Source organism: Bactrocera tryoni, unplaced genomic scaffold (assembly GCF_016617805.1).
Source record: "Bactrocera tryoni isolate S06 unplaced genomic scaffold, CSIRO_BtryS06_freeze2 scaffold_11, whole genome shotgun sequence".
NCBI lineage: Eukaryota > Metazoa > Arthropoda > Insecta > Diptera > Tephritidae > Bactrocera > Bactrocera tryoni.
In genome coordinates, this window is record NW_024395824.1 from 6908300 (window position 1) to 7028556 (window position 120257).

Consider the following 120257-nt stretch of genomic DNA (forward strand, 5'->3'; position numbering starts at 1 on the left):
AAAAGATGTTATTTTCACATGCTTTTTTTTTATGAGGGCGTAGCTTATATTAAGCAATCCTGCTTATACTTGATTAAGTATAAGGGGTATTGCTGGAAATTTCTGCAAGTAAATACTTGAATGTTTTATAGCTTTTTGGAATAGGTTTTATGTTTTAACACAACGGTAAGCATTCACCGACAATCAATAATCCGCTATTAACAGTTTTATATAACTGTTTTTTTTGTTTGTAGCGGCTTTTCGGTTTTTACCGAAAAATAAACCGAAAACGGAAAACAGTTTGGTAACAGTTTTTTTTTTTTTTTTTTTTTGTCCGACCGTAATCTTGGTCAGAACCGCTAATTTAAATTTGTGATTTCATACCACACATATATGTATATAAATGTAAATATTATAAGGAAACGATACACTCACTTGGATTTCCGCCAGGGGCTTTTGGGGATAATACTTAATTGTATGAGTGTATGTCTTAATATGCGAGTGGCTGTGCTTGTGCCTGTGTTGTGCCTGTGCCGGTTTTCCTCCCCAGTTCTTGGTGCTGGTGTTGTTGTGAGTTCTTCGTTCCTCTTTTTGTCTCAATTGGGTTTTTTTTTTCGTTGTTTGTGGGTTCTATCCCAGCACTTCACTTGTGCTTCAATTTGCGCACCACGATTTCGTCACTTCACTGTTGTTGTTTTTTTTTTTTGTCTTGTAACTGCACTTTTTTGTTTTTTTGTTTCGGTTCCAGGCTTGAACGCGGTTTTGTTCTATATATGTGTATATATATATGTATATACATATATATATATATTTTTTTTTTTCATACGGTTTTGTCACCAACGGGTTTTTCAATTTTCACAATGCTTAACCGTTTTTGTTTTGTTTTTTTTTTTTGCACTTTGCACGAATTTTGTCACGATTTCTTTCACCGTTTTTCGTTTTTCTGGCACTTTTGTTTTTGTGTTTGTGTATTTTTTTTTTATATACACCTACGGGTTTTTGGAACCGTTTTAAAATAAGTCACGTCACCACTCTTTTCACAATTATTTTTATTATTATTTTGTTTTTTTTTTTATAACACTTTTTTCCTAATTTGGTTACCTCGTTACCGTGACCGATTTTTTTTTTTAATTATTATTATTATTATAATTTTTTTTTTTCCACTACTGCCGTCCGGTACGTCTTCGAAGGACCATATTTAAAACTCTTAAGTCTTTGTTCGCAAAAGACTCGCGGCAAACTTACCCGTTGTGGTGGCGACTACTGAGCGGCAAAAGATACGAATTAAAAAAGAGGCTGAATGGCTGACTGGTACGTACGTATATGCACACGGATAGAATAAAAAAAGGAGCCTGGGCGCCGTCCGCCAGTCCCTTTTGTTCATTGTGTTCGGTGTCCTCGTGTGTGGTGTATATGATGCCGGTGTGTTGAGTGTGAGACGTGGATGATGTGGATGATGTAGTGTGTATGTGGGGGTGTAGTGATGTTATATTAAGAGGGGGGTCGGTGCTCATTTAGCCAAAATATATGTATATAAAAGAAATATACGCAGAAAAATAAAATATATAAAATATTTCCGGTCATTAATAAATAATTAAATCAAATTTAATCGATATCCTATAGACTTACGTGTGATCTTTTATTTGATTTGAAAAACTCTTATTTACTTAAAAGAGTTCACGTCTAAACATATATTATATATACGAAAATTTTTGAATTTGTTTTTTCGTTCAAAACTCTTAAGAGTACTATCAAATACGTAAAGCTTCTTGTTATATCAAGTTCGTTCAAAACTCTAATTTACTTAAAAGAGTTCTTGTCTAAAGATATAAATACATATATGTATATACAGAAATATTTTTGAAATCTCGGTTTATCGAAAAGCCATTGGTGTTATTGATTTTCTTTGAAACTCCTACATACAAAAGAGTCTTCTATTCAACATTTTATATACGAAACTTTTTCTAAACATCTACATGTCTAGTTTTCACTAAGACGTTTTTGATTTATTCTATACATCTTTTAAATGAGCTCAGACTAAAAAAAAAACAACTCAGTTGCAAAGATGATTTCAGACAAAAAAAGTCCGTGAACACCTGCAGAAGCTACACGGTCAAAGTAAGGTGCTACAAAACAAAAAAGGGTGAAAGATATTTCATACACCAAATTTATTTCTGAGAGTGACAGTCTAATTCGATACTGCACTCGATTCTCATCTTCACCGATTCAAGATTATTCTGAATCGGTATTAGAAATTAAAAAAGAAAATCTTGACAACTTCTGGATACGTCTCCAAGCGGCATATGACGTAATCGTAGAATCGGACGACTCAGATCTACCAGAAAACTATAAATCCTCGGCTTGCTCAAAATACGAAAATTGCTTAGACCAATACGAAGAGACAAAAGCCATGATCTCTGATCAACTAAAACTAATCAAATCAATTGCACCTACTCCACAACCGAGAGTACGGCTGCCACAAAGACAAGTCCAAGAGGCAAGTTCAGGCATTCACCTTAAAGTGCCAGTATATATACAGATATATTTCATGGTGGTTATGAACAGTGGCCGTCCTTCCGGGACATGTTTACAGCCGTGTACATAAACCATCCTAAATTATTACAAGCGCAGAAATTGTATCAAATTCATAAAGCTTTGTTTCAAATTGTTTGTCGGTTTTATCGACATAGAATATTCCCACAGATAACTGTTACCCCATTCTGGTACATATATGCACAGCTGCATTACCAGAAAAATCTTTACTTTTGTGTGAGCAATCACTCTCATCACGAAGAAAGTGCCCAACGTGGCAGCAATCAAAAGAATTTCTTACTACTCAATATTAAATTGCAGAAAGGGTCGATAAAAACCTAGTCAGAACGAAAAACGTTCAAAACGACCTCAATAGACCCCAAGTTACTAGCAACAATCATTTAAATAGAAGCTTTTTTAAGAATCAATCGTTCACATCCGAACAATATAAACAAACGTCATGCGAATTTTGTAGAGGAGGTCAAAATCTCAAATCTTGCGAGAAATTAAAAAAAATGAATATTAGCGATCGAACCAATTCATAAGAACGAAAAAACCATGTACCAACTATTCGTCACATGCGCATACGCTTAAAGATTGCGAAAGCAAATTTAATTGCGTATACTGCCATAAAAGACATCATTCAATGTTACATATAACCAATTACTCCAGCTCACCCCCGAACAGCACAAACGTAAAACGAGCAACAGGTTTAGTTGCAACAACAAATTCTGAAAACTGCCAAGAAGCACCATGCTGCTCAAAGGCCATGAAAACCCAAACGCTACATAGCGAAAACCACAGTAGGGTACTATTACCCACAGCAGTTGTCTCCATCGAACACCGAGGAGAACTGTTTAAACTCAGAGCCTTAATAAACCAAGGATCACAACGATCATTTATAGAGTCTAGGGCACAAAACAGGCTACAGTTGCCAACAAAACTGGCCAATTTTGAAAACACAGGAATGGGCGGAAGAGTTGTTCAAAACTCAAATAAAATCTGCCCCATTACCCTCTTTTCCCCAAAAGCGGAAAACCAATATATTACCCAGCTATCATATAAATAGCAAGCACTGGCAAAAGGTTTTACACCTAAAGCTAGCAGACCCAAACTGCAACACCCCCACTCAAATAGATCTTTTATTAGGCAGCGATCTCATACCACAGATAATATTCGAAGGTATTGAGAAAATCACAAATACACTTCTGGCGCAAAATACCATTTTCGGATGGGTCCTAAGTGGACTAGTTGCGGAACCAGTCACAACAATGACAACTCAAGTTGAGGAAGTCTCAAACGAGTACCTCAATACACAATTGAAAAAATTTTGGGAATTAGAAGAACTGAAGGCAACTGAAGTGTTGAAAACTCAAACGTATGTAGACGATATTCTGTCTGGAAGTCACACTCTTCCACAAGCATACGAGGCCTTATCACAGGAAAGTACAACAAAAGCTCTAGGCATACAATGGAATGCGTTATCGGACCAATTCTCATAAACGACTGAGTCCATATTCGCATTATTAGCCATATCAAAAATACAGATTTTATCCTCGTTCCTTAATTGAGTAAGTACTTCATTTATTTCAGGAATGGGATATTTATCTGCAATGGTTATTTTTTTAAGTTTAGGGTAATCGATAACCATGCGATATTTTTTTTTTCACCTAAGGCATCTGCCTTTTTAGGTACAATCCACACTGGCGAATTATACGCTGATCTAGAGGGCCGGATTGTTTCGTCTTCTAGAAGTTCTTTCATCTGTTTGTTCACTTCGTCTTTCAGGGTCAGAGGATACTGATAAAACTTTGAGTAAACCAGAATGTCGGAAGATGTTCGTATCGCTGCCCTTACATTAGTTGTGTAAGACAGTTTTTAATTAGGGTCAGGAAATAGGTCTGGAAATGATTTAAGTAACTTGTTAAATTTTGTTTTCTGTATTTCGAATAAATGGGATGTTCTCGGAGTTATAGCATTAATGGCTTCGAATCTTTTTTCTTCGATACGAATTGTAATTCCTTTTTTAATTGTCATAATGTTTTTGCTGATCTTTATTTCGGCTGCCTAAAATAGCATCGAAGGATTTAAGTGAGGGTAATACAAAGAATTTTATTTTTACGTCATGAATGTTAAAAATATTTGCTATTTTATGATGTGTAACTAATGTGCTGCCTCCTACGGAGTAGCATTGAATGGTTTTTGATTTAGAATTGGATTGTTCACGAATTTCGGTTGAATATAATTCCTATTTGATCCTGTATCTATTAAAATTTGTATAATTTGACCGTTCCTCATCTTGTATACAACATATGGAAGGGAGGAACTCTTTCTTCTAAAAAAATGTACATAATTATTATCATGGATTTCGTTGTCGACTTCGTCTATTTGGTCTATGTACTCGTTCAAATTTTCTTCGAGATCATTATGGTTGTCGTAATCTGTAATTACTTGTTCATATTCTGTCGTTGTAGCGTACGTTTCAGCGGATAGCATTGCTTCTTCTTTATTAGTGGTTTGTATGTTAAAGTTTCTCTGTCTTTTATGTACATCTGCTATTGGGTCAGATGGTCTTTGGCCAGCTTCGAAGCGAGGTCGGTTCATGTAATTGACCATTTTCGTTTGTATACTGGGGTCCAAGTCCATAGGTTCTGGACGAGGCAGTGGTTTTGTGCCGTAGGCCTAGGTGGGGTCTGGTATTGGTATTGTCAATTTGAGAATGGTTGTCGAGGTGCGCCAGTGGTTGGAAATTGTTAAAGTTCTGTCTTGGTTGTGTGATTGATGGTTGTAGTCCATATTGTTGATATTGGTAAAGTCTTGGTGGGACTGGAGGTTGTTGTCCATTTTGTTAGTATTGGTTAGTAGAATAGTAAATACCTTAAATTCCACATGTACTATAACAAACGGGAATCACGTGCCCACAATCGAAGAAACAAAAACTGGAATAATATTGCAGAATAAATTTAATGGAAAAATAGAAGCCGATGGGGAAACTAAAGAAATAAATGGAACGCATGTCATAATATTTTACAACTCAACAATCAAAATTAACAATCACATATTTAGCAATATCGAAGCAAAAACAATTGAAGCCATCTGGACGAGGCAGTGGTTTTGTGCCGTAGGCCTAGGTGGGGTCTGGTATTGGTATTGTCAATTTGAGAATGGTTGTCGAGGTGCGCCAGTGGTTGGAAATTGTTAAAGTTCTGTCTTGGTTGTGTGATTGATGGTTGTAGTCCATATTGTTGATATTGGTAAAGTCTTGGTGGGACTGGAGGTTGTTGTCCATTTTGTTAGTATTGGTTAGGTCTTAATAGGACTGATTGTTGTCTATTTGTAAATTAAAAGTTGCGTGCAGCAGGTATAGGTTTGGAATTTGGATTCCTGAAGTTGCTTGTTTGTTCTTTGTTTGCTGCGTGGTTTGCACGAAAAGTTTGGGTTTTCAACTTCAAACACAAATGTAGTGCTGAAGATAAGTCTACTGGTTCTTTAATTCCTAATAGGCGAGGTAAGTCACCTCGCATTCCTCGTACAAAAGTATCTAGAGCTTTCTCTCTGTACATTTTTGTCATTAGTTGTTCTGCTTCTCTACCTAACCCCATACAACCAATTTTATTCAAAATTAGGGCTAAGTGCTTATAAACTGCCTGGAAGAATTCCTCTACTGATTGATTAGAGGATTGAACTAACATAGTCATTTGGTATTCTAAAGTATTTATGTCACGTTTGTCCGCATAATGTAATGTCAGGCATTTGGAAATGGCTAACCAATTATGTGGGGTATTATAGGATTCCAATGCCATATCTTATTCCGTATGGTGTGCAAGATACCATAGTATTTTGGTGTACCTTGATAAGTACTATATGCTTCTAGGATACGATCTACTCCCTTTTTCCATGAACTGAATTCTGATGGGTCACCTGAAAACTCACGTATTGTTTTCACTATATCTGGTACCCTATCTAAGTCACCTAGATTCCCGACATGTTCTGGGGCGATCACATGATCGGCTACATTGGCGAATTCCTCCGATGAATTCTGTCGCCTTAATAATTCATGTAATTGCTGCGCTATAATTTCACTAATCGTGGCTGCAAGTGCAGCTCGATCAACGTTTTCGACCATGATTCTGTTTTGTGTTGTGGATGCGCTAAGTCTTGAAGGCCTGATTAGGTTGTTTGGATTGGACATAAAATAATCACGCAATTATCAATTTAATTACGGTTCAGAGAATGAGTAAATTGTTTAAAAGTGTTAACAAATTTTATGCAAATTTCGAAAATAATGCCGTAATTTATGTTGAAATGATGCAATTTTCGAGTTCTTTATAACCAGTGGTTGGCTGTTTACATAAATCGTAACGTTTGATTTTTTTATATTAATTTTCAATTGATTTCAATAATAATCAATAATGATAATTTCGATTTTTTAATAATAATAATAATTTTAGTGATAAATTTAATTAATTTTAATTTTCCAATACTATGGAATAATTTTGTAAGCTTCCTGTTACTACAGAGGCCCCTGCGATGTGTACCTTCTTGTGGATGTCCTGCGGCCTTGCATACAAGGCTTGGATACCGCCGGTGATCGTAGTTTTATACGATGTTTATTTTTCGTGAGTTGTGCGTTTTTTTACAATCCGCGGTTTGACCGGTTGCTGCAAATGTTATTGCAAGCCGCGAACTTACTGGACGTTTTGTCGTATCGTTACACGTACCGGTCCCTGCTCGGGCGCCAGTTAATTTTTTAACAAGATGATGAAAAAGATGATTTTATGTAAGTGAATTTTTTTCAGCTCTTACCACCAGTGCTAGGCAAGCGTAACCTTCCGAAAGAATCCTGAAAAATGTGCTTTATCGCGACATTCTGTCATTCCAAACCACCGAATTGGTGTTGCCAGATTTGGTGTGTCCCCACAGTTTATTACAATATTTTCGTTCTTTAACTTATACAACATACCTTCCACACCACACACATGAGGACCCCAAACACAATTGACAAAAGGGACTGACGAACGGCGCCGAGCCTCTTTCTTTCTCGATCCGTGCGCATCGTTTTTCATCGTTCGAATTAAATCGTCAAAAGATGAGTGCCGGGAATTTATTCTTTTATCAAAATTTACATGGTCCATCGAGCCGGACGGCACTAGTGGTGACAAAATAATTACGGTCGCGCGGTAACAAAATTCAAAAGAAAAGAACGGTAGTGCAAAAGTTTGCAAAAGAACAAATCGGTGGTGACAAAAACATAAAAACCGTTGGTGACAAAACTGGAAAAAAACGGGAAGTGACAAAAAATTTGGAATAAAAAAGAGGACTGTGGTAATAAAAAAAAACAACCGGTGGTGACAAAAGTCGGCAAAAACGAAAAAAAAAATATATATACATATATATGTATATGTATAAGTTAACACAGCACTTCAGACAATTCCCACCATCGGTCAGCAACTCAGTACGAAACTCGAAACCCAGCAATAGCTGACGTCGCATCAGCAATATTAGCGGCTTCACACCCGCATCCGATTAACTGCTGACTATAGGGAACGTGACCCGGTACAAGCGTAGGTTTAATTTAGACTTAAGGTAAAAATTGTATTCAGTCTTAAGACAACATTTTTATAATAAAGACGGGGACGCGAGTCCGCTATCCTTTTTTTTAAAACCAAAACCACAAACTAATGGTTTAATTGGCGCCCGAGCAGGGACCGCGCGCGAAGGTAGTGAAAGCCTGAAAATTAAAAAGTAAGGCTACACGAGTGAGTAAAAATTACAATACCGAGTAATACACAAAAGCGGCTACCGGAAATTTATTAAACATTTGGAAAAAAGTGGAAAGAGATATTTAAAAACCAGAGAATTATAAACTATAAACAAAATAAGAACGGCTTGTACAGCCAATAAATTATAAGTACGAAAGAGCCGAGATTCACCAACGGGGCACCCTCCGGTTCTTAATAACTACAGTCCAACTCTGCGATTCACCACCAAAGGGACCCTCCAGAGGATAAGGACATATAACTAAAAACAATAATATCCTCAAAATATCCAATAAAATTATGCCAAACAATCCCATACGACCCATACGACCTGCTGTGATAAACGCACCCACCGCAGGCAATACCCAAACATCCCATCCTGTTCCAAATTCTGGCGAAATGAATCTTGAACAATTAACCAATATTATAAGTGGTGTGGTCACAAACATTTTAAGGCAAGAAGGACGAAACATAGTCCAAGCTGCGCTTAATCCAAACGCAATCTTTGCAAACTTAACTGACGTGACTATAGACCCTACACTGACAAACAACATCAACGACTTAGGCAAAATCCCTGATGTGGTAAGATGTCTTCGTGAATTCTCAGTTCATGGAAGAAAAGCGTGGACAGAATTTTGAAATATACGAACCTCAGAGAGGATCGCCAAATTACTACGATATCCTTAACGTAGTAAGAAACAAAATCGTGGGCAACGCAGACATTGCCCTCGAATCATATAACACACCTTTAGAATGGAAGGCTATTTCAAAATGCCTTACTCTCCATTACGCCGATAAAAGGGACGTAGGTACCTTAGAGTACCAAATGACGTCATTAGTTCAAGGTAACCAAACTATTCAGGAATTTTACCAAAGGGTATATTCGCACCTATCTCTCATTCTTAATAAACTTGGTTGCATGGAAATCGGTGCTAAATCCATGCATTTACTCACACGAACTTAGCGTGACAAAGCCCTTGACACTTTTATTCAAGGACTGAATGGCGATTCGCCAAGGCTCCTTGGCATGAGAGAACCCGTAGACCTCCCTCAAGCTCTTCACTTAAGAAATTATTCTAATAGATCTAAGTAAAGACGATTGTATAAGTAGAATAGTAAATACCTTAAATTCCACATGTACTATAACAAACGGGAATCACGTGCCCACAATCGAAGAAACAAAAACTGGAATAATATTGCAGAATAAATTTAATGGAAAAATAGAAGCCGATGGGGAAACTAAAGAAATAAATGGAACGCATGTCATAATATTTTACAACTCAACAATCAAAATTAACAATCACATATTTAGCAATATCGAAGCAAAAACAATTGAAGCCATTCCTGCAATTTTGCAACCAGCCCCAACAGAAAAAGAACGTATTAAATTGCTATCATTGGGAGCTTTAAAAGAATTACATCTCACCAACATCAAGCGGATAAATTCTCTTAAGAAAGCTACACTATCTATTGGCAGCCTGACATCGGTAACTTTAACTACCACCATAATAATTTTTATCTCATTACGGAAAAAGAAGATTGAAATAAAATATAAAGAAAAGGAGACAACAAGACCTAACATGAGTCAAATAGTTACCATCCAGAAGAAACTCATAATATTCCGAATTATATAAAATTTAACGATCTACCTTTCTATTGATGATCGAGAACGATCATATTTAAGAGGGGAGGAGTTAACACAGCACTTCAGACAATTCCCACCTTAGGTCAGCAACTCAGTACGAAACTCAAAACCCAGCAATAGCTGACGTCGCATCAGCAATATCAGCGGATTCACACGCGCATTCGATTAACTACTGACTATAGGGAACGTGACCCGGTACAAGCGTAGGTTTAATTTAGACTTAAGGTAAAAATTGTATTCAGTCTTAAGACAACATTTTTATAATAAAGACGCGGACGCGAGTCCGCTCCCTTTTTTTAAAAACCAAAACCACAAACTAATGGTTTAATTTATATAAATGCTTGTACATACATACATACGTATAACATATAAATCAGTGAACAAGCGTGAATTTACAAAAAAAAAGAAGAAAAGTGCGGTGCAAAAAAAGACGTGTGGCACTCGGGGACTGCCGCGGTAAAGCTATTGCATAGCATTTTGTATCAACTTATGCAATTATAATTATTTATTTATTTTATTCATGCAGTATTTCTTTGATATTAATTCAAGTTACTTTTTTTGAGCGTGGTGACCGATAAGAAAACAAATTTTTCTATTATTAAATAAATAAAAAGTCAATATTGTTTAAAATATTTTTATTATTATTAATAATACAGACATACATATGTAAATATGTATATCGGTTATCATATTAATCTTATTATTTGCTGAATATGTATACGCGTTCAGAAAATCAAATCATGATTTTATCACTTATACATATTGCATGTGCGCGAGTTAGAGTCTTATCACACGAAGCAACTTTAGTTGCGGCAACTCTTGGTTTATAGGCGAGGGGGCGACGAGGAGAGGGGAATCGCGCCGAGTTTCCAGTGTTCAGCAACTCGCTTTGTGTTTTTATTCGTAGCAGTTCGCTGCGACGTTTTTCGGCATTCGTGTTCTTTCTTTCGTAGTAGTGGTAAGCATTTGCGTATATTTTTTTGAAATTAATATTTTGAATATATTTAAAATTTAATTTTATCTTTTGGTAAGTAATTTGCAAATATGTATACAAATATACATAATATAATATAAATATTTTAGAAAATGGAGTATGACGAAAAATCGAATTAATTAAAGATATTGTGAAATGTATGGAGGAAGCCATAGGCAAATTGATTCAGACGATAGTAAAAAGGGTGATATATCTTTGTTTTAATAAATAAAATGTATTTCTTTAATTGACAGAGCTGATTAATATATGTGATAGAGTGGCCCAAATACGTATAAGGAAAAAGAAACGACAATGGGTTAAAGTAAAGAGTAGACAATGGGTTAAAGTAAAGTGAAAGAGAATGAGAAAAAAACTCGAGCAGAGTTGCGCAACACAAGTTGCTCGTGTGAAGGTAATGGGCGACAGCAAAAGAGAATCGCCCGAGAATTAGCAACTAAAGTTGCTTCATGTAATCGCAAACTTAAGGAACATGTGTTACTTATCACATTTTTGTACCGAATACATAAATTATCAACTGGTAACCTAAGCAAACAATAACAATAGTCTCGCCTAGCATCATAAATGTAACAAACAAAATGCATGTGCGAAAAAGTAAACTGCACCAAACTATCTCATTAGCAAGTAAGCAAACATTGTAAATGCACTATCAATACAACAAACCAAATGTATCTCAACAAACATATATCTATAAAGAAACCTAAACAAATAATATAATCTGTATCTAACAAAATATCAACTAGTAATAAGTAAACATACTAGTTAGTATAAATAGAAGTAAGATTATGAAAAATAGGCAGTAAGAATTATGGCAAAGGCAACACAAAAATAAGTGTACTGCCCAAATAAATATAATTTCTTTTACTCATAACAAACGACAGTTTGTTAACTGGGGGCTCAACCAGTCTTAAAGCCATTTTTATCCTGCGGTAACGGATAAAATAAAATTTAAAAGCAAATTCCACGGGAAGTAGGACTTCCACACACCAGGTTCTGAAAAAGCGGACAGATGGCAGATCCTGAAACACTGGATAGCGGCAACCACAAAAAATAACATAAAACCAACGTCTCGAAAAAGCGGATCTCAAAAGTTCCTGAAAAATTGGAAGCAGCACGGACAAGTCTTAGACGAAAGATCACCGAGCTGGAATCTCATAAAAAGAGACAGAGGCTATTTAATATGAATCGTCCTTTATTCAACGCCAATCCAAAGATGTCTGCGCAGGAAGTAGCAAGCCTCAAGGCTCAAATTGCGACCTTAACTGCATCTCTAACAGAAAACCGAGAAAGGGTGGGTACCCTAGAGCATGGTCTGCAATCGAATATAAGGACTATCGAATAGCTCGATGATTGCAAGCCAAATATCGCCTACGAATCGCAGATCAACCTAGATGTCTTCAAGTCGTTACCAGACTTCACGGGCAACAGAAATCAGTACAGATCCTGGAGGAAACGTGCGTGCACGCACATGGAGAACATAAAAGAATATGCCACAACCCCAACATATTACACTGCACTCTCGATACTGCATTAAAAAATTCAAGGAGAGGCAGCCGACATATTAATTAACCACAACACAAAGTTCAATTTTTACTCGATAATAAATCGACTGGACTACACTTATGCAGACCAGAGGCCTTTATATGTGTTACTGGTTGAGATGAAAAAAATAATACAAGGAAAATTTAAGCTGCCAGAATTTCATTGTGAAGTCAGCAAGGCATTGAATCTTGTCCTAACTAAAATCGAGATGGACAGCTCCGATGAATCTCCAAAAATGCAACAATACGCGACTCAAGAAGCAATCAGAACATTCATACTTGGCTTGAATAGCAAGTATACCAGCGTCACCCTCTACAGCCACAATCCAAAGGACTTAGAAACCGCCTACGCTATCGCTTGCACTATAAGCCATGACAACGTGAATTGCCAATTTGATGCTATGCAGTACAACAACCAGAGACAATACAACAACATGCAACATCAACTAAACAGAAGTTACCACAATGATCAGCGAAGATACAAGCCAAACGTGCAAGTGCAATATACCCAAAGTGCATCACCGCAGCAGTGCCAACCAATGGACGTAGATTCCTCACGCCAATACAGAAGACCAACCAACTTCAACGCCGCACCTACACAAAACAACTATGACCGCCAAATGCAAGGATTATCTCCAAACAACCCATTTCGAGGAGACCCACAGAAGAGGCACCAAAATCCTTCATCACGCAACTACGTCGCACCACAGAAGATGCAACGTGTAAACCAAAGATATGAAGAAGAACTAGACTCTCTTGCCCCACAACAAAGCGACGATGATTACAAGACAGGCTCTGTTTTTTTAGGCGAGTGAATGAATTGCCGTGTCTGCAACGCCACTGCAGGGATACAGGCAAAGAAGTAAATATTCTTATCGAGAGTAAATATTTTTGTCGGGGCGTGGAAACAGTATATACTACTACTCTTAAATTTCTTGGCTTAATATTCGATAAGAGACTTACTTTTAAGGTGTTGTTATTGTTTCATTCATATTTCTTCTTTCATCAATATTACAAGAGCTCTAATTTTATCTAAGACTAATTATGGTATCTACGGCAACGCAAGGGGGTATTCTGGTCTAGAAAATAAAAAAAATCGATTTTTTTTTTACATTTTCAAAGATTAACTATTCAAGAATATGTGCACAAGAGGATTTTTCAAAATTCAAATTATTTTCGGAGATATAGGCATTTTTCTCACCCAGCATCCAAATTTGTTCGGCCGGAATTAATCGAACAAAAGGACTATACTTCTTCTTCTTAATTGGCGTAGACACCGCTTACGCGATTATAGCCGATTTAACAACAGCGCGCCAGTCGTTTCTTCTTTTCGCTACGCGCGCCAATTGGATATTCCAAGCGAAGCCAGGTCCTTCTCCACTTGGTCCTTCCAACGGAGTGGAGGTCTTCCTCTTCCTCTGCTTCCCCCGGCGGGTACTGCATCGAATACTTTCAGAGCTGGAGTGCTTTCATCCATCCGGACAACATGACCTAGCCAGCGTAGCCGCTGTCTTTTAATTCGCTGAACTATGTCAATGTCGCCGTATATCTCGTACAGCTCATCGTTCCATCGAATGCGATATTCGCCGTGGCCAATACGCAAAGGACCAAAAATCTTTAGCAGAATTTTTCTCTCGAAAACTCGTAACGTCGACTCATCGGTTGTTGTCATCGCCCAAGCCTCTGCACCATATAGCAGGACGGGAATTATGAGCGACTTATAGAGTTTGGTTTTTGTTCGTCGAGAGAGGACTTTGCTTTTCAATTGCCTACTCAGTCCGAAGTAGCACCTGTTGGCAAGAGTTATCCTGCGCTGGATTTCTAGGCTGACATTGTTGGTGGTGTTTACGCTGGTTCCAAGATAGACGAAATTATCTACGACTTCAACGTTATGACTGTCAAGAGTGACGTGAGAGCCTAGTCGATGTAGTATAGTTTGATGACAGCAGATATTTCGTTTTGCCCTCGTTCACTGCCAGACCCATTTTCTGTGCTTCCTTGTCCAGCCTCGAGAAAGCAGAACTAACGGCGCGGGTGTTGAGGCCGATGATATCAATATCATCGGCATACGCCAGCAGCTGTACACTCTTATAGAAGATGGTACCTTCTCTATTTGGTTCTGCAGCTCGAACTATTTTCTCCAAAAGCAGGTTGAACAAGTCGCACGATAGGGAGTCGGCTTGTCTGAATCCTCGTTTGGTATCGAACGGCTCGGAGAGGTCCTTCCCGATTCTGACGGAGCTTTTCGTGCTGCTCAACGTCAGTTTACACAGCCGTATTAGTTTTGCGGGGATACCAAATTCAGATATCGCGGCATAAAGGCAGCTCCTTTTCGTGCTGTCGAAAGCAGTTTTGAAATCGACGAAGAGGTGGTGTGTGTCGATTCTTCTTTCACGGGTCTTTTCCAAGATTTGGCGCATGGTGAATATCTGGTCGGTTGTTGATTTTCCAGGTCTGAAGCCACACCGATAAGGTCCAATCAGCTTGTTGACGGTGGGCTTTAATCTTTCACACAATACGCTCGATAGAACCTTAAATGCGATGTTGAGCAGGCTAATCCCACGGTAGTTGGCGCAGATTGTGGGGTCTCCTTTTTTATGGATTGGGCATAGCACACTTAAATTTCAATCGTTGGGCATGCTTTCGTCCGACCATATTTACAAAGAAGCTGATGCATGCTCCTTATCAGTTCTTCGCCGCCGTGTTTGAATAGCTCGGCCGGCAATCCGTCGGCCCCTGCCACTTTGTCGTTCTTCAGGCGAGCAATTGCTATACTTCTTCATGGTCGGGTAATGGAACGTCTGCTCCATCGTCATCGATTGGGGAATCGGGTTCTCCTTCTCCAGGAGTTGTGCGTTCACTGCCATTCAGCAGGCTGGAGAAGTGTTCCCTCCATAATTTAAGTATGCTCTGGGCATCAGTGACTAGATCACCTTTGGGGGTTCTACAAGAGTATGCTCCGGTCTTGAAACCTTCTGTAAGCCGCCGCATTTTTTCGTAGAAATTTCGAGCATTACCGCTGTCGGCCAGCTTATCAAGCTCTTCGTACTCACGCATTTCGGCCTCTTTCTTCTTCTGTCTGCAAATGCGTCTCGCTTCCCTCTTCAACTCTCGGTATCTATCCTATCCCGCACGTGTAGTGGTCGATCGTAACGTTGCGAGGTAGGCAGCCTGTTTTCTCTCCGCTGCGACACGGCACTCTTCGTCGTACCAGTTGTTATTTTGCACTTTCCGAAAACCAATGGTTTCGGTTGCAGCTGTACGTAAGGAGTTTGAAATTCCGTCCCACAGTTCCCTTATACCGAGTTGTTGACGAGTGCTCTCAGAGAGCAGGAGTGCAGGCCGAGTAGAAAATCGTTCGGCTGTCTGTTGTGATTGCAGCTTCTCGACGTCGAACCTTCCTTGTCACAGAGGCGGGTGCGAATCTTGGCTCCAACAAGATAGTGGTCCGAGTCGATGTTGGGACCTCGGAGCGCACGCACATCTAAAACACTGGAGACGTGTCTTCCGTCTATAACAACATGATCGAACTGGTTGGTGGTTTTTCGATCCGGAGACAGCCAGGTGGCTTGATGAATCTTTTTATGCTGGAATCTAGTAGTACAGATAACCATATTTCGAGCCCCGGCGAAGTCAATCAGCCTCAACCCATTTGGGGATGTTTCGTCGTGGAGGCTGAATTTACCGACTGTAGTGCCAAGGATACCTTCTTTGCCCACCCTGGCGTTAAAGTCGCCAAGCACGATTTTGACATCGTGGCGGGGGCAGCTCTCATAAGTGCGCTCCAAGCACTCCTAAAAGGCATCTTTGGTCACATCGTCCTTCTCTTCCGTCGGGGCGTGGGCGCAAATCAGCGATGTGTTGGAAGAACCTCGCTTTGATCCGGATTGTGGCCAGACGCTCATTCGCCGGAGTGAATGATAGTACTCGGCGACGGAGTCTCTCTCCCGTCACGAATCCAACACCAAACTTGCGCTCCTTTATATGGCCACTGTAGTAAATGTCACAAGGACCTACTCGTGTCTGTTCTTGTCCCGTCCATCGCATTTCTTGGACGGCGGTGTTGTCAGTCTTTATTTTCGCGAGGACATCAACCAGCTGAGCAGCGGCACCTTCCCAATTAAGGGTCCGGACATTCCAGGTGCATGCCCTCAATTCGTAGTCCTTATTTCGTTTGCCATGGTCGTCATCAAAAGAAGGGTTTCTCATCCCAAACCCAGCGCACAACCCTGCGGAGGGGATGTTTCGCCTACTCACATTAGCTCGCCTTCGAACGGGTGTTCTTAGGCTACGCAGAGGATACTTGGTCAAAGACTGGAAGTAGTGAGCTGCTTGAGCCATATGTAAAAGAATCGTTTCTGGCCACTCACAAGTGAATGGCGATCAGAGAACTTTCCTCACTTGCGTGAACTTCTACACATGACTCCATCCTCCAGGACTATACGCGAAACTTTAAACGCGTTTTTCTCAAAACTGACTTTTTCGGAACGATATCCACGATTTCTCAGGTTCTACTGGACCGAATTACTTGAAATTTGTATAGAGTCTTCTTTATAGGCTTGTCTATGGTTGGAAATAGCCCCATCCCCAAATTTTTGTTTTTATTATTTTTGAAAAATTCGAAATAGTCAGAAAAGTTTCAGGCAGTCGCCATTTTGTGAAAAAATTTTTTTTTCACTTTTCCGTACTTCCGGCCATTGCGACATTATTCTAGATTAATAATTTTTTTTGTTTCAGATAACTAGGAGGGTTGAAATCATGGGTATAGTCACGTGGAAATTTTTAGAGACCCCCCACTTCGTCAGCTCATAATTTTTGAAATTTTTTACTTTGTTTAGTTTTTAATTTTTTTCTGAACTCTTCTAAAATTAACAAATAACTAATAAAAAAATGGGTAGTAGTAGTAGATAGATATTAATTGCCTTTTTTTTACGACACTTTAAAAATTACCTGAAATTCATGCTTCTAGACCGGAATACCCCCATAAAGCAAATCTTTGCACCATATCAAAGTTTGTTCAAGGAACTCATTGTGCAACACTACGTAGATTGGAAACTCATTTTTATTGATGCTGAGGCTGACTTCTACACGTCTTTTGCTATTGTTGATAACGTTGGAAATACGTTAAAAGCTGTACATCTCCCCAATTACTGCTCAGCATACACCGCAGAGGCAGCAGCCATCTATAATTAATATGTACTGATAGCAATTTTACAATCTCAGCTCTCCTAAATGCATCCAATAAATTCTACATCATTGCGCAAATTAGAAACATACTAATGATAACACAAACATAAAAATTATGTAGATCCCTTGATATGCCAGTATTACAGGAAATGAATGGGCCGATCAAAACGTCAAATTGGCGGCAAAATAGCCATTGATTGTTTTCGACCACATCGAAAAAAAATATAATACATTTGATCGCTCCAAAACAAAAAGCCATACAAGTTGCAACACCACTACGCCACCTTCAACCAAGAGGGGAAAAAACTGCTTATCCACCATCAGACATAAAGGACTTTGTTCGCCTTCGTTTTGGTCATACCTCATCCATTTACTAAATGGAAATAGAATTTCACCCTGTCTATATTGTAACTCGTCGTCCTTAACCATAATACATCTACCAGATGAATGTCCCTTCCTCAACTCAGCAGGAGCCAGTATCTTTCAGAATAATAAAGCTCTTGATTTATTAAAAATAGTATCTGTTGTAAACATCACTAAAATATCCGAATTCTTATATCGTACAAAGTTAAAGAAATATATTTAAGTTATCCTTCCTTTTTAAATTTATTTATAACATACATATAATTTTTAGTCCATGAAAACATATTGCTTGTAAATAATTCTTACATGGAAGGTTCCATCTTTATTATTTAAGTTATTTATGATTAGTCGTGAGCTGAAAGCCCCTGAAGTTAGTGCTCCTTTTATTCTGTATAATAATAATTGCATTACTATTTTACATATAATAAATAAATAATAAAAATACGTGCATCGTGAACGCCACCATCAAAGCCTAACACCAAGTGTCTTATTTGCAATCTATAATCGCACACGGCTTGTGCCTTAACGGAGTAGAAGTGCTTTGGTGAAAAGTGCGCTTCTGGATCTTGTGTAGGATTTCCGCCAATGGAATTTTGGTACCATCCACGTATCCTACGCAGCTAAATAACTCGCTCTAAATTTCGGAAACGAGCCTTTAGCGTTTCCAATACCAATACCGCACAGAAGATGCGTTCAGTGAAATTCTAAAATAATGTCAATGTATGTTAATGCATATTGCGGAAAACTGAAGAATTCTGACCTGAATGATACCAGCATCACTGATTCCAACTCTTTGAAAGATTAGCTCCGCTAGAACTTAAGCGATGCAACACAATTGCTGGTTGGGTTTCAGTTGGAAATTGTTTTCACGATCGAGTTTGGTTGAAAAGATCGTCTTCCTTTATTAGATCCAAAATAGCATCGAAAGTTTTCCAAGTGACACGTATGTATGATCTTCTTGAATCTTCTTTCATCAAGTTCATAAGATTTCATTTAAAAAGACCCTGCATTTCATCTTCTTTATTTTTAGCCCATTCTGCAAACAAAAAATTTAATCGTTTAAAATAAAAACAAATTAATTTAAATACATACCATTGTCTTCGCAAAAGAATTCAATAAGCATTAAATAATTTAAGGCTGCTAATTCTAATAACTTTAAAAGTTTTTGCTTCTCACTAATTTTTGGCATTTTTATTTGTTATAAATGAAAAACAGCTGTGTTATAGCAATATCGCCACAGAGCGGTCATTTTACTCATGTTGCCATTTTGCCGCTTTGCTATTTTTATATACAAGTAAGTGCCACATTAAATGAGTAGCATGAGTAAGTTTGCACAATAAGTTATATTTATTGGTATTAAACAATTTTTAACATCCTGCATCCGAGCAGAAATGTTCATATCTATGTATTACTATGTTCGGACCGACAACGAAAACATGTTTTCGTGGGAAAAACTGGTTTTCGTACGAAAACTCCTGTTTTCGTCCATGTAAAATCTGTCAAACGAAAACACAGTTTTCACTGAAAACTACTTGAAAACTTACATTCTACTCACTATAATCGGTGCCTGCTCTAGTTAAATCGATGTTTTTGCAAGATATATTTTGCCAGCCCTAAATTGTCACTTGATATTTGTTTACATTCCACATACAGAAACAGCTGTCGTTTGATATTCTCATATTAGGGGTGAAGAAATTGCAGAATTTTCCTTTTGGTGCAACGGCACAACAACAAACACACGCAGAAAATTATTTGCAATGGCTATAAATATGTCAGACCAAAACCCACGTTTATTTTCGTGCCATCATATATCACTAGATTCTACTCTCTTGGCCTTGCATATTTCGGTATAGGATTTTTACATTTTGTGTCATTGTGCAATCTTGCAAGAGCAAGAGAATGCCGCTATTGATAGTTGTCAGTGAAAACTTATCGAAAACACACATTGTCGGTCCGAACGGTTTAGATTCCACAACATGCAAATGTGTTTTCAAAATGTTTTCAATGTCGGTTCGAACATAGTATATGCAATATTAGAACTTCACTTTTATGCACTATGGAATACTTTTGTGGTTTTTACAAGTGAACATTTTTAACCCTTAGCCACCTAACGTCGGTCACAGTGACTCTACCGTTTTTTATTTTTTAAATATTCCCGTTATTATGCAAGCTGCGCAGTTGTCCGTCTATGTACTTTTTCTTTTCTCTCGTCAGTTCGTTTTGTGCAATCAGGCAGTCAACGCGTGTACCAATTCAAAAACTAGAGGTAAAACATTTTTGCTTGCGGTCATTGTTGTTGTTGTTGACGTTAGGTGTTTATGGAATTTTAGTGTCGATAATTTTTTTTGTGGTTTTATAGAGTTATTATGTTTTCGCATGATCAAAACATCGGTAGATGGCTGCAAGAGTTGGACTCGGAGTCGGAGTTTGAAGGAAGTTGCAATGAATTACCAAATGAAGACTGCAGTGACATAAAAGACGCTCCTGTAGATTATGTAATTAATGGCGAATGTCAGCCAGAATCGGAAATAGAACTAAATGAGTCAGAACAATCGCGTGAGAAAGAAAACGCGATCGAGTATTCGTCTTCTGACGACGATATACCACTGGCAAGGTATAGGAGCTATTTCGGTAAGAACCGGTTTCGTTGGTCTGCTTTTCCCGCGATTTCAAGGTCAAGAACTGCGCAGCATAACATTGTACGAGACGTACCTGGTCTCAAACCTCTCTTCAGAGATGTGTTGCACAGAAATACAAAACCCCTAGATGTGTGCAGGTTCAAAATTGTTTAAATGAGTTAAGCATCCCCCCACTCTACCTGGGAAAAACTGGCGCACCCTAGCAAGACTGCATAATACACCACATCCGATGGTGCCATCCACTTACATCACCACACTACACCAACACAACTCACCACACCTGTACCCAATCAACAAAAAGAATGGACAACAGGACAGGAGGTACAATTCGATCTTCACAGGCCGCAGAGCAACTTTCACCCATTGACATTCGCTACCAAGTCTCGCATAGACACTGCCGCGTCGATACCTACACCATTCTACCGCAATTTTCTACTTTTTGATATCGATGCGTGGAAATTCGATCACGAGCAGCGTCAAATCATATTCGGCATTGGAGTCTTGCCGTACCGCTTGTTAACATTTTATTTTTAAATAAAACTATAATATTTATAATATTTAAATTTATAAATTCGTTGTTTTACATTATTAAAATAAAAACAAAACTTATAATACAATAAATTTTGTATACATCTATTCATGGTCCTTCGAGCCTTAACGAAAGGCACGTTCGGATTTCTACAGAGAAATCAATATAAACAAAAATTGTGGTAGCAGAAACTAATCAAAGTGCGACAATAAAGGTGAAAAATAACATAAAAGTGCCGTGAAAAAATCCAAACAAATACAAATTACGACACAGGAATATACATACATACATGCATACATACATAAATATATGTATATAAGTCTACGATTACATGGGGCAACTTTAGTTGCTAATTCTCGGGCGATTCTTTTTCGCTGTCGCCCATTACCTTCACACGAGCAACTTGTGTTGCGCAACTCTGCTCGAGTTTTTTTCTCATTCTCTTTCACTTTACTTTAACCCATTGTCTACTCTTTACTTTAACCCATTGTCGCTTCTTTTTCCTTATAGGTATTTGGGCCACTCTATCACATATGTATATTAATCAGCTCTGTCAATTAAGAAATACATTTTATTTATTAAAACAAAGATATATCACCCTTTTTACTATCGTCTGAATCAATTTGTATGGCTTCCTCCATACATTTCACAATATCTTTAATTAATTCGATTTTTTCGTCATACTCCATTTTCTAAAATATTTATATTATATTATGTATATTTGTATACATATTTGCAAATTACTTACCAAAAGATGAAATTAAATTTTTAAATATATTCAAAATATTAATTTCAAAAAATATACGCAAATGCAACTATGTACTACGAAAGAAAGAACACGAATGCCGAAAAACGTCGCAGCGAACTGTTACGAATAAGAACACAAAGCGAGTTGCTGAACACTGGAAACTCGGCGCGATTCTCCTCTCCTCGTCGCCCCCTCGCCTATAAACTAAGAGTTGCCGCAACAAAAGTTGCCGTGTGTAATAAGGCTCTAACAAAAAACAACCAAACGAGTGCTGTGAAAGAACAGAAATAAAACAAACAGATACATAAATATATGAAAAAAGATCAGTAACGCGCAAATATAAATATATACACATATATATACATATGTATGTATATGTATTACTTTTTATTTACTGGCATTTCGCAAAAAATAAAAAGAGGTGACAAAAAGTGACAATTGTGAAAACACAAAAATAAAACACTAACTCACCATTATAGAAACAAATACAATACAGTGTAGTGGTACAAGGAAAAGAAAAATATATATACATACAAACAAATCTATGCACAAATTATTTCAAACATATGTGTACACATATTAAAAGTGCGAGTTAAATACAAAACAAACAAAAAAACAACAAAAATAGTGTTAACAAACTAAACACAAAAGTTCAATGAAGTGACAAAAACGAAAACAAAGTGTCATTATAAAATAAAACAAAACAAAGTGCAGTGGTACGAAAAAAAAAACAATAAAAAAAAAACAAAGATGGGGTGACAAGAACATAAACTTACAAAGCCAAAACATACAACATTTTACAAACACAAAAAACACACAAACCGGGCGCGAAACCCTAAAATAAAAATATATAAATACAACAAACATTCGGGCGCGAACTTAAAACATAAACTTACATACAAACAAATATACGCACAAGAAGTCAGGCAGCTGGAAGACCGTGGAAGAAGACAAAAGGAATTGGCAAGAAAAGGGGCATATGCATACATACATACGTTAACCCCAAATCAAAGTGAGCGTATTAATTTCATTTCATATTTAATATATGCTTAAATGTACATACATATGTATAGTACGATTTTCCTAGTTAAAACTTAGCGAAAATCGGTACCCAAACTGGTTTAATTTACGGCTTACTTACTGGCCATCTGATATTAACAAAATTCCAGATCTGCTTGACTTTTTTGTAATTAATGGTATTCCTACGAGCTGCCTTGCAATCTTTGACTCAAATGATCTTAGCTCTGATCATTCGCCTATAATATTAAACTACAATAATTTCATGCACTCCTATACTAAAAGAAGAGGAATTTTTTCCAAATCCACAGATGTCGACCTTTTTCAAAAAGAGCTAGAACAAAACGCTAATTTGAATCTAAATATTAGTCTCAAAACATTTGAAGAACTGGATGAAGCTGTTGAAAATTTTAATATAGCGATTCACGAAGCAGCAATCTTGTCAACCCCTCAATGTAGGCAGGAGCTAAACCAAAATAGCAGCATTATACTCACAATAGAGATCAGAAAATTAATACAAACAAAAAGAACTATAAGAAAAAGGTGGCAAATCAGTAGGAATCGAAATGATAAAACTGCCCTCAATAAAATAACCAAAGAGCTTAAACAACGTTTATTTGAATTTAAAAACGATTGTATACAAAACTATTTAAAATCTTTAGGCACAAAAAATGATGACTTCTCGTTGTGGAAAGCCACCAAATATATTAAACGCCCAACCCTTAAAAATTCCCTGATCAAAAACTTAAATGGTGAATGGTGTCGCTCTGACCTTTCAAAAGCTGATGCATTGGCTATGCACTTAACGAAAATTTTCCAACCTTTTAATCTTTGTACTGCAACAGATAATGATGAAATAAACGAATTCTTAGTTAGTCCCTGTCAAATGGATTTGCCCATCGAACCTTTCCATTCACACGAAATCGCTAACCAAATAATGATACTCAGCAACAATAAAGCACCCGGCTATGATCAAATTAATGCAAAAGTTTTAAAATCCTTGCCAAACACAACACTCAAATATATAACACTTCTATTTAACGCAGTACTGCCATTCACACTTCCAGCGTGTTTCCTCCCATATTTTTAGTATGCTCTTAAGTGTCAGCCTCCTAGGGATCACCCTCCGGGGTCTCTGAAGACAATTACATCGCACTAAATCTCCTTTAAAGGATAAAACTGCTCTCGAGCCTAAATCTTGGTGCTTTCTAGAAATGAAAACTAAGTTGGTGGCAACACACTAAGTATCCAAATCTCTCTTCTTCTTTGGATTTAGAACTCCCAGAGCCACATGCCAAACGATTCCACATGGCTCATTGGGCTCCATATATATGTGTCATCCTTTACATCAGTATATGGGGCCTACTTCAAAACGGGTTGCTTATGGGATCGCGGACGAAAACCACCTCGCATAGATATCCGTATGAAGTACACTTAAAGCTAGCGAGCTCAAGATTTTACACCATTGACATCAGGCTCACAGTGTCATTATACCTGATCTTGTAACTGAATCTCGGTCCAAATTGATAATCTGACCGGGAAAGGAGATTCTGGTGGTCTCCTTTCCCCACTAAATTTAGGAATGGACTAACCATAATCATGACAGTTTAAAAGGCGATATCATGTATTCACTGATGGATCAAAGGGAGAAATAGGAATAAGAGGCACTCTAAATAGTCCATACGCAGACTACAGCTTTGAACCAATGACTACTGTTTAATTATTCCGGCTCAAAACTGCTGGACATAGTAGAAGGCGCCAAATGGACATAAGGTTCTAACTAGTAAGTCTGTTATCCTCCCTAGTGGATAGTCATGGTATGTGGCCACTATACTAAGTCTCAATGGGTTAGGGCTCCTGTAAGTAGGCCATAAATAGAATCCTGCCTACATAAATCTAATATAACAATTCTCCTAAGCTGCCCATCAAGCTGCTATCTAAACCAGATGCTAGAGGAACTTCAGTTCTTCGAACAGATCAAAGCACAAAAGAGTTTTGGGTAAATTGCTTGATGGTGGACAGACCAAAAGCTTCTACTTCTAAGTCAAGGGGATCTTAGTAACAAAACAAAAAAAAAAAAAAAAAACCTTTAAAACTTCAGTAAAGTAGATTCAGTGGAATCTACAGCTTGTATGGAGGATGGGCAATGAGATGCTGGAACACACTTTACGAATGCCCAGCCTTCAGCCGGCTGAGACCGGAATCTCCATGGCTCTCTAACGTTCCAACTTCAAACACCTTTTAGGCCGCTTGGGTTGAAAATAATCTATTCAAGCTTTTAAAAGTTACTATTTGATATAAGACTACATTAAATCTTAATTTAAATCATTAGGTATACGCTTTAATATCTTTTATACTCTCGCAACAATGTTGCTAACGAGAGTATTATGTTGCTGTTCACATAACGGTTGTTTGTAAGTCCTAAAACTAAAAGAGTCAGATATAGGGTTATATATACCAAAGTGATCAGGGTGACGAGTAGAGTCGAAACTGGATGTCTGTCTGTCCGTCCGTCTGTCCGTCCGTCCGTGCAAGCTGTAACTTGAGTAAAAATTGAGATATCATGATGAAACTTGGTACACGGCAGTGTATTTCTTGGCTCCATAAGAAGGTTAAGTTCGAAGATGGGCAAAAATCGGCCAACTGCCACGCCCACAAAATGGCGGAAACCGAAAACTTATAAAGTGTCATAACTAAGCCATAAATAAAGATATTAAAGTGAAATTTGGTAGAAAAAATCGCATTAGGGAGGGGCATATTTGGACGCAGTTTTTTTTTGGAAAGTAGGCGGGGCGTGGTCCCGCCCCTACTAAGTTTTTGTACATATCTCAGAAACGACTATAGCTATGTCAACCAAACTTCTACAGAGTCGTTTTCTTCAGGCATTTCTATATATAGTTCAAAAAATGGAAGAAATCGGATAATAACCACGCCCACCTCCCATACAAAGGTTATGTTGAAAATCACTAAAAGTCCGTTAACCGACTAACAAAAAACGTCAGAAACACTAAATTTTACGGAAGAAATGGCAGAAAGAAGCTGCACCCAGGCTTTTTTTAAAAATTGAAAATGGGCGTGGTCTCGCCCACTTATGGACCAAAAACCATATCTCAGGAACTACTAGACCGATTTCAATGAAATTCGGTATATAATATGTTCTTAACACCCTGACTGACATGTAATGAAATATGGGTGAAATCGGTTTACAACCACGCCTTCTTCCAATATAACGCTATTTCGAATTCCATCTCATGCCTTCTCTGTATAATATATATATACATTAGGAACCAATGATGATAGCGGAATAAAACTTTACAAAAATACGGTATTTGAAAAATATATAAATGACGTATAATGAAATCTCGATTATCACTTTATCATGCGAGAGTATAAAATGTTCGGTGACACCCGAACTTAGCCCTTCCTTACTTGTTGCAAATATATTTCATCTGTAATGAAAATGACCAACTGAATCAACGATGTAACATTGCAACCGGCACAAGGCGAGAAATCGTACTAAATTTGCAAAGATTTCTCAATGAACACAATGAATTGATTCGATTGTTCAAAATCGCATTGGACCGCATGCCGTCTGATAACCATCGAATCGTCATCAGAGCAGACAAAATGCCGATTGGGCAGCATGCCAGACGATTCAACGCACCAACAATCGATGAGGTGGCAATTGTCATTGTTGGCGAACAGTTTGAATCGCGAGATATTGTACTGCACCGTAGAAACGAACAACTTCAGTGTGTTTCCGAGCTACACCGTAGTTATGATGCGATTGCGATTGATAAATCCAACTACTGGTAAAAAGTACAATTTCTGAGAAGAAATGTTACTTACGATTCAATATTTTGTGTATTGTTCATTTATAGGCCAAGAAACATCGAAAAAACTCAGTGCGATGAACTTCTATTCATGCAGAATAATGATTCGTCCGCAAGAAGACAACTACATCCTGAAATGTCGCAAGCTTTTCAATCAGTATTTGGTTGACATGGATGCGAAGATCGAGACAGAACGTCTCAACTTTATTCGATTCAACCAAGCGAAATTGCGTTCTGAAGAGTACATCCATTTGAGAGATGCCGTAATGAATCATGCAAATGTGAATAGCATTGAACGTCTAACAATATTGCCAGCCACATACATCGGCAGTCCGCGCCATATGCACGAGTATGCGCAAGATGCGATGTCGTACGTGCGCCATTACGGCAGACCGGATTTGTTCATAACGTTCACGTGCAATCCGAAGTGGAATGACATCAAATGCCATTTGTTCCCCGGTCAATCAACAACTGATCGTCACGACTTAACAGCACATGTATTCAGGGAAAAGCAAAAAGCAATGATGGATTTAATTGTGAAACTTCGTGTTTTTGGAGAAGTTAGATGCTGTATGTACTCGATCGAATGGCAGAAAAGAGGATTACCGCATGCACACATCTTGATTTGGTTAGTTCGAAAAATACGACCAGATCAGATTGATAAAGTTATCCCAGCGGAAATTCCAGATGAAGAAATCGACCCACAATTGTTCGACGTTGTAACAAAAAACAGGATCCACGGCCCTTGCGGCGCTATTAATCCAACGGCACCATGCATGATTGACAATAAGTGTTCAAAGCGCTATCCTAGAGCTTTAGTTGATGATACAATCACTGGAAATGACGGATATCCATTATGTCGACGTCGATCCGCTGAAGATGGCGGTAATTCAACGGTCATAAAAGTTCGGAATCAAGACGTTGATGTTGATAATCGTTGGGTCGTGCCGTATTCACCATTGTTGTCAAAAATTTTCGAGGCGCACATCAATGTAGAATATTGCAACTCTGTCAAATCGATCAAATACATCTGCAAATACGTAAATAAGGGAAGTGATATGGCAGTTTTCGGAGTGGCTGATTATCAGAGCATCGATGAAATTCAGCAATACCAAATGGGCCGTTATATAAGCAGCAACGAAGCGGTATGGCGCATTTTATCGTTCCCAATACACGACCGGCAACCCGTTGTTCTTCATTTGGCAGTTCATCTCGAAAATGGTCAACGCGTTTATTTCACCGGGCCAACACTAACTACCTTTTTCGAGTTGTGTGAAAACGATGAATTTGCAAGAACATTGCTATATTCCGAAATACCACAATATTTCACTTGGAATCCATCATCGAAAACATTTCAACGACGAAAGCAAGGGGAGCGTGTTGACGGTTATCCAAATGTCCGTAAAACCGATGCCATAGGACGCATTTACACCATCCATCCGAACAACGCAGAATGTTTCTATTTGCGTCTGCTATTAGTCAAAGTGAGCGGACCAAGATCATTTGATAAACTATTGACGGTCAGTTGTGTACGACGTATCGTGAAGCATGTCAGCGATTGCATTTGTTAGAAGATGATATGCATTGGGACACCGCACTTCATGACGCATAACTCACATCTCATCCAAAACAAATACGCGTACTATTCGCCATAATAATATCTACATGCCTTCCGTCAAATCCGCAAGAACTGTGGAATAAGTACAAAGCGTCGGGTGGTACAGGGAAAACGTTTCTGATATCTTTGATTCTTGCTACTATACGGTCACAGCAGAAAATTGCGCTGGCAATTGCTTCGTCAAGCATCGCTGCTACTCTACTTGATGGCGGCCGAACAGCACATTCTGCGTTGAAATTACCATTGAACATTCAACTCGTTGAAACACCAACGTGCAACATATCGAGGAATTCAGCAATGGCAAAAGTTTTGCGAGGAGCTGGAATAGTTCTATGGGATGAGTGCCCAATGGCTAACAAAAAGTCATTAGAAGCATTCAATAGAACAATTCAAGATTTACGACAAAAGCAACAACTTTTTGGCGGAGCATTAGTCTTATTATCCGGCGATTTTCGGCAAACTTTGCCAGTCTTTCCTCGATCAACTCCTGCCGACGAAATAAACGCATGTTTAAAATCGTCAGTTTTGTGGAGACATGTTCAAAGGCTGACTCTTACCATCAACATGCGAGTCCAATTGCAAAATGATCGATCAGCAGCGGCGTTTTCGAAGCAGTTGTTGGACATTGGCGAAGGCAAAATACCAATCGATGATACCGGTTTGATCACATTGCCGAACAACTTTTGTACACTTTTACAATCGAAAGAAGAATTGATTGAAAGTGTATTTCCGAATATTGTTCATCAATATCAACGACGCGATTATTTAAGTGAACGCGCAATATTGGCACCGAAAAATATACACGTAAACGAAATCAATTTTGCCATTCAAGAAAAACTGCCAGGAGAAGCTACAACATTTACATCGATTGATAGCGTTTTGAATCAAGATGAAGTAGTCAATTATCCAACTGAATTCTTGAATTCTTTGGATGCCCCCGGTCTGCCACCGCATCGTTTGGTCGTGAAAGTCGGTTCACCCATTATACTTCTACGAAATTTGAAGCCATCGACTTTGTGTAATGGTACAAGACTTTCAGTCAAAAAATTGTGGCCAAATTTGATTGAAGCAACAATACTAAATGGCAAGGCAGCAGGTGAAGTTGTACTCTTACCACGCATTCCCATGATTCCAACGGACATGCCGTTTGAATTTAAGCGCTTGCAGTTCCCAGTACGTCTTGCATTTGCGATGACCATCAACAAATCGCAGGGGCAAACGTTTCAAGTGTGCGGCGTCAATTTGGAAGAACCGTGCTTCTCCCACGGCCAATTGTTCGTCGCATGTTCGTGGGAACACCAAGGTCCTTATTCATTTACGCGCCAGGTGGAAAAACCAAAAATGGTGTATACCAAAATGTTTTATAAATGTTTTATAAATAAGTAACAGCTTTACTACAATAAATAAAACACAAAGTAAAAACAATTAAGAGTTTTAATCGATTTAGATGTAGCGAAGTGCACAGGGTAACAGCTAGTTTATTATGAAATTAGAAATCACATTGTGTTGTCCTTAGATAGTAACTAGTTAAAACTTGCAGCTCCGCTCGATTTTTGTTGTCAAGGATATCATTTATCGTGATAACAATATAATGGAATAGTTAAATTGGCAATCTACATATTGTATTTACATCGTAAATCACTTAAGGAGATACATACATACATAAATATGTATGATGTAACAACATTTTCACAGTCTCTGCATCTGCATCGTATATGTGCATATGTGAGTGCAGGAGTAGAGCAGAATATCATATATATCATATGGTAATGTATTGTATAACTGATAATTTTAGAATTTTTTTAAATATGATCGATTTCGATTTCTTCGAAAATAATACTCACTATCGAATGATGAAATTCGAAATTTCGAAAGATTGTGTTTTTCGAAAGTCTTCTTCGCTATATGGATCAGTGCTTTAGAAAGGAGCTCGTTTTTTCGTTTGAACGCGTTTATGACATGCCTTCTGTGGGTGTCTCTAATCCCTTCAATATTTATGAAGACCATCTGGTCCGTCCAAATTAAATTTAATTGTGATTATGCGCTGCATTTTTAGTGATTTAGTAAATAAATTTTAAGTACAATTTTAGGAAATAAATTTTGAAGTTTTTTAAGGTTTTTAAAATTGTTTAGCTTGTATTGAATGCATAATTCTTCAGGAATTATGGCAATTGGAGCAAAATTGACGAAGTTACAAGAATTTCATAACTTCAACTTTAGCTTTATAACTACTTCATAATCATTGGAAATTGAAGGTAATATTTCTAAAAATAATTTTCGAAGTAACGCTGGATGGTTATTTTAAATATTATTATTAGTTTTTATTTTACAGTAACAAATTAGTCGACCTTCTTACGAAAAATTGGGTCTGTTCCTTCAAAGTGTTTAAACAAATTAAAATTGATACTTCAAAAAACCTTTCGATGCTACCTGATTATAAGAGGGCTCCGCAAACCGAAGCACGTTCGAATAAATGCTGCTATTGTCATATTTGCTTTTATTCAAAAGAAAGCAATTCTGATTTTTATTGTTCTTATATTTCTTCCTTTACTAGAATGACAATTTTGCAGCTACAAGTATGTGCTCTCAATATTATTATCATAGAAATAGTGTTGTTTTAGACCATACGCTGAAGAGCGTTGCTCTTTGCGAAATTGGAGTAGCTAAATCATGTAATACTTGTATATTTCTATTATGAATTAACCTGTGTATATGTACATACTTATGTAAATGGTCTGATTTTACATGATAGTAAATAACTTCGGGTATTGCGCAAAATCATTAAAAGTAGACGAACATTTCATCCTATTCTGTTATTCGTTTCTTTTGATGTTTAGCTCTTCAGTTATGTTCACAAGTTTTTATTTCAATTTTGTGAGACGAAATAAATTAAATAATAAAGATACTTGATTTAAAGTTATGAAATAAATTTAAAAGTGTTATTTTTATAACATTTAAAGCAATGCATATGTACCTCGAGACATTATTAATATAAGTTAAGGAAGGAAATAAATGGTTGTAGTGACTGTTAGTACGCATACAAATCACATTTGCATTCCACGTAGTTTTTGTGAGGTACTGCTAAGTCCGTTTTGAATTTTACTGCACAATTTTCCTACATATCTGTATGTAGGTACTTACATAAATATATGTGAATATACATAATTTTTACATAAATATGCACATATGTATATATAGATTCATTTGTAAGTATACATGCATGCATGTCTATTGTAAGTAGCCCGTTGTCAAGCTTTGACCGTTTTTGCATTCAGTCTGCAACACTGAATTGTGGGCGGCGCGACGTGTTTGCCCAACGAAATTATCCTATTTGTTTTCTATATTTAAATCGCTGCCGCCGATGTCGCCACCATGTTCTATCTTTCTCTTTTAGTTCTAAACACTACAAGAGATTGTGTAATAAGCAGACAATACAAAAATAAATAGATACCGCGAAATCAACTTAGCTCAATACAAGATATTACAAGACATTTCGAAATGACGGATAACGTTACTTTTACAAGTGTTTGTGTGAATGTGTTATATGTATTACTACATTTTAGTTTCCCAAAATTTTCACATGATTATCCGAGTAATTAACAATGGAGACATTGTGTATTCATAAAAGACTTATATAGTAAAGGTTGAGTACATTAGGTTTTAGTTTTTACGAATGCAGGTCGGTCGGGTAGTATACGTATACTAATCTGTAATAAATAAAAGAGTTCAAATTCCATCTGAGCCATAAAGGAAAAAAACTAAATTGTTTAATACAAACATAAGCATTTAACCGAAAACATGTAAAACAATTCGGGCAAGTACTTATTATATAATCCGTTGTGAATTTTCTAGCTTGAACATTGCCATAATACATGTATATATGTTATTTACTTTCATGATATACTTATGAAATAAAGGAGAAAAACAATGCTTTGAAAAGTTTATTGAACGATTTGTAAATAGCAATATTTTTGCAATTATTATTGAATTTTAAGCATTGCAGAGTAGAAATCACATTATTTTTAAGTATTTTTTTTTTTTGATGTGTGATTTAATGTTCAAATAATTCTTTTCTACTCTTTAGAAGAATGCTTGTGGGCCAGTGGCACTCAATATGCAGTGCATGTATGTATATGTACATACATATATACATGTATTACATTTTTCATAAATTCCATGCAATGTAACCTCAAGTAAATATATTCTCATCCACGTTGTCATGTGTTCATTTTTTAGGTAAATATGTTTTTTTAGGCTATTTTCCTTGTACTGCTCGACAGATTGAACGGTGCCAAAATAGCCAAATAACATGCCTCGAAAGTTACCTTCAAATATGTGTAATTGTCGCACTTATGTGCCGCATTCACGATTTTGTTTTGGAGTTAAACAATTATAATCTACAAGCATTTTTCTTAGTTCCTAATGCTTACTAGTTTGCTGAATCCAGAGTTAAACATAAAGTTACAAATAAAATTATCGGGTTATCGTTATGACAATATAAATAGATGAAAACAATACAAAATAATCCAAATACCGTAGTGAAATGGATTAGCTAGCAGTTCCTGACACAAAGATTACAAGTAGTATAAGATGTCAAGCAGAAATGTCCTTTAAAATGCATTGCTATCTGATCCATCTGCGTCTTCCCATTTTCTTACAGAACTATGGTGAGTATGTATGTTGGATTATGTGCATTTAGAAATGCTGAATTTTCCATTTTGCGCACGAGAAAGAAAATAAACAAAAGACCTATTATTTCGATCTTCATATGTAGCTATTTTTTTCCTTTTAAGCTTCATTTTCGACTATCAATTTTAAACTAACTGTTAATACAAATTAAATATTAAAATATTTTAATGCACAGAGATGATCCTACATTATAAATCACAATGAAAGAAATCTCTTTTGTATAAACGGAACTAAACAACAATGTGTGTTGGAGTAAAGTTAATTTTAACGCTTCAATAGTTCGATACCCATTATATTTATAAATTTATTTTGCATTTAAGGTGACAAGTAATTCAAACAAAGATATTTTGATATTTTTTATACCCTGGACCAGGGTATATTAAGTTTGTCAAGAAGTTTACAATACCTAGAAAGAAACGTCGGAGACCTTAGGAAATATATATGTAAGTATATAAATGATCCTGTGTCGAGCTGAGTCGATTTTATCATGTCCGTCTGTATATACGCGTACGACTAGCCCTCAGTACTTAAGATATTGGTCTGAAATTTTGCACACGTCCTATTCTCTGCCCATTTGTCGGAACAATATAGCATAAAGTCTATGTATGGCAAACTTATTCTTGTGACAAGTTCTCATCACAAAATTTGTTACGTATTATTTCCCAACGCAACCGTTAAATCTCGGAACAAATTTTTAGATTGGATACTACAAAATATATAGTTGTCATATAAAGTGACCGTTCAAAATGCGGTCCTTGTATGGAAAACATAACATTTAGCTGCAGTTCAACCGAATCGTCTTTTCTTGCTAGTTAAAATACTGGCGGATTTTTAGACCTTAAAATGCATCTTTCAGGAGAGACTTCGCATAAAGTTTTTGCTTATGTACAAAAAACATGTATATTTTACTTATTTATTTCAGTGAAAACATTTTCTAATTTGTTTAGTGCTTTGTAATGATCGTCAGTCTACAACTTTGCTTCTGCCGCTTTCCAATAGATGTCTCTAGGGTCAAGCACTGGTCGATTAAATCGTTTTATGTCGATCTTGGATATTTGTGTCAACATTAACCCAACAAAATTTTTGTAGAGATCTGTTTGCATCCCAAACTTATTCTCAACTGAAAATGTTACTTTTTGAGCCGAATTCTCGACATTTGCGAGAAATTTTGCTTTTCCTTTTTAATTCCAAGAAAAGTGCGGCTGAGGACCCGTCCACGCTTTATTGATGCTGACACATACATAGATAATACTATTACTCTACTACTACCATCAATATGATTTCTATTAGGTATTAAAAAAAGTACAGAATTTTTGTAAAGCAAGTTGTGTTAGTTTACAAAAAAATGGATCATAAAGCATTTCGTGTGTTAATTAAGCATTGCTTTTTGGGGAATAAGGGAAAACACTTTTGGACCGTTTTTATACAATAAAGCCTTAAATTTACAAAAAAACGACGGAAGCAAAGTTGTAGACCTAATAATATTCTAATTTAAATAGGAATTTAAAATTGAAAAGGAATGCGTTACATTATTTTTGGATAGCGGTTGAATATTTTTTTTTTAGGATTCGCATCGTTTCCATAGCGATTGAAGTCACATTGGCTCAGAAATATTCGGTTCTTCAATATCGTCTGTTATAAATGCGGCTTCATCGTTTATCTTAATATATATCTGTAACAATAATATATGAAGGGATAAATATGCCTGCCGACTTCTACGTGAGCTGCTTACAAAGTGAGATTTCCCCGAAAATGCGACCCACGCGACAATATAAAAGTTCAATTTATGGATGGAAATTTGTATGAAATTTGTTTTTAAGTTAGGGAGATCTTGTTGTTGAGGAAGTTTGAGTTATGGGTTTGGATGAAATTTGACTTCTACATGCTATTGCCATATCAAGAGTTCGAGTTTTGCAGAGCTTCCAGTTATGGAAGTTCAACTGTATATGACATAACAGGTGGGATGAAAATTTCATAAGCTTATACATATGATAGATGGTACCACTAACATTAAATCCATATGATTTTTAGTGGGCCCCTACCTTTAAAAGTTACATGTACAACTTTGACTTCTATCGAACTATTAGTTTATATGATATATACCTAGTATTTCGGGGAAGCAATTTGTATTAATTTATAAAAAATGGATCAAAAGTAATTTCGTGTGATAATAAAGCATTGCTTTTCGGGAGGAAAAATACTGTTGAAGACAAGGTCAATGGAACGTATTGCATATGTTTTGAATGAATATCTGACCGCAAAGTGGGTTCCGCGCAAGCTCAGGAGTGTTCTTTAATCATAATAAATCGCATTTTTGCGTCGATATCTCACAATGGATGAAACTTGGTTCCATCATTCCATACCGGAGTTCAATCGACAGTCAGCCGAGTTAACTGCACCTGATGAACAGACCCCATTGCGCGGAAAGTGGCTGACATTAATAACAGATGTATATAGACAGTATTTTGAGATGCACATGGTATAATCGATTTTTCGAATGTCAAGAATCGATTCTTAATCGACTTCGACTACTGAAGATCGATTCTGAAAAATCGATTATTTTACGAGAAAACTCGATTTTCGAGAAGAATCGGAATCGAGTTTACCATCCCAACTGGCAGCCATCGCGTGCACATATAATAACCTCCGCAGAATAACCACCACAAAAAAAAAAACGATTTTTTTTCCATGTAATTTATATGGAAAACAGAAAATTTTAAAGAGGCACCTCTTAATATTAATATTAAGAGCTCATCTTTTGAGTGACTTTTTTTTTTACACATTTCGAAAGTTTTGAGCCTGTTTTTCGGTTGAAAAAAAAAGGTTGCCTCAAAATGGCACACCCTGTTGTAAATACTATATATACAAAGAAGCTTTCGTTGCGGCAACTCTTTTCGGCAGAGCTACGATGAGGAAGTGTTCTGATTTGTTTGTGCTCTTGCAACATCCTTTGTGTTTTTGTTAATAACAGTTCGCTGCTACAAAATTTGTAATTTTTCAGTTATACTATTTGATTTCTCTTTCTTTGGGTCTGCTTTCTTGTCAAAAAATGTACACGTAAAACATACACTAAAATTTTGTATTTAATTTGAAACAAAGAAGAATAGTACCTTGAAATGTCTTTGATCAGAACGTCATCATCCATGTTTTGTATCGTGTTTGGCGATTAGGTATGAATGAAATTATACACGCCGTTGCAAATATAGTATATCAAACAAGAGCAGTGACTCGACCCATATTGAATTAATTTTTCATACTGCACTGCAAAAGTTACAGCTGTTTAAAAATGAGTGAAAAAAAAATTCGCTATATTTTGAAATTTTTGCATAAAAAAGAGAAGAATGCCACGCACACGAGGACCATTCGTGTAGCAATTCCGAATTTTCGATTTACTCTCATGAAAGTTTTACTCTGATGGAATAATGTCTCGACCAAATGTCAGAATAGTTTTAATTTTAATCTCATTAGATTGTTTTTCGTAATGTCCAGCTTTGTAATAGGTTTTAATCTTAGCAACTGTAGAGTTGGTGCAGTTAAAAACCTACTAGGTATCCCAAATATATGTATATACGTAAAAAAAAAAACGAGTAGCTATGGCTATAGTGTTCTTTAAATACTATTGTAATCAATACCGTGTAAATATGATTTACGAATAAATGTGAAATCGTTATTTTTCGTATAAGAATCCAAGGATAATTTAAAGGATTGTACTCGAGGTTTGATTTTGCAAATAACTGATACAAATATTTGTCATTGGAAAACGTAATGAATTTTCCATTTGGCATTTTATGCTAATTGCTTTGGATTAAGTTGAATCAAACTTGACACTGTGTGCTAAATTATCCTAAAATCGTTCAGAAGTTAAAAACGTGAAACGTAATTTTTATACACGTTGATGTTATTGCATGATTTTCAGACAGACCTTAAATGTTTAAGTAAGAAATGAAATAAAAACGGATTTGGCAGTGTATTTATGAGAAGGTGGTAAAATGTTATGAATTATAAGAAATGTGCTTAAGTTAAAGTAAAACATCCGTTATATTAAGTCGCAATAAAAAGTCTTTCTCATGTTCGAGATGGATAATTTACGCATTAAAAAAATCTACTTTCTTCACAAGTTTTTTTATTTTGTATAATACATTTATTTTATTTAACTTTCTTACCAACCATTTAGGAAATGCGATCGTAACAAATTGATATACATAGATATATGTATGTATAAAGACGAATTTAGCTGGTCAAGCCGTTTGGATATAAGTGATACTTGTTTTTGAGCAACTAACATATTAACAATTGTAAAAACGAAAAGAGAACAAGTGGCCGAGAATTAGGTGTGGAAAAGTGCCGCAGGGCATGTTTATACCTGAGACACTGAGAAGCTGCATGATTGAGACGGACGTATCTTCATATTTGCAAACATCATCCTCAGGACAGGTGCAGATTTTTAATTAATCAAAACAAAAACATGATAATTAAATGTCTTCAAAGCAAACAAATATCAGATAATATGTGCCGAAACTTAAATACAAATAATGAGAGTTAATATATGATGCGAATACAGTTCATGCATTTTATGGAAAAAGTTATCTACATAAACAATTAATTTACCTTGCGCAAAAAGAAGACATAAAGTATTAAATTAATTGGATCATCACTAGCTATCAATACTGCGACTAATTACTGCCACCATTGTTTTTTCTGCTTTTGCCCTTGATACCTCCTCGATTAATTCCAATTACAATTAAGATAGCACTACTACTTCTGTAATCATCGCAAATAAATTAATACTACTTTGTACTAATATATTATACTATACTTACATACACGTAAAAACCTAAAATAAAAAGAAAAAACAAAACAAATAAGAAAAAACTAACGTAATCAACGTATGTACCAAAAGTGTAATTGCTCATTTATAGTTAATTTCAGAGTCGCGCTTTAACTTCAGTTCAATTCATTAAAATGAAAAGCATAAGTTCAAGCAAAGTACTCCTATCGAAGCATACGAAGTAATTAAATTATAATTACAGTAAGGTCACTAATAATATCTGTTTTTTATCTACTATTTATTCAATCTATCTGCTTATCTATTATATAAAATACACTTACTTCATATATGTGTGTGTTATTTTTTATCGATGTTTAAAATTTGCAAACCGATCTAATTGTGCCCCTTCTGAATATTAAACATAGAGTAGCATTTCAATTTTAATTCACTGAATTATTCACGGTTTGTTATTTCTGTTTAAAGTCGGTTACACATACCCAAAACCCATCAAATTAATGCAGTTAAACATCACTATGACAAACATTGATTGTAAGTAAATTTGATTACTATGTTCAAACGGGCCAAATATGGTATCTCAACAATTTAGTTTTTGCCGTTCATAGCCAGCTGTTTAGCAATTGGTATCAGAATTTCCATTCATTTACGGGGTTAGGTGTAGTCAGAGAAATGAAAAAAGAACAATTTAGTATATTATCATTAAATAAGATTTCGATTTGACTTGACTAGACAGAAATTAAAATAAATAAAAATCATTTTAAAAGTAATGGCTGTTTGTGTTTGTCCAGCTCCAATCGAAGCTGTTTGCGGTGATCATCACTAATCGTTGGAGATTCATCTAAATCAATCGAACATATTTAATAATTATTTTAATTGACAGAAAATCTAGTGAGCGAAGCTTTTTTTAATTAATGAAATAGCACTCTTAGGAAATTGTTTTCCAAATGTTCAGGAAAAAACTAACAGTTAATTGTTAACAAAAAATGGAAAATAAAAAAACCTTCGTTCAGACACTAGAGAAATAAAAATTAGATGATATTTGCATCGCAATCTGTCCATTGTGCTCTCTCTTTCATCACATGTATTCCTAAATATACAGAACTTAGACGAATTCCAGGAATTTGTTGGGCTCAATTGAGGCGATGAATAGGGATTACCACTTAAATGGATTCAAAGGCCTTGAGCCTGCGTTTAGAATTGGAGTGTACTCTAGTATTATGTGTTCTGGAGATTCCGGTCCCATGTCGTAAAATCGGAAGTTTGCACAAGAAGTTGGTCAGGTGTTTCTTAAGCCTGCACGTTTGCAAACTGATAGACGGTCCCAGAAAATTTTCATATTTACAAAAAGCTTAATCATTGAAATCTACCGAGCTACAGTGGTCACCTTTCAAAATTCATAGGTTTGTGAAAACGCATTTATAGTTTTGGGAGTCAGTTGCATTAAGATAAAAAATCTTAAAAATACGCTCATATCTCCCAATCTATTTGTCGAATCAACCCACAATTTGTGAAACTATTTCTGAAATATTTTATTTTAAGAAAATGTAAATTACTTTTCGAAAATTCTGGCTACGCCAAACCACAAACGCAATCTTCTGTACGGAGAAACTTAATATTAACCATATAATGTTTTCACTGTTAAATTACATGCAGATATCATTTTACTGTAATACTGTTAAACTAATTATGTGTTAATTTAATTACATATCTTTGAGTATTAATTTTCACATGAAATGGCACATTTATATAAATTTAATTTTAAAATGATGATTTACGTAATTGCCAATTAAATGCCTGTTTGATCATAGTTTTAGCTCCAGTAAGTGCCAACGGTTCTAAGTGGAATAAAATAACGGTTATTTATTGAAAATTAACCTAAAACATTTATATGTGGAATTTTTTTTATATCATTAAAAGGAAAATTACTACAAAGAGAATGAAATTAAAATACAATTTAAAGAACTATTATTCTCTGTAGCAACATGTTGCAAGAGTATAACAAAATAAAACAAACTTTTTCAATATATCAATCTCATATTTAAAATATTTCTTTTCCCATGTAAAGTTCCAGATCTGAACTCTTATCTATCAGAAAAAGCACAAATTGGTGAATTTTCCAGTGTGGAACGGCGTTCTCGCGAAGTCTACGATAAGGCTGATTATGTTATATTAAAGTCGTATTATTGAGATCTTACATTACGTTTATATGTGTATTTACCTACATTTAAATTTTAGCAATAAAAAGTGTATTACAGGGTTTGTACGGAAAGTAATATGATTGATTGATTTAAAAAAATTTATTGAACCAATCGTTACAATTCTTTAAAAACTTGCAAATATCGCTCCATTTGCGTCGATGCAACACAGCCAGCTCGATTTCCAAGCATTGAAGGCGTCCCGGAAGGCATTCTACGGAATTGTCTTGAGCCGAGGTGCATGCTGATTGGAATCCCTTTCATTGGTCTTTGCAGGCAAGGAAACAAAAAAAGTTCGGGAGGGCCACATCCGGGCTGTAGGGCGGCTGCGGAAGCATTGAGATGCCGTCCTTAGTTAGGTAGCTATTCACAAAACAAGGCGGTGAGCCAGGGCGGATTAACCTTTCGTTTTAGTCTCTTGAGGACTTCCATGTAAAATGGTGGATTATGCCTTTGATGTTAAAAAGACAATGAGTATCGTTTTCACTTTGGATTTGCTCATTCTTCCGGTCTTCATCAGCGACCTCTTTCCGGCCTTGGTGCCACCGAAACACACCACTTCTTACTAAAGCAATATCTGGGTAAGCCTGTTTGATCATAACAAATGTCTCTGTCGCAGAATTAACGAACTTCACATAGATTTCAGTAGCGTACCTCTGCTCTAACGGACGCTACATTTTGGGCTTGCACCACTCACAGAAACACGTCGCGCGAAAATGTTTGTCCTGTCTCTCCTGTCGGAGATAACTGACCAGCCGCTCGTCCGATAGCTAGAAACGTCCTCTACCGTATCCAGTCGGTGCGCGCACGCTCGGAAGTACAGTCGTGGCAAAATCAGTCCTATTACTTTCCGGTCAAACCCAGTATTAGCACTTCTAACGTCATATAATAAACTGCTTAATGCATTTCTAAACTTTTCTGCCTCTTTATAACGAATTAACTAAATGCATCAGTGAAAAAAGCTCTTGTTGATCTTTGAATTGTAAGCATATTGGAAAATGTTGATTATTTGTGATTTTATTTATTAGTAATCTGCGTACAGTTCAGCAAGCGTTAAAGAAAAGTGCATTTAATTTTTTAAGCTCGACCTGTAAAAGATATGAAAAAGATTCTCAGAACCGTTGTAGCTTAATGTGCTAAATATGTTGTCCAAAACTGAATATCATAACTACACATTTTACAACAAAAAAATATTTGCACGATCCTGTGTGTACTGCCTTGTTTTTTTATATATTATGTACTTACATATATCATAGATAATTTTTTTAACTCTCACGAATTCGGTTTTTAAAATCTTATCAAACAAAAAACGCATGTTAACACTGTTAAAATTTAACTACCAACGTTTAAGCCATTCTGGTGGAAATGGCGGCAAACTGCGTAGTGTTGCATATACTATACATAAACATAAATAATTCGAGGATTAGTTTTGGTGTGTGTAGGGAAAATACATAAATGGCTTTCGAGTTAATTTACAAAAAGGTGCTCGAACTAAACAAATAAACATATTAAACAAATATGTTATATGGTATATATATACATATGTATATATATATGATATAAAATATGTCATACACAAATTCACGATCTTAAAACTTTTGGTGGACATTAATTGCACTATTTATTCACTGGACTTAAAATTACAAAAAGAATTTACAAGAAAAAAATTAATAGTAGCATAAAATGCAAATGAACCTTCTTTTTGTGCTTCGTAAGAATTTTTGGACTTTTATGTGTCTAACAATTCAGCGTTCACATAGTCGCAATGCGTTATTTTTTTAAAGCATGGAGTACACGATGTATAAACATAATTTGTTTTAATTGTTTTTTTGTATATATTATATAAAATACTGATTAGATTAAAAAAAAATTTTAACTCTTGCAAATATATAAATACATATATAATATACACCACATTATTACATAGAGAAAGTATGAAACAAACATTTTTTTTAAACTTAAAATTTAATTTTATAGCTTAGAATTGATAATTGATAGATTTAAGAATTAAGTCTCTTTATTAACTTAGTTTTTTTAGCCTTGAAAAAGTCATTCTATCTCATGCAATAAAGAATTAATACATCGACCACATTTTCTTAGCCCTATAAAAGATTGGTTGGACGAGCTAAATTCCTATATAGTTTTCTGTACATATGTAAATATTAATATACATACACATTCATTTAAAACTTTAAAATGGAACCTTCTTTTCTCATTATCTTTTTATTTAAATAGGACATATTTCTATAAAATATTAATAGGTGAAAAATAAGCTAATTTCATCTGTCACCAATCTTCCGTTAAGTATATTTTTAGGAAGCAGCTGGTAGGTTGATATTCCAGTGTTTTAGAATATTTAGTGAGGTGGAATTTGTGGACACATATCTCTTTAAAATTTATTAATATTGCAAACAATATTACCAAAATATTTAAGTAAATTTTTTGAGTTTGTTAATTATGATTTTGCATTATATATCTTTTATTATACAAATTGCAAATTTTTAGTCCGACCACATTTTTTCAATTCAAATATATTATATACATACATCTAAAATGTACTTACACATGTATATTTTTTGGTGACTTTGTCGGTCAGGGTGACTTACGCTCCCCAAAGATAAATTACATAATTTATTTCTGCTTTTGTCTTGCAATGCTCTGTTGCTGTTACATCAAGCAGACAACAAAATAACTTATCATTTTTACAAATTAGGAGAAAAGCTCGACTAGACCAGATATGTAGGGCTAAAATATAACATTTCAAACAAAGTGAGCATGATTGGAGTGACTTGGCTAATTAATATATGGTATTTTGTTTTTTTGTGGTTAGTCAATTTATTTTCCTTTTTTCTTTATTGACTATTTCCCTGGCTTTTATGTGCATTTGAATCCTATTGCAGGCATTTATTAGCTATATATGTTCGATGTAAGTATTTGCGCACTCGTATGTATGCATTTAAATATTGTACTATGTTTATATAAAAGTTGTTGTTCTACACTTAACTATTCTCAGAAACAGTCATTTAAGAACTTAGAAGTTTTTGTGTGAAATATTATTTCATATGCACATACCTACATATATTTATTTTATATAAAATAGTAATTATGCATATGTAAATGTGCTTATTTTGCATTTTAAAGAAATTAGTTGAATATATTACTGTAAATTTAAATCCCTGCAAGAAACGAAATTAGTTTACAAGAATGGAAAGTTTGAACCTCAAGCTGATGAAAAATTATTATTTTCGGTTATTTTGCTGACTATAATAAACAAATCGTGTGATGTCTCTTTGATGGTTTTTTTAAACGCGCCATGGTGAGATATTTAGCATATACATATGTACGTCGTCCTGGAACAAAATAAATAATTTATGCTACATAAGAATATTCATAGAAGTACGTAGGCAAATTTGAAAATAATGATTCATTCAAAAATTATATATATTTGAACAGAAAAATTAAATTTTTTGTCAATAATTTCCTAATAAACTGGCCATTAAAAATTAGTATAATATATATAAACTAGCTGACCCCACAGGCATTGTCCTACGTGAAATTATGTGTTTTGAAATAAAAAGAAAGTTGAATTTATATTGTGCTGAAAATCATTTATTTGCAATTTTTCTTAATTTTTTTCAATGTAACGCAGCTTGATAAGCAACATTTTTTGGTTTCTGTTCCGGTGCGTAAATGTACAGAGAAGAAGGTTTTCCAACTTGTGAGCACGCCACTTATAGCTGGCCGCGTGAAAATCATGGCCTTTCCAGATTTATGCCACACACTTCTAGTGTCCTGTTGATTGTCATCGTAAATGCAATTTTCCCTGGAAACTGAATATGTTTGAACTGAAAGGCAAATCGTTGGAACTCAAAGGAATTCGTTGATCGATTTGTATGAGGGCAAACATCCCAGAATCTGACTTTGAATTTTCTAGTTTAAGTCATTAACATCGGTATTTTTGACAGCTAAAATTGCGCGTGCACTCGCATCGTCAATCGTTTCATTCCAGTGATTATCATGTTCCAGCAACTAAATATAATTGCTGGATTGCTTCATAAAAAGTTGCACACACCCTACCATTTACTATTCGCAATGACTTAAATGAAGTTGAACCGCGTACATTAATCAATAGCAACCGATGGTGAAATCAATCATCGTTCGTCCTAATGCATTAGCGGAGAACACACCTGGATGTTCATCTACAAATTGAGAAAAAACTCGTCAATCTCGTTTTTGTATTTGGCGGTGTTTCTGTTAGCTGCAGTGTATACTTTGGGCTGAAATATACTCTTTGGTCTTCTCTAAATGAGATGCACAACAGTCGGAAAACGTTTATGAATTGTAAAAGTAAATATCTTACAAAACGCTTCATTGCAGTTCACGTATCGACCCATTTTATACTTGCTGATCTCATCTCATTCAAGGCCAATAACCGCCATGTTGGTTTCTTTGGTGACGCACTTGCAAACGTATTTGATCGATTTCACCCAACAGCAATACTCAACACTGATATGAGCTTTGAATGCAAATTAGACAATATTGGCGAATATAGTACTATCCATGTGTTGTCAACTACGATATTCAGTCCTCTAAATTGAATGCTGAATGTTCTACCATTGTCGTCTGGTGAGCGACGCCGTTACAATGGATATCCATCATTTCCAGTTTGCGTTTCCGAAAGAAAACCACGTAGATAGTGTTTCGAGCGACAAACCTCTTTTTTGCCCCTCAACAGAGTATATCCAGCATCTAACACCATCATATCCGTATATGTATACGCTGCTTCTACGCTATTGCTACGTTCGTTAAAGTCCATCAAACATCGTAGCTGTTGTTTGAAAAGTCGTGCTGTGACGCGATCCATAATACCGCATGTATGTCATTGTATCCTGCGAGTACTCATGCATGTGCTTTGGGCTGCCAATGTATGTTGATGACAAAACAACGCCGACCGTCATTAGTGCGACCTCTTTGTGGCATCATAACAAATTAATAAAGTTTTTACTGAATAATTTTCAATAATTTACCGTTTGAATAGCCGAAATAAAGAAAGGAAACGACCGATATTGAACAATTCAAATAATTTACAAATAAATCACTTGGAAAACAAAATAAAAAAAGTTTTGTATGGAAAAGTCACTTTTTGGAAATTTACGCCATGAGTCGATTAAAACTGAACATTTAATAATCTAGCCCGCTAACAAATCAACTTTAAAATTATTTTTATAAGAAATAGAATTTTCCAAAATTCTACAGTGGCCATACACTTTAACCTTATAATAATGCCAGTAATAAAATGCATTTTCCTATTGATAGCATTGAAGTTACTGTTCTGGCTATGTTAAGACTATTTTCGAGCATATTATGAAATTCAATAACAAATTCATGAGTGCCCTATATAAAAATTTTACTTCAACAACCCCGGGTGTTGCGGCGGCCACAACTGCGTTGTCAGTGTATCTACATACATATGTCGCATCGCCACAGAGCCGATATTAAGATAATAATCCTAATAGTGACCGTCCCACTTTATAGTTTTCTTGCTCTTAAACTGTAAAATAACTAAAATAACTTTACTAATGATTTAATTTGAAATAACTGCTCCTGTTTGTCTTATGAAGAGTAATGATGATAAATATCATTGCCTTGCTTCAGATTAGACTGAACTTTTTATTTTCATTTTACTTTGATTGTACCTAATTGTTTCTTGCAGGGACATTTATGCATTTTGTTTATGGGTTTAATACTTTGTAATTTTGAAGGCCAAGTGGATTTATGAAATATTTTATTTCTTTCACGAATTCTGTGCTACTAAACACGTCAACATAGGATGAATTTCATCCGTTCATTGAGGCTCTCTTGCCGTTTGTCAAATCGTTTTCGTATTCGTGGTTCAATTTGCAAGCTGCCAAGCGAAAGTATTACAAAAAACATGAAAAACGTATGTCACTGGAGGAGGAGCGACATTGCAAGGATGAACTACAAGTAAGATCTACTTTTAACATTTCCCAAATAATATTGAAACACTCACTTTATTTTGTGACTTTGTAATGTGAAATAATCAAATTTTAGTTACAAAACTCGAGTTTAGTAAAAAGTATCACAGCAGGAAGATTTAAAGAAGTTCATACCTTATATATGCATATAAGTATACCTAATCTAAAGATTTTCGACTTTCCGGTTAACTTTCCAGTACCTAACTTGTTTAGTATAATGTTTTGCCACTCTTGAGTATTTCCCTGGCTTTGGTTGGGAGTGTATAAAATGTTTGATTACATCCGATTTTGGCGAATGCTGGAAATATTTTATGCTCTAATTAATAGTAAAGTTTGCCAGCACCTACGAATAGGATTTACATTGGAAATTGTAAATAAAACGCAAAATATTTAATTATTCATTAACATTTATTTTGTCTTTTTCCAGTCCTCGAAACATTTTTCATAAGCACTTTTTGGGAAGGCCTTCTGCTCCGTTAGCGAATTTTGTTTTATTTCTTCGATCAACTGAAAACGGGTTTCATTCCGATGATTGTTGACTTATTTGCATGTGTGTGTCATCGGCAGTTATAATGCTCTCCATAAATGTGGGATCGCAATTCGCATAATCAACTATGTTCAAAGAGACTCTTTTCGAAAAAAATTCAGCCAAAATCATTCGAACAGACTCACGAGAGATGTCTAGCTTGTCTATAACATTTGCCTGACAATTTTCAAAGACCGTATCCTTCACTCTTTGAATATTTTCATCAGTTGAAGAGGTCGAAGGTCATTCAGCACATGTCTTTAACGATCTCTCGACCGTCTTTGAAGGCTTTGTATCACTCGTAGGCTTGTGTTTTAGATAAAATTGAATCACCGTAAGCCTTTTCCAACATTCGCAACGATTCAGCACACGAAATGTGGTTAGAAATACAAAATTTGAGATAAATTCTTTGTTCGATTTTTTTATCCATTGTAAAAATCGCAATGCAAACTATGTCAACCAGTTCGCTCTCATATTTGGCATAGTAATTAAGGACAGTCCTACCAACTTAGCAAAATACATTATTTGAAATATCATTTACCCGGGGAATTAGATTACAATTTCCGGGTGCTTTTTGCTTACAATTTATATATAATAGTTACTATTATTCTTACTTGGTAATGAGTCCTGGATGGTGAGCAGCAAATATAGTATAAATTCATAATATTCATAAGTGAATTTTTTGGCGTCGCAATTCGAAGCTTTTTTTCTTCTACCACTTTCATGTAATAACCTGTTAAATATCTTCGTAAATTTCGAATCGAGATATAATACATACATTCATTATAATGTATTTAATTTAACTTACATTAAATTCCGCTAAAGGTTTTATTCTTCGTTATTAAAGTAAGTTGGAAGCATATAACCTGATACTTAGAATAACTTATTTACCTAGGTAGTTTTTGATTGAGATGTTGCACTTATTTTCGTAGGTGAAACAAAATTCTTTAACAGCGTTTATTTTTACATTTTATATCTATTTTTCTTTGAAAAACTATATAAGTATATTTATGCAATAGAACGAAAAAGCGGAGGTGAAACAAAAGTGGGCGTCCCGGTTATTAGGAAAACTACGTAAAGATATTACTCAGGAATGCCGAGAAGATTTCGTGCAATCCATCACCGGCAAACGAAAATCGATTTGTGTTCTTTCGAATCCTGATCAAAAAGGAAAAATGCGACGAATCGACTGCTTACGACAGGCAGATAAGGTGTGGCGTTTGGATTTGGTTATGGTCATACTTTTTAAGGCGATACCGCTTGAAAGCACAGATGGAGAACGACTGGAAAAAAATCCCGAATGTACACACCCTAGCTTATGTGTAAATCCTTATCACATTAATGTATCTGTTCGCGAACTGGACTTGTATTTAGCGAATTTCATCAATACACATGATCCACTTCACAGCCCAACTCCGTCGTCACCGCCGCCTACATCAATAGCATTATTCTCATATAACAATGAACACACCCATGATAACGCCAATAGCAACACTAATGGCAGTAATAACAATATGAACAAAATTAAGAAAGATGGTGAAGCACGCAAAGAGAAAGGTAATAAAAGCTTCTCCATACTTAACTATATACATTAGAGTGATTCAAAAAAAAAATTTTTTTTTTTCGTTTCGTACTTGGAAAAATAGGTTCTTAGACACCTCTAAGAAAGCCTCTCCAAACATGAGTTTTTAATTGTAACGGGAAGGTCCTCCTAAATACAGTTTTCTATTTTTTCTTATTATCAGATTGAAAAATTTATATCTCGCTTCCAACTACTTCAAAAAATATCTTGTTCCTTGAATTTTGTAGGAAATTGAATGCTCTACAAAAAAAGGTCTATAAAGATTTTTTTCATAAACCCAAACGTTTAAAAGATATTACAATTAAAAACTCATGTTTGGAGAGGCTTTCTTAGAGGTGTCTAGGAACCTATTTTTCCGAGTACGAAACGAAAAAAAAAAAATTTTTTTTGAATCACTCTAATATATGTACAGTATATATGTATATGTGTAGTACATGCGTTTGCTAGGAGTATTTTTATTAATTCCGTTTATTCCATTTTCGTTTTGAGTTTTTAATTATTGTTAAAATTAAATATTCTTTATGACTTGTGCTCAGTAAAGAAAGACATGGACAGATTTAATTCATATTAGTTGTTAATTTAATTTTAATATTGTGCCTTATGAAATGCTATATAAAATATTTCATCAGTAGGTCATTTGATGTATACGGTATATAGTATATTGAATAAAAACAAAAAAATATAGTTCTAATAGTTTCTGCTAATTTTAAAACTAGTGAATGATTTCCAACAGATTTCCTTACGAAATAGGCTTGTCTTAACAAACATTAAGGCTTTGTTTTTGACGGAATGTTAGCGTTGTTAAGCTTGAGGAGCAATTTTAAAAACTATATTCTTTAAATACTTTTCTCTGAAGAAAAAAAATTAGTATTAACTAATTAGTTTTACATAAAATTAGGTTACAGCCACAATCCTTACAATGGAGTTGTATGTAACGATATAATATTGGCTACTGGTGTTTTTTCATCGAAGGAATTGTGGAGTCTCTCTAAAGGTAGGTTTACAGATTAACATACATATTTGTATGCAGGAATATACACTCAGTCCTTTTCTTACGCGATTTTTGGTTCTGCCACTAATCGCGTAAAAAAAAATCGCGTAAAAATGGTTAGTTTTCCCATATTAACTGACGAATTGGTTCCGAATGTAAAAAATATCGCGTATAACAAAATATACGTGCAAAAAAATATTCAAAAATAATACAATAAGTTTCAAATTTCAGGCTTATGATTTATTCATTCATATCAAAATAAAAATACAAAACAAAAACCATATATAAAAGAGAAGAAAATAGAAAGTAGGTAAATTTATTGAAAAAACCGTTGAATGCTGTTTAATCACTGTCATTATCCGTAGTGGAAATTATTCTTAGCCGCTTATTTTGATGGCCGGCACTGATACCACTAGAATTTGTATCAGAATCAATAGTAAGAAATTCCGATGTAGTTCTTTATATCTTAACATGCCAAGACTCAATTCTTTTTGAAAAATTCGTGCACGTTCGGCATCAGAATCATTTGCTACAAAGTAATTTTCCAATTCTGCTGAAAGTTTAAGACCAAGCAAAAAACGAAAAAACGCAATCGCGTTAAAGTGAGAAATTTGCGTAAAAAAAGGAATTTGCGCTGCAAAAATAACCGCGTTAAAGTGAAATAGCGTAAAAAGAGATCGCGTAAAAAAAGGACTGAGTGTACTCGATTTATGTCAAAACATTTAGATATATCTATATCATGTACATATGAGTTAATAAGAAGCTGTGTGAGGAGAAAAACTAAATTGAATTTTTTTCTATTGCATAGCATCTATTCTTGATGAGGCAAGTAATGATTTACTATCCACAAATGCTAGTCATATTAAGTTGGAAAATTCCGCCGGAACCTATGAATGCAACACATATCAGTTGCCACCACCATCAATTGGCGTTGGTGTAGATGTCCCTGGTAACTTGATAGCGACGAATAATATGTCAGCAAACACGGATTCTGGCCGATCAGCTACCTCCAGCTCTTCTATGATTGTTCCGGCTGGGTACAGTAGTAAGGATTCTGACAAAAAGAAAATACAGTACATATCGGTTATATGCAATTGTTATAACGTAAAAAAATAGCATAAGACGGTATTTGTAAACAAGAGGTATTCGTTTATATGCAAATTCTATGCACATACGCAATCATTTCATTTCATTTCTAGTATTATATTTCCAATGTTTTCAAAAGCATGTAAGCATCAATGTTATGAAAAACAAATAGTTACGCAGCGAATCTAAGCCCGGCAACACCTTCTACGTTGAGGGATGTTTTATATAAGTATGATATTGCATGAACACTTCCTTATCATTAGTTAAATTGAAATGGACTGCCAATATGTCCGCAACAATATCCTGGTGGGACATGGCTCCAAAGTATACAAGTTCATTCCCGCATTGAATGTATTCGTGTCAAGTTTGCACCGTTCATAATTTCTGCTTTTCTCGTCTGTATCTTGAATTTTGTCAATGCCTGCCGAAATGAAATGACTTGATTTAATTTTACTTAGTTTTACCAACTTGAACATGAAATGTCATTTTCTAAAACAATTACTAATTATTTGCCGCTAAATTAAAAAATTTTAAACCGATCAAAATTTGTGGGTAACGAAAAATTGTTTCCATAAATGCGATATTTGCCTATAAATGATTTGCGTTCAAGCAACCTATTTTATATAATTACAAGGTGCATAATTCGTTGAAATATAAATATTTTGCAAATACCCAAAATTGCGTAAAAGCGATTCATCAGATAACCGATATCCATTGTAATTTGCTTTGAAAAATTGTGTAATATATTATTTAATTACTTTCGAAAATAGTTGACTTTGTTGATGCACGAAGTATGCATTTGCCGCCATCTCCCCTCTTGCGAACCCAAGGAGCAGCAGCATGTAAAACTGACACGTGTACTTCGCCTGATGTTGGAGGAAATAACGGCAGTGGTGGTGGTTTTTCTGTGATTTTGCGTCCAAATGATTCAACGGGTGCAAGTATTCAATCAAGCGATATATCAATGCTTCAGCGATATCCGCCTTCACTAAACCGCTCATTATTAAATATGAGTCAAGTGCGACCGAACGAAGGTAAATTTTCAAAATTTGAACTAAACGTTTTGAATATAATTATATGGTAGTCGTTGAAGTATTTTCGTCTTTCTAATCAAACTTCGACCTATTTTTTTATATTTATAATAATAAATAAATAAACAAATATGTACCATTTTGATCGACTACTTTTTGCCATTTTTCCGCTAGAGACATTATTCGATCAGTGTAAAACTTTCATCTGTGTAAATCGAAATTCCGAAATTTCCAGAACGGAAACGAGCGAACCATTGTTGTGCTACACGAACTGATACAGGATTGTCACCGTAAACTTCACAAATTTCACTGGTGGCTTGCGAGGCATTCTTTCTTTTTTTATATAAATATTTCAAAATATAGCCAATTTCTTCATAGTTTCCACTCATTTTTGAACAGCTGTAACTTTTTTTCAACTTCCCCGAATTGAATTTTTTTTGGTTAAATGAAGCTTAAAGCTCACCTTTCCAACACTATATGGCATAGCACAATGTTATTGGTAGCACTAGAGATATACGACTGCAAAAATACGAAAAGACTTTTTCGACTACCCAATAATTACATAAATGTTTAATTTTATTCCATTTAAAATTCATTTCAGTGTTGATCCAACACAATGTAACGTCTGCATTGGTTACAAATTCAGTGAGCCCTGGTACAATGTACTATCATTTACATAATAGCTCAAATGGTCTATCAGATTCCAGTGATAGCAGTACTCAGCATAGCCATCATCCTCAAAGGCAACAATCTCAACACCAGGAACACCAACAAAACTTACACAGTCATGGTTCACAAATTTCAGTAGCTGCGGCAGCGGCTGCAGCAGCTGCTGCTGCTTCTATTTCAAAATATTCTTCCGAAGTTGTAAGTGGACATGATATGTCCGAGTTTGTTACCTATGTTTGCCAAGAAACCGGAAATAGTAATGCTCAAATTAATGAAATTCATCCCCCGCCACATCTTCAAAGTCACTTCCAGTTACAAACGGTTTCTACAGAAGGGCCATCATCTAGTCGTAATCCAAAATTATCCTCCGCAGCGCCGTCCGCACAACCCTCTCATTATCAACAGTACAGTACGATGTTACCTCCGCCACCTTTGCCACCAATGGCGCGTCCAGTTGCGATAATTAGGTCCACAGGTGGTTTGACGATGGTAGAATCACCACCATTATCTGCAACACCTCCAAACTCCAATCAATCGGGTAAGGAATCATCCAGGCATCAGCAAACACAGCAGGATCACCAAAATCAACATCAGACTCGGTGCCAGACGCTATCACATCCTCAACATGTCGCAGTCGAGCACGGTGACTCAAGTGGTCAAATCTTGACGGTGAACACATCTACGAACACTAGTGGAGGTAACGGTAATACTACTTCGGTTTCGAGTACAACAGATGCGGTTACCGTACCCACTTCCAATATGCAAAAAAACACATCTGCTACTAGTGGTAGCAATAATAGCAGTAGTAGTTCAACTGATATTGTAGTGGCTGGTTCGTCACCACCTCCGATAAGTCCTCAAGAACATATAGATGTTGTACGTAGCACAAAATCCTCGACAATTGGTCGCTTTGGCACCCAGTCGTACGCAACAGCCACTAGTCGGGAGTATTTCAATCATTTCCATTCACAAACTACTCCAGTAAGTATACATTATTATTTTTTATTATTTGTGTTTAATCAAATATTTATTAACGCATAATAATAATATTTACATTTTCTTTACACTTGGGTGGGCGAAAAAACACTTGTTAAAACTTTTCCGTAGATACCGTCGTCCGGAACGAGGAAAAACTAAGAAAACCTTAAGATGCACCGAGACTCTAATACCCTTTACAGTAGCAATTTTTATAGAATAAAAAAAATCTTTATATTGATATTGATCGTTCAGTTTGTTTGTCAGCTATATGCTATAGTGATCCGAATATATTCGTAGATTTTTGTGTTGCCTTTGTCAATACACTCAGTCCTTTTTTTACGCGATTTTTGGTTCTGCCACTAATCGCGTAAAAAAAATCGCGTAAAAATTAGTTTTCCCATATTAACTGGCGAATTGGTTCCGAATGTAAAAAATATCGCGTATAACAAAATATACGTGCAAAAAAATATTCAAAAATAATACAATAAGTTTCAAATTTCAGGCTTATGATTTATTCATTCATATCAAAATGAAAATACAAAACAAAAACCATATATAAAAGAGAAGAAAATAGAAAGTAGGTAGATTTATTGAAAAAACCGTTGAATGCTGTTTAATCACTGTCATTATCCGTAGTGGAAATTATTCTTAGCCGCTTATTTTGATGGCCGGCACTGATATCACTAGAATTTGTATCAGAATCAATAGTAAGAAATTCCGATGTAGTTCTTTATATCTTAACATGCAGAGACTCAATTCTTTTTGAAAAATTCGTGCACGTTCGGCATCAGTATCATTTGCTACAAAGTAATTTTCCAATTCTGCTGAAAGTTTAAGACCAAGCAAAAAACGAAAAAAAGCAATCGCGTTAAAGTGAGAAATTCGCGTAAAAAAAGGAATTTGCGCTGCAAAAATAACCGCGTTAAAGTGAAATAGCGTAAAAAGAGATCGCGTAAAAAAAGGACTGAGGGTAATTCATGCTAAATAACGTGAAAATATCTTGTCAAATACAAGAGTTTTCTGTACATGAATTTGATTTTGACGATCCTTTTGGCAGCTATATCTGATAGTGGTCCGATATTGGCGGTTCCGAGTAATAAGAAGTTTACATTTATGGGCTCAATGACATATTTGTTTACATTTTATATAGTCTTCAACCCTTTCTTTACTTTTAACCAAGCTAACAGCATTTGTTCAAATTTAGCAAAGACAAGAATCTTCACACAATTTGGCACTGACTGAGCAACGCAACAATATTCGAATTCTTTAGCTTTAATTACTTTAGCATACAGCCGTCATTCAAGCTGGCCGATCATGTAGGGTTACCATATTCCCTGATTTTGACCTTCGGCAGTGATTCCCTGAGTTTCGTGAAAAATCTCTGGTTTCTTCCTGAATTGGCGATTTTTTTAATTATTATTTTTTTTTAGCTAGTGCCTGAAAAAAGTGAGCATATCGTTTTAGTCTATTTGGGCGTTTTGAATTTGCGCGCCACGCGTAGGATGCATTTACAAGAATCGTATCATTCATGGTTGCGTTCCAAAACTCGACCGTGTTCAACTCGCACAGGTTTTTTTTGGTATAATGCCCCTATTGCGGTCTTCAACCCGACTTGGTCGAATTGAAGTTAAGGCAATTCAACTTCAGATCAACCGAACTCTTTTTCGGTATTGCGAACTTCAACTAAGTTCAGTCGAAGTATGATTGGCGTCGCCAACCTAAGAAAGGGAAATTTGACAGATAGTGAAACAGCTAAAATTTTGTAAACGACATATTTAAACAATTGAATTCAGCTGTCGCTCGCGAAAAAGTGAATAAACATTAAAATAAATAAAAAATGGATATAAGTTTTGATTTATATTAAAATGACGAAAATATTGGGGGCAAAATTGATGTGCTACGTATACGAAAAAGCCTTCGTGATCACTCAAATCCATTGGAGCTTCCAAATGCAAAGTAAGCCATAGTTTTTTCACAATTGAGTGGCTTTTTAATAATATTTGTTGCAGATTCATAAGTTATTTTCGATTAAATAAAGAAGCATTTTGTTTTTTACTGAATGAGATGATGGAACATTTCCGCAAACGTGTGCGAGGAACGGCCATACCTCCTATATTAAAATTATGCGCAACTCTGCGTTTCCTTGCTGACGGTGGTTATCAAAAATGCAGTGGAAATGATTTTAACATTGGGTTGGCGCAATCTACGATATCTTTAGTAATTAAAGAGGTTCTAAATATAATTGAACAACGTATTTGTGCCTAATGGATTAAAATTCAAATGACTGTGAAGAAGCAAAACGCTTCAAAAGTTTCATTTTATTCAAAAAGTGCTTTCCCGGGAGTAGTTGGTTGCATCGACGGGACTCATGTTCGCATAATCTCACCAAGAAAAGAAGTGCATCATCTTTATCTTAACAGAAAGGGCTACTACAGTTTGAACGTGATTACTGTATGTATAAAATCTGAATTATATTATATTAGAAACAAAATGGTATAATTTCTTAAAATTTTTAGCTTTGTGATTCTAAAATGTCTATTCGGTATGTAGATGCTAGGCATGCAAGCGCAAATCATGACTCTTTTGTTTTCAATGTTAGCGATTTGAATGTGCATTTACAGAACAACATAAAGAATAACACTTGGATCTTGGGTAAGACTTTATCGTATTTATTGCTAAATAGTTGGCGTAATGTAATTTCTTAGGCGACGCTGGCTATCCTCTGCACAAATTTTTAATGACGCCTTATCGCTTGGCGAAAGCTTCTTCACTCTAAGCAAGCTACAATACAGTATGTACACTCAAGGGCCCGGAATATTGTAGAGCGGACAATTGGTGTACTCAATAGTAGATTTCGATGTCTTTTATCTGTACGAGGTTTACATTACACTCCTGAAAAGGCTACGCAAATTGTGAATGCTTGTTGCGCATTGCACAATATTTGCCAACACTTTCAAGTGGATTCTCCAGAAGAAATACCATCTACTTCAAATACTACAATGACCAATGATGTTTTGGACATAGAAAGAGAAGAAGAGGATACGACTCGAATACTTCGCAATAATATTATGACTTTCCTCTAAATAATTAAAATATTAAATTTCATTTCTAATGTGCTATTTATTCAGGCATATACTTAAATTTTATTTAAATAAATTCATTAATTAACAATATCACTTCATTTTTTAATGTAAACTTAAACTATGGTACAAAAATATAAAATATCACTTCATTCCAGAATGATAAAATAAAAAAAATATTACTTCTTGTGTTAAATAACCAAAATAAAATTCAAATCTTTGCGAAGATTTTAATTTAGCAATTTTGAGGCGCTGCACCTCAATTTTAAGTGCATGGAGTTCATGCGCCTCGTTTGCTTTCCTTTCGTATATCTCGATTTTCCTTTTTTTAAATCGAAAGCTTCTTTTTGGAGAGTATAAGATTTATGTACAGATTTCTCCAACTATCCAATTTTTTTTTTTAATTTGCTGTTGCGTTTCAGCCTGGGTTTAAAGGAGTTGCAGCCTTTCCGACTCCATGCAATTGTTCACCCTCCTTAACTGAACTCTCCTGGAAGGAGTCGGGCGTTCCTGCACAACTGGAGTGGACAATGGCGAGCGTTCAAGGGGCACATCGGCGACAGTAGGAGGTATATTCTCCACACCAAATGCTGGCCCACTTGGTGCAACTGCTTCCCTTAATTGAATAAGCTGGGCCACGCTCTCTTCCACTGGGCTCAGCGACTGCTCTTGCGACGGTCCACCACCAGTCGCAAGGTAGTTATTCCTGTTGTTGGCAAGTTTTTTCTTTAGATTTGACTTATAGTGAATCCACACCTAATAAAAAAATTTTATTTTTAGTTAATATTTTTAATGTCATAGCCATAACTGACTCGTCCCCATTCGTAGGCAGTTCTGCTTGGTGGCCCTAAACAATTTAACTGTAGTGCCACACTCTCCCACAATTCTTTGATTTTGAATTTAATGTTTCCAAATTGGGGCTTTCCTCTTTCTACTTCTGAAAACTTCTCCATTAACTCCACTACTCCACCGCAATACCAAAAAAAAGTTGAAGTTCCATCATACTTCAACTGCAATTTTTTTTGACAGATTGAGTTGATGTCGGCAATACCGAAGTTTTAAACTTCGACTAAAATGCAGTTGGGTTGAAAACCGCAATAGGGGCATAAAATTCCTGCACGAGTTGAACTCGGTTGAGTTTTGGAACGCACACCACATGATATCGCCATCATACATATGTACATGTATACCGTCGCATGGAAATGTCTCACACATGTCTCGACTCGAATTTGCGGAATTTTCTTATATTATTTACAAATCACCGGTGTGTTCACAACATTTATGTATATATCATAAATTGAATCCGAATCCGGAATGGGCAATTTTTTACGCCTAATATTTTGTGGTTTAATTTAAATCTTCAGTTTTTAGACTCGAAAAATGTTCATATTGACGACAACAAATTGATCGATCAGTTGGCAAATTTGAATGCGTTCTTGAAGTCAAAAAAAGAGGACCGAAAAATATCAGAGGAATTTTTTCGCAATCTGTTAATGACCAGCTGTGTCCATTCTTCAAAGCTAATAAGAACTCTGAGTCGTTTTCCGAAATCTTGATAATAGTTCAGTATTTGTTGTCTATCCCTGGTCACAACGCAAATTGCGAGCGTATTTTTGTACATATGCAACGGGACTGATTTTGACTGAGACCGATATAGTAACCTTACCGATTATGTTAGGTTAGTCCTTTTATAGATCAATTTTAAATTCCGAAATTTTTATCACTTTTACCATTAATTTATTATTATTTATAAATTTAATTAATTATTATTTCGTCTTACTATTTGTTAGCTTAAGCTATTATTTAATATTAAAAATTGGCAGCTTTTTGCGATTTTCCTTCAAAAGTATTATTATTATTTTCAGTTTTGATTGAAAATACATTATAAAAGTAGTCATACCGTTTTAAATATTTTTAATACTTATACCATGAGCAGGGTATATTGAGTTTTCCACAGAGTTTGTAACACCCAGAAGGAAACGTCGAGGCTTAGGCCAAGCTATACATAGACCAGTTCCATTCTAAGTCAGGGTTTCATTAATGTATCAAACATAAAAAAGATACACTGTAATGAGTAAAATAAGCTCTTTCGTTTTCATTGAGATAACTTATATATTGAAAGATAGATGTGGTATTATGTCACCCGAAAGTTCGAAAATCTTTTTATGTGGTATATGGGGGATAAGAAATACTACTTATTATCAGGAAATGTTTTCGGTAAAAAGTGAGCTATAGGCACTGCGGTCAACATATTCAGTACCTAGGGACTGACAAACTTTAAAGGCACTAATAATGAAAGAGTCATTGTACTTTAAGTAGTTTTTAACAAAACCGTTATATGGAGAGTGTTATTATTTGATTTCATAAATTTTCACACAATTGTAAGAAACACCAGTCCTTACATTTTTTGTCAAGGAACATGTGCACCCAGTTTCATCAAGATATGTTAATTTTTAATTGCACCGACATACGGACGGACGGACGGACAGATAGTCATCTTGATTTCAACTCTTCTCGTCATCCGTGATTATTTATGTATACATAATCCTATTTCAATCTCGTTCCGCTTTTGGTGGTATAAACAACCGTCAGGTGAACAAAAGCAATATACTCTGTAGCAACATGATGCAAGAGTAAAAAAACATTAATTTCGGGCGTACCGTAGCTATAATACTCTTCACAAAAACAAAATATTCCTTAATAGAACTTGATTTTGATCGAATACTTTGTATGACATACATACATATTAGGGTGATTCAAAAAAAAATTTTTTTTTCGTTTCGTACTCGGAAAAATAGGTTCCTAGACACCTCTAAGAAAGCCTCTCCAAACATGAGTTTTTAATTGTAAGGGGAAGGTCCTCCTACATACAGTTTTCTATTTTTTCTTATTATCAGATAGAAAAATTTATATCTCGCTGCCAACTACTTGAAAATATCTTGTTCATTAGATTTTGTAGGAATCGCCACGATTTTTTCGTAAACCCAACCGTTTGAAAGATATTAACAGTTGAAGTTTGATTATTTTTGGGAAAATTTTTTATTTCTTATGAATTTTATAACTCAATAAAAAAAATCATTTTGAATAGTGAAACTTATAGGTTTTTGGAGAGGCTTTTTTAGAAGTGTCTAGGAACCTATTTTTCAGAGTACCAAACGAAAAAAAATTTTTTATTTTGATCCACCTTAATATGCATTGATGTTTGACGATGAATATCTCGTAAACGCTTAACTTAATCGAAAAATCATATGAGATCATTTTTATAGAGCAGTAAATTTCCTACAAAATTATGAGTTTCATCATTCATAATAATTTTTTTTCATTAAGTTATAAAATTCATAAGAAATAAAAAATTTGCCCAAAAATAATCAAATTTTAACTGTTAATATATTTTAAACGTTTGGGTTTACGAAAAAACCATAGTAGACCTTTTTTGTAGAGCATTCAATTTCCCACAAAATCTAAGAGTCAAGATATTTTTTCAAGTGGTTGGAAGCGAGATATAAATTTTTCTATCTGATAATAAGAAAAAATAGAAAACTGTATGTAGGAGGACCTTCCCGTTACAATTAAGAACTCATGATTGGAGAGGCTTTCTTAGAGGTGTCTAGGAACCTATTTTTCCGAGTACCAAACGAAAAAAAAATAAAATTTTTTGAATCACTTTAATACATATACAAAAGTGAAGAGCAAGTTCGCGTAAATATCTTACAGACAGACAAAAGGACGTAGCTAAATTTGCTCAACTAATCATGCCTATCATTTAATATATTTTGTATAAACTTCGTGACAAGCCAGGGTATATTAAGCTTGCCACAAAGTTTGGATATAGAAATTATGGTAAATTTTGCGCTCTTAATATTAACGTAAACAGGTGATGCATTGTAATTTTGATTTCCTATATAAATTACATAGGAATATTTTCCTATTTTGTTTGGATGTTTATTGAATTTGAAAAAATTAATGAGTAGTAAAAATGGAAATTTATTCTTTTAGGGAATTTAATAATCTACAAAAGTGGTCAACAGTTCATTTAATATTGTTTTACGGAAATTAATTAATTATTAAATAGCTCGGAAATTATTTATCGGGCTTACTTTAAATTTTTAAAATATAATTCTTTACGCTAATCTGACACAAATCGATTTTGTTAAAATTTTGACTACCCTAACCCCCCACGTAAAATAGCTCCATAAAAATCATTGCAACGCCTTTTTAATATCCTATTTAATTGTCTGTTACGCAAATTTTATAATAAGAGTAACGATTATGTTATTAACTTCCTAGAAACATTTTTCACAGATTCTTGGCTACACTAGTTCAATCTCGACCATTTCCGGGGTTATCAGTCCGACTAACCTAAGTTTGTATTCATCGCCGATCACTGGTGCATCAAATGCATCTCATCGGTCTACACCACGGCCACGATGGAACCCGCCGTTCCTTATGGAAGATGAGTTTAGCATGATGCCACAATCAGTGTCTAGCACAAACTCTGAAAACACTCCAGTGATATTAATGGAAGATGGTAAGCAACAAACAATTCATGTATACATTGTGACAATTACCCGGAAATTGTAAATAAAGGGAAATATATTTAATTAACCAATATTTATTTGGTCACCTTCAAAGTGATCCTCACTTATGCCAACAATTTTTTAAGTCCTCGAAACACTTTTCATAAGCACTTTTTGGGATGGCCTTCAGCTCCTTTAGCGAATTTTGTTTTATTTCTTCCATCGACTGAAAACGGGTTTCATTCCGATGATTGTTGACTTGTTTGTATGTGTGTCATCGGTAGTTATAATGCTCTCCATAAATGTGGGATCTCAATTCGCATAATCAACTATGTTCAAAGAGACTCCTTTCGAAAAAGAATCAGCCAAAATCATTCGAACGGACTCACGAGAGATGTCGAGCTTGTCTATAACATTTGCCTGACAATTTTCAAAGACCATATCCTTCACTCTTTGAATATTTTCACCAGTTGAAGAGGGCGAAGGTCATTCAGCACATGACTTTAACGATCTCTTGACCATCTTTGAAGGCTTTGTCTCACTTGTAGGCTTGTGCTTTTGATAAAACTGGATCTACGTAAGCCGTTTCCAAGATTCACACCGATTTCTCACACGAAATTTACTTATAAATACAAAATTTTAGACAAATTTCTTTTCGATTATTGTATCCATTGTAAAAATCACAACGCACTACTGAGGTGTACCGACTTAAACAGCTACTGTAAATAAACTGGTTAACAGATCGCGCTCATATTTGGCATAGTAATTAAGGACGGTTGAACTGTCTTAGCAAAATACGCTTTTTAAAGTATCATTTACCCGAGGAATTGAATTACAATTTCGCGATGCTTTTTTATCACAATATACATTCTACATCATATTTCATATATAACAATTATTGAGTTACTTGTAGTGTTTTATTATTTTCATTGCTTTATTTATACCTTCACACTAAAGGATATTATTTAGTAGTGCTCAAGTAAAATTATTTCATTATACTAAAAAAATCTCAATTCCAGCTAGCCGATATAATGAAGAATATTCTCAGAATCGTGACTACATAACATGATTAAAAATACCAGTTGTAGATGACTACCATTAAGATAACTAAAAATGTTTAGATAATATAAGTTAGAGTTTATATGTAAGTTTCCCATTTTAAGAGCTAGTGAATATTGTTTCAATTATATAAGGCAATTATAAAAGTAGTTATTGAAGCACATATGTATACATATAATACGTGGTATTTATACTAATAAATATACATATACATTTATAGGCACACTTAAAGACCCCGCCACGCCTTCCTGTGGCTAGGATGTAATTAAATTATATTATATTATATCATTTATAATTTCTCGTTTTTGGTATACAATCACAAACTTCAACGATTACGATCACGAATAGATTGTAATGTGATATGTGAAGCGTAATGTAAATCAGCATCCTGCCTTACCTATAACCTACTGACTGTACACCGTAGTTATAGAGTATAACGATACAGGAGGAAAGCAGAAAAATGCACGTCGTGTGCCCGATCTCTAATCCCATATGTAGATTGTATTGTTCAACATTCGACGAATGTAATTGCAAAATCGACGGTGATTTTGTAAAAAAGGTCTCCGTTAAGACCTACGATAGGACGAAACGGACGAAATAGCGTTTCATTTTTATATATAACAAGACTAGATCTATACCTTTATCAATATGCGTTCATTTTTATACAGTAATACAAAATACGAAACTCAATATCTTACGGGAAAAAATGTTAAAAAGATCTTTTCGTACGCATGATTTAGTTATTCAAGAAATGTATTTGCTTTCCAATTGGCTCAATTGGTCATGGTAGCCTAATTCATATACATATGTGTAGAGGCTTGAGTACATATACATATAGCATACAGTGCTAGTGAACATTTAAAAATAATATACATACATATGTATAGTATGTATGAGGGACAAAATATTTTCGGTGTAACTTACACATTCTGCTATGTACTTATATTTTATAAGTTCATATAAAATATTTTCAAACACCTTTATACATACTTGTTCATAATTATTTATTCATTTGTGTGGAAAGTTTGAAAGAAGTTTTTTACCATCTTATTACAATATTTTATTCGAATTAGTGTTGAGAAATGCATACATATATATATGTATATATGTAGTACGGTTACACATATGAGCTATAATAAGTGGTCACAATTACATACATATATGAAACTACATGTGTATGGGCAAGTAAGATTCATAGTTCATATACTATAAATACTTAAACACATTTGCAAATAAATAGGGCTGAGAGTCCTTATAGCCGGACATATTCTTTAATTGGACAAATTTCATGAACACAACGTTTTCATTAATTTGTTCATATAAAACCAATTCCTTTTACATGAGAACGTTCCAAGAACCGGTTACGGACACTATTTTTGCAATGCTTCGGTCAAATTTTCTTTGGTAAATGGACAAGCTTTCTTAAAATTTGTCAAGAAGATTGTGTACAATTTATACTTCCCGCTGATTTACGAAAACTATTTGGATAATTGTCAATTATTCGTCCTTGGCTCCCCCATTGGCTCGCATTTATTAGTTCGATAGAATTATAGTTTTAAATTTCTGCTTCATAGTATAAGAAGATTAAACACTCATTTTTACCACGTCCCTATATATGAACAGCACCTTTAGCAGGACAAAAAAACAGTGCGACGGTGGGTGCCCGTCTGTGTTTTCTGTGTAAACTTTGTTTTAATAGCTACTAGCAAGTCAATTTAAGGATAACTTCTACTCTCCAAAAACCGCTTACAAGTATTAGTTTCTCACGAGAAACTCAATAAAGAAAAGCACTACTATATTATGAAATCTTGGACATATAATTAAAGCAATGAATGAAGCATGAGTTGATGTCACGGTTGATGACTGGGTATGGTACTTAAGAGCACGGCGGTTGCAGAAAAAAGAAACTACGTTTTGAAATAAATAACATGCATACATGCGTGAGAATGCATAATTTGGACTACAAGTTATTAGAGTTCAAACCTCAATTGAGATAAATACCGATACGATATGTACATACATAGATACAATGAAATAACTTGTCTATAATTATAATTTTTTCGCATTTTATTTACTGTTAAATAGTTTTAGGTAGTTGTTATCACTATTTTTTATATGTATGTATGGGTTTGCAAATCGTATACTATATAATACTATATATTTGGTCGAATATGCATATCGTTTATGCTTGCATTGCCAAAAAAAATCCTTTAATACGTTTCGTATTTGTGCATAAATATTCTTTAGTGTAGATATTATATTTAAAATACCTGGTTCACATTTTACTTTTGACAAAATATATTTAGTTAGGTAGATTGTTTTGATTAGATTCGATCTAACTAGAAAATTTCGTGTTGCATTGATACATTCTCCACTTTAAAGAAATGGTGGTTAAAGGTAAAGATGGCGTCGGACTTAGTTCGCAGCGTGTCTTACTGATTTCAAAATTTTAGTACAGAAAATTTCATATAAATAAAATTTCAAAACGAAATTTAGAAAAACAAATACACACTATGAAATTTTCGTGTTCTAGACTAACATTTTTCCATATTTAATTGTGAATTTGCATAATAGTCTTAATATTTAAAACATTTGTTGCAATCCATATTCAGTTGGCCATATGTAACACAGCTTGAATGAAAAAAATAATAATTTTGAATTAATCCAAACATATTTCTCATAAATTCAACAAAAATATCCTATGGCAGGGCCAAATTCTTTTGTATTTCAAAGTTAATTTAAAGTAAATTTTTTAACAATAATTAGAACTAGCTGACAGTACCTTTAACATTATAATCCCAGTGTGACTCTGCATTTATTTGCTTCCCCAATAATTAATAACTTTAATAAATTTCTTTGATATGAAGCATAGGACGATAGTACAAATTACTCGTTTTTGTACTGTTCAACCTGTTTCATAGAATCCTTTTTATTTCACAATATGCATGCTGAAGGAAATCTTTGTCGAAATTCTAGAGGTATTTTCAAAAAAATCTGTGTATTTTAAAACAAAAACTTATTTAAAATAGTATGTCCTTTGGGTCGCCACTAATATTATACTTAGGCAGCTTTAAAATTTTGTACTGAATAGGAAATTAATAAACTAAAGTTTCAATTGCATTAGTACCAATAACATTCATACAAAAACGTGTAAGTATGTATGTATATGTATATGTAAAACGGTTATCTATGACTCATATTCAAGATGAGGATAGGCTTAAAACTATATGTTATCTTATAATTACGAGTATATAGATAGGAAACTAGAAATTGAGGTTACAAAATATACAATTAATTCATTAATATTTGTAAGCATACAAGCAAGGGCTTACACTGATATAAACCAAAAGATTAAATTGAGACAATAGTAGATATAATTAGAACACACTAAAAGGCACATAAATCAGTCTACAGCTATTGCGTACATGATTTATAATAATAAATGATATAAAAAAAAATGTGTAAAAAAATATATACAATAGGATATACATATGTTTGTATATAAAGATAGAGAAATCTCCGGTTAACTGAACTTGAAAATTTGTACATTAACTGTTTAATTATCTGGAGATTTTACTTATTTATACTCATTTAGATTTAAAGAAGCCTGACTAAGCGAAAAGTTCAAGAACAATTAAAGAAAACGCTAAAATGTAATTTAAATATGTATTTTACTTGAAGTTAGTTCAAATAAACTGGTACTATATGATAATATGATATGAATCTCAACCAGCTCAATTTTAACAGATTTTGTAGTGGTTAATTTTTGTGTTTTTAGTATATTAAGGCTACGGAGGTAAATTACATACATATGTGAATTTTAACATCATAAAAAAAGTAAGAAAACGGGTTTTCGAGATGAATCGCCTACTTTGAAATCTACCCTACAAGATGGAGTAACAGATTCCGCAAACACATTGAAAAATTTTCAGCTACCCACACGGTTACATGTTGTGCAATTTTCAATTGAATGGGAGAAAGTAAGAGAAAGAAAAACTATGGACATTCTAAATATATTAAAATATTAAAATGCTAAAAGAGGAAGACGAATACACAATTTTTCAAAAAGAAGAAAAAAGCAAAAAAGCGCAATTTCATAAGAAATTTTGGATTTTGAAGAGGTCTTTCTTTGACAATTTTATATTTTATAATTAACTAGTCTAAACCCACGGCTCCGCCCGCTCGTTGTTGTGAAGGATATCATTTATCGTAATAACAATATAATGCAATAGTTAAATTGACAATCTACATTTTTATTTACTTCGTAAATCACTTAAGGAATAGTACATACATACTACATAAATACGTATGATGTAACATCTTCACAGTCTCTGTATCTGCACCGTATATCCCCAATGAACATTTTTGTTGATTCTCAAATTGAGATGCGTTTGAGAATCAACCTTAATTTTAAATCTCAAACTCTTGTCCTCTAAGTCATTTCAATTTGAAAACAAAGCCATTCTCAAACAAAAAGGCACATTTTTGATATGAAATTTTCCTTTTTTCTCAATTTGAGAATGTCAAAATCTCCAACATTTTCTCAAATATGAAACGAGAGGAATGGAACGAATTCCAATTACATTAATTGAAGTTGCCACTGATTTAAAAATAAGAACTGGTTGAAATTAGGTTTTAAAATTAATTTTTATTTATATAAGAATTTATAGAGGTATATTGTACGCGGTACATATACATATATACACAAATTTTATTAAACAATAAATAACATGGTAACGTAACAAAAATTCATTTTTTTAATTTAAATTAACGAAAATAATGTACATTCTTAAAATAAGGAAACAAACGAAAAAGTTAATTTCAGTGCAAAACTTAAGAATAATCCAATTACAACTTACAAAATTAAATTTAAAATTGTCGCGCAATAATATAAGGACTAATTAATCTACGATTGCCGATGACATATTCTTTTTGTTTTCGTATTCAATTCTTTTTTTATTCTGTTGCTGGCGTGTTGGAAAAAATTCAATGTAGTCCGCTCGAATTCCATATCCGTGGCAGCGGTAGGGAATTTTTGATGGTATGCCTCTATAATAAAAAAAATTACAAATAAAAATAAAGCAATAAAATAAATATTACGCCTTAATGCTGTCATCACACTAAGTGCTCTTGCCGGTTTTTTCGTCTTCGTTCCTTTCCAGGAGTATATCTGAGCAACATCCGTAAAAACTTATAAAATATATAGACAAATTATTGATATAATAATATAAATGAGAATTTACCAACACGTTAAATTTTGTTTCGGAAGATTGAATTTTGTCTTCAAAAGTAGCGAAATCTTGCGCTTCTGCAAAAGGTTTTTGTGGCAAAACTTTATTTATTTTTTTGTAGCATTATGTGAGGTCGATTTAACTTCTTCCAATACTCTCTTCAGAAGCTTTTGAGTTGTATGATGTTCTGAAATTATCGAAATTATCATATGCATATGTACAATAACTATATAAGTATATGTATGTACCTTTTAACAAATCTTCTATGTACCTTCTTATCCAGACTATCCAGTTTGCTACTTAAGTCGGCAAAATCTACGATTTAATTAAAATGTTAGAACCACTTCAAAAAAACAATATTGTATTAACTACTTACTTGATTTAGTGGTTTGCTCACATCCAATCGATATAAACGAGCTATTGAAATCCATCTAATTGTGAATAAGAGGAATAAATACTTTTTTGTGATATTTCTTCCGCTAAATGCTGATAGACGCAACTTGAAAAATGTAAAGCAGAGCAATATCTTATATTAAAGTTTGATGATTTTATTGGTGTAATAAAGAAGTCATTCAAATTGATAACTTCCACGGATGAAATTTTTGATACACCATTTTCCTGTGAAAAATTTATGACTTTAAAAATCTTATTTTTTATGTTGTAAAAATTATCTGGCATTTTTAAGGATAAATAAAATGAATTTGTATTTATTGATTTCATTGGCTGATTTTGCTTTACATTTGCAACCTCAAAATTATCATTACTGAACAAACTTTCCTCAACTAAACGATTATAAATTTGGGCAGCAATATGAGTTTTACTATTACATTTACGTTTAAGCTTGGACAAAAATTTCTCGAACTTAAATGCGCTAATAGATTATAATCATCCATAATTTAATGCATCAGAATGTAAATAAGTAAGACAGTGGAAGTTAAAAGTTAAGAATAAATCGTCATAAAGTCTAGAAATGTTTTTGACGAATTCACTTAAAAGAATTTTCGCACACTCATTATTTTCGATGCAAGAGGTTTCATTTCATAAAATTCGCATACCCAAACTAAGTAGCAAAAAGTGATTGTAGCTTTCAGCCTCTAAAATATCAGCTAGTAAAACAATTCCGGTATATAATAGAAACTGCCTTAGTTCTGTAGCCTTAAACCTCTCAATTTCTTGTAGGGTACGTGGATGTCGAGCAAATTCTTTGGGAACCTGATTACTTAAAAAGAGTATTTTAGAATTTAATGAATTAATTTGGGCTGGTTTTAAAGAATCTATTTTTGTGCCTAATCCAGCCAAGAAGTAAGGTTTTCATGACACCTAAACACGCCACATGCATATAGTCATATGGAAATGACTTCACAATGTCGATTGGTAACTTTTCAATAGCTATTTGGTCCAATATTTTATGATGATTTACATTACTTCGTGAGCGAAAATCTGCATCTGTTCTATTAGGATAGATTTCACTACGGAAAATTATCCGATGTCCAACAGATTCGCCTTTTTGAGTGCATTTTATGCAACAAAAAAGCCAGTGTGTCCTTTAACACCCAATACATAGGATCTTGCTGGGCCATCACACATAAAATACCGGCAATAAATTGAAAAATGTTTACCATTGAAGTTTAAACCATGTTCTAATAAGTACAACAACTCATCCACAAATCGTTGCAAGAAGATGTTCGGGCAGAGTGCCTTACTATTTCCGCAATATGCTCCCACAACCATGACAACTGGTTCCCCATTTACATTTATTAAAATAGGCCAAGCTTGCAAATTAGAACTTTTTGCGAGTGGAAGGCCATCAATATTAATGTTGAGGTGAATTTCGGTGGAATCAAATGATTTCCTCAATAAAAAATCTGTCAGGGAGTCTTCTATGCCGTAGTGAATATACTCTCCTGTTCCCATTTTCTCTATGGGTGAAATCTTAGGAGTACACATTAAAGTTCGTGCATCCTTTGTAATATCTCTAATATATTTTTGTAGAATTTCTAACATACTACTAGTTGCAACGGTGGAAATATTAAATTTGACCGCCCACTCCGCTAGCTCTTTCCCAACTGAAGTGTTTGTCACGTTTAGGTTGGATTCCTCATTTACGGAATCTTCACTTTCTATATTTTATTTTTCCCTACTCCATCACTATCTGTGAGCAAGTCAAATATCTGCCTCACTTCACTTTTTATTTTCTTTGTAGCATGCATTTTCTGTTCGAAATATCACAATTATAACGAATATTTATAATATTATACTTTCTCTCACTTCCTTTCACTTTTATTCTTCAAAATTGCTGCACATCACGATTACGTTTTTTTAATTATGAATACTTTTTGACAGATGATTGATTGATTATTGAACGGAATGAAACGGCATGCCATATATTTGAGAAAATGATTTTTATCAAATTGTAAAACGATGAAAACAAATTTGAGAAAAAGCCTTTGAGAAACGTTTGAGAAAATGTTGTCTTTCAAATTGAATAAATGGTGAATTTCAAATTGAAAATTAATATTTTCTCCAACGTTTGAGAATTTCAATTCCAGTGTTTGTGGGATCGTTACACAACTTATGGTATGCATGTGTATATGCTTCTTGTTATAGTGAATAAGAGTGCAGAAGTAGAGCAGATGAGGGCGCGCCTCACGCCCTATATATAATCATATGTTAATGTATTGTTCACAGTCTTGATCGTTCCTTTTAAATCGAAACTTTCTATAACGAAGTTTTCTTTATTACGAAGCAATTATAAGACACTTTTGGTTCTACTTTGAAGGTAAAATAATCTTCATATAACAAATTTCCTTATAGCGAATATTTCCATACTTATAACGAAGCATTTTTTGCGACCGTAACTTCAAGATTAAAGAATTTTAAATCTCCATATAACGAATTTATTCAAATATTCTTTTGTGGAAAAAAGCATTGATCATAAAAGAAGTTGAAAAGGGAAAAGCTTTAAAAAAAGACATTGCTAAGAAATTTGGAATTCCTTCCTGTAGCTTATCTTCTTCTTCTTAATTGGCGTTGACACCGCTTACGCGATTATAGCCGAGTTAACAACAGCGCGCCAGTCGTTTCTTCTTTTCGCTACGTGGCGCCAATTGGATATTCCAAGCGAAGCCAGGTCCTTCTCCACTTGGTCCTTCCAACGGAGTGGAGGTCTTTCCCTTCCTCTGCTTCCCCCGGCGGGTACTGCGTCGAATACTTTCAGAGCTGGAGAGTTTTCGTCCATCCAGAAAACATGACCTAGCCAGCGTAGCCGCTGTCTTTTAATTCGCTGAACTATGTCAATGTCGTCGTATATCTCGTACATCTCATCGTTCCATCGAATGCGATATTCGCCGTGGCCAATGCGCAAAGGACCATAAATCTTTCGCAGAATTTTTCTCTCGAAAACTCGTAACGTCGACTCATCGGTTGCTGTCATCGCCCAAGCCTCTGCACCATATAGCAGGACGGGAATTATGATGGACTTATAGAGTTTAGTTTTTGTTCGTCGAGAGAGGACTTTACTTTTCAATTGCCTACTCAGTCCGAAGTAGCACCTGTTGGCAAGAGCAATCCTGCGTTGGATTTCCAGGCTGACATTGTTCGTGGTGTTAATACTGGTTCCTAAGTGGGCCACGAAATTATCTACAACTTCAAAGTTATGACTGTCAACAGTGACGTGAGAGCCAAGTCGCGAGTGCGACGACTGTTTGTTTGATGACAGGAGATATTTCGTCTTGCCCTCGTTCGCTGCCAGACCCATTTTCTGTGCTTCCTTGTCCAGCCTGGAGAAAGCAGAACTAACGGCGCGGGTGTTGAGGCCGATGATATCAATATCGTCGGCATGCGCCAGCAGCTGTACACTATTATAGAAGATGGTACCTTCTCTGTTTAGTTCTGCAGCTCAAGAACTATTTTCTCCAGAAGCAGGTTGAAGAAGTCACACGATAGGGAGTCGCCTTGTCTGAAACCTCGTTTGGTATCGAACGGCTCGGAGAGGTCCTTCCCGATCCTGACGGAGCTTTTCGTGTTGCTCAGCGTCAACTTACACAGCCGTATTAGTTTTGCGGGGATACCAAATTCAGACATCGCGGCATAAAGGCAGCTCCTTTTCGTGCTGTCGAAAGCAGCTTTGAAATCGACAAAGAGGTGGTGTGTGTCGATTCTCCTTTCACGGGTCTTTTCCAAGATTTGGCGCATGGTGAATATCTGGTCGGTTGTTGATTTTCCAGGTCTGAAGCCACACTGATAAGGTCCAATCAGTTTGTTGACGGTGGGCTTTAATCTTTCACTCAATACGCTCGATAGAACCCTATCTGCGATGTTGAGGAGGCTTATCCCACGGTAGTTGGCACAGATTGTGGGGTTTCCTTTTTTATGGATTGGGCATAGCACACTTAAATTCCAATCGTTGGGCATGCATTCGTCCGACCATATTTTACAAAGAAGCTGATGCATGCTCCTTATCAGTTCTTCGCCGCCGTGTTTGAATAGATCGGCCGGCAGTCCGTCGGCCCCTGCCGCGTTGTTGTTCTTGAGGCGGGCAATTGCTGTTCGAACTTCTTTATGGGCGGGTAATGGAACGTCTGCTCCATCGTCATCGATTGAGGAATCGGGTTCTCCTTCTCCTGGCGTTGTGCGTCCACTGCCATACAGCAGGCTGGAGAAATGTTCCCTCCATAATTTAAGTATGTTCTGGGCATCGGTGACTAGATCACCTTTGGGGGTTTTACAAGAGTATGCTCCGGTCTTGAAACCTTCTGTAAGCCGCCGCATTTTTTCGTAGAATTTTCGAGCATTACCCCTGTCGGCCAGCTTATCAAGCTCTTCCTACTCACGCATTTCGGCCCCTTTCTTTTTCTGTCTGCAAATGCGTCTCGCTTCCCTCTTCAACTCTCGGCATCTATCCCATCCCGCACGTGTTGTGGTCGATCGTAACGTTACGAGGTAGGCAGTCTGTTTTCTCTCCGCTGCGACATGACACTCCTCGTCGTACCAGTTGTTCTTTTGCACTTTCTGAAAACCAATGGTTTCGGTTGCAGCTGTACGTGAGGAGTTTGAAATGCCGTCCCACAGTTCCCATATACCGAGTTGTTGACGAGTGCTCTCAGAGAGCAGGAGTGCAAGCCGAGTAACTAATCGTTCGGCTGTCTGTTGTGATTGCAGCTTCTCAATGCCGAACCTTCCTTGTGTTTGTTGGCGTGCGTTTTTTGCTGCACAGAGGCGGGTGTGAATCTTGGTTGCAAAAAGATAGTGGTCCGAGTAGATGTTAGGACCTCAGAGCGTACGCACGTCTAGAACACTGGAGACGTGTCTTCCGTCTATCACAACATGATCGATCGGATTGGTAGTTTTTCGATCCGGAGACAGCCAGGTTGCTTGATGTATCTTCTTGTGCTGGAATCTAGTACCACAGATAACCATATTTCGGGCCCCGGCGAAGTCGATCAGCCTCAACCCATTTAGGGATGTTTCGTCGTAGAGGCCGAATTTACCGACCGTAGTGCCAAATATACCTTCTTTGCCCACCCTGGCGTTAAAGTCGCCAAGCACGATTTTGACATCGTGGCGGGGGCAGCTCTCATAAGTGCGCTCCAAGCGCTCATAGAAGGCATCTTTGGTCACATCGTCCTTCTCTTCCGTCGGGGCGTGAGCACAAATCAGCGATATGTTGAAGAACATCGCTTTGAGGCGGATTGTGGCTAGATGTTCATTCACCGGAGTGAATGATAGTACTCGGCGACGGAGTCTCTCTCCCACGAATCCAGCACCAAACTTTCGCTCCTTTATATGGCCACTGTAGTAAATGCCACAAGGACCTACTCGTCTCTGTCCTTGTCCCCAAAGCCTGGGAGTTGTGAGCTGCTTGAGCCATGTGTAAAAGAATCATTTCTGGCCACTCCCAAGTGAATGGCGATCAGAGAACTGTCCTCACTTGCGTGAACTTCTACACATGGCTCCATCCTCCACAATCTACGATTTTAAAAATTTTGAATAAGCTTTTAACCAGTGTCACAGATAATGCATCCAGTATTGAACGCAAGAAGCTTCGAACTTGTATCTTTGAGGTTATTGACAAAGCAATGCTGAAACGGGTATACGCGCACGTAGTAGGAATATTCCTCTATCTGCACTAATACTGAGAGAAAAAGCATAATAATTCGCTGAAGCATTGGGTCACGGAGAATTTGAAGCACGTGTAGGTTGGCTTGAAAAATTTATAAATCGTCCCGGGATTGTTCAAAAAACATAGTGTGGTGAAAGTGCTACCGCCAACATCCAAACTCGAGATGAATGGGTAACGAAAGTCTTGCCAAAATTGTTAGAAACATTTATCGAAAACGACAATATGAATTTAATAAGAAAGCATGGATGACAAGCAAGATTTTCTTAAAATGGCTTTTGAAATTGGACGGAAAGTTTGCTTCTCAACAAAAAAATGTTTTGCTTTTTGTTGACAACTGCGCTACGTACCCTAGGGATGTAAAGGACCTATTGCAAAATATTGAAATTGCTTATTTCCCACGCAACAAGACTTCGTTACTTCAGCCAATGGATCAGAGTACAATTCGTAACATTAAAACGCATTTTGACAAATATTTTGTAAAAGTTGGCACCAAAGCGAACAACAGAATGCCTTAGCACGAAGAAAACTATCTACCACTATCCCACTTCGTCTTTTTAGAGTCTTCATTTAAAATAGTTATTAATATTAATGCAACATTTAAAGCCTACTACAATGTTGAATGTGATGTCATTACCACAGACAACCCTTCCGACGAAGATATCATCGAAAGTATTCAAGAAAGTTTTGGAGCACAAGCTATCTCAGGTAAAGAAACAATTATAAAGAAAAGCAGTGGCTAATAATTTTCTGATGTAAATTATTGATTCTCTTATAACATATTTAGATAAATGCACATATGGACAACTTTATTCATCCGTTGAAGGTTTTCATACCTATTTGGAAATGTTAACCAGCGGCAAATACTGTGTTTATTTCTCTAAATGTATTAAAAAATTAAAATAACTGACTACTACAAATAAAAAATGTTAAAAACAACAACATTTATTTCTTTTCTATATAGCGAATTTTCTTTATAGCGAAGTAAATATCCAGCCCCTTGGAATTCGTTATAGAGAGTTTCGACTGTATTGCATTGTTCTGTCCAATGCTTCAGGTATATTCGTTAGGTATTATGCACTCATCTCAAATTATGATTCAACCTTTTCTTATTCAGGTACAACTATCATTATAATTCAAATACACAAATACATGTGTATGTATGTTGTTTTGTATTTTAGAAGTTAAAAGATGTTCAAATGATTCTTACATGAATATTGAATACATGGTTATGTTTGAAAATATAATTTTTTTTTTATATGAATTGTTGTGTCTTTTAACATAAAACGATAGAAAGTAGCCAATGCCCGTTCCGAGGTTCCAAAGTACCTCATCACCAATTTTCAGCCAAATCGGTTCAGCCGTTTTTGAGTTATAAATATACAATAAAACGAAATCGAGGGTGATTTTTCAAAAAAGGCCGCACTTGGACTAAAGGAATACCCCTGCAAATTTTCACGTCTTTCCGTGCTGTGGTTTGGGTTCTATGCGCGGACATACCAAAATAGCGTTTAATTTTAATACTCTTGCAACCAGTTGCTACGGAGCATTATAGTTTTGTTCACCTAACCGTTGTACGTATCACCTAAAACTATTTGAGACAGATGTAGAGTTATATAGAAGCATAATAAGCATATCATGCCACTGTACCATAATAAGCATATCATACCATTGTAAACTGCAAAACTCGCTGACTAAACAATCTTTGCTAAGTAAACAAATTCCTTTATAAGTACACGCTGAAATATGAAACGCGCGCATGATCGCTGTCAAATCAAAGCTTGCCATTCTCCCTCTTAAACTTTTCTGTACAATTTAGTCTTAAGCTGATGAATGAAATAAACGGACGGGTGTTCAGTAAATTCTCGCGTTTTATTAAAAAACATTTACAGCGTTGACCTTAGGCTACCTAGCCCGGTCATTTATTGAACTCATGTGTTGACAATACGCAAGTGGCTTAGTTGGTAGGATCAATAATTATTGATGCGATAAGCTGGACTATTCTGTTCTCTAATTTATTATCCGTAAAAGAACTCTCGCGAAACCTAAACGATAATCGGTTCAGGTCTAAAAAACAAAGTTCGACAGTGAACTGTGACTGTGAAAGTGATTGTGCTAAAACTTAAACAGAAGTTTAAGAATACGCTTTAGAATTTGTCAGGGTGATAAATCCATGAAGGTTGCTTTAACACAGGCGAAAAAGCTAAGTGTGCAAACAAAAATAATTAAGCGAAGCAAATCTAAATCAAATCAAACTAAGCTAACACAGAATTATAAATTAAGTGAAAAAACATTTAAATAAATAATTAATAAGTAAATAAAACCAACAAAGACACAATTAAAGCAATAGCATAAAAGAAGACACCATTTCATCCTCAACACAAGAAGTGATCCCAAACAAAGACAGAATTAAGACGCCAGCCTAATAGAAGACACCATTTAATCTTCAACTCGAGAAGTGCACCCAAACGAAGACACAACACCGAAATAAGCGAATACCCAAACTAATCAACCGTAAACCATAAATACACACAATGGTAGTTGCAGCACCAGTGCCGATCTCTCTCTCTCTCTCTGACTCGAATACGATTCAAGTCGAAAGGCAAATATCCGCCGTAGAGAGTTATCAAGGTGACCTGAGCACGTTATACACGTTTATAAGCCGTATCGATTTCATCTTGGCCTTGTATCAAACAACGGACGAATTACAAAAACTCATCACCTTTGGACATATAGAACGGAACATCAGTGACGACGTCATCCGGACCCTTGGAGTAACCAACCTCACTAGCTGGAACGAACTGAGAACACAGCTCATCCTTAACTACAAGCCATAGGTACAAAACCATCAACTACTGGAGGAATTCAGGAATACACAATACAATGGTAACATTCGCAAATTTTTAGAAAAAGCCGAAAAAGAAGGTAAATACTCACCAGTAAATTAGAATTAAAAAACGATACGTCATTTCATCATCATAACTATTTTGTACACTAGACTAATCCAAACAAGCATTGAAACTTTAAATTCAATTAGCCACTCACATTTATCTTAGAATTGTTAATTGTAATTTCCCAAACTTAAAATCACTCATAAATATCTTACAAGAAAAATGCCTCTACGAAACACCAACCCTAAATAAAGTTAATTTAAAACCAGTCTTAAATCAAAACAACTCTTAAAAGAATTTACATAACAGACAAATAAACAATCAAAGTAAACCAATTATTCCTTTCCTACCATCATATAACACAACTTATCAACCATATAACCAACCATTTATTTATTCTACCAATATCCGGAAATACCCCTATGCCTTTTCCCCAATTTGACCAGAATCGCTTGGGACCCAATTACGTAGGAGTACTGACTAATTTCCAACCAAGGGAAAATATGACAACTAATAACACGGTTAAGAGATAGCGACCATTAGATAGCGGACAGTCAAGAATGAGTATAGAAGAACTGAGATACCACCATGTCCGTCTGAGTACCCATACAACCAAGTTTACCCTTATTATCCATATTATCCTCAAGTTGACCCCCATTATTATCAAACTTACGGCATTCCTAACCCATCATATGATACTCCAGAACAAGGACTTGATAACACAAACCAAACGGAAGAAAGAAAACCAGAACCAAATGACAACGAACCACATGACATGGAGCAAGCAGAAAATTTTCAGCGCCGGATCAAGCCAATACATAGTAATTAAAAACAAAAATAACAATCTAAGGTGCGTTATTGACACCGGTTCCACAATAAATATGTTGACCAAAAATATTTTCAAAACACCTATCCAAGAAACTAAACATTCACACTAGTAATGGCCCTTTAACAATAAATGAAACTACAACCCTGCCACCGAACAAATATTCCCCCATTGCCCAAGAATTTTTAATTCATCATTTCTCAGACCATTACGATATGTTAATAGGACGTAATTTGTTATCAAAAGCTAACGCCATAATAGACTGTCGAAAAGGAACAGTTAACCTACATATTTTATAAAGAACATAAACTTATCAATACAAGTAACATCATAGAACAAAATCATATTCAAGAATATCCCTTGTCCCATGAAGACCCCTTATTTTTAGAACACCCTACATTGCAAGAAAATTTATTTCGACTAGACCATTTAAATATAGAAGAAAAATATAAACTAACTAATCTGCTAAAAATTTCCAAAATATCCAATACCACTAAATTGATGAACTGTCTTTTACCAACCAAGAAAAACACGCTATTAACACTACACATAAAGCCCCCGTATATTCAAAATATAACTACCAACAGGTCTTCGAAAAAGAAGTAGAATAACAAATTCAAGACATGTTAGAACAAGGAATAATACGAGAGAGTAACCATAATTTAGCCCCATCTTGGTTGTACCCAAAAAGACAGAAAGACTTCCGGACAGAAAAAGTTCCGTATTGTAGTTCTCTATAGAAAATAAATATATACATATACTAGAGGACCCGTCCACGCTTCACCTTGGCTGAAAATACTACAACTGCCATCTATGTATATGATTTCTATTAGTTGGATTATAACTATTAGTTAAGGAGATTTTGAATTTTTGTGAAGCAGCTTGTGTTAGTTTACAAAAAAATGGATCATAAAACATTTCGTGTGTCAATGAAGCATTGCCTTTTTTGTGAAAATACTGTTGTATTTTGGCTCATGGAAATCCACCGATGAAAAGATATTTGCTAAGCTTAAAGAGGCGAAAGCTCTGGGCAAAGTGTGTGCCTCGCAAGTTCATAATCCAACAAACACAACGAATAACTGATTCTGAGAAGTGTTTGAGTGCTCTTTAATCGTAATAAAACCGAATTTTTGCGTCGGTGTTTGACAATAGAAACATAGCTCCATCATTTCCCACTGAAGTCTAATCGACAGTTATTCTAGTGGACTGCACATGATGAACCGGTTCTCAGGCGTGGAAAGACGAAAAAGTCCGCTGGAAAGGTTATGACATCAGTTTTACTGAGCCAGTTATAATCTATTTCACTGCATATTTGGTTGCAGTTCTTTTCTACTATTCCAAATACTTAGCAATTGTATTATTTTTGAGGAAGAATCTGTTTAAAATTGTACGCATATATTCAAATGATTCCTACAAACATGAATTTTGAACAAATGCTTATGATTTGAAATATAAATTTTGTATTTATGAGTTTTATTAAATTTTCGTATAAAGAGGTAAAAGGTATCCTATGTCCTTACGCCGGTTCTAGACTACCTCTCCACCAATTTTCAACCAAATCGGTTCAGCTGTTCTTGAGTTATAAATGGTGTAACTAACACAACTTTCTTTTATTTAATATATGTATAATTAAACAGGAGAATAATAGTGTTTTACAGTTCATACTTAGGTTATGCTTAAGCACTGAAAATGGGAGGCTTAAGCAATGCTTAAATAACATCTGATTTTTGTTTTGAATTTGCTTTGAATTTTCAGCGACATCTTTCGTAGCGTAGGGCAAGTGTCCGTTCGTTTGCACTCAATAACAGCTTATACTTTTCCTTCAGTTCCCATAGGTGCTCCGACTCGCTAGTGATGAAATTTGGGGTTCTTTTGTTGTTTTCATCAATTTTTGATATAATTTTCCTCGCAAATTTATGTATTGTCTGTTATAATTTAAATATTTCAAACGTATTTTTATGAATGACATTTGTAAAACATATGTTGCCCATAACGTTGCCATATATCATAATAAAATTTTATAGAAATTAAACATTGACTGTGAAACGCAAACGACTACTCAGTTTGCAACAATACTTAGTTAAGATTTTATTTAGGCACAACTTAAGTATGGACTGTGAAACCGGGCATTAACCATACAAAATTCTATACCTAAATGCAACTAAATGAATTTTTTTTTGCATTTAGGAAATGCACGCAGAAATCAACTATGCGATTTCCTAAATTCCTCAGCATTGCTTATTTGTCTGACCATACATATGTACATAACTTTATTTATTTCACGGATTGTATGTGATTTTTTCTTAAATTTAGAATATTGGAGTCGATTGGATTCGTATAACCTTACCACAAATAATATAAACTTCAAACAACGCATTTTCATTTAATGTTTTTAGCAAGTGGCAGCTTTTGTTATGACAGCCTAAATCCATGAAAATTTAGAAAGAAATGTAGCGCCATCTACTGTAACATACCGCACTTACTCAATACCGCTGTTAGCGCCACCAACTGGTGGATAGCTCTTTGCTAATAATAAACAAATAATTTGCAATAAATAAATAATGCGACTATAAGGAGAGTTATAAACTATCCTATCTTTCAAGTTGGACCAAACTGCACACAGTGTTAAAAATTTCATTAAAATCGGTTCAGTAGTTTAGGAGTCCATCGAAAACAAACAACGTGACACGTGATTTTTATATATTAAGATATATATCCGACAGATACCCTCTACCCAACATGGACGAAATGTTAGGCAAACTTGGTCAATGTAACTACTTCACGACAGAAGATCTTGCAAAAGGCTTCCATCGAATAGAAATGGATTCAGAATCAATACCCAAGACCGCGTTTTCAACCAAGCACGGCCATTATGAATACACACGAATGCCATTTGGTCTTAAAAATGCCCCTCTAAGTTTCAACGATGTATGAACAACCTACTTCGTCCGCTTATAAACAAAAATTGCTTGCTTTACTTAGATGATATTATAGTCTTTTCCACCTCATTAGAAGAACACTTACAATCCTTACAGGCAGTTTTTGAAAAACTTTCACAAGCTAATTTGAAACCACAACTAGAGAAATGCGAATTTTTAAAACAGGAAACAACCTTTTTAGGACATGTCATAACAAAAGATGGAATTAAACCAAACCCCGGCAAAATAAGAGCCATAGTACAATACCCACTGCCAAGTAAAACTAAAGAAATTAAAGCTTTCTTAGGACTCACAGGTTACTACAGAAAATTCATACCCAACTTTGCCGACATAGCTAAGCCCATGACGAGATGTTTGAAAAAAGGAGCCAAAATAGACTCCAAACAAAAGGATTACATAGAAGCATTCGAAAATTCGTATTAACTACAGACGCAAGCAACGTAGCCTTAGGAGCTGTTCTCTCACAAGATGGAGAGTTACACATGTACATCAGTAGAACTCTAAATGAACACTAAGTAAATTACAGTGCCATAGAAAAAGAATTATTAGTTATAATCTGGGCAACTAAAACTTTTCGACATTATTAATTAGGACGACATTTTGAAATAGCATCCGAACACCAACCATTGTGTTGGTTGCACAAATGAAAAGAACCCAACTCTAAACTAATAAGGTGGAAAATAAGGCTTTCAGAATATGACTTTGATATAAAATATATTAAAGGAAATGAAACTATGTCGCCGATGCCGTATCTAGAGTGAAAATAGAACAAGCATTTTTTGGAGAATCCACACAACATAGCGCAGAAGAAGATAGTAGTAATCTAATAAGTTTGTCCGAGAAACTCATAAATTGTTATAAGCGACAAGTCATATTTTCTAAAGGCCCCATGAACATACAACATGAGAATTATTTCAAAAAACAGATCATACACATTTCTTATAAAAACATGAATAGAGAATTAGCCAAACAATATCTACTTGACCATTTTTGTTCCAAAACCAGCGCCCTATACATAAATAGTGATGCAACTTTCGAAATAATTCAAGGTGCATATAGATAAACTATGAATCTGAAATATACTAAAATTATCCGAAGCCTTGTTTTATTAAAAAATATATCTACCTATGCAAAATTTAAAGAATTAGTACTAACTATTCACAAAAAATTTCTACACCCAGGAATACAAAAAACTACAAAACTTTTCGGCGAAACATATTATTTTCCGAACAGCCAGCTTCTTATCCAAAATATAATTAACGAATGTCAAATATGTAACTTAGCATGCCCATGAAAATCACACCCGAACCCGAACACTGCTGCGATAAATTCGTAATAGACATTTATTCTTCCCAAGGCAATCACTACTTAAGCTGCATAGACATCTACTCTAAATTTGCTATCTTTGAATAGATAAAAACAAAAGATTGGCTAGAATGTAAAAATGCACTTATGCGCACATTTAATCAATTAGGAAAACCCAGAATTTTACAAGCAGATAGAAACGGCGCATTCGCTAGTTTAGCTCTCAAACGATGGCTCGAAAGCGAAAACATAGAACTACAACTTAATACAACAAAGACAGGCTTAGCAGACATAGAAAGGCTCCATAAAACAATAAACGAAAAAATCCGTATTATTAAAAACTCAGACGACAATGAAGCTAAATTAAGTAAGATGGAAACAATCCATATTAATATCATAAATGCGAAAGTAACTCTGTCTGTCTGTTACTCTTTCACGCCTAAACGGCTGAACGGATTTTGATGAAATTTGGTATGGTGATAGATGATAACCTATAAATGCTCATAGGCTATAAGTAATCACGCCATCGTTCTTAGGGGGTAGGCAGATAACTAAATTGAGTTAGTGATTTTTAATCGTTTTTGTTGGGACTTTTGCTCTTTCACGTCTAATCGGCTGAACGGATTTTGATGAAATTTAGTAAGGTAATAGATAGTTACCTAAAAACGGATATAAGATCAAAATGATCACGTCATCGTACTTAGGGGGTAGGAAGTAGGCAGAAAACTGAATTGAGTTAGTGATTTTTTATAGGTTTTTGCTGAAAGTTTTGCTGTATCATGCCTAAACGGCTTAACGGATTTTGATGAAATTTAGTTAGGAGATAGATAGTACTTAGTTACATTTTTATTATTAGGTAGTTAAGGTAGCTGTTAGATGTAGGTATTTTCTTAACCAATCATTCATATCTCTAGGTTTACTCAGATACGTATTATTCTTTATGTTTACAGTCGCTTTCATTTGTTAATTCTCAATTCATGTGCAAATTAATTTTTTATTTTATTTATTGGTTTTTTTAAAAAGAACTTATAACTATAGCTTAAGACTTATCACTAATAACTGATGATTTACAACTCATCACTGTCCTATTTATCTCTTAATTTTAGTTCTTATAGTATTATAATGCTGATCATGCAAAAAGGATGGCTGTGGCATTTCTTGTTGCGTGATCAAGTTCTGTAATTGTATTCCAGTAGATTTTATGATGACTTTGCCAATTGGCTATTGTAGATTTAATATTCTTTGTTTGGCTATTGTTGATTTTAATATTCTTTGTTTACGTTAATTCTATTTGTTATGATAGGCGGTTGGATTGATCCTATGGATGAATGAGGTGTCGACTTACATTACATATGTGTCTACTAGAGATAAATGGGATAGAGGTTTATTTTAGTGGGTTTAGGTTGCATTAACTACCCCCCTTGTTAAAAAAAGAAACGTCCTCGTTTCGGCTTAGGATGTTAATTCATCAATTTTGCGATAGACTCAAGCATATTGGCATTAGCTTCTTCAATTTTCCTTTTTTTATATTTTTTAATTTTTTGCCGGATTTTAATAATTACATAAATCAAAGTAATAATTATTGTCAAAAATAAGAGTGCCCAAAGAGTTGGGTGAGATTTAATTTCTTCTTGGCACATATTTAAAAGGTTTGTATTTTTAAATTTTAAATCTATATTTTCTGATTCAAGATATTCGAGGACATCAAACCGACTAGGCTGATTTGAGTTAATATAGTTCCAAATTATGCTACTTGGATTTTCATAAATTTTGTTGTCAATTACTATGGTGTTATTGAAAGTTACTAAATATGTTCCATCGAGATCGATGTTATCAACTGTGTGTTTTCCTGATATTAAAATTATGCCATCTTTAATAATTTCTAATTGTTTGTTTTTTTCTTTAATTTTCAGACATTCTCCTTTTTGATTATTTAAAATTTTAGAAAAGCAAGTTTCTTTAAAATCCATTTCACAATAACTAGCACTTAATTCCATTTCACATGTTTTAATGTTAGAGTATGTGTTTTTACATTTAATTATCTTATTTTCTATTACTAATTTTCCATCGCTTTGACTTATAGATTTAGCTTCATATAGTATACATATGTATATCTTTAATTACAGGGTATTTAATATATATTACAATTATTTCATTATTCTCTACTATTTTAAATTTAGATGCCTCAATTACATCTGTGATTGTAAAATTATTGTGTTCATGACTTACAATATCTTTAATTTCTTTTATATTCAATACTGTTGGGTTAAGAATTCCGACTTTTCCTAATACAATAGTTTGGAGAGTATTTTCTAGATCTGTTAGTATTAATTTATTTCTGTGTTGCATTATGTCAATTAAGGTTGAGCTATTCTCTATTTTACTGACAATATTTGTTAGTTGTGTAACTATCTCAAATAATTTGGAATTTGTAGTAAACTGTCTATTGTTATTTTCTATGAGTTCAGATAATTTCGCGTTTATTCGTACAATATCGTCATGGTCTGGTGTTCCCGAAATCCATTTCCATATTGTACCGAGTTCATTTATACCTCTTTTCGATTTTCTGTCCGTCGTAATTTCTAATTGTGATATCAGCCGTTCTATTTGGTCCATTTCTAAGTCCGTGTTAAATTTATTATAATAAATTGTGTTTCCCGTATAACTAGTCTTGATTTTTATAAAGTTTGAGCTACTTATGTGATTCCTTAATTAGTTTTGTTTTTGTGTCATATAGAATTTCTTTATAATATGTCAAATTTGTTATGTGAAATATGTCTCCCCAGTCAGTGTAAGTCGCGGCTGGTCCAATTTCTATTAGGACATAATCGTCTCTCGTATAGTCAGTAATTTCGCATTGAGTGAATGGTATCAAAAGGATAATTATCGATGTAAGAATCATTTTGAGTATTTTTTTCCTGTGGTTGTTGTTGCTTCTGCCGTTGTTGCTGCCACTGCTGCCGCTCCGCTGTAGTTGTTTTTGTTGTTGTTGTTGCTATTGTTGTTGTTCGCTGTTCTGCTGTAGTTGCTTCTGCCGTTGTTGCTGCCACTGCTTAGTTGATTTTGTTGTTTTTTAATATTTGCGTTATTGTAGTTTTGAAATATTTCGGTTTTTATGTTTTTAAATAATGTTCTTGTTGTTGCTTTGCAAGATTTTGTTATTATTAATTTTAAATATATTTTTTCTTTGTCTTTGTTGTTGTAAACTTTGTTATGTTTAATATCTTGTTAGTTTGTTAAAGTTTTAATTTGTTTTATTTTTCTTTTCTCCCTTTTCTTTTCTGGGATACTTGATTAGGTTTTTTACACTTTTTTCTCCTTTTTATGGGATACTCGATTTATAGGTTTGTTTCCGTTACCTTTGTTGATTCGGGTAACCTTATGGAAACTTGGAGGTTTATATTATTTTTTTTATTTATGAACCCACACATCCTATATGGACATCCGTGTCTTTTTAGTGGAGTCGAACCACACTTAATGAAGGATATTTTTGTGCGGGTCCCTGCTCGGGAGCCAATTAATTTTTTATTTTATTTATTGGTTTTTTTAAAAAGAACTTATAACTATAGCTTAAGACTTATCACTAATAACTGATGATTTACAACTCATCACTGTCCTATTTATCTCTTAATTTTAGTTCTTATAGTATTATAATGCTGATCATGCAAAAAGGATGGCTGTGGCATTTCTTGTTGCGTGATCAAGTTCTGTAATTGTATTCCAGTAGATTTTATGATGACTTTGCTATTGTTGATTTAATATTCTTTGTTTGGCTATTGTTGATTTTAATATTCTTTGTTTACGTTAATTCTATTTGTTATGATAGGCGGTTGGATTGATCCTATGGATGAATGAGGTGTCGACTTACATTACATATGTGTCTACTAGAGATAAATGGGATAGAGGTTTATTTTAGTGGGTTTGGGTTGCATTAACTTGCATGTTCTTATGTATGTAGCATATTGTTTATGCTACATGGTATAGTATTGTTTTCAAGTGCACATGTTATGTGGCCTTGGGTTTGTTTTAATGTGAGTACATTTATAAACAGTTGCTAAAATGTATTCTAAGAACCCATGGGTTATCATATGTAAACATTTTATCCTTAGTAATACTTGTGTTATTGTTTGTTGAATGCTATTGTTTTGCATGACAATGCATTTTAAAGGGTCCCGGTGTTCTAGAACGCTCAAATTGAGGGTGTTTTCTGAATTTTTTTAAGGTTTAAAAAAAGAGCAATCAATTTAAAATTTTTACAGTTTATGTATACTCTTATGAAAAGTACAAACATATTATATATTAAAAATCCCGGTGCCGTTGTTGATTTTGACTCTTCTGAACATCTGAAACATAAAAACCAAATAAATTATTAATCAGTAGGAGTGCAGCTATCGCTGGTACTACAACCAAAAAATAAAATTGAAAATTAAAAAAATTTCGCGCTTTTGAAGTTCAGATTCTGAAAACAGCTATTTTTGGACCAGTTTTAGATCGAAAAAAAATCGAAGTTCTTAAAATTAAAATTTGATCGTAGTCCCGCGATAGATATTAATCTTATAAACGCCGTATTAAAATTTCAAGTGATTCGGATGGATAGTTTTTTTTTCATCAACGGCACGTCGAAAAAAGTAGTTTTGAGATAAATGAGTTTAAAGTATCCATTCATCGAGCCCCTCGACCGCGCGAATTATATGTTTAGTCGCGGTAAACGGGTTTTTAAAAAAAGTCAAATTAGATTGCAACGAGGTGACGTTGTTGGACATCCAGAACAGACTACTTTATTTGATAAAATTTACTTAAAATGAAGCTTATTCTAATTACAAATTGCTTATTAATAATATTCACTTATTTTTAACATATTATTGCTGAATAAGCATTCTTTTATTAATTCAAATAATTCTTACGAAATTTACTTATTAAATTAATTTTTTATTACTTTATTTGTTTAAGCAAATTGCAAAAGCCGGAAATGGTGTTATGTTGCAATTTGCTTTAACAGTTCGTCGTATTTATCAACTGCCTTGTCAGGTGTTTTTACATACATAGTCGTACATGTAATTACTCCCCCCTTTATAGTAGAATTCTCCTGAATTCTTTTATTTAATATTATTTTTATATATTTGTGTTTTTTGATAATGACAGCAGCTACTAATATAATTGTAATTATGCTTAATATTTTGCAAATATGAGATATTTTCGTATGTATTTTCAATTTAACAATGTTTTCTATATTTTATTTATGTTCTTCTACTATTTCGTCAAAAATAATTTTTTTCGTAAAATTCTGACTGTCTTTATATTTTAAAGTTACAATATTTTCTTTTATATCTTCAACACAATTTGAAAAATAATAATCATTAATTTTAACTGAACAATTACTAAACCTTATTACATAGTTTCCACTTATTAATGGTAGTTCTTGATTACATGAATTATTAATTTTTAAAGTATTTGCATTTTTAATAACAATTGTTTTTATATCTAGTGCTAATATCTCAAGTTCGTTATTTTTTATGAGTTTACAATTTTTTCTTAAAATACAGTGGTTGCTTGGTTTTAATCCTTTCAATGATTTATTTTCTTCAAATGTAAACGTTTTATTTTCATAAGTAAATATTTCTTCAATTTTTGCTTCTATTTCATTTTGGTCTTTGTTTGGGATTGCAATAATTGTTCTTATTTTTACATGTTCAACATTTTTAGGTATTTTAATACCGAATATTAAATAAGTATTATTTAAATTTGCTGTTCCCAATTGTATATATTTAAGTTTATTAAAATCAATATTATATTTTAAAATTTCTTCATTTGTTAATATATTAGGATGTAATATCCCATATTTGGCTGATACCATATTGTCTTGTATATGATCTATTTTACTTTTTAATAATTGGATTTTAGTGTATTGGTCTAAGTATAGATTTTGTTTATCATCATCATACATTAACTTATTTATAGAATTAAGTTCTTTTTCGATTTTTATTCTATCACTTTTAATAATTTTCTTAAGATACTCCAGAGTTGAATTAAAATAGTCATTGACTTTAAGGTAGGTAGGTAGGTAGGAGTGCAGCCCTATCGGGCTCAATTAGCACTTGATGTGCTATTTTGATACACTATTCGTAGAACCACCTGTATCTGCTATTACGTTTCACCTTCTCTCTCAAACCATTTTGAGGTTTCGATGAAACTACTTATGTCCGATATGCTTTTGGTGAAAATCCATTCAAGATTTGGTGCTTGGTGGATTCCGAGTGTTTTGTGTCGGATCTGTGCTAGAGCTGGGCATTCGCAGAGAAAGTGGAAAATTGTTTCCTTGTTCCCTGCTACTCCGCAGCCACGGCAGATATCGTTGTAGGGCAATCCCATTTTGGACGCATGTTCCCCAAATGGCCAGTGCCCTGTTGTGGTAGCTGTTATTCTGTAAATACTTTTTCTTGACCTATTTAATAAATCATTTGTTCTTTTCCTGACAGATGTTGGCCATAATTGTTTAGTTATGAGGCATTTTGTAATGTTTTTCCACCTGTTGTTTGCAATTTGCTGAAATTGTCTATTGATCTCTCCTTTAATCGATCCTAGCGGGCTTGGTATTAGCTCCGCCTCGGATTCATTGAGGAAAGCTCCTGCCTTTGCCAACTCGTCTGCTTTTTCGTTACCGAAAAAGTTCCTGTGTCCGGGAACCCAGATCAAGTTTAGCTGGAGCTTGTCTTTTATTGAGCTTAGTGCTCTCTTGCAGCTGTGAACTATACTGGAATTTGTCATGGGTGAAGACAATGCCAGGAGGGCCGCCTGGCTGTCCGTAAGTATAGTTGCTTTATGTATATTTCCGTGGTTTTCTAATAGAACCTCGCAGGCTTTTTCTATGCCTAGTACTTCTGCTTGGAAGATGCTAGCCGAGTTCGGTAGACGTATAGAGAGAGATATGCCTAGATCAGCGAAGAATACCCCCGTGCCCACTCCGCAGTCCATTTTGGACCCGTCGGTATAGACTGAGGTGGTATCTTCCTCTACTATTGAACCTCTTCTCCATTCTCGTCTAGATGGTATCCTCACCTGGAAGTGTCTACTGAAATCCAGCTTTGGGAGAATGTAGTCTGATTTGTTAATAGTGAACTTGTTTAGAATTACACTATGTCCGTAGTTCAGCTGTTTCCAACCTCCCAATTCTTTTATTCTTATCGCCGCAATAGCTGCTGTTTTGTGAATAAAAATGTCCATTGGTAGTTGATGCAGGATCACATTGAGCGCATCAGTCGGACATGACCTGATTGCACCCGTAACACCCGCACATGCTGCTCTTTGTATTCCATTTAATTTTCTAATATTGTATTGTTTGTTTAGCGCTGGCCACCATACCAGAGCTCCATATGTAAGTATAGGTCTAATGACAGCCGTATACATCCACATGATTATACTTGGTTTAAGGCCCCAATTCTTGTCGACGATTTTCTTACAAGTATAGTAGGCCATGTATGCTTTGTTTATTCTTTTTTCTATATTTATTTTCCAGGACAGTTTGGTGTCAATCTCCACCCCCAAGTACTTAGCTGTGGGGGATAGATTGAGTGTTGTACCGTTTAGTAGCGGAAGTTGAAACTGAGGTATTTTGGTTCTGCTAGTGAATAGCATCAGTTCTGTTTTGTTCGGGTTAACTCCTAGACCATTGTTTTTAGCCCATAGGTTTAACCTACGAAGTGTTCTTTCCATAATCTCGCTGACTGTTAAAGGAAACATGCCTGAAACCAACAACACTATATCGTCTGCATACGCTACTGCTTTCACTTCTTCACCGTTTAGTTGGAGTAGTATTTCGTTCAGCGCTGCAACCCAAAGAATCGGAGAGAGGACCCCCCCTTGAGGCGTTCCTCTACTCACATAGCTTGTTTGTGTTGCAGCGCCGTTTGAAGCTATAATCTTCCTATTCTCAAGCATCGATAGTATCCATCTGCACACAGTGTCGTCTATGCCACCATGTGCCAGAGAATTAATTATCGCATTTACTTCTATGTTGTTGAAGGCGACCTCTATGTCTAGAAATGCAGCCATGGTGTATTGTTTGTGGTGTAGTGATTTTTCGATTACACTTATCACCTCGTGAAGGACGGTTACGGTTGATCGGCCCTTCATGTACGCATGTTGGGACTTCGATAACTTCTCCGCCATTATTGCTCTTACGTATAGATCTATTAGCCTTTCTAGTACCTTCAGCATACAGGAGGTAAGGCTTATAGGTCTAAAATCCTTGGCATTCTCGTGTGTTCTTCTGCCTGGTTTTGGAAGGAACACAACTTTACTCCTTTTCCTACTTCTTGGGATGTAAGATAGTTGAATGCTAGCCTTGTATATATTTTCAAGCCTTAGAACCATTGGTTCTACTAGTTTTTGCAGCATTATGGGCATAATCCCGTCAGAACCTGCCGCTTTAAATGGTGCAAAACTGTTTATGGCATATTTGGTTTTACTTTTGTCTACTATTTGGCGCCGATAGTCAGCTGCATTCAGCGGTGGTTCTGGTTGAATCCTCATTGAAGGTTTTGCTGGCTCCCGGGGAAGTGTGTTGTGATTAGTACCTCCAGGGACTCTTTTGCCGAGGAGGTCCAATCACTTCCCTCAGCCCTAATGTAGGCAGTGTTAATATGATCTTTGGATAGCATTTTACTCAGCCTAGCGGCTTCTCTGCAACTTTCTATCGATGTGCAGAAAGATTGCCATGAGTCCTTTTAGCTTTCCTGACTGCTTTTTTGTATTCTTTCATAATGTCTTTATATGGCTGCCAGATTTTGGTTCTAAAACTCTCATTGAAAGTTTTCCTTAGTTGTGTTCTCAAACTCTAAGTTCACTGTTCCACCAAGGAAGAGACTTTCTTTTTCAAAACTGTTAGCGGAGTAGATTTATTAAAAGTTGTGGTTAAAATTTTTTCCAACTTCTCTACTTCTGAATCTAATTCCTCAGGATTTCTGATACTCTTGTTGCCTCCCTTTTCAAGGCATTTTGTTGCTATATGGTAAATTTTCCCCACGCCGTTCTTCTAGGGTTCCGGTATGTGAGAGGCGCACTGTACTTCTCGCGGATGCTGAAGAGTATCCAAGAGTGATCCGACATGGAAGGCTCATCGGATACCCTCCAGTTATCCACAACGAGACTGTCTGTGTCTGTTGATAGCGGGAGGTCAAGCACTTCCTCCCACCCCAGAAACCTATCCGAGCTTGGGAAAGTAAATGTTGGCTTATCGCCCTTGTTGCAAATACTTAGATTACTATTCAAAATGCAAGAGTGCAAGAGTGACTCACCTCTGGTGTTTATATTGGAGCTACCCCATACGGTGTGCCTTGCGTTTGCATCACACCCTATTAGGACATCATCCCTCCTGTTCTCCTCTACTAGTCTGGCGAGCGGGGCCGGTGGTAAGTCTTCGTCATGGGCCAAGTAGGCCGAGACCAAGAAGAAGGGCTTTTCCTTCTGCTCCACCTTTAAAACTGTGATATCTACTGTGCTGTAATTAGGACAAAGAAATGCATTTATACTTTTATTGATAAGGATGCATGCCCTAGGTTTACCTCTGTTCCGTGTGTAAAACAGGTTATAGTTGCTGCTGTTTAGCCCTTTAATGGAATCATTATTGACCCAGGGCTCCTGTACTAGGCTGATGTCGATGCCCCTCTCGTTCACGAGGGTTGTCAGATTCGCTGTAGCACTCTACGAGTGCTGCAGGTTTATCTGTACACATCTAAGGTTGTTATTGGGCATCTCGGGTTTCTTCGATGCCCACATTCCTTAGTAACTGGCTGGCGTCGTCGACCTCTTCCGTGTCGTCTTCGTCAGCCGCTTTGTCGTCTTGGAAGATTTTTAGTCTGGCCTTGCGGATTCCGAAGCTGATTTTGTAGTCAGTCTTCTTCAGAGCCTCAATGGACTCATCACAAATGGCCACTAGTATTGGCTTACTTGCTTTATTAGGTTTTTCCTCCTTGATTAGCTGCCACTCATCTATACCTGGTATAGATTTGTTCTGCAGCTTAATGCACCTCAGGAGTTTTTCGCCTGGCTCCTCTAGAGGGGGTAACCAAATGCGAGCACGAGGTCTCTTTGGAATGTCCCTGGCGGGTATAAGCCTCAATTGGAGGCCTACGAAGGCGTAGCTAATTATAGCAACACTACCCGTCAGGAAATCTAGCGAGGCCTGGTCCGCGCATTTGATGACCCTGTAGCCTCTGAGGGTCTCAGAAGAGTCAAACTCCGGGTGGGGACCCGCAGGATTGTCGAGTACATAGCTTAGCACCATACTCGACAATCTGACGTCGATCTCCACCCATCTCTCCTGTATTGTGCCCGGAGAGGAGGAATTTCCATCTATAATGGCCACCTGCAGGCTATCCCTGGCTACATCGCAGAAATGCCTTGCCGTTGTTGTGCTGCTGTGTTCTCCTTCACTCCGCCTCGGCTTTTTGGGCTGAGTTCCGGGTACCTCTGTGATGGAGCGATTTCTCTTTTGAGAAGTGCTCTCTAGTTTGTTCTCTACTTGAGGTTGTGATTGCTTCCTTTTCAGGTAGCCTTCATATTCCTCTACGATGGATTTGAGGCGCTTTGTTTCAGCCTCATCAACTGGGGTACCGGCTGCCTGGTCTTTGGCTATCTTCCCTAGTATGAAGACCGCCCTCTGGTACCGGTTTTTCCTCGGCTGATTATGGGATTTCTTGCGCTTCTTTTTGTTCTCACTTTTAGCCGCCAGTGCACTTTGGATGGTGCTCATGGCAGCCTTGGAGGTGGACGCTTCGTCCCTTACCTCTGTGGTTTTCACTGCTGTATCTACCGGTATACTTTGTTTGGTATGTTCGGAAGTACTCTTACTCGTCTCCTGGCTGGAGGCAAGTAGTTCGTCCTCATCGGATTCCGTTATAGGATTCCGATAGCTCATGTCCTTAGTCGTTGCTGTTGTCGTCAATTTGGTTGTTGTAGTTGGTGTTGTTGTTTTTGTATTGTTTGCGTTCATGTTTGGTCCCACGAGTAGTCCGGAAAGGGTAGTCACTCGTCCGCAGAGCCGGTATGCGGAGAGAAGGCTTTTATACCTCCGACCTCGCCCGGGCATCGGAGGGGACCGTTCGCGATCAGCTATTTATTACCCCCCGCTGACCATTCAGCCCTCGGCACGGGTACCTCGACACCTTGGCTTAGGGTGGTGTTGGTTCGGGTGTCCTCATACTTCCACAATAGGAGATGAGCGTAAAACCTAGGGTTTATTCATCCATATCACTATTGTGGGAATTATGAAGTGTCCCTCTTAGTTCGTAAGATTAGAGTGCGTTTCCTTTGGGATGCACACTTTACTCTTACTTAAGCCCCTTCGCCACGACAAGGCGACCAACTTCAAAGGAGATTGACTTTAATTTGATGATTTATTGTTTCATTAGTTCGTAAAAGGTGTGTTTTTATGTTTTGTCTATCGTCTTCGTCCATTGTACCAAAGAACCATTTCGACATTGTGCCTATTGCGTTAACTAAACCTCTTTTATTTCTGTTTTTGTTTGGCATGAGTGTCATTAGCTTATTCCTAACTTCTAGTAACTCCCTTTGTAATATTTCTTTATTTTCCATTTTCATTAAAATTACATTATCTGTCATATCATTAATGATATTTTCTTTTTTTTGAAGATCTATCATATGTATAACTATGTCGCTGTCTTTAGGTATTTCTTGATTTCTAATTTCTAAATCTATGAATCCGTTTTGTTCCGTTATTTCTGTCAAATCTATTGTCCCGTCACAATGTTCTGTCATTAAAGCTATTACTGTCCACATTATCCAAATCTGTAAATTTTTAAGATCTTTTTATATTGCTAGTATGGAATTTTTCTAAGTTTTGTTTTCTATATTTAGGCTGTTCCTTGTGCCTAACTGCTTTATAATTTTTTATAAATCCTTCCGTTCTTTGTTCTGTATAGTCTTCCCTGTTCCTATTTAGTTTGTTGATTGTCTTTTCTTTTTGTTGTTATAAATTTTTTCTTACTATCTCTTTATCTACTTTATTGTTATGTACCTCGTTGGGTGTGAATTTTATTGTAGAATCAAATCTGTTGCGTCAAGCGACAAGATATATATGTGTATTTAAACCTGAAATTAAAATTAAGAAAAATGAATTATAAAAAATTATAAAATATTGAATTATCTAAATTATTGTATACTTACCTTAATTATGCATTCATACTACTAATCTACTACTTACCTTAATACTTACCATAATCTATTACAATATTGAACGAAAAGTTGAAGATAATTATGACCTCTATTATGCGTTGCATTCGATCTTCGACAACGATCGAAAATGCTGGTCGAACGAATTTGCATTTGGTATTACGACGCTCATTCGATGAAGATTGGCGTTATTGTGAATTGCAATCATTTTGAATGTTCACGATAGTATACATCTGTCAGATGGTGTAAAAACTAAAAGCGTTTTGTTTACGAAGTGTGAAAGTAAAACTAACTAATATTTTATAAATAAAGAAAATATAAATAAAAGTTAAAATAAAATATGACTACGACTGAGTTGTGGTTTGGCGATTCTTCAGAGGAGGATGAAAGCTTACTGGAATTGGCTAGAAATAGAAAGAAGCTAAGGGACGCTTCCAACCCTTTGGAATTGGATTCCGCTACGTAAGTACAATGCTATTTGTTAGAGGTTTCTACATGTTCAACATTTAGGAAATTTTATTTGTAGATTTATAAAAAACTTCCGTTTGTCGAAAGAGGCGTTTGTTGATTTGCTGTCCGCTACAGAGGAGATGCTGCAGCGATGCACACGAGCGAAATCTATTCCCAATATACTAAAATTGCCAACAACTTTACGATTTTGTGCTCAGGGATCGTATCAACTTAGTATAGGGAACGAAAACATGCTTGGACTTGCACAGCCCACGGTGTCTGTGGTACTATCTGAGGTACTCGATGCCCTGGAGAATTTCATTTGCCAAAGATGGATAAAATTCAATTATACCGAGGCTGAAATGCAACAAGCAAAATCTTATATTTATAGCAATACCAGATTTCCTGGGGTAATCGGTTGTGTTGATGGTACACACATCAAAATTGTGGCTCCCAAAAAGGAGTTGCAGCATTTATATTACAACAGAAAAGGATTCTTTAGCATTAATGCTATGATTGTAAGTATGCAAACAAGTTTATCGTAAATTTGTAGTTGAGCATTTTTGGCTTTTATATTAATTACAGGTTTGTGATCATACAATGAACATACGGTATATAAATGCAAAGAATCCGGGGGCAACGCATGATTCAATGATTTTCAACATGTCAGCATTGAAAGCATATTTAGAACAGCAAGTCGAAAATGGTTTTCGCAATACTTGGCTACTTGGTACATATATGTTTGTCTAAAAAAGCAAAACGTTATATTTTTTAGAATAATTTTTTCTGAATAGGAGACGCTGAATACGCTCTAAAAACATATTTGATGACACCTTTTAGAAATTCTGAAGAAGGATCTCCAGAAAGCAGATACAATACACAACATTCGAGAGCAAGAAATATAGTAGAGCGCACTATTGGAGTGTTGAAAAATAGATTCAGATGTTTGTTACAAGCAAGAGCTCTCCACTATTCTCCAAAAAAGGCGACACAAATTATTAATGTTTGTGCAGCTTTACACAACATTTGCGTATTTTATAAAGTCGAAATTTCTCCTGAAGAATTTCCTTATGAGGCAAACGACAGTAATGGTGGAGTCATTGAAGTTGAATCTGATAACGACTCGGAAGCAGCAGCAATTAAAAATCGTATATCAAGAACGTTTTAGATATAATTAAAAAAAAATAAATTAGAAGTTTATTTATTCAAAATATTTATTATGGAATTCATTGTTCATGTTTATCTACGTAATAAAAAATACTCTTTGACAAAAAATATCACATGATTCATTTACCTTTTGTTCTTAGAAGTATATACAGTCTTAAGATACTAATAAAAGCCGAAAAATATCACATAATTCATTTACCTATTCTACTTAGAAGTATATACAGTCTTAAAATACTAATAAAAACCGAAAAATATCACATAATTCTTTTACCTATTCTACTTAGAAGTATATACAGTCTTAAAATACTAATAGAAACCGAAAAATATCACATAATTCATTTACCTATTCTACTTAGAAGTATGTATATACAGTTTTGAAATAGCAATATAAAAACAAAAAATATTAATTCAGTCTCTTTAAGGCACTTAAACTTACATCTAAATATAAAAGTTAAGAATTATTTAAAGATTTTTTTTTTTAGCTCTAAAATTGCAAGTTTTAACTGCAGTTTTGATTTGCGATCTTGCTGGCTTTTTAAAACTTCTTCTTTGTAAACCCGCAATTTTTCCCTTTTCAGCTGTAGCATTACCTCTGTTGCGTTTTTATCCAGTTCATACTGTTTCTTTAGGTATTCCATTTTTTCTTCAGCACATTTTCGTATGACCCCTAAAGTGGAGACCATTTCTTTGTAGTACTGTTTCTGGGCATTTGTCTGGGAGTCCAGTAACCTCAGCCTCTCTGCCTTGTTGCATTTTTTAATTGGCCGCGTTTTGCGTGCTGGAGGCTCGTGAGCCTCAGAATGAAACTGCACTTCACTTTCTTCAGCCTGAGGATGTGGGGTGGGATTTGGTGGAGCTCAAAGTTGTGGTTCAACATCGCCACTTATATCCGGACCAAATTCGGCTCCCGGCGGGTTTATGCAGGCATCAAACTCAAGTAAGCCAATAATACTCTCTTCAGTATTAGAAAATCCCTGCAGCCTGTTAGTACCTCCGCCTGTTGCTCTGTACTCCGCTTTGCTTTGCGACAGTTTTTTCTTTGTCTTTGACTTTATATCAGCCCATACCTACAATGTCCAAATAAAAATGTATTTCCACAAAAAACACAGAACAACTTTATGAACCTTCATCCACTTTGCCGCTGGTCTAGTTGGTGGACCCAAACAGTTCAGCTCAAAGCAATTCCTCCCATTTTGTTGCCGCCTGAACTTTGGTGCAAATCCTCTGCAAATTGTGGATTTTCTTCCATTAAAGCTACCAGTTTTTCCAACTGCTGTTTAGTGCTCACGACTTTCGACCTGCATAAAATTAACAAAAATAGTATAAATTAATTATTTGTTACCATAAAGCAATAAATAAACGCAAAAAACCTACATTTTCACAAATTTCCATTCACTACGCTACGCTGTCGATAGGTAAATTCTGTTCGACAGCTATTTCGATGCTCAACGAACGATGCTATGCAACTCTGTCGATAGAATATCACTCATAATAGGGGCCTATATTTACCCCTTTTTTATACACATGAACATTACCACTAGTTTAAGCCGTTAGTTTAAGATTTAGGCTAAGCAACTAAATGAAATTAAATAAAGAAGCTATTGTAATTGAACCGTATGACCGAACACACGCGTTTTCATTTTTATCGCATTTTTCGTGACAGGCAATTAGGCTTATTGACTTTGTTCGCGCATTCCCAAGTTATATGTATTATCGCTTCTCAAAAACGCTTGAGAATTTTCATGGCGCCCGAGCAGGGACTTAGTGCGTGAGCTAAGAAAATTTTATTTGACTTTCGTTTTCGTTTTAATTAACCATTATCGTTTTAATTGCCTGTCAATCGTCGGTTTTCGGTCTTCGCAAAGTGAAGTGGAAAAACCAAATTAAAAAACATAAACCTTAAACAAAAACAAAGAAATATAAATTGGAAGTGACTAAGTTGTTCAGTGCAGTGATAGTGCTACCTAAATACAGAAAAAATAAAACATAAAATATAAACACAAAACTAAAGCGAGAATAAAAAGAAAAAGTGGCGGTAAAATTATTTAATACTTACTTATGTATGTATATACATACGAGGACAGTGATTAATGCTTACATATACGTGAATACCTTGAAAAATAAAGTGGCTAAATAAAAAGCAAATATACATATGTATATGTGAAACAGAAAAATTTAAACATAATATAAAAACCAAATATAAATATATGTACATACATACATAAACGTGAAGTGGAGTGCTAAATAAATACTTACCCATATACCCACTATAAAATCAAAAAAAAAAAAGAAGGGAAGTATTGTGAAGTGTGTGCATAGACATACGTATGTATATACATAAATATACTTAGCATATAACTAAAGAAAATAAAAAGTGGTACTTACAAGTGTATGAGGTGAATTATTTATGTGGTACAGTGGTGGGCGCAAATAAAAAACGAAAAATTTCTGCCTTAACCAAAAACAATATATACGTATATATACCTACTTATATATTACAGTGTAAAAAACAGTTTTCTAAACTGTTTAAAGTGCCGCAAAAGTAAAAAACCGGTAAGCCCAAAAACCGTTGGTATCATCCGTTGCTGCCAATTCGTTGCTGCGGTAATTACTTCGTTGCCATCACTTCGCCGTTATCGCACCGCTGCTGCCATCGTCGCTGCTACCATCAAACCGGTGCTGCCATCAACGCCGCTGCCGTCGTGGGAATGAGCTGCCACTGCATTCTCTGCAAAAGGGACGTAAGCACCGGCAAACAGCCGACGCACCAGGTAACGAGTGCGAATTACTGAAAGCAGTGCAAAAAAAAAAAACGCAAACTAGAACAAAACAAATGCACTTTCAGTTTTTGGCTCTCCCTTTTCACTTTATATCATATTGACTATATTGTATTGGATTGTATTTATTATACATACATACATACATATATATCTTTGTACATACTCATACGCACATATACGAAATCAAGGTGAATAAGGGATTTTGGGATTTTGCGGTAGCCCTTTATTTTGAAATAAAGGTGAAAAAATTATTAATTGCAAAATTAAATTATCTCGTTTTTCGCAATTTTTTCGATCCGCGTTTGCGCTTTGTCGATTTTCCTTCGGATATTTTCCGATTAAATTACTTTTTTGTGCTATTGCTCATTTTGCGCATTTATTGGTTTGGCTTTCGTATACTTGGGAATCGATATTATTTTTTCCCGTTTTCGTAACCGATTCCAAATATATTTGTTGCCAACTCTATTGCTATTGGTTTCGCTTTCGTATATTTGGGAATCGGCATTTATTTTTCGTTTTCGTTATCGATTCTTAATATATCTGCTGCCAACTGTTATAGTATTTTTTCGGAAATTTAATTTAAACAAGCAGAAATGTGCAAGCCAAAGCTAACTCTCGCAAACTTGTCTCCAAGTTAGGAGTTGACGGACTTAGAATCGTTCAGACGTCAAAGAACGGTTGCGAAAAGTAGTATTTTGCGCATTAAAACGGGCCTTCTTGAAATACTATGTCTTTAGATCCAATAGAATTGGAATGCCGTTTAGATACATATATTAAATTCACATAGTGAAAAATTGATGAAATGCCAATCAAAGATTGAAGAAATTGATGAAGACGACATGGCCCGAGGGGAGTTAGAGGACATCATCGTTGAAACGAAATCCATAATTACGTCAATTTTAGCGAAAAATAAAACTTCACTTGCCGAAACATCTTTTGTAGCTTCTCACAGCTCAAGGCTCCCTAAAATGAATTTACCGAAATTCAAGGGAGAATATTCAGAATTTAAAAATTTTATGAGTTTGTTCGAGAGCTTGGTTCATAACGATCCAAATATCCCAGATATTGAAAAATTTAACCATTTGGTTAATTGTCTATCTGGAGAATCTTTGGGAACAGTTAAAGCGTTTCAGATGTCGGATGAAAATTATCCGAAAGCGTTGGCAAGTCTCAAAAAAGTTTATGATAATAAATGTTTGATATTTTTCAATACAATATCTAAACTTTTTGAGCTGCCAACAATCCCAAAGCCTTCTGCGCCTTCCCTGCGTTCAATGATTGACGAAGTGTCAGCGGTATATGATTCATTGCTATCGCTGGGCGATGAAAAACAAATAACGAACGCAATAATCATACATTTAGTAATGACAAAGGTTGACCCTGCCACCCGATCCAAATGGGAAGAAGCGCTGGACTATGACAAACTGCTACTGTGGAAGGACTGTGAAGCCACCCTAAATAGAAGATACCAGCAACTATCAGCGGAAGGAGCATCCCACTCAAGAACGAAGCCCATACCAGCAGGCAGTACGAGTCATGGGAAGCAACAACAAATGGATAGGGCCAAATCGGCGCTAGTTGCAGCAAATACGAGGCAGCCTCTTTGCCAACAATACAAATCGAGGGATCACCCTCTAACTGCCTGCCCCACTTTTAAGGCGCTTCCGGTGCAGCAGAGGTTCGAGTTCGTGAAATCGGTGCCCTTATGCATAAACTGTTTGCGTAAGGGACACACGGTCTCTAAGTGCAGAGCGGATCGTTGCCGCATATGCAATCGATCCCATCACTCGCTATTGCACCAGTATCCAGTGTCCTTCCCCGCTGCACCTCATCCGCAACCATCAACTACACATGCCATGCATACAGCCAGTATGCCGGATCGGGTTTTGTTGGCGACAGCAGTAATTCTAGTAAGGAGCAGCTGCGGAGATTACCTGCCTGCGAGAGCCTTGCTGGACTCAGGCTCCCAGGTCAACTTTATGACGGAGGACTTGGCACAAAAGTTGCGGATTCGACGCCAGCATAAAACATTAAGCGTAATTGGAATTGGCAATTCCAATACAAAAGTGGGGTCAAAACTAAGCGCGTTTGTCAAGTCACGGTTAAATAATTTTGAAAGACCATAACATCAATGTTAATGGCTGGAAAATTCCGTAAAATATTGAATTGGCGGATCCAGAATTTCATAAATCTAAAAAAGTGGATATCCTATTGGGTGCTGAAACATTTTTCGACCTTTTAGCTGTTGGCCAAATTAAAAATGGTCCTAACCAACCAACACTTCAGAAAACCCTTTTAGGATGGATTGTATCTGGCAAATACGTCAGCAATCTAAGTTCTCCTCCCAGATTACATAGCACATTATGCCAAGCTGAAGAAGACTTCACGTCAATAGATTCAGTAGTCCAAAGGTTTTGGGCTCTAGAAGAATTACCTTCAGAATCGAATGGCATCAAATTCACACCAGAGCAACAAGAGTGTGAAATTTTTTTCGTAAATACAACTCAAGTATTGCCTTCAGGACGGCTTCAAGTAAGAATGCCTTTTAAAGCTGACCGTAAGTTACTCGGTCACTCCTATGAAACCGCAGTTCGGCGGTTTCAGGCCCTGGAGAGAAGGACATTAAAAGATCCAGAACTTCGTAAAATGTATCTGGACTTTATGAATGAATATAGAGCATTGGGTCACATGAGCCCAACGAACAATAAGATCTCGAGTGAGCCACACTACTTCATTCCGCATCAATGCGTTTTAAGGCCCGAGAGCACAACAACCAAATTACGTGTTGTATTTGATGCCTCGATTCGATCTTCAACTCAAATAGCGTTGAATGAACTTTTGATGGTAGGTCCAACCATCCAAGATGAATTATATTCAACTCTTCTTCGCTTTCGCTTACATAAGTATGCACTAACAGCGGACATTACTAAAATGTACCGTCAAATACTTATGCATGAAGAAGACAGAAGTTGTCAACTTATTGTGTGGAGAGAGCATCCTTCTGAGCAAATTCAAATTTTTCGTCTTAACACCGTAACATACGGCACTGCGCCTGCTCTATTTCTCGCAACACGGTGTTTGCAAATGCTCAGTGATGCCAAGACAATGAAATATCCACTCGGTTCATTGGCCATCAAAAGAGACTTTTATGTTGATGATTTATTAACAGGGTCCGAAAATTTTGAGTCTCTAGATCTTTTGAGAAGTAAGGTAATTAAAATATTAAACTCGGCCGGATTCACTTTAACGAAATGGTTTTCAAACCACTCTAAATTTTTCGACAGTGATTGCACTGAAAAGTCATTAAGCTTCAACGACAAAAGTTCCATTAAAACGTTAGGAATCCATTGGTTGCCGAAGGAGGATTTGTTTCGATTTGTTTTAGATGACAATTTTAATGATCTGCGAGCCACTAAACGAAACATATTGTCAGTTTCTGCTCGCCTTTTTGATTCTCTTGGGATTACTAGCCCCACTAGTTACCAAAGCAAAAATCTTATTGCAAGAGCTTTGGATCCAAAAACTAGATTAGGATGAGTCGATTCCATTGCGCCTTGACACCAGCTGGCAGAACTTTAAAGCCAACCTAATGCAGCTCTCATCGATAAGCATTCCTCGTTACGTAAACGTTGATTCGAGTGCCATCTGCCAAATACATGGCTTCTCCGACGCCTTAATAAGGGCGTACGGATGCTGCATATACATACGAAGCCAATCTGCTAGTGGTATTAAATGTATGCTGCTTACTGCGAAGTCTAGAGTGGCTCCGCTGAAGACCAAATCTCTTCAAGACGCGCTCTCGGCAGCACATCTTCTATCGAAATTATGGCAAGAGTAGCGCCTATGTTGAGTAGACATTTCGAAAATATTACATTTTGGACAGACTCTGAAATCGTTTTACATTGGATTAAAACACATCCATCTTCACTACAAACCTTCGTCGCAAACAGAGTGTCCGAAATTCAAGAGTTGACTGGACAAAGTACATTGGCGACATGTGCCAACGAAACAAAAATCCTGCGGATCAAGTGTCTCGGGGTTGTAACGCGTGGACGTTCTTGAATAACTCGATATGGTTTGGCGGTCCACAGTTCCTCCTAGAAGACCCTGCATTATGGCCAATTAATAACCACTTCCAGTTTCTCACCAGAAGACGAAGCATTAGAGAAGAAGAAGAATACGTTTATATCTAATTTCAACTACTGAGAAAAATTCAATATTGGACCTTATTAAAAATTCTCTTCTCATAAAAAATTGCTTCGTGTGGTCGCATACATATTACGATAGATCAGACGGCAACCAATCTTCCATGGCTTCAGAAGAGATAAACTTGAGTTTTCTAAAAATTGCACAGGTGGTCCAGCATTCAGAATTTTCGGATGTCATTCAAAAATTTCATAAAGGTACCACCCTAACCGCAAACTTGCAAAAACTTAACCCGTTTCTGCACGAGTACTCGGCTATGTCGCTTTCGTTCAAATTAATCCGCGTAGGATGTCGCCTATTAAATGCACCTCTCCCATACGATGCCAAATTTCCGCTTTTATTAAATAAAAGTTCGCACTTCGTTATAACGTATTTACGGTTCCTGCACATTCGAAATCACCACGCTGGGGCTAAAGCGTTGGTTGCGCTTCTTCGAGAACGCATATGGCTAATTAATGCCCGAGAAGCTTGCATTAGAACCGTAAGAAACAGTATATATTGTTTTCATTACAAGCCGAAGTTGCAAAACCAAATAATGGGAAATTCGCCAGTCGAAAGACTTCGAGCACTACGGCCCATTCTTATATGTGGCGTAGATTATATATACACAACTCTAAAAATACGCGGTCGACCACCCGTAAAAACACATGTATATTGCAGTTTTCGTTTGCTTCACTTCAAAAGCAGTACATTTGGAATTAGTTTCGGACATATGTTCTAATTCATTTATTTTCGCCCTGAAAAGGTTCATTGGTCGCCGAGGAATGCCAACGAAGATATTCAGCGACAACGCCACCAATTTCGTCGGCGCCGACCGCAAGCTGCGCGAATTGAAGGAGGCGTTCCTAGCAATGGGTCCAGACCTGAAGAGATTCGCAGCAGACGAAGGGTGCAGCTTCATCTTTATACCACCGCGGGCGCCGCACTTCGGCGGGTTATGGGAAGCCGCGGTGAAGTCCGCCAAGCATCACGTCGTTCGCGTAATCGGCAACGCGATGCTGACCGCAGAGGAACTGTCAACTCTACTGGCAGAAGTGGAGGCCATCCTCAATTCTCGGCCCCTAACACCGCTGAGCCAGGACCCCAACGACGGCGAGGCACTAACCCCAGCGCATCTGCTGATAGGGTGCTCCCTGCGAGCATTACCTCCAGAGCAAGTGCCAGTGGACCCAGTTCGTTGTTGCGAGAGATGGCAACTTGTTTGCTGTCTCAAGCAACAGTTCTGGCGACAGTGGTCCAAAGTCTACCTGACGGGACTTCAGGAACGCAACAAGTGGCTGCACCCCACTCGCAATCTGCAGCTCACCGACCTCGTCCTCGTCCACGAGAACAACGTGCCGCCACAGCAGTGGGTACTCGGACGCGTCGTCGCCACCGTCGAAGGGTGCGAGTCGCAGAAGTAGCAACCAAGACGGGCACGATTAAGCGCCCCATCCACAAACTGGCTGTCCTTCCACTGGATATTGAAGGAATCTGATCCTGTCAAGGTGGCCGGTGTTGCGTCAAGCGACAAGATATATATGTGTATTTAAACCTGAAATTAAAATTAAGAAAAATGAATTATAAAAAATTATAAAATATTGAATTATCTAAATTATTGTATACTTATCTTAATTATGCATTCATACTACTAATCTACTACTTACCTTAATACTTACCATAATCTATTACAATATTGAACGAAAAGTTGAAGATAATTATATTTACCCCTTTTTTATACATATGAACTTTACCACTAGTTTAAGCCGTTAGTTTAAGATTTAGGCTAAGCAACTAAATGAAATTAAATAAAGAAGCTATTGTAATTGAACCGCATGACCGAACGCACGCGTTTTCATTTTTATCGCATTTTCCGTGACAGGCAATTAGGCTTATTGACTTAGTTCGCACATTCCCAAGTTATATGTATTATCGCTTCTCAAAAACGATTGAGAATTTTTCAAAATCTATCATTATAATTCCTAATAGCTTTTTGAATTAGCTGCTTAATTGATACATTTTTATTTAATTTATATAACATTCTAAATTTTTCAGAAATTTATTATGAAATCTTTCAATGTCTGCATTACCCGTATGGCTGTTGGGTTTGGTTAAATGTAGTTCTATATTTTCATTATATAAAAATTCCCTAATTCTTGTAGCATTAAATTCATTGTCAGCTACTATTTTCTTTGGTTTTCTTATTTTGGTAAAATAGTCTTCTAATTGTTCGATGAATATAATGTGATTTCTATCAGTTAAAGGATATGCTACTCCATATTTGGAAAATTTGTCTATAATTGTGAAAAAATGGAATCTTTTTATAACATATGTGTCTATGTGGATTATTTCATTATTCTTCGTAGGCGTTTCTGTATAAAAAAATTTTTGTTTAATAGGTCTCCTATCTTATTTTACTTCTTGACATGTTTCGCATTGATTAATTACTATTTGTATTAACTCTCCTAATTTCGGATAATAAATTTTATTTCTAAGTTGATTATATGTTTCTTGTATGCCCGAATGCATACTTTCTCTAATGTGATACAACGAAATTTGCTTAACAGCTTTCCACTTCTGTTTCTATATCCTGTGCTCTCATTGTGCTCTTTATAAATTCTAATTGTTTATCGTTCTGAAAACATTTCTATTAGTTTCTCTTGTACTATGTTATACTGTCGCTCGGAAAATTCCGAATAAATTCCTACTTTTCCTTTTGTTATATATTTTTTAAATATTTCACTCAATCTGTCGAAATCATACTCTGAAATAAAAATAATTCTTTTTCCATGTATCTGTTTTAGTTCTTCTATCTTGTTGTTTGTCAAAATAATTTGGGTTTTATATTTATTAACTATCTCCTCCTTGATATAAAAATGATCTTGTAAATTTTCTTCTGCTGAATGTATTGTTTGCATTGATGTATCGTCATCTAAATTGTTAACTTTATTTAGGTCGTGCTCTGAAATTTCATCGGTATTTTCATCTTTATTTCCTTTTATCTCATCTTCATTATCTTGTATTCTGCTAAGAAAATCTGCCACTCTGTTTTCCTTTCCTTTAATATATTCGATGTCAAATCGATATTCTCCTAATTTTAACAACCATCTTTGATGTTTTGGTGACATGTCTTTCCCTCTATATTTTGAATGTAAATATTTAATTGGTTGATGATCTGTTACGATCTTAAATTTTCTACCGTATAAATATGGTCTAAAGTAGTTTACGCTCCAAATAATTGCTAAAAATTCCTTATCAGTTGCTGAATAATTTCGTTCATGATTATTTAAGGTTCTTGATGCATAACATATTGGGTGCCCTTCTTGAGATATAAATGCTCCTATTGCATAATTTGATGCATCTGTAGTTAATGTAAATGCTTTTTCAAAATTTGGATACCGTAAAATTGGATGCGAGCTTATTAATCGTTTAAGTTTTTCGAATGCTTCTATATATGAAGGATCTTTTATATTAACTCGGACTCCTTTTTTTAGATATTTTGTAATTGGTTGTGCTACCTTTGCATAGTCCTTAACAAATTTCCTATAATAACCTGTTATACCTAAAAAGCTCTTAATTTGTTTTTCCGTTTTTGGTAATTCTAATTCTTCTATTACTTTGATTTTATTTGGATTGGGCTCGTCCCAATTTATCTAAAATTGAATCAATGTTAGGAAGAGGATATTTATCATCTATAGTTACCTCATTTAACTTCCTATAATCGATTACTATCCTGTACTTTCATTTCCCTGAATTATCCATTTTCTTTGGAATTACTATTAAAGGGCTGGAATATCGAGAATTACTTTTCCTTATAATTCCTTGTTCTTCCATTTTTCTGATTTGTTTTCTAACTTCTTCTTCATGTTGGGGTGGATATCTATATAATTTAGAATTTATTTGCTCTTCTGTAGTAGTTTTTATTTCGTGTTGAATTTCGGTAGTACTTGTTAATTTTTCTCCTTCTTTAAATAAAAGGTTTTCGAATTTTTTCAATAATTTCGTGATTTCTCTAAACTCTTCTGCATTTAGATGATCTAATTTAATTTCTTTTAATTTCTCATTTGTTGTTTCAAGGATACATATTTCACTGAAATTGAATGGTTTATTTAAAAATTCTGATTCTTTTTTATTTAGTGAAATTTTTCCATCTATTAGATTTATCATCGTGTTTAAATGATTTGATAAATCAATTCCTATTATGAAATTATATTTCCTATTTTTTAATGATGTTGATCTCCATCTTATATACGCGTTTTCAGGTAAATTGAATTCTTTTGGTGCTTCCGTATGTTCTTATTGTTATATTATTTTTAAGTGGAATTTTTCGAAATTCGTTCAATTCAGAATCCACTAAACTTATATTCGCTCCCGTATCGATAAGCGCAATGTATTTTTTATTTTTAATTGTTATTACTATTCGTGGTAAGCTCTCCGAGGCTTCCTTGTAAAAAAAATTTATTCATTAATTTCCCTATAATCGTCACGTTCTCTATAGCTTTGCCTAGGTGTTTGCAAGCGATTTTGGCTGCTACTACTGCTAGGGTGTCCTGCTATTCGGGATCTCTCTTGATCTGAATTATTAGTTTCTCTATAATCTTCGAGTTCTCTATAGCTTTGCCTAGGCGTTTGCAAGCGATTTTGGCTGCTCCTGCTGTTAGGGTGTCCTGCCATTTGAGATCTTTCCTGATCGAATTCTATACTATCTACTTCTATAGGCTCTCCTCTATCTAGTCTTACTTGGTTTGAGTTTATATTTCTCCTCTCTCTACCTGAGTTATTATCTTTATATGTTGGGAACCTTTGCCCATATTGGTGAGAATTATTATCTCTATTTCCTTTCTGTTGGAAATTCTGTCTAAATTGATTAGAATTGTTATCCACATTTCCCTTATTTTGGAAAAAATTTGGAACATTTTGCCTAACTTGACCTGGTCTATCGTCTTTGCCTATATATTTCTCATTACTATTATTATAGTATTTTCTATTGTTGCTGTATTGTCCGTGCTGTCCATAAGCTAGTTTGGTTTTTTTAAATTCTGGCCTAATACATGTATCCTCATATCTTCTTTTTGTCATTATCTCTATAATATTATAAAGGTCATGTTCCTCGCAAATTTTGTCTAATAATGTTCCCTGTGTCATTTCTTTAATTGTGTTCACTAAAAGACTGTCCACGTTGGTCATGTCTATCCCTACATCGTCCTTATAATATATTCTACGTTCATCAACTTTGTATTTGATATTTTGTATAAGTATTGCTAACTCACTCACCGTGTTTGCCTTTATACTGCATATCCTCCTGTATACTTCATGGGGTTCCAGATCAGGTTTATATCTTAACTTCAGCGCTTTCTTGATTTCCGTCCAGTTGTCCGGGTGCGGTAAATTTATTATAACGTCCTTTGCCTCCCTTGTATCGTCCTATAATATATTGCCCTGGTGGCTTCCTTGTTGACTTCCTCATCTCTTATATTTGACAGTAGATATTCGATGCTGCTCATAAAAGAATTTATTGTTACTTCTCCTTTTCCCGTGAATGTGGGTATGTGTTGAATGTTTTTCATAATTCGTTGTAGGTCATTTTCATTGGTTGCTTGACGATGTTAAAGATCGCCATACGCTTGTCGAAGTTGCTCTAACTGCTGCTATCTTCTGCTCAGTTGCTCTATGAGCTCTACGTTGGGTATTTGAATCTGCTCTTGTTCCATTTTTCTGTTGTTATCGAATATTTGTTGCCTCGATGTTTTGATTTCGATGGTTTTCCTCGTTACCTTCGCTAATTTTGGTGACTCCACGCTTTTGTTTTTCTTTTCGTGTTCACTGCAAAACTAGTTTTTTCGGATATTTTCGGTGGGTTAACGCCTTTAACTTAAGGTCGTTTTCACAGCGAAAAATTATTTTATTAAATTTTTTCGGATACTTTCGGTGGGTTAACGCCTCTAACTTAAGGTCGTTTTCACTGCGAAAAATTATTTTATTAAATTTCTTCGGATATTTTCGGTGGGTTAACGCCTTTAACTTTAAGTCGTTTTCACTGCGAAAAATTATTTTATTTTATTTTTGTTATATCCTGGAGGGTCTGGTCAACTTCCTGAGTTGGCTACAGATTCGCAGGATTTGTTTGGGTGTAACGTTTCACTATCCTTGTAAATTTTTACTAAGGATTACCGACTGCGCCAATTATATGTTTAGTTGCGGTAAACGGGTTTTTAAAAAAAGTCAAAAAAATCAAATTAGATTGCAACGAGGTGACGTTGTTGGACATCCAGAACAGACTACTTTATTTGATAAAATTTACTTAAAATGAAGCTTATTCTAATTACAAAATGCTTATTAATAATATTCACTTATTTTTAACATATTATTGCTGAATAAGCATTCTTTTATTAATTCAAATAATTCTTACGAAATTTACTTATTAAATTAATTTTTATACTCTCGCAACAATGTTGCTAAGGAGAGTATTATAGTTTTGTTCACATAACGGTTGTTTGTAAGTCCTAAAACTAAAAGAGTCAGATATAGGGTTATATATACCAAAGTGATCAGGGTGACGAGTAGAGTCGAAATCCGGATGTCTGTCTGTCCGTCCGTCTGTCCGTCCGTCCGTCGTCTGTCCGTCCGTCCGTGCAAGCTGTAACTTGAGTAAAAATTGAGATATCATGATGAAACTTGGTACACGTATTCCTTGGCTCCATAAGCAGGTTAAGTTCGAAGATGGGCAAAATCGGCCAACTGCCACGCCCACAAAATGGTGGAAACCGAAAACTTATAAAGTGTCATAACTAAGCCATAAATAAAGATATTAAAGTGAAATTTGGCACAATGGATCGCATTAGGGAGGGGCATATTTGGACGTAATTTTTTTGGAAAAGTGGGCGTGGCCCCGCCCCTTACTAAGTTTTTTGTACGTATCTCGGAAACTACTATAGGTATGTCAACCAAACTCTACAAAGTCGTTTTTTTTCAGGCATTTCCATATACAGTTCAAAAATGGAAGAAATCGGATAATAACCACGCCCACCTCCCATACAAAGGTTATGTTGAAAATCACTAAAAGTGCGTTAACGGTTTAACATAAAACGTCAGAAACACTAAATTTTATGGAAGAAATGGTAGAATGAAGCTGCACCCAGGATTTTTTTAAAAATTGAAAATGGGCGTGGCCTCGCCCACTTATGGACCAAAAACCATATCTCAGGAACTACTATACCGATTTCAATGAAATTCGGTATATAATATTTTCTTAACACCCTGATGACATGTACGAAATATAGGTGAAATCGGTTCACAACCACGCCTTCTTCCAATATAACGCTATTTTGAATTCCATCTGATGCCTTCTCTGTATAAAATATACATTAGGAAACGAAAATACAATTCAATACTCAAAGTACACAAATTGATGTAATCTAATTAATTTTACAGCAAAATAAAAAAATATGTAAATGACGGATAATGAAATCTCGATTATCACTTTATCATGCGAGAGTATAAAATGTTCGGTGACACCCGAAATTAGCCCTTCCTTACTTGTTTATTACTTTATTTGTTTAAGCAAATTGCAAAAGCCGGAAATGGTGTTATGTTGCAATTTGCTTTAACAGCTCGTCGTATTTATCAATTGCCTTGTCAGGTGTTTTTACATACGTAGTCGTACATGTAACTCGCGCTACCTGCTAAAACGGCTATAGAAGCTAAAATAATTCCTTCCAAAAATTTTACAGCATATTCTTAAAGGACTATACTTACGAATCAACCAAAAAAAATATCGATTTTTTGAAAATTCTAGACCACCGGGACCCCTTATATATGTGTCTGTTTATGTATTTGCTTTGTACTGCCTCAGCATTGGCGAAGATAAGCCTGTTCAATTTATTTCAACATAGTTGTTTAGGTTCAATACGTTATTGATTGATTTAGAAGTTGTGAGTGATCGAAGTTTTTATAAAAAATTGTCAGAGCTCAAACTGCAAAAGTTGCTATAAGCAAAGAATCTCAAGAGCAGACTCAGACGCGTCAGATGTTAGATTCTCAGCGCCACGTATTTCAAAGGGCCTCTGAGACGTTGACGCAGACTCAGGCCCGTCAGACCCTGGATGCTGAACGCGTCAAGTTTTAGATGCCGAACGTCACGCGCAATTGATTGCGGCAGAGACTGACGAAGATTCACAAAGACGACGTCTTTTAAATGCTGAACGGCAGGCAGAAAGAAGACGTACGTTTTCAATGAGAACGTGGAAGGCATTTAATGGTGCCGCTTTTGAGTATGACCCTTTGATCGACTATGTTAATCACCGATCACCGATTGGTTATCATTGAGATAATGGAAAAAAATGAAGATATTGTGAAGCACTGAAATGGAAAGAAGAAACTCCAGGTATGTGCTGTTCTGGTGGAAAGGTTAAAATTCCATTACTTGGCGAGGCAGAGGAACCTCTTAAATCTTAACTCTTATACGACAGTAACTTTTATATCAAAACGAAGCTGGTCGCAGGTGTCAAAATATACAAGGAATCGAAAGGGATACTGTTTTAAAAATTCAGAGAATGTTGCATGAAGATAACTGCCTTATCAATACTTTCAAAGCAGCACTAGTAAAAATGCCGGGAGATGATTATAGGTTGGTGATGTACCCCGATCGCACACCAAGTGGGGAACATGAAATGCGGTATAATGCACCGTTAATAAATGAAGTCGCAGGCATGGTTACAGGCGAACAGTTTGCTTCCCGTGATATAGTTTTACAGGTCCGAGATGACACATTAACCAGGGTGCCTGATACTCATAAATTTTATGATGCGTTGCAATATCCGATCATATTTAGTAAGGGACAAGAGGGGTATCACTTTCAAGTTCCTCAAATTAATCCTGTAACAGGTCTTCCCTTGCATTACAAAAATGTTTCATGCATGGATTTTTACGCCTACAACATGATGATACGAGAAAACAACTTTAACATTTTACAAAGATGCAAGAAACTGGCCAATCAGTTTTACGTTGACATGTACGTTAAAGTTGAAAGCGAGAGGTTACGGTACTTATCATTAAAACAAACTAAACTAAGAGCAGAGAATTACATCCATCTTCAAGACGCTGTGGCAAATGACGCTAATTTAAATCTAAATAACTTAGGTCGCATGGTCATTTTACTGGCTTCATTTGTAAATAGCCCGCGGTACTTACACGCATATACTCAGGACGCGTTTGTTTATGTGCGTACACATGGTCGCTCTGACTTATTCGTCACCTTTATTTGCAACCCAGCCTGGCCCGAAATAGTCAAAGAGTTGATGCCGGGGCCAAGCGCAATAGATAGACATGATGTAGTCGCAAGAGTTTTTAGACTAAAAGTTAAAAAACTAATGTATGTGATTAATAAAGGCCGAGTGTTCGGAGAAGCGCGCTGCTTTATGTATTCTGTCGAATGGCAGAAACGTGGACTGCCACATGTCCATAAATTATTGTGGTTAAAAGATAAGTTACGACCCGATCAAATAGATGACATAATCAGCGGTGAAATACCGGATCCTAACATTGACAAGACTATCCATGACATTATTGTAAAAAATATGATTCACCGTCCATGCGGACCCGAAAATCCACAGAGCCCCTTGCATGAAAGACGGAAAATGCACAAAAAAATTTCCTCGCAAGTTAGTGAAAGAGACCGTTCACAACGACCACGGATACCCGCAGTATCGTAGAAGAGCGCCAGCAGACGGAGGTCGAACAGCAACCGTGAAGCTCCGAAATAGTAGCGACGTTACGGCTGATTATAGTTGGGCAGTCCCCTATTCACCAATTTTATCAAAAATGTTTAACGCCCACATAAATGTTGAGGCATGCAGTTCAGTACGCGCCATCAAATATATCTGCAAATATATAAACAAGGGTAGTGATCAAGCTATTTTAAATATTAGAAATACTGATCTTGCGAATCCCGTAGATGAGCTACAAACTCATCAGTCTGGTGGGTATGTCAGCAGCAACGAAGCCGTGTGGCGTCTGTTAGGATTTCCGTTGCACGAAAGGCATGCTACCGTGATGCATCTCCAGCGTGCATTTAGAAAATCGTGAACGCGTTTATTTTAATGAACACAATTTCCACGAACGAATAACTACTCCGCCAAAACCACTCTCACTGCTTTTTTGATCTTTCTATGGAAATGAGTTTGCAAAAACTCTTCTTTATGTCGAGGTGCCGAGGTATTGTACTTGGAATGCACGTAGGAAAACTTGGAAACGCCACATTCAAGGTACTTCTGTTCAGGATTGGTCTGGCGTCAAATCTGGAGATGCTTTAGGACGAGTTTATACAGTTCATATTAGTAACATGGAATGTTTTTGTCTACGCATGCTTTTACACCATGTTTGCGGACCTACCTTTTTCAATGATCTAAAAAAATATAACACACAAAATTATTCTACATTTCGAGAGGCATGTGAGGCAAGAGGATTACTGGATAATAATAACCATTGGGATGTGACACTGGAAGAAGGTGCTCAATGTAGATCAGCAGGCAAACTGAGAGCGCTATTTGCTGTATTAGTAGCGACATATGGTCTTTCAAATCCTCAATAATTCTGCGATAAATACAAAAATGATATGACGGACGATATATTGCACAGATTACAAGAGAAAAGTCCCAATGTCACGTACAGTGATTTAATTTACAATGAGGGTCTGACAAAAATTGAAAACCAGGTTAAAACAATTTCTGGAAAGGATTTATCAGATTATGAAATGAACAGACCACAGAGAACCGAGGAAATCAGTAGCGATTTAATACGGGAACTAGATTACGATACTGCTTCTTTACAACAACAATTAACAGAGTCTGTTCTACGTTTGAACCCAGAACCAAGGTTAGTATTTGACAATGTCAAAAAAATCGAAGATGGCAAAGGTGGTTTGTTGTTTTTGGATGCTCCTTGAGGCACGGGAAACCCTTTCTTTTAAACTTGCTTTTAGCCCAAATCCGAAAAGATAAAGGAATTGCTGTAGCATTTGCCTCTTCCTGAATAGCCGCCACTCTGCTCAATGGTGGTCGAACGGCACATTCGGTGCTTAAACTGCCATTAAACTTAGCCCATGAAGAAATGCCAGTCTTTAATATAAGTAAAAACAGCGAGCGTGGACGTATGTTGCAGCAATGTTAATTTCACAGTACAACAGCTATTCTGGGGGAGAGAAATTCCAAGTCAGGGTGATGGTACTAGGCCAGTATAGTAAAACCCTCAAACGGTTTGGCGTTCGTATGTGTCAGTTTTTTATGACCTTTTAAATTTCACAGTACAACAGCTAATCTGGGGGGTGAGAAATTCCAAGTCAGGGTGATGGTACTAGGTCAGTATAGTAAAACCCTCAACGGGTTTGGTGTTCGTATGTGTCAGTTTTTTTTTATGACCTTTTAAATTTTTTCCTTATCTTGATTTTTTTTCGTTTAGTTGTAATATATTGGCAAAAACGTAGTTTAACATAACTTGCGAACCACTATTATCTATTTTTCCAATCCATTAGGCGGTTGTAGCAGCTTTTACACACTATATTTAGAACCCAATTTTCGTTCACTATAACATAAGAAAAAATTTAAATGGTCATAAAAAAAACTGACTCATACGAACGCCAAACCCTTTGAGGGTTTTACTATACTGACCTAGTACCATCACCCTGACTTGGAATTTGTCACCCCCCAGACAATAATCCCAAAAATGTTCCACAGTGTTATTAGTTTGGGATGAGTGTACCATGTCCCATAAAAGAGCAATTGTAGCTTTAGATCGGACTTTGAAAGACGTCAAGAGTAATCCAAATATCATGGGGGGATGGTGGTCCTTTTAGCGGGCTTTGCCGGTTATCACTAAAGGCACCCCTGCAGATGAAATAAATGCGTGTTTAAAAGCGTAAACGTTATGGGTGCACGTAAAAACGTTTAGTCTGTCTACAAATATGAGAGTGCAACTACACAATGATGTACAATCTGGACAATATGCTGCTGCTCTTCTTAAAATTGGAGAAGATCGTATAGCAAAGGATGGTAATGGCATGATTACATTGGATCTTGAATTCTGCAATGTTGTGCATAATCCAGATGATCTAAATAACTTCGTCTATAGCGAACTGCTAACTAATATGAGGAATAGAGAATGGTTATGTGAAAGAGCAATTCTAGCGCCGAAGAATGTAATGGTGGGACAGATAAACGAGCAAATTATGTCACGCGTGGGAGGTGATATTGCTTAGTTTTTCTCTGTAGACACTGTAATGGATACTGAACAAGTAACATCATACCCTGTAGAATTTTTTAATGCTTTAGAACTGTCGGGAGTACCTTCAAACAAACTGACGCTGAAAGTAGGCGTTCCTGTCCTTTTGATGCGGAATTTAGATGCACCAAGACTGTGTAATAGCACACGGTTGCAAGTAACACACCTCGGTCGCAATATTGTAAAAGCAATCATTATGACTGGAATGGCAAAAGTAGAGAATGTTTTAATCACCCGTATACCCATAATTCCGACAGATTTGCCATTCCAGTTAAAGAGATTACAGTTTTCGCTGAAAATCGCATTCGCTATGACGATAAATAAAGCTCAGGGGCAAACATTAAAAGTAGCCGGCATTAATTTAGAAAATAGTTGTTTTTCTCACGGACAATTATACGTGGCTTGCTCACGTGTTTCAAGTCCACAGAATCTCCATGTATTGGCCAGAGAGGGAAAAACAAAGAACATAGTTCACAAAAATGTACTACAGTAATAAGGCTCCTTATTTTTAGCTTCCTACATTATTATACTACTTACATTAAGTTATTACTTCCTACGCAGACAATGTTGCGGATGTCGGGGGTTGGCAGGTAGGTAGTTAGTATTATGTGCTGTCCATTATGTGCTTAGGTTGCTTTTGAAGAAATTTTGATGTGAAGTTGAGGACCGGAACACGATAGTGGGACATTGTTGCAGGGGGACTTACGGCCGGGAGAAAACGAAAAAACTTATGCGGACAAAGTCGCGGGTAAAAGCTAGTACTCTATATTTACCATCACAAAATTAAACACGACACAACCGGACAAACTCCTGCTCTCATATTTCATTACGCCGGACAACCAATCTTAGATACACAACAAAACAAATAAACTAAAATTAAAGAGATAAATAAAAACAGAAGAGAATACGAAGTCGACACCACATATAGAAAAGGACCATTACAAAAAGGCAAACTAGCAAACTCATTTAAATTAACACAAAATGTCGAACACACTGAAGAAGATCATTACAATATTACTAACAGAAATAGAGAAACACATTATTACAAGACCCATTTCAAACAACAAAAAAAAGATTAATAATATTGCCATCCCACAGGCTTCTGGTTCATCATAATACTTATCCTTACCTACATAAAATCATGCCAAGCCCAACAGATCCAATTCAACACATCGATACTGATCATGGATACCTCTTATTCACTGATAAACCAATACAAATACCATCAGAATATGAACAACATTGCCTCCGCATCAACCTTACTGATATGGAAAACCTAAACCACTTTTTCAATACTAAAGCATATAATTATACTAAGTAATATCCCACAAATTAAGCTTTTACACAATAAAATGTTAAGGAAACTTAACGGAATATACCTATAAATAGACAGAAACGAGGATTGATTAACATAGTAGGCTCCGCATTTAAATACTTATTTGGAACACTAGATAATAACGACCATATGAAAATTCAAAATCAATTGAATCAGTACCAACAAACCCAATCAGTTTACATGAAATAGATGAAGTGATTCAGTTAATTAACAACAATATTCAAAAGATTAAAGAATTTGCAGATAAACATATTAACGGAGAGCAGTTTATATACGAACTAATTCAATTTGCCGAATACATAGAAGATATTGCAATGAGAATGCAAAATCTCTCGACTAGGACTCTTCAACCAAAAATTACTTAATTATGACAAGTTAGAAAACGTCGATAGTAGTCATATTTTGCTAACTAAAACATCTACTTGGATTAATACTAATCAAATACTTATCACATCACATATCCCTATTAAACAAAAAACTGTTAACATTATTAACATAATACCCTACCCGGATAGTAATGGTTACCAAATTGATCATTTAGGAAAAGATACTTATTTCAAAGAACAAAACAAGGCCTACAACAAAGATTACAAAGAAATTAACGATGAATGTGTTAAGAATATTATAAGAAGAACTAACCAGATATGTAATTCATCCCTATAACGGTCAAACAGGTAATTAAATATGTAGAACCAAACAATATTCTAACTAGGAATGTAAATGATACCATTATAAGATAAGGTTGCCAAGAATTAAATAAAAACTTAACGATTAAAGGTAATAAAATAATAAAAATAAAAGAATGTAAAATTAAAATAAGAAAAATAGTATTGAGTGAAAAGCATCTAAACCACGAAATAAACTTGACTCCATTGTACGCACCCTTAGAATTAATAAAAATAAAACCAATAGAACATAAAGACATTGTAAAGCTAATATCAAATAACAATATCACAGTCGGTATAATCGTACTGATCATAAGACTTATAACCTGTATTGTTCACATATATTTGAAAGTTAAATCTAAAATAACTATAGAAATACAAGATACGAACCCAGTTGCATTACCCAGATTATACCCAGTAACCTCAGAAGAAGCCTAAGCTTCCCTTTAAAGGGGAGGGAAGTAGCATAATAAGTAGGGCAACCCAAAAATTGCATTTGCAAGTTGTTTGTCGTGATCGCAATTCTAATGCCGGTTAAGTAGAAATACGTTTTGTAAATGTCTCTTTAATTTAAACTAAACTTGTTGTTGCAATTCTTTGCAATTTTAGCAATGAATGCAATATTTTGCAAAAATGACTTTTTAGTGTCAATTTTGCAAATAAATACAATTTTATGAAGCAATTTGAACAATAAATGCAATTTTATGCAAAATTGCAATTTCAAGTAGCCATTTTCATAATTTCGATTACATTTGCAAAATTATCGATACACCATAAGTTTTGAAGTTTACCATATCTAACATAAAGTTATATAGCGTGGCCGGGCATGTAGCTAATTTTTAGTTGCAGAATCGAGTGAGGTAAATTTATTCAATTTCAATTAAACAAAGTGATTTAATTATTTTATTCCATAATTTAGATAATGCCGAAAGCAAAACAGCAAAAAACAGACAAATTAGCTTCTTATGTCGCGAAATATCCTATTTTTAAAACTGATGGCGTCGTATTGTTTTGCAAAGCTTGCAACAAGTCTGTGTCGTCAGAAAGATTATACTCTTTGCAATCGCATGTTGCAAGTTTGGCACTTTGTGAAGCGGAAAAAAAATCATCAATAAGTACGCAGCCATTATTAACTCAAACCACAAGTTCCAATCAAAATCAGTTCGCGCAAGATTTATGCAAAGCATTAGTTGCATCGGACATTCCACTTTATAAATTAAGGAATGAAAACCTAAAAAGTTTTTTTTGGAAAATATGAAGATTTAACTATTCCTTCTGAAACCTCCATACGTAGAATAGTTGGTGAAATTTACAACGAAACTCTTGAAACCATAAGAATGCAAATAAAAAACCAATATTTGTGGATATCGATTGACGAGACAACCGACTCGTTTCGGAGATACATTGCTAGCGTCGTCTGTGGCATATTGGATACGGATCCCGAAGAGGCCAAAAAACATTTTTTGGTGCATGTAGCAGAGTTAGAGAAACCCGATCACGCTGCTATTGCTAGATTTTTTGACGATGCAATTAAATTGTTGGACCCAAAATTTGACAAAACTCGTATTCTTTTATTTCTCACAGACGCTGCGCCGTATATGGTGAAAGCCGCGCCTGCTTTGAAGATTTTCTATCCAAAGATGACGCATTTAACATGTGTCATTCATGGCCTCCACAGAGTATGCGAAAAGATTCGCGAGAGCAGTCCAAAAGTCGACCAATTAATCTCCAGCGTAAAAAAATGTTTGTTAAGGCGCCAAAAAGAGTACATATTTTCAAAGCCACTGAGCCAGAGCTCGAATTACCTCCACAGCCTATTATCACTCGATGGGGTACTTGGCTGGAGGCAGCTTTTTATTATGCGAAAAAATTAAACGCATACTTTTGTTGCTCAATAAAACTGAATCAAAATTTATACAAATTGCCATTGATATTCTAAACGATGATGACGTCCGCCTCAACTTAATTTCTATCTCAAGTAATTTCGGGTTTATACTCAAATCAATTAAAACTTTGGAATCAAACGGATTAGCTCTGCATACTCAACTTAGAGTAATATTGGAGGCCAAAGAATTACTTTAACAAAGTGGTAACGATATTATAGTACGAAAATTTAATACCCAATTTAATTCGATTTTAACAAAAAACAAAGGTTTTCCAATAATAAAAGAAATATCGAATCAAATTTCTGGAGAGAAGATTGGTGCTACGTTAAATTACGACATTGCAGAAATTTGCGCTTTTAGATTCGCACCCCTGACTTCAGTTGAAGTAGAAAGATCGTTTTCGATGTATAAATCTATTTTTCGCGACAATCGGCAAAGTTTTTTATTAAGTAATTTAATGCAAATGCTTGTGATTTATTCAAACAATAAGTCAAAAAATTAAAATATTTCCATTTCATTTTTAAATTCACAAGAAAAATCTGTGTTCATAGTAGAATAAGTACATTTTTAAGTTTATTTTTCTTTTTTGGTATTAAGAACAAGAAAAATCTGTAGTACCATGAATAAGTACTTTTTTAAGTTTATTTTTCTTTTTACAACAAGAGAAACCTTTGGTACTATGAATAAGTACTCTTTTAAGTTTTTTGTCTCTTTTATATACATATTATATAAATAAAATTTACATAAAACAATTTTGTAAGGTTTTTTTAAAGTGCAATTTTAAGTGCAAAAAACGCAATTATTGGAGCAATTTTATTGCGCCAAAAATGAAGTTTTAGTGCAATTTTTAGGTTGCCCTGATAAAAAGCATATCATGCCACTGTAGCATATTAAGCATATCATACCACTGTAAACTGCAAAACCCGTTGACTAAACAATATTTGCTTAGTGCACGCTGAAATATGAAACGCGCGCATGATCGCTGTCAAATCAAAGCTTGCCATTCTCCCTCTTAAACTTTTCTGTACAATTTATGCCGGTATTCTGCTTGTCACGATTGTCTCATGTCTCTAATTGTCACAATCGTAATGTAGTGATTCTGTTAATCAGGTATTTTGGCAGATACAGTATACTATTATACAGTATACAGTACAGATACAGTATACTATTATACAGTATAGTACTATACTGTATCTGCCAGAATACCAAAATGAGACTCCTGACTAACAGAGTCACTAAATACGATTGTGACAATTAGTCTTAAGCTGATGAATGAAATAAACGGACGGGTGTTCAGTAAATTCTCGCGTTTCATTCAAAAACATTTACAGCGTTGACCTTAGGCTAGCCAGCCCGGTCATTTATTGGACTCAAGTGTTGACAATACGTAAGTATATAAGGTGGGTTCTAAAGTAAACAGGACTTTAAAAAAAAAACAGAACAAATGGTTTTTTCGGTAAAATCAATTTATTTTATTCAAAATAGTCTCCTTCCGCTTCAATACAGCATTTTGCACGGTGCAAAAGCATGTCGTACGAGTGTTTTAGCTCGTTGGCCGGTATGGCCGCCAGTGTGCCGGTGCAAGCCTTTTGAATGTCCTCTACATCTGCATAACGCTTTCCTTTCATGGGCAAATGCATTTTTCCCAAAAGGAAGAAGAATTTCCGGTGTTCACGGATTTTGATTGGCCCACATGTTGATCGTTATTTATATCCTCACGACCACTTTGAAAACGTTGAAATCACTTCTGCACTCTACTTCGGGATAGGCAATCATCGCCATAAACTTGTTTCATCAATTGAAACAATTCGGTAAAAGTTTTACCAATTTTAAAACAAAATTTAATTTGGCTCTGTGTTCGAAGCCCATTTTCGCTCCGATAACACAAACATTCTGACACTTAAAACGCAATATCTTCACTTCCAATCTATGAAATGTCATTCTCACTGGACAATCGATAAAGACAGCAGATTCTAAAGCACTGGTTCACATATAGATGGTGCCACCAGGGGGCGCTTGATTCAAAAAGTTCTGTTTACTTTGGAAATCACCTCATATATAGTATATATAACTTTACAGCGTTGACCTTAGGCTACCCAGCCCGGTCATTTATTGGACTCAAGTGTTGACAATACGTAAGTATATAAGGTGGGTTCTAAGGTAAACAGGACTTAAAAAAAAACAGAACAAGAAAAACAGAACGAGAAAAGTTGAAATCTGGTGGACTGTCTGTCTGTTCGTCCGTCCGTCCGTCCGTGCAGACTGTAACGTGAGTAAAAATAGAGATATCTTGGTGAAAATTGGTACGCAGGTTTTTTAGTACATGGGCGTAATTGGCGACTGCCAAAAACCTATAAAGTGCCATAACTTAGCACTTAATTAAGACATACAACTCATATTTGGGACAGGGGATCGGATTTTCCAGGGGCACCAAAAAAATTTCAATAAGC

The 120257-nt window shown here is 35.5% G+C and overlaps 4 protein-coding genes across 19 annotated transcripts; all 4 read left to right on the forward strand.

The window, feature by feature from the left end:
- The first annotated feature begins 20363 nt into the window (after positions 1-20363).
- Positions 20364-28017, forward strand: LOC120779563. Its single transcript, XM_040111906.1, has 4 exons — positions 20364-20611; positions 26861-27333; positions 27397-27908; positions 27970-28017. Exons 1-4 carry the CDS (start codon positions 20364-20366, stop codon positions 28015-28017), a joined length of 1281 nt encoding a protein of 426 aa, XP_039967840.1.
- Positions 28018-30128: 2111 nt separating this feature from the next.
- Positions 30129-73836, forward strand: LOC120779527 (uncharacterized protein YMR317W). 16 transcript variants are annotated; one of them, XM_040111864.1, is made up of 12 exons: positions 31243-31408; positions 33042-33048; positions 37245-37504; positions 45881-46036; positions 47593-48130; positions 49054-49149; positions 49955-50191; positions 51003-51266; positions 51865-52913; positions 60278-60518; positions 73558-73623; positions 73703-73836. In XM_040111864.1, the coding sequence occupies exons 3-12, from the start codon at positions 37424-37426 to the stop codon at positions 73819-73821; spliced, it is 2847 nt and encodes a 948-aa protein (XP_039967798.1). In that variant the 5' UTR covers positions 31243-31408; positions 33042-33048; positions 37245-37423; the 3' UTR covers positions 73822-73836. The 16 variants fall into 16 exon arrangements, with proteins under 16 accessions (XP_039967799.1, XP_039967801.1, XP_039967798.1 ...); XM_040111860.1 differs by lacking the exon at positions 31243-31408 and adding an exon at positions 31442-31456 and having other exon boundaries at positions 32618-33048; XM_040111859.1 differs by lacking the exon at positions 31243-31408 and adding an exon at positions 31495-31510 and having other exon boundaries at positions 32618-33048.
- On the forward strand, positions 53810-56034 carry LOC120779529 (putative nuclease HARBI1). Its single transcript, XM_040111875.1, has 3 exons — positions 53810-55361; positions 55427-55562; positions 55616-56034. Exons 1-3 carry the CDS (start codon positions 55191-55193, stop codon positions 55684-55686), a joined length of 378 nt encoding a protein of 125 aa, XP_039967809.1. The 5' UTR covers positions 53810-55190; the 3' UTR covers positions 55687-56034.
- A 19214-nt stretch (positions 73837-93050) lies between the features above and the next one.
- LOC120779746 (putative nuclease HARBI1) lies at positions 93051-94781 on the forward strand. Its single transcript, XM_040112127.1, has 4 exons — positions 93051-93527; positions 93592-94033; positions 94101-94245; positions 94310-94781. The coding sequence occupies exons 1-4, from the start codon at positions 93406-93408 to the stop codon at positions 94681-94683; spliced, it is 1083 nt and encodes a 360-aa protein (XP_039968061.1). The 5' UTR covers positions 93051-93405; the 3' UTR covers positions 94684-94781.
- The last annotated feature ends 25476 nt before the right edge of the window (positions 94782-120257 follow it).

Bases quoted from the DNA above. Each gene is read 5' to 3' on its own strand.
- LOC120779563 (XM_040111906.1), top strand. From the start codon at position 20,364: ATGTTTTCGCATGATCAAAACATCGGTAGATGGCTGCAAGAGTTGGAC. The intron at 20,612-26,860 runs GTATAGGAGCTA...CTATTCATGCAG, and splicing joins GACGATATACCACTGGCAAG to AATAATGATTCGTCCGCAAG. The intron at 27,909-27,969 runs GTATGGCGCATT...TTCATTTGGCAG, and splicing joins ATATAAGCAGCAACGAAGCG to TTCATCTCGAAAATGGTCAA.
- LOC120779527 (XM_040111865.1), top strand. From the start codon at position 37,424: ATGTTTATACCTGAGACACTGAGAAGCTGCATGATTGAGACGGACGTA. The intron at 60,519-73,557 runs GTAAGCAACAAA...TCATTACCACAG, and splicing joins AGTGATATTAATGGAAGATG to ACAACCCTTCCGACGAAGAT. The intron at 73,624-73,702 runs GTAAAGAAACAA...TAACATATTTAG, and splicing joins TGGAGCACAAGCTATCTCAG to ATAAATGCACATATGGACAA.
- LOC120779529 (XM_040111875.1), top strand. From the start codon at position 55,191: ATGACTGTGAAGAAGCAAAACGCTTCAAAAGTTTCATTTTATTCAAAA. The intron at 55,362-55,426 runs GTATGTATAAAA...TAAAATTTTTAG, and splicing joins ACAGTTTGAACGTGATTACT to CTTTGTGATTCTAAAATGTC. The intron at 55,563-55,615 runs GTAAGACTTTAT...GTAATTTCTTAG, and splicing joins GAATAACACTTGGATCTTGG to GCGACGCTGGCTATCCTCTG.
- LOC120779746 (XM_040112127.1), top strand. From the start codon at position 93,406: ATGACTACGACTGAGTTGTGGTTTGGCGATTCTTCAGAGGAGGATGAA. The intron at 94,034-94,100 runs GTAAGTATGCAA...TATTAATTACAG, and splicing joins TTAGCATTAATGCTATGATT to GTTTGTGATCATACAATGAA. The intron at 94,246-94,309 runs GTACATATATGT...TTTTCTGAATAG, and splicing joins TCGCAATACTTGGCTACTTG to GAGACGCTGAATACGCTCTA.